This window comes from Pan troglodytes, chromosome 16 (genome assembly GCF_028858775.2).
Source record: "Pan troglodytes isolate AG18354 chromosome 16, NHGRI_mPanTro3-v2.0_pri, whole genome shotgun sequence".
Lineage (NCBI taxonomy): Eukaryota > Metazoa > Chordata > Mammalia > Primates > Hominidae > Pan > Pan troglodytes.
In genome coordinates this window covers 65,642,603-65,783,923 of record NC_072414.2, presented here as the reverse complement: position 1 = coordinate 65,783,923, position 141,321 = coordinate 65,642,603, and the positions used below count along the sequence as shown (strand labels likewise).

General features: G+C 51.9%; 2 protein-coding genes and 2 long non-coding RNA genes across 9 annotated transcripts; 2 read left to right on the top strand and 2 right to left on the bottom strand.

Moving 5' to 3' along the window:
• Positions 1-56,253: 56,253 nt before the first annotated feature.
• Positions 56,254-58,895, bottom strand: LOC107968373 (uncharacterized). Its single transcript, XR_001709470.2, has 3 exons — positions 56,928-58,895; positions 56,658-56,763; positions 56,254-56,361 (listed from the first exon to the last, which is right to left on the bottom strand). It is a non-coding gene; the product is annotated as an uncharacterized LOC107968373 (long non-coding RNA).
• Positions 58,896-71,787: 12,892 nt separating this feature from the next.
• On the top strand, positions 71,788-85,315 carry INSYN1 (inhibitory synaptic factor 1). 3 transcript variants are annotated; one of them, XM_063794189.1, is made up of 4 exons: positions 71,788-73,028; positions 73,441-74,163; positions 84,490-84,564; positions 84,656-85,315. In XM_063794189.1, exon 4 carries the CDS (start codon positions 84,757-84,759, stop codon positions 85,213-85,215), a length of 459 nt encoding a protein of 152 aa, XP_063650259.1. In that variant the 5' UTR covers positions 71,788-73,028; positions 73,441-74,163; positions 84,490-84,564; positions 84,656-84,756; the 3' UTR covers positions 85,216-85,315. The 3 variants fall into 3 exon arrangements, with proteins under 3 accessions (XP_063650259.1, XP_510662.1, XP_063650260.1); XM_063794190.1 differs by having other exon boundaries at positions 71,958-73,028; positions 84,660-85,315; XM_510662.8 differs by having other exon boundaries at positions 84,490-85,315.
• An 8,054-nt stretch (positions 85,316-93,369) lies between these two features.
• LOC129137143 (uncharacterized) lies at positions 93,370-132,318 on the top strand. The gene is made up of 2 exons (XR_008539343.2): positions 93,370-93,684; positions 128,578-132,318. It is a non-coding gene; the product is annotated as an uncharacterized LOC129137143 (long non-coding RNA).
• CD276 (CD276 molecule) lies at positions 110,587-140,918 on the bottom strand. 4 transcript variants are annotated; one of them, XM_523213.7, is made up of 10 exons: positions 140,648-140,918; positions 125,405-125,537; positions 122,437-122,775; positions 121,944-122,258; positions 121,034-121,372; positions 120,559-120,855; positions 116,575-116,709; positions 115,400-115,441; positions 113,927-113,962; positions 110,587-112,163 (listed from the first exon to the last, which is right to left on the bottom strand). In XM_523213.7, exons 2-10 carry the CDS (start codon positions 125,481-125,483, stop codon positions 112,141-112,143), a joined length of 1,605 nt encoding a protein of 534 aa, XP_523213.2. In that variant the 5' UTR covers positions 125,484-125,537; positions 140,648-140,918; the 3' UTR covers positions 110,587-112,140. The 4 variants fall into 4 exon arrangements, with proteins under 4 accessions (XP_523213.2, XP_063650257.1, XP_009427776.1 ...); XM_063794187.1 differs by lacking the exon at positions 140,648-140,918 and adding an exon at positions 140,308-140,608; XM_009429501.5 differs by lacking the exon at positions 140,648-140,918 and adding an exon at positions 140,208-140,332.
• Positions 140,919-141,321: the final 403 nt, after the last annotated feature.

Genomic DNA, 141,321 nt, shown 5'->3' with positions numbered 1-141,321 from the left:
TCACCTCTGTGGTCCCATCACTTAGCACAGTGCTTGGCACTGAAAGTATTCGCTAGATGTCTGCTGAATTAATTAGTAATGCATCTACTTGGCTTTATCCCCCTTTTTAGCCTATAGTCTCCCACTAATCTTATGGGATTTTAGAGGATCTAGCATTGCTCTAAGGCTGGAGTTGGAGAAGCCACACAAAGGCCAACTCCCAGGGAAATGTTTTCACTCAACAAACATTGCCTGAAAACATCTCTGACCTTGAGCTCATTGTCTAAAACAGAAGACAAAGATAAACAGAAAGAGTCAGAGAGATAGACCCCATGGGACAGTAGTACAGGGCAGTGATAGCACAGATGAGGGGGTGCTTTCTTCTGTCCTAGAGGTGAGGATGCGACTTCCCAGAGGAGAGGACTCTTGATCTGGGCAGTAAATCAGAAGTGTGCCATGCAGACAAAATGGGAAAGGCAAAAGGAATGGAAAGTGCAAAACTAGACTGTAGACCTGGGGCCACTGGGGCACTGCTGGTGGAAGCTCAACATTGCCAGAGCTCGTGAGATAAAGGAGATGGTGGGAGGCAAGGCTTATGGGTAGACAGAAGGGAGGGTGTATTTCAGCCTAAGAAGCAGCACAGACTTTATCATGTAGGCTGAGAGAGACTTGAACGCTGATACAGCCCCTTGAGAAGACAGCAGAGAAGAAGAAAATGACAATCTGTGAGTGAGAAGTCACACAAACCGGGCAAGTGAGGTGAGGTGTCCACCTATTGTCCTTGCCTGGCCAGCCTGCACTGGCCCTCCACGTGGTAGGTAGGAGCATTCTCCACTCTGGATCACCCCTCTGCCACTCTGTCTGTCCAGTGGCGTTACCTCCCCAATATTCGCATTACCACGTGGTCCAAGCCTGGCCAATCCTAACATCCCATCCCCCAGGCCATAGTGATTGGTTCAGAGGTGATCATGTGATCCACCTGAGCTCTGAGACTCAGCTCTGGGCTCTTTTGTTAGAATGAAGGGGATCTCTCTTTCTGCTGAGGACGCAAGCCAAAGCTATTTGGAGGCCTGTCTAAACAAAGCCAATATTGAGGAATGCAGAGTCAAGATGGAACATGAGGCTGAGTTCTGATGGCATCACCTGTGTGCTGGGAGCAGTGAGATCTATTTCTGGAATTTTCTGCCGAGTTATTTTTTCTTTATTAAGCTAATTTGGATCAGGTTTCTGTTATTTGCAACTGAAAAAGTCCTAACACACTGTGAAAGATTATAAAGAAGTATGTCTCATAGGGGTGACTCCTGTATTAACTGTGGCCTTGTCTAGACTAGAGGCTTGGCTCGGGGAAGCTAAGTAGGCTGTGTGCTCAGCCTTTGATGAATGGGTTTGAGAAACAACTGTGGGAAGAGGCCAGAGAGGACCACTGAGTTTGTATTTGAGAGCAGTTTGAATTTAAAGAGATGAGATGGACCTAGGACCCATATAGGTCAGGAAGCCAGTTTACCCAGGAACTGAGAAAGCTGGGAAAAGACCCCTTCCTAAATGGTCTGGGCCATAGTCCTGAAAGACACATCCCAAATGTCATAATCCTGGATGTCAAAATCCTAAAATATCAAAATCCCTAAAGTCTAAAATCCCCACATTCACATTCTTGAAAGATGAAAATCCTGAAAATATAACTCGTTGCCTTCCATCATGAGTGAAAGTTTCCTGGGCCCCTCACCAGAAGCAGATGCCAGCACCATGCTTCCTGTAAAGCCTGCATAACCATGAGCCAATTAAACCTCTTTTCTTATAAATTACTTAGCCTCAGGTATTTCTTTATACCAACGCAAAAAAAAATTTAAAAAATAAGAATAAAAATAAAAAAAAAACCAGCCTAACACACTACCATAGAAGAATTCCTCAGTGGGGCAACAAGATGTGATGTTAGGGTTAACTATAGTTCCTGTAATCCCTCTAGATCTTGGTTTAAGAATTCACCCTTGAAGCTGAAAACGAAAGACAATTGAGGATGGCCAAGACAGGAAGTAGTGCCCAGTACCAAGGACAGCGCTGCTCCCTGGACAGCAAGGTTGATTTAGGAAGCAACCTGTTTCCAAAATAATAGAAAAGGCCTGTGCTCTGCGTCAGGAAGGAGGTCTTTGTATCTCCTTCCATGAGTTGGAAGAGAAAAAAATGTCATGGATATTCTGGAAGCTCCTTGAATCCCTGGATACTTGACTCCTCAGGCAGACCTCTGGTGAGATTGGTGAGAATGAAACTTTTTCCTAAAAGATCTAAAAATAAGCCTCATGACATGCCAGTATATCTAGGTGGCATGACTAAAGGATGCCTGGAAGGGGTCTGGGAAGTCACTTTAGCTCCTTGTGTTTCCTTTTTCTCACCTGTCAAGGGGAGATGATAATCATTTCCCTGCCTTACTCACAGGGTCATTATGATTATTGAACCAGACATTGGGCAGAAAAGTGCTGTGAACAGCAGAAAGTACAGATGGGAAGAACTCTGAGTGCAAATGTCCAGTTTAGTCCCTGATCTGCCACAACTGTCATCTCCTTCTTTCTTACTATTACAAAGATTGCCTTTTCTTCCTACATGATGCAGAGAAAGAGTCCAGACTGGTGTCAATATCACCCTGTTGGCCTTGGTTACCTATCCAGTATCCATGCCCCTACCAATCGTTTCTCCCATTCCACGGATCCTGGATTGGGCTCAGGGACAACTGCCTCCTCCGGAAGGTGAAGGGCTTCCCCGGGATGGTCACAACAGTCCTATGTCCCTTGCTAATTGTTTTAGAAATGGATCTTTGAATAATCCTGGCCAATGAGATGTGAGAGAAAGTCTGCTGGGAGGCATGAATAATGATCTCACATTGATTTTTAAACATTGCAGGAAGAGAGCTGGTCTCCCTCAGAATAGAGTGCAGCTGAAGGAGGAGCAGCAGAGCCAAAGCAGCCCACCTTGGTGCCCTGGATCCCGCCCCACCTCTGGGTTTCTTGTCCTGTGAGATGATAAAACTCCTTCTTGTTTGGGCTGGATGACCTACAGCCAGAGGCATGCACTCTGATAATCGCCAGTCCATGAGGAAAAGGCCAGGGGACCCTCTGGGCACCCCCTCCTCAGAGCCTCTCCCTCTGGCAAGAGTTTCCTCTCCATCTCCTTTTCTTGGCTTCACCTGGAAACAAAACTGACAAACCATATGTTCCACAGGCCTGAGCTCATCTCTAATTAGTGCTCAGAGGCAGTGGTGGGGCTGCCGGGAGGGGCTGGCTTAAGAAGTCTGCTCCCTGCCTCCCACCTACAGAGCTAAGGGAGCCTCTCGACCCTGCACTCATATTCCTCTCCCACAGTGCTCACGGATGGAGCATTTTAGGGGAAATATGCACTCTGACATCAATATTTGGTGTGAATATTCACCAAGAATGGGAGAAGAACTTTTGTGGCTCATGGGGTATGTACAGAAGAGGAGCTGGGAGTTATAGCCCATACCCTTGGGAGCCCTGAACCAGGACTTGGGCCTTTGGCTTGATCTTATAGCTTGGGTCTGGGATGGGTTTGTCTGAGGTGGAGAGTTTAACCCACTCCTAAAGAAGCCACTTTTTTGGACTCAGCCCCTCTTGGTTCCACTAGGCACCAGCTCTCCATGAATAGAAGACTTTCAGAGCCAAGGTTGCTCAAAGGCATAGAGCAAGTGGCTGCCTTAGAGGTAGGAGCATGACATAAGACAATCCATGGGGAGGCTCAGGACTTTCTCACAGTGTGAGGAACTGGATCAGGGGATCAGGAAGCATAAGCGGTGGCTGGGCTTATTCAGGTGGGAAGCCTCAGAGGCCAACAGGCAAGAAAGAAGCTCATATGAGAACAGGCAAGGCATGAGGTCACAGGCTGAGGCTGGCCTGGGGGCTGAGAGGAGGAAACAAAGTCTCGTCCTCCTTCCAAGGGGATTAGCCTAGAGGCTAAGTCCTGCTGACCTGAGGCCCATCCTGTTAATGGCATGCCACAGGCTTTCCTCCACAGCTCCAGCCCACACAACCCCTTCTCTTAGGTGTCTTCCTCTCTGACAACAGACTACAGTGCATGGGAAAATGCAGCAGGCCCCCAGACACTCTGCTGGAAGAGGGAGCGTGGCCTCCAGTCTGGATTAGCTTATCGTTCCAGCCTCCAGACTTTCAGGCATCCTCCCCACTTCCTCTTCCTCTTCCTATCACCACCACTGCCCAAGTCCAATCCCCCACCATCTCACACTCCGAGAGCTTCCTAACTGCCCCCATCTCCAATATCTTCCTCTATTGCCTCCACTCGAGAAGCTAGAATGATCTTTCTAAAGCACAAATCTAATTACTTCATTCTCCTGTTTAGAACTTTCAGTGGCTCCCCATTACCTTCAAGGGGAAGTCCAATCCTACCTTCTTAATATGGCTTAGGAAGCCCTTTGTTATCCTGCACTGCCTCCTTCTCAAGCTCCATCTGCCACCAGTGAACCCAATGCGTGGGCCATATTAAACTTTCCTCAGGTTCTCAAAGATGCCATGTTCTCTTCTGTCTCTGAGCCTTTCTTTCTTTTTTTTTTTTTTTTTTTTTAGACGGAGTCTCACTCTGTCACCCAGGCTGGATGGAACGCAGTGGCGAGATCTCAGCTCACTGCAAGCTCCACCTCCTGGGTTCACGCCACTCTCCCGCCTCAGCCTCCCAAGTAGCTGGGACTACAGGCACTCGCCACCACACCCGGCTAATTTTCTGTATTTTTAGTAGAGATGGGATTTCACCGTGTTAGCCAGGATGGTCTCGAGCTCCTGACCTCGTGATCTGCCCGCCTCAGCCTCCAAAAGTGCTGGGATTACACAGGCGTGAGCCACGACGCCCAGCCCGGTCTCTGAGCCTTTCTGTATGCTCTTGCCTCTGCCCAAGTTAGTCTTAAGCCCTCTAAACCTTGCTTGTCTCCTCTCCCAAGCCCATCCCTGCCTGGCTACCCCTACCTACACTTCCACCCTTACAGACACCACTTCCCCTGGGATTATAGGCATTCCCTACCACACCCAGTTAAATTTTGTATTGTTTGTAGAGACAGGGTTTTGCCATGTTGCCAGGCTGGTCTCGAACTCCTGGGCTCAAGAGATTGGCTGCCTTGGCCTCCCAAAGTGCTGGGATTACAAGCATTAAGCCACTGTTCCTGGCCCAATTTGAGTTTTTATGCCTGATGGCCAACATCTTAAGAAATCACTTCAGGGATAGAACCAGAGCAGTATGAGGAAGGGGTCTCCTAGGATCGTCTGATCCACTCTGTCTCCACTCAGCACTGACCAAACAGATGAGAAGCATCACTGTATTGCCTGGGCTGACTTAGTCTCAAGCTGTCCCTAGCCTGAGATATGTTCCAAACAGGCTTAGAGCATGTTCTGAAGCTGGGGGAGGCCATTACCTCAAAACTAGGGGCTAACATCACCATGACCACAGATGATAATTGTCGAATGTAAATATTTTAGTGTTTCTTTGGTCAAAAGGTTCAGTACGCCTAGTATATTCTGGCAAAGGCAGGCCAGACCTTATAAACTGAAATCTTGCATTGCAAAGTCCTATTAAAGTTCTTGAAACCAGTTGGGCACAGTGGTTCATGCCTATAATCCCTACACTGGGAGGCTGAGGTGGGAGGATTGCTTTAGGCCAGGAGTCCAAGACCAGCCTGGGCAACAAAGTGAGACTCTGTCTCAAAAAACAAACAAATGACAACAAAATAATAAATCTTGACCCCTGCAGCATCAGAAAGACCAGCTTCTGACTTTATTGGCATCATGTTGTGCTGGCCCAGGGACCACGCAGGTTCTTGGATCAGGAATGTAGTTCTGATTGCTGACCTTAGAGAACAGATTTAGATGTAGAAATTCTTTCATCCCACACGGATTCTCCAGTCTTGGCCCCAGTATCCTGGCACCTCTATTGCCACTCTGCTTCAGCACATTCTCTGGGGTGCTTCCTGGTTCCTTCCAGCTACAATTCTGCCTCTGGTTTCAGCAATGCCTCTTCAAACACTCACTGGGGAAGTCCCTACCCTCTCCAAGCTAGCCCCAACTCCCAAGCCCCCTTATCTGTATGCAGCGCCCTACCTCTGACAGGTCATATGCCAATCTCTTCCTTGCCCTAACTTGGGGGACCCAGATGGAGAACGGAGGGTCTGAGTACTAAGAGGAATGGTTTGCACTCAAGGCACCGGGAATGGTGCTCAGTTTTTGACCTAGGGAGAGACAAGGAGAAATGGTATTCTGGGAAAATATTTTGGCAGTGGTTTCAAGAAAGAAATAGGAGCCATTGGAGATTTCTGTGGCAATTTAAGACAGAGGCCACTGGGCATCTGAACCAGGGTGGCAGCCTTGAGAGGGGACAGCCGTGAGAGCTGCTTCCAAGAAAAGTGCAGCACATGTGGAGCTGGCTGGGTGTGGGTGTTTGGAGATGAGGGAGATAGTGGGGAAAAGAAACTAAAAAAGGGAAGAAGAGATTGACAGCAGAATTACAGGGATTTCCAGGGTCCAGGAGGAAGATAAGAAAGAAGCAGCAGCAGCTACCAAGAGATACAGAGGAAAATGGACAGAGAAGCAGAGGTGGAGACACACTGAGAAATACAGACCACATGGCCCCTGCCCCCAGGACGGGAGCTGCTCTCTGCAGCAGCTGCAGGGCAGACCAGCTGCTCACACCCGGCCCTGTGCCACAGCCCCACGCTGGTGCAGTCCCAAAAGGAGCTGGCATCCTGCTGGTTGTCAGGAGGAGCCTGAGGCCCAGGAGAGTGCCTGGTTTACTCAGGGAGGAGGCAGTGAATGCAGAGTGTGGTTGGAGCCCAGACCCCAGCCTTTGGAACTGGCCTCCTCTCCACCCTACCGTGCCCTGGTGCCTCCTGCCCCTTGCCAGCAAACCCGCCCATTTGGTTTCACTCACCCCGTAGAAAGGAGCTGGAGCCTGAGCCCAGTATCGGAGTCCTCAGGAGAGAGGAGGAGCGATGGCAGCACCAGGAAGGGAGGCCAGCTGGCAGCCCTGGAGAGTGGCGGGAGCGAATGTGCAGGGAGTGTCCCCACCAGCTCAGGAAGGCCCCAGGGTGATCCTTCTCTACCCTGAAGACAAATCCTCTTCTCATGGCTGATCACTCAAGGCCCTGCACAGGAGTCCTTCCTGCTCCCTCCCCTAGGATGAAGGCCACCTGGGCTCCACAAACACCAGGCATTTCCATGGCCTCATCTTTCCTTCTGCTCAGGGTGCATCTCCCTTCTCCTGGGATCCCTCCCCTGAGTCTGCCTCCCTTTCCAAAGTCCTTCTGTCTTTCACATGCCTCCTCCCGGCAGCTGCCCAGGCCACTTGAGTCCTCCCAGCCCTCATTCTCTGGGCGTGGTCCTCCCGCCAAGGGCAGGGGAGCAGAGGGGAATACCACGTTGGGGTGGGACAGCACCGCTGCCTTCAGGTGGCTTGACACATGGTCAGGAACAGGACGTCACACAACTGTCCCCAAAAGAGGAGAGATGGCCCAGGATGCTGTGTAGCTTGAGTTACAACCCATGTGGCTAATGTTGGGACCAGCAGAGGCAGGCCTGGGCCTGGGATGCTGGCTGAGGTTTGGAGGGCACTGGGCCTGCCCTGCCTTCTCCTCCTGCTTCGCCAGCCCTGCTGCTGCGTGGGGGAACAAGGCAACCCAGGGCTTTGACCTGTGTGGCCTTGGAGCTATTTTGCTGGGCCCAAGGCCCCTCTCTGGGCCCTCTGTTCCTGCAGCAGCCACTCCTGTGCTGGCCAGGGGAGCAGGGGTGCTGGCAAGTCCCTTTCCGTCCCTGGCCTAGTTTATCTGCTCTATATCTACCCCCTTTATTTGTAAAGGGCATAACCAGGCCGGCCTGTCTCCCACTCAGGACTCTTATCCTGACAGAATGAGGTGAGCCGCAGAAGTGCCGGCATAGCCACCGACCATGCCATCGGTCCCTATGGGGAGGAGGTGCGGCTACTGCTGGAAACCCCTGCCTGGCCTCTAAGGAGTTAGGGGCACAATAGACCTCTTAATTTTAGCCAACTAATTACACACATCACCAGCCTAACACCAGACCCAAGATATAAAAGTGGTCAGAGCTGGACCCTGACCCCCGCCCACTCCCCGGCTCACTGCCCATGTTACATTCACTCCTCCCATCCCATCCAGGGCACCAGGCTCACCCCAGGCAGTGAAGGTTCCAAGTCTCCCTTAGTTACCTGCTTCCCCATGGAGGCCCCAGCCCCAGCAGTTGGTGCCATACCTTCTAGTCACAAAGAAAATGTACTTCCCTCAAAGATGGAAGGACTCAGGCTGCGACCCTTCTCAGTGGCCTGCATGGTAAAGCAGATTGGGTGGGGGTGGAAATAAAGGGGCTCTGTGAGACGCTCGTAGCCAAAAGAGGAGGGCCCTCCAAAGACCCTCACAGTGCACCAGCAGCTTCCCCAGGTGGAGACAGGAGACTCGCCCACAATTTGCAGAATACCCCTCGCCCCTTTCCAGATCCCTCCTTAGGTGGCCTGGCTTCTACCTTCAGGACCTGCAGTGTGGGTCCAGCTAGAAGAGACCCATCTTTTTTTTTTTATTTAATAAGACAACAAAATAAAACAAGAAAAGGGATATGGAAAAAGAAGGGCTCAAGATGCCATCAGCCAAGAATCGCAGCCATCCTTTCCTGCCCAGCACTGGAAGTCTGGGCCCAGGCAGGGCTACCTTGGCTAGCTTGGCCGAGGAGAATGCAGCCTAGGTGTGGGCAGCCTGGGGTCACATGGGCCCAGGAGATCCCTGCCAGTGCCTTCACACAAACCCACCTTCCTCCTCTCCGAATTCCCAGCCACACAGCCCTGGGCTCCCGATTTTTGCCCCAGTTCTCATTAGCCCAGCTCCTCTCTCTGCAGCCCAGGGCATTGGAAGGCATCCTTAGCTGAGGTCAGGAGACCAGCCCTGCCTTCATCCTTTGAATGGCTTTAGACAAATCACTCCCCTCCTCATCACAGGTATCCCCCGGCAGAGAGTGGATGTGGACTTATTGGTCACTAGGGGCTCTGGGTTATCAACTGACCTCCCTGTCTTCTCTCTGTGTGCCTCAGACATGCCTTATGGCACCTGCCTGCTCAGAGCTGCATCCAAGAAAGTCCTCCCTGCCACAGCCCCTGAGCCCCATGCTTTGTCCCACCAGCAACCACCTCACCTGGCTGCTGCTCATGGGACAGAGGTAGGTTGGCACGTGGTCCAATGTTAATGAACCAGTGACCTGTGCTGATGAACATAGACCTGGGAAACTGTCTTTGTGGGAGAGCTTCCTTGAAAAAGTGATATTTAAGCTGAGACTGAACGGTAAGTAAGTTTAGCTGAGTGGTAAGGAAGCACAGCATGTGCAAAGGCCCAGAGGTGGGAAGGAGCTTGGAACACTGAGAGAATGATAAAAAGGCCAGTGAGGCTGGACACAGCATATCTGGAGGAGCAGGGGCAGAAAGGGCCAGAGAAGTGAGCAGGGCAGCCACATAGGGTCTTGTAGACCTCCATAAGGCATTTGAATGTCATCCTGCCTGCTTCCTTCTGTCCTGCCTCCAACTGGCTATCTCTGTTCCTACAGCCTGGGGTCACATTGGCTCCTACACAGCTTCTGCTCCTCAATCATTTCAGCTGCACATGACCTAACCCAGCCTCTCTGGATTCCTTGATCTCCTGGCTTTTGCTGCTAATAAGTACACGCTGTGAATCTCTTCCCCAGTCAAATAAAAATCGCCACTATTACTGGGCACAGTCCCACCCTCATGCCTCCCAAGGACCCAGAGAGCATTGTCTCCATTTCACAGAGGCAGTCCCCAAGTCAGATAGGTGAAATCAATTGCCCAACAAATTCAGCTGGCAAACGACAGGGCCAGGATTTGAGCGCGAGACTGTCTGATTCTAAACTCTGCCCGCATTCCTATCCTCAGGTTATTGCTCCCTGAGGCTATAAGGCTGCAGGCAGGATGTGCCAGGCATGAGGGAAGCAAAGGGGTCCATTGTAACAGGCACCTAATTCGAGGCAGTAGGCCCAGAGGCTCCACAGGCTTGTCTGGAATAGTCTGAGAAGTGGTCGTCTTCTCACAGCAAGGCCAGAGGGCATAACCAGAGGGCCTGCCCCCTCTTCCTGGGCTGTGTTGCTGCTGAGGTGTGGCCCTGAATCTCTGGGGCCTGCAATCTTGGCCTTTCCAACCCATCCACCAGCCTGGCCTGAGCTCTGTCTTTCCTGAGCCTGGGGCCCACCATGGAACCAGGAGCCAGAGACGTTTGAGGTCCTGGAATGGGGTTCCCCCGCTGAACCAAAGACCCTCATGGATCCAGGTAACATTTTATCCACAGGGGCATCTCAGGCCATGTGCCTGGGATCAGTTTTGTCTAGTGGTAATGGATTTCACTTTTTGATTGTGTGTTGCTTTGAAGGAAACTCAATTAATTTCTGTCTCCCTCAGCATGTGGCAGTTAAAATTGCAGTGATAGGACAGGGAGGACCCTTGCAAGTTGTTTTGTTCACTCAAGCTTTTAAAACTCCTGCCTCCCTTTGCTTAATATAGAAGTCTCATTCTTCACTTTAGTGGTAAGCGACATTTCTAAATTATTTCACCTTTGGTTGTAGTAGGCCAAACGACAGCCCCCAAACGTATCAGCCCCGAATCTCTGGGATCTGTAAATGTTACCTTATTTAGAAAAAGGGTCTTTGCAGATGTGATTAAGTTAATGATTTTGAGACTAGGAGATTATGTTGGATTAACTAGATCGACCCTAAATACCATCACATGTATCCTTACAAGAGAGAGGAAGAGGGAGATCTGATGGGTACACAGAAGGAAGGCAATGTGACCCCAGAGGCAGAGCCTGAAGTGATGTGGCCACAAGCCCAGGAATGTCAGCTGCCAGCAGAATTTGCAGGAGGCCAGGAACAGCTTCTCTGCTAGAGCCTCCAGAGAGTGGCTGTGCCGAAGTCCTTCATTCCAGCCCAGTACTATTGATTGCAGACTTAAGGCCTCCAGAACTGTGAGAGAATAAGTTTCTGTTGTTTTAAGCCACCCAGTGTGCGATAATTTGGTACAGAAGCCACAGGAAACCAGTAAAATGATTTAAAACAAATCAGAGCCTCAGTGAATTAAACGAGTAGTTTGCAAACCTCTAAAGCCACCCTTGGAGGTTCTGACCGTCCTCCAGGCCAAGGGCTTGGTGTTGCCTAATGTATCCAACTTAGACAGAAGAAAACTGAGGTCAGAAAAAGGCAGAGACTTGCACAAGGTCACAAAAGTAGTGATTGGCAAAGACAGGACTGGTACCCAAGAGCCCCCCAAGGACTCCCAGTCCTCCCATGGCCCCAGGCCACCTCCTCCCACCCCTCATTCTCCTGTGTGCGGAGAGATGAGGGTCCAGAAAGGTCTAATGAGGCAGAATAGTGAGTTTGGGGAAAGGCTAGAGAAAGCCTGGAGCAGCTCCCGGGGTGGGGAGATTATCCAACAGACAAGGTGCAGATGTTCTAATATTTTTCTTACCAAAAGGTAACTTCCAGAGACTGTGAGAAGTATCGAATCTGGTTTATAAGGCTTTAAGGAAAATATTGCATTTATAAACAGTATTCTTCATATACCCACAAATTGAATCAAATTGTGCACCTGTCAGTCAGGAGCGGCACCTCATGGGGATTCCAGTACAGAAAGGAAGGGCAGAGGGGCTGGCTGGGAAGGTGGCAAGGGCCAGAGACAGCAAGGGGTCCATGGAGGTGCCAGCCTCAGAATCTTCAAACTCCTCAGCTTTGCTGTAGATTAGCTCTTGTCATGAGCAGAAGACAGAGGCAGATGTAGCCAAGCCTCGGCATGTATACATGCTTGTGTGCACATGTGAGCTCAGAGGCAGACATTGGGCCAAGTACGCATACACATAACCATATGCACACGCACAGGGACACACACAAGGGGCCTGGAACCAAGCCTAGGCAGCCAGAAAGAGTAATTCATAAATTGTCAGTTGCCCTTTGGGTTACACTTTTAAGTCCAAAAGCCAAATGGAGCGTGTTGCCAGGTTTTGTTCTCCTGGCATCACAGCTCCTGAGTGAGCCTAGGTCCCCAGCGTGAAATGCAACATGGTAGGGACTCACACAGTGCCCTCTCTGGTGGTCTGCTGCTGAGCCCACCAAGGGCCTCCCTCCCTCCCTGGGTCTGAGTTCCTCTCCCCTCCCTTATCACTGCCCTGCTAGAGCCCCAGCATAGGAAACAGCTGGCCCAAATCTCCGTGAACAATCACCAAATTCCAGTGCTCCAGGATTTAGGAAACACTTTTTTAAAACTATTTTTAAGGGGAGAGAGAAATTGGTCAGCTTAGAAGGGGAAGAGAGGGTGGGGTGCAACAGCTGACTTGGGGAAGTGGAATCACCCAGGCTTGGGCCTCCAGCGTCTATCTCAGAGAGACCATTGTCTGAGAGAGGGGGAGATAGAGGCGTGAGGAAACCAGCCAGACACCTGGAACAGAACAGAGAGTGGAAGGCACACACAGAAGAAGGTGAGGACATAGCTGGACAACAGGCGCCTTGACCTAGAGCACACAGCTGCCAACATTGGCACAGCCACCTGGGATGCAGGGACCAGAGGGCAGCTGGGCTGGCACTGTGGGAGGAAGGACTGGCTCCAGGGAAAGGAATGACAGCTCCAATGATTCTGTGTTGAGGTTTTGTTGTATTGTTGCTGTTTTTCCAGAACCTCCCTAAATAGTCTGGAGGCAGGCCCTGCAGCTGGAACAGTAGCCAGGGCTAGTAGTCAACACCCAGGGAAGACCAGCAAACAGTGTTTGTTGTACCTGGCCCAGGCTGGCTCATCTGTTCAGAGATGGGCCAGGCTCTTTCCCAGGGCTGGGGCAGGCAGCCAGGCCGGATAGACCCTGGGTCTCCACAATTAGTCTTCCCCCTCATCCCCCAAAAGTTTATATGGAGGCAGCTCAGGATCAGGGGATGGGGGCTGGCTCTTATGGTTGGGGGTGGCACCTCCACACTGTCCAGGCTCCATTCTGCTATGGTGTGTGCTCCCCGTCTGAGGTCTGTCTCCCTGTCAGGCTTAGAGCTTCAGGGGCACAGACTGTCCCATTCATCCCTGACCCCAGCGTCGTACAGACTGGACTTGGACAGAGCATATGTGCAGGGTGATCTCCCCATCTTGGGAGAGGTGAGTGGATATCCATCAGGGGACCCTGAGTTCTGCATAGAGACTTCACTAGGGGCTCTCAAAGGTCCCTTCTCCAGTCTAGGAGGCACTACCTTTTAGGGCCCTTGTAGTAACAAATGATGGAAACCCAATTTGAGCCAGGTGGGCACAAAGAGATGTCGCTGGATCACAAAACCAAGTGGTAGGGAAGGCCAGGGGAGTAGCAAGCCTCATGGAGACTGAAAGTGAGACTCCTAAGCCACACGGCCTCCCTCTTGGGGTCTCCCCTGCTTCCGCTGGCTGCCAGCCTCTTTTTCTCCTGCCAGCCCTCTCCACAGGCCAGCATATTGCCCACAGGCTGCTCCAGGGCTCTCTCTGCCCAGAGCTACCTGCGGAGAAGGGCTGTCTTTCCTGGGTTCTAAATTTTCAAGAGATGTTGACTGGCCATGCTTGGATCATGTGCCTGTCCCTGTGGGGTGGGTGGGGGGGATATTCTGTGATTGGCAGGTCCCTGAGGAATGGCACTCTGTTACAAGAAGAAGGGTGGAGATTGGACAGACAAAGCAAAAAGCATCTCAGTTCACCTGCAACATCCCTTCTTCCTCTGAGCCAGGGGTGGGCTGATATAGTTAGGGAAGTGTATAGGGGTCATGCAGGGGCTATCACCTCTCCTACTCCCTGGGATCAGCTCTCAGTCACCCATCGGATCAGCTCTCAAATCCTCTCTTTGGCATTTCAGTCCCATTTTTTTTTTTGAGACGGAGTTTCGCTCTTGTCGCCCAGGCTGGAGTGCAATGGCATGATCTTGGCTCACTGCAACCTCCACCTCCCGGGTTCAGGCCATTCTCCTGTCTCAGCCTCCCGAGGACACACCACCACGCTCAGCTAATTTTTGTATTATTAGTAGAGACGGGGTTTCATCATGTTGGCCAGGCTGGTCCTGAACTCCTGACCTCAGGTGATCCACCTGCCTCAGCCTCCCAAAGTGCTGGGATTACAGGCGTGAGCCACCTCACCCGGCATGCAGTCCGTTTACAACTCCCTCCCCATGTCCTTGCCTCTCCAACTTCCCCCACCCTAAACCCTTCCTCTAGCAGGATAATTTCTACATACAAAGCAGAGCCAAGAGCTATGAGCATGGTCTCTGAACTAGATTGCCTTGGGTTCACATCCAGGCCTTGTCACTAACTAGCTGTGTGACCTTGGGCAAGTTATTTAACTTCTCTGTGCCTTAGCTGTTATGAAGGTTAAATAAACTGAGCCATGTACAAGCACTGGAACAAGTCCTGGCTTATGGTGAACCCTCAGGGCATGTTCACTATTCCCCTGGCCCCTGAGTCTTGGCTCCCACCAGCCCTGGCTAGGATGCCCCTCCCCTTAAGGCTTCCCTGACCACTGCACCACCATGGGGAATTCTCATCTCAGAATCCCTGGGGCACTCAAGGTTGGGCACCTGACTGCACATATTCCCAGCTGGTCCGGGACCCAGGAATCTTCCTACTGTTGGTGAGCTCTGTCCCCAGAGCACCCTGGCTCAGGCCTAGGCACACCGAGATGTTGAGAAATGCTTGGACTCCTCCCCTGCACGACGGGCAGGCCAATGGAAAGAGAAAGCTGTTGGTGACCCTGGAGACCACCCCTGACCAGGGACCACTGGAGCTAAGCAGTGGAGCAGGCACAGGTCTCCCTCCCAGCTGCCACTCCCCCTGGGATCCAGGAAGTCCCTGTACCTGTGACATCACACTTCATCCACAAAAATAGCCGGCGCATCTCAGCAGCCTGGGTGCAGCCTGCTCTGTCGGGTGACAGGCTGTAAGTGCGAGTCAGCATCTGCTGGGTGGATGCCACCCCTCCTTTCTGACCCCAGAGCAGGGACACGCTCACCCAACTGCAGAGGTGACTAAGGCTGGGAGAGGTGTGATAGGCAGGAAAACAGACATAGGCAGGGTCCAGAGTTTCCAGGTTTAATTCTGAAAACCAGAGCCCGTCTGGGTCCATGTGTCTGAGGTGGTGTCTTTCTCTGGTTCTGGAACTGGATCTCTGCCCCTGCTCTTCCCTTCCTTCCTCCCTCTCCTGAGTCTGTCTCAGCTGAGTTAGTGCCCAGGGCTGTGGGTGGCTGGGCTGGCAGGGGGCAGAGTGCCAGGGTTTCAGGAAGAGAAGCACAGATTAGTCAAGGACTGTCAGACCCAACTACATCCCCATGGAGCCTGGCAGTGACATGATTTTAGTCCACGGGCCATTCTGAACCAGACACACTGGACTCCACTGCCTCCCATGGGGTCTTCCCTGGGTTCTGGCCATAGAGTGTTCCTGGAGTGCCCCCACCGACTCTGAGTGAGCACATGATTAGAGCAGGTGCCTACAGTTCTGGGCTCTGCACAGCCAGGGCTGGGTAGGAGCATTGCATGTGCCCTCCCAGCCTGGGGGAAGCAGACAGCAGCAAATGGGAGGCTGGAGTCCTTCATAGGTCCTGGAACCCCCAATTCTTCTGTTCTCCAGCATCTGGAAGGTTATCAGAAGCAGCAGTGGAGCAGTGGCCTTAGGAAACACCCAGAACAGCCCCGTGTGTGTGTGTATGTGTGTGTGTGCGTGTGTGTGTGTGTATGCACGTGCACTTGTGCACAGAAGCAATAACATTGTAAGTCTGGGAGACTGCATATGCTCAGAGGTGAGTGTAACTGTGCCTAACTATTTGTGGCAGGGTGCTTGGGTGGGGTGTGAGAGAAATTCTGAATGTAGGCTAAATGGTGCTAGGATGTGGTGGTGGGGGGCGGGGTGTCTATCTATGTGTGTGCCTATGAGGGTAAAAGCTAGGAGGACTTTCTGGAGGGAGAGACAGTGAAGGAGACTAATCCCCCTCATCCTCATACCGCATTTCTACCTTACCTGGCAAAGTGTAGGGCCAGATGATTCCAAACGCCAAGTCTATTTAACTCGGGACCTCATTACAGAATAATTTTTTCCATCAGAAAATTTGCTGAAACAAAATGGTGTTTGGCTTTAGCAAATATTGAACCAGTTTGCTTTCCCAGAGCTGACACTGGAGGGAGGGTATGACGAGCTCAGGCCATGGGAGGCCAAATAGCGACCCTTCATTGGCAAAGAGAATGCCCCCAGGACTGCCCAGTGAGGCAGCCTCACACCTGGGAGGGACACACGTCTCTTTCTGCCTCTGCTTGTGCTGGGCCATCTGCCTTGATGTTCTGGAATGTTCTCCCCTCCCCTCTTCCACCTGAGGAACAACGGCTCTGCCACCAGGAGTTAGTACACCTGCCATTTCTGTGAAGTGACCTCTGGTTCCCTCCCTCTCATCAACCCACAGCACCCCATATCCTCCACGACAGTGAGTTGATATCTCTCCCCCACTAAATGGAAGCCTTCTTACATAGAGGGTTTTGTTCAGTTCTCTAACCCCAGCATCTAATGCACAATAGAGATTTTTTTTTTTTTTTTTAAGACAGAGTGTTGCTCTGTTACCCAGGCTGGAGAGCAGTGGCACGATCTCAGCTCACTGTAACCTCTGCCTCCCAGGTTCAAGCAATTTTCCTGCCTCGGCATCCCACGTAGCTGGGATTACAGGCGGGTGCCACCACACCCAGATAATTTTTGTATTTTTAGTAGAAACGGGGTTTCACTTGGCCAGCCTGCTCTCAAACTCCTGACTTCAAGTGATCTGCCCGCCTCAACCTCCCAAAGTACTGGATCACAGGCGTGAGCCACCGTACCCGGCAGAGACTTTTTAAAGTTAATACATGTTGGCCAACTACATGTGCCAGGCACTTGACAAGGAGTCTCTTTTTTAATTCCTCGAAACAACCTGTGGGTCAGTTCTCTTTGTGACATTCCCATTTCATAAAGGAGATTGAAACTTGCACTGTCTAGGAATGGGGGCGGGCATTGAACTCATGTCTTTCTGACACAAGAGCCCAAGGTCTTAACTGTTCTGTGATGTTATGCTGCCTCTCTGTAGAGACAGGAGTCCTGGACTCGAGGTCAGGAGGCCTAAGACCCATCATGGCTGTGTCTGGCTCTTTGTAACCTGAGGCCTTGACTTCTCCATCCATAAAATGGGAGGACAGGTGCTTCTAGCTTAAGGCCTATGCCAGTAGCAGGAAAGACAATAAATGTGCTTTCCCGTGGACATCTTGTTTTAAAGGTTGTCTTCTGTTTGCTTTGTTTAATTGTTGTTTTAAAGGTTTTCTTCTCTTTGCTTTATTTGTTTAATTACAGCCTTCTGTCCATGGCCTCTGGAAGCCTGGCTAAGTGAGGCAGATGTGAAACAAACCAGGGTTTATTTTCTCCTGGCAGTTTGGAGTAGAGGACAGTGCCTGAAGCAAGGATCTCAGACTCTCGGTTTCAGTGCCCCATCTTCTCTGGTACCTCTGTGTGGTCTGCACTACCCTGCCCAGGGCCTACATTTGAGGCCAGCAGAAGCCAGCTGAGGCAGAGTTGGAGCTGGCTCTGGACCACAGGACAGGTGCCACCAAATGCAGAGAGAGCCCCCCTTTCTCAATCTTTGAGGGGCCTCTCAACCTGAGTGCCCCTAAAGCTCAATCTGAATCCTGCCCAGCCTCCCCAGCTATTCAAGAGGAGGCAGAAACCCAGTCCCCAGCAGGGCAGAGGGAACATGGGAGGCCATGCCCAGAACCTGACTGCCCAAGCGCCCAGCTGTGCCCATACCACCCTGGGCACTCCTGGACAAGCTCGCCCACACCTCCCAGGCTCAGGACAAAGGAGTCCTGGAAGAATGGATGAGTGGGCCTGGAGCCACTGCCATTTGAATGCTTTGAATGCTTCCTACAGGGCGGTGAATCTCTCTGCTTCCCCTCCCGCCTTCTCCTGGGCTCCTTCTTGTTCTGTCTCTTTGCTCCCTCTCCCCTTCCCCTCCCTCACCTCCTCTTCTTTTTCTCTCTCTCTCTCCCACACAGCTGCCTCTTAAGAACTCCAGACGACGCTTCACAGTCTTAAAGCAGAGGAAGGCCACAGGGTCTCAGTTGTGCTGTTCATTCTCCCTCAGAGAACATTCTCCCTGGAGATGGACAGCCTGCCCAGGGTACCTGAAGCCTGAACCACTGGAGAGACCATGGTCTTCTCACCAGCCTTTCACCTCTGATAAAAGTTTCAAACAAAGCTGGGAGTTTGTTGAGTTGTGAAGGCCGGGTGATCTGTGGACGATCTCAGGTCAACAGAGCTGAAGAATGGCAGCAGTTCAGTAAAGGGACAAAGGCCACCAAAGGGAGAGGGGTCGGCAGACTTCTATAAAGGGCCAGCGGGGAAATATTTTCAGCTTTGCAAGCTAAACAGTCTGTTGCCACGTCTCAAATCTGCAGTTGCAGCGCAAAAGCAACCATAGATAATATGTAACGAACAAATGTGGCTGTGTTCCATTAAAACTTTATTTTGGGGCACTGAAATTTGAATTTCATATAATTATCACATGTCATGAAATATTATTCTTCTTCTCATTTCCCCCTCAATCATTTAAAAATGTAAAAACCATTCTTAGCTTGCAGGCTGTCTAAAAACTAGGCGGTGGGTGTTGGAACTCGCTGACCTCCAGGCCAGAGGATGCCTGAGACAGATCTGGGGCTGTGGTGGGACAGGTGCATCAGGCCATCAGATAGCAAATCATATGACCAACAACCCTGTGCCCCCTCAGCTCTCTAATTCAGGTTCACCAGAGAGACTTCAGATCATCTTCTCTTGTAACTTGCTTTTGGGGAGAGAAGCGGACCCAGGAGTATACATGTACCCAGAAAACCCTCAGAAGTTCTATTTCTCGTTGTGAATTCCTAACCCAGCGTTTTGATGATAATTTGACTTCCTACTGTAGCTTGCCTACTGGGAGCGATGCTATTCTGCCAAGACAAACATCCGCTGCACTTGAGTAGCATTTCTTATTATAAATTAATAAATTGGCATCGGGGTATGTATATAAATATCAGTCCCTGTGAGCTTGGTAAATGTGAATCTGCCATAGAGAGATGAATCTCCTTAGCACCCAGCTCACCAAAGCAGATTCCTATGTCTCCAGTGCTGGCAGCGAGGCCCGTGGTACTTTCTCAAAGTAGACGCCACCATGAGAGACCTCCAGGCAGCCAGCCGGGTTGCCGGTGAGGTTCTGTGCTGGCTCTGCTGGCTCCATTGCGTAGGAGCTGGCTGCATTGGAGGCTGGGAGTGGAATGATGGGTGGATGGGTGGGTAGATGAGTGAAGGGGCAGATGATGAAAGGGAGACTGGTGGGTGGGAGGGTGGATGGATGGGTGAATACAATCAGCAGGTTTGTGCCCACTGGCAAAATTGGCCCTGGGGGGCATGGCAGGTGACAAGGTAGCCACATATGTCCTGAGAGGGAAAGAAGGAGCCAAGAACTAACATCCGTTGTGCACCTACTATGTGCCAGCTTTGAGGCACAAGGCTGGCTTTCTCTCTCTTGTCCCCATCGATCCCCTCTCCCTGCTCTCATGACCTTGTGTGCATGAACTTGACCTCCATGGGCCTTCTCAGGCCCTTCCTGACTCAGTTCCTAAGTACAAGACAATTCTTTTATGTTCCTGGGGCTTACAGTTGAGGGGAGGTCCTTCCATGCCCTTTCATCAGCACCAGCGCTCACTTTATTTGCAGTAGGTACAGAGTGTTTTTGCCCCAACCCTCACTTGTAGAGGCAGAGCCCATCTCAGGAGAGATGTTGCAAAAATTTAGGCTCCCCAAATGGCCTTCTTCCCCTCCCCACTTCTCCGTGGCAGTGCTGTCCCCATCCCCGCCTTTGGCCTATTATGGGTCAGGCTCAGACTCCTTCCCATTCTCAGATCCCTGGGTCGTGTCCTCTAGGAAGCCCTCCTGGATTGCTTCCAACAGAGCCCAGTTTCCTACAGGATGTTGCAACTGTGCACCTGAGCGTCATCATTTCACACAGAACGAGGTAGCAGCTACAGTGCATGTGCGTGTGTGTGTGTGTGTGTGTGTGTGTGTGTGTGTTGGGGGTGCTCTGAGGCTTCCCTGCCTCCCTCTCCCCTTGCAGCTGAGCTGGGATGAGCTCCCATAGGTGCTGAGCAGCAACTAGCTCAGGGCTGATTGCTCCATCTTAAATGAGGAGCCGTTTAATTTTCCCAGCGAAGCTTCCTTCAGCAGATGAGCTAAGGGAACACGGCAGGCCTATTGGAGGAGGGAACCGCCAGAAAATAAACCCTGAGCCTGGCTATTATTACTTTTTGTTGTTGTTAATTTATCCCCTGCTTGGCTTCTGATAGGCTCCAAGATGACTAAATAAACCCAGGAATCAACTCCCCACCCTCCCAAACTCAATCTTCAGCAAGGGAGAGCTCAGTCTGCGGCATAAATTAGCGGAAGCCAGAGTGTAAAAATATGATTCTGTGAACAAACAAAAGCCTCCAGTCATGAGACCAGCAGCGGCTGAGCTGTTCCCACTGCCGTCAGCTCTGTTTCCAAGCAATTAGAAGGCAGAGGGAGAAGAGCCCGGCAGACCCCCCCAGTGGAGCTGGGAGGGAGGGAGGGGGACAGGGGGCAACCCCCCAGCGCCCTGCTGCAGCCCTCCAGACGCTTGGAGCTGGTGCTGGGGCTTGCCTGGTAGGCAGGAGAACTGTCTGTCTGGCCCCAGGCTGCTGGGGGACCCCCCACCAACCCCCAAGCATGATTTTTGCCTCTTGGCCTCAGTCTCTTCATCTTTAAAATGAGCATAATAACTCCTGGTGGCTTTTCCACCAATCTGTCATGAGGATTAGACAAAATAAAAGGTTGTAAAAGGTTTGAGGAAAAGCAGAGGGAGGTGAGGGGTGATTGCTGGAACTTGCGGCAAGTCAAGGGGCTGCCAGGAGAAGGGGTCCCGCTGGAGAACTACCTTCCTGCTTGAAATCTCCACCCACACCCATTCTGCAGATGTCAAAAGTGAGGCTCAAGAAGGTTGGGCTTGGCCTCAGTTGACTCTCCAGAAATGGAGCCTGCCAGACACAGAAGCCAGGGGCTTCCCCACTCCACCTTGGAGTCAGAGTGCCTTTGGCAAACTGGAACCAGATAACTGAGGCTAGTGTGAGCTGTGGGCTGAGCTGGTGGGCGAGTGTGTTGGTGACCTATGCCTGGTTCATCTGGGCTGAGCTTGGTGACAGACATGGGGCAGCCCACAGCCTGGCACCCGCCAGCATGGTTTAGACTAAAACTACCCTCCATCAGTTCTCTGGCCTCTTATAGGAAGAAATTCTGATCCCAAGAGGGCCCATGTGAGCAAGCCCCTTGATAGGCATTGAGGACCCTGGAATGGCAAGAGACAGTCCCTGTCCCCAAAGGGTTTGCAGTCTGCTGCTGGGGACAGGCTCATGGGCCACCTTCAGGATCGGCCTTGGATGGACAGTGCTTCCCCTGCCTGCAATGCCAAATTGGGGATTCCAGACAAGAAAGGGCACAGAGCCAACATTTACTGTGCCCTGATGCGGAGCCTGGTGCTCGTCCTGCACCATCCATCCGGTCCGCTCCATGGAGCCGCCTCTCTGTGCCAGGTATGTGGCAGGGAGCAATGCACAGGCACCCCTGCCCTCCTGGAGTGAGGGCGGACAGGCACTGAACAAAACGAAGCATAGGATGTGAGACGGTGCTAAGTGATGTGGAGAAAAAGAAAGCAGGAAAGAAGGTATGGTTTGAAACCCGACCATAATCCTCAAAATACCCCTGGTTTAATCCTCAAAATGCCCCTCATCTGCCAGTTGAGGAAAGTGAGACTCAGAAAGGTTAAGTAGGTTGGTTGCCCAAGGTCATACAGTAGGAACAGAGGCACTAAGATTTGAACCTGAATGTTCTGATAGGGGAGCTCTTTATTCAAATACCAGGCAACCATCACTCCAAATGACCCTGGAGCAGACAGAAATCAATCAGAAATCAATCTAGAGGGTCCAGCAAAGAAGCTAACAGATCAAGGAGTTCCATTTACCCTGGGCAATCAGGAAGGCTTCATGAAGGAGGCAGCAGCACTTGAGGCTGGTCGGGGAGAGCTCCCTGCCACCTCCATCAGAGGCTTCACTGGGCCTGGTGAAGGGTGCTGGTGCAGGCTGGGGCTGCCTCCTATTTCCCTGCCGGCCACCTTCTCTCGGCCAACCCCTTGCCTTCCAGAGCCAACTTGGCTTAGAAATCAAGCAGGGACAAGAAGTTCCCTTCCTGTGCCAGGCCTGCAGCCAGTCCGAGGCTTTGGCCTCTCCTGCTTGCCTACAGATGGCAGAGGAACCTCCAGCCCCGAGTTCTGGGCATCAGCCTGTTGGCCCAGCAGAAAGGCTGCTGGGGGAAGTTTGGCTGAAAAAATGTAGAGTGAAAGAATTGATTTTTTTTAATCTACACAGTCGTAAACATAAACTGGAAGATACATCTCTTCCTTTATGGGAGACAATCAAAAACACAATACGAGTTTATGGAGGGAATGTGTCTTTCTTATACAGGATATTTTCCCCAAAACACTTGGCAGCCTGAAACCACTCCATTCCAGAGACAAGTAATCAAGTGGAAAGAGAAGGGAGGGAGCGGGATCCCAGGGCTTTATGAGCCAGAGGCCCTACTCTGTTAATGACAAAAAAAAAAGGGTGGCTTTTCTCCTCATTTCCCCTGCCCTGGAGACCCAGGGCCTTGTGAGATGAGCCCAGAGACCCACATTCAACCTTTGGCAGCCAAGAGCCGAGGCTGGGCCATAATCCCACGCTGGATTTTCAGTGCAGCACCTCTGGGCATGTCGGGGCTAGGCCCTGTGCTGGAGCTGAGCACACGGATGGATAGCACTTGATTCTTGCCCTTGAGGAACCAGCCAGCCAGCAGGAAGGGGAGAGATTTACGGAACTGATGCTGACGGTATGCCAAATGAATCAGGAGTGTGTAGACGTCTTTTTCTTCCCCTTCCCCTAAATCTTTACTTCTCTCTTGACCTGACTCCGGGGCTCCCAGCCAGACACCCACCAGTAACTGCTCGATAAAACTTGCCCACTGGGTCATTGAAGCAGGGCCTTCCATGGTGGCAGCAGGGCCTAAGATGTGGTTGCCCGGAACCAAATGTTCCTAACTCTCTGCCGCAGAAGACACTTCCAGCCCAGCCACACTCTGGGATAGGCAGTTCTGTGCAAGTTCAGCATCCGCTTCAAGCACTTGAGGCCAGGGATTCCACTTTCTTCCTGGAGTCCAGAGGAGCCATCACCTCCCTGGAGAAGCCCCCCAACCAATGGGTGATGGTGGCCAATATATAACCCGCCCCCCTGCCTTCCGTCCTTTAGGCCTTCAGTCCTGGGAGATGCCAGGGGAGTAGAGCCCTGCCCTCCACAGCGGCTTCTCTGTTAATGCTCCTTTATATCAGCTTTTCCTCCTTCCCTGTCTCACTACCCAGCTACCCTCTTCCTGAAATCTCCCAATACACTTCCTGTACCCAAGTCCTGGCCCCAGGCTTTATGTTCAAGGGAGCCCAATCTAAGAAAGCACCCCACCACTTCCATACTCCCCAACAGACAAGATCTCTGGCCTGCCTAGCACCTCTGGAATGTGCTCAAGATAGGTATATTCCCATGGCAAAGGAGAGAGCCCAGCCTCAGTTGGAGGAGACGGGGAGAGGACAGTGGGCCTTCTCCTCCTGGAAGCCATCCCTCCCTCCTTTCCAACTTCAGCACAGATGCCAGGCTCTGGAGCCCAGCGAATGAGGCAGGGCCCAGCTCCACAACCACCTATGTGACCTGGGCAAGTCACTTAATCTCTCAGAGCCCCATTTTTCTCATCTGTAAAACGAAGATGATGACACCCATGCTGAAGAGCTGTGAGAACTGGATGAGGTCATGTCTGGGAGTGGATGCACAATCCAAACAGAAACGCATGAACCACTATTTGTATGAATTTCATCTCCCTAGACAGACTGCCAATTCCTTGAAGGCGAGGCCCTTCTTTGTTTTTTCCTGTCTCCCCCACAGCTCCAGCATGGAGCTGGGTACCTAGCTCTCATTGAAAACTCCCTGGATGGAGCGGGGATTGGCCCTGAGCCCTGGACTCCACTCAGACTGTCAAAGCTCTGCATGGCCAGATGATGAGGGCCATTCTGAGCGTGCCTTGGACTGCACGGAGCTGGCCTGGCCCTATGCCTGGTGCCAGTGAGAGGACAAGTTGCCCTCCCAAGTTGGGAATGGACGGTGGGCAGGCCAGAACCTGGGAGAAGTGGTGCTAGCTGACGCAGCCATCCTACCCTCCTGAAAAATCCAGGATGACAGTGTTGGGGGCTTTCATCAGCCCCAAGCTCTTTTTGAGTAAAGGGAAAAAATTGGCTTCCACTCCAAGCCCAACTGCATCCGACATCTGGCAGCTCAAAGTGAAGTGACTCATGCAATCCTTAGATACAAGGAAGTGGGGGGAGGAAAGAGAGAAGAAGAAGAAGATCGCACAGAAGGAGGGAGGGCAGGCAGGCGATGTGGCCCCCAGACAAAAGAATTAGCCAGAGTGGAGAGCAAAGGCTGGTCACATGCCCAGGTGACAATGAGTTGCCCAGCCTTTGTTTTGTTCACCCAGCTTTGGGTCTACTGATAGGACCTCTGGCACCAGGCACTGCTGACCTAAAGAGACACAGGTTTTGACCAGCCCCGGTAGGATAAGAAGTGACCCTGTGGATAGTGAGCAGCCTGTCACCGGAGGCATGCAAGAGAAGCTGGATAAACTCAGGTAGGAGTGTGGTAAAGATTCTGGCTAAATAGGTCTTGGAGAGATTGAAAGATAGAGATGTCCAGTAAGACCCTGAGGGGAAGGGTGGATAAAGTCATGGAGATTACAGAGCCCACAAGCCTGGTTGTCTGACTGCAGGGACAGAAGCCATTTCTCTGTCCATGCAGGTGACAAGGGCAGGCAGTGTGAGCTGGAGGGGTCTTCTTCAGCTTCCCCTGGGACCCAGGCCTTGGTGACCTTCTCTTCTCCAGTATGATTGCTCTGGGAGTTGCAGAGAGGACTGGAGGGCAGCCTGCAGCGGGGTCACCTCTTCAGGGAGCTCAGAGCATGGCAGGGGAGGAGCAACAGGCCTGTGGACGGATGAGGGAAGTTTCACGGCACCCCATTTGTCTCGTCAGAGCCAGTCTCAGGTTCAGGGTCACACAAGGGAGTGAGAGGTCAGCAGGTAGATGCGATCACGGGAGAATTCTTGGAGGAACCAGAGCCCTTGGAGCTAGTTCTAAGGGTTGGGCCCAACTATACATAAAAGTCATGTCAATATCAAGTGAGTGTTGGAGAGACAGAAAGATAGAAAGTGGGGGCGGTCATCCCCGCTGGGAAGAACTGCTGAGCAAAGGTGCGACCATGGGGAAGAGACTGGCCTGGGCTGGGAAGGGAGGTTGAAGCAGGAAGTCAGGGGCTGTGAGGTCAGCCTCTGTCTTTTCTAGGTCTTAGTTTATGCCTCTCTCAGGAATGTCTTTTCAGGGTTCCTCCCGTGTGGTTGGAAACCTCAGACAATGTTTCCTGCCTGCTCTTCCCACCCAGGGGGAGGGCCACACACCCGAGCAGGAGGTGGGGAGGGTGCAGGCAAGTCCCTCCTCCCTGGATCTCCCATTTCCCACCTGCACAAGACAGGTTGAGCTGTGCAGTCTGCCAAGGCCCTTCTAGCCCAACTGTATCCAGATTCTTAGGTCTGTGGCCAAAGTCAGACCAAAGCAGAGGTCACCTCTTGGCCCACTTAGTGCAACATAACTGCCAGCGCCTTTGCCTCAGCCAGATGGGTCCAATTCCACAGTGGCCTGCGGGTCCTCAGCACCCCTCCCCCACCAAGTCAGGCATTACCTCCTCAGCCTGCTCTCCAGGAAGGCCTTCAGAGTCATCCTCACCTCCAGACCTTAGCTCACTCTGCAGCCCTTCCTGCTAATGTCCTTGCTCCTCCTCTCTGAGCAGAGGACACAGCCTCCAAGGGCCAGAGGAAGATCCACACGGTGTTCTTTCATTCAGCCTTCCTGACAGGCTGGGAGCGGGTGCTGGGCGGGTCCTGCTCAGGATCTGCCTTGAGGAGCCCCCATCCCCGCTCCTTTAGGGCCCTTCGCTGAGTGTTCCGTTTACAGGGGCCTCGTCCCCTCTGAGCACCAACAGGCTGATGTACTTTTGTCCTCACCTGCTGTTAATCGTGCTCTGCTGTTAGGTTGGCTTCGTAGGAGGGCACCGTGTGGACATTAGGAGCATGGGCTCAGCAGTCAGACCCCTGGGTTTGTGTGTGAGGTCCCACTCCCCAGCTGAATGATCATGGGCAAGTGAGAGCCCTCCCTACACCTCAGTGTCCTCATCTGTAAAATAGGGATAGTGATAGTGCCTATTCCGGGGTTACTATAAGCAGTGCATGTGACTATGTATGTAAAGTGCCAAGTGTGGCACCTGCCATATCACAAGGGTTCCATGTCACTCGGGGTCAGTGTTCACATGTTACAGTTGTTAGGACCCAGGCAGGTCCCTCTCCATGTGTCTCCAGGCTCCCCAAGGGCAGGGCTTTGGAGGGGTGTGGAGGTGCAGAATGCATGGTTGAGGGGGTTGTATCATAAATGTACTTTGGGTTATTTCACTGATCCCTTGAGTCCCATTGACTCCCAGGGGGTCTGAAGGAAGGGGTGGCAGGACAGATGAATTCTGAAGTATGGAAAGCAGAGTTTGCAGCTTCCCAGAGGGGCTCCTGGGGAGCTGGGGTGCCTCATAAGCCCTGGGATGGGGGCCCCTGCTAAGGATGACGCGGCTTTGCCCACACTGGGCCTCATTCAGTGCCGGGAAGACTGAGGGAATGACATCGAGGGACAGGCAGGCGCAGGCTCCCTGATCAGGCTCCCCAGGCCCTCAGTCCCTGAGCCCATTAGTCAACAAATGTTTCCAAGCACACTCCAGGCTGCTCCCTTGGACCAGGTTGGAACCCCAGGACCCTGTGTCTACCTTACTGCAGACCTGGACTTGTGATAGAGAAAGTAGGGGGTCCACCAGGGAGGGGGCCAAGCCAGGAGGGGGCATGAACCACACCCCTGGAGAAAAGGTGGCTGCCTGGGACTGGTATTCTGGCTTTGGTCTGTTTCCTTCCTAAGTTCCCCCAGGGCCCAGAATGGGGCCTGCAGTTGGCAGCTGCTCAGTAAACCTCTGTTGAGCGAATGAATGAATGAGTGAATGAATGAATGCATTAATGAATGAGTGAGTGAAAGCCAGATTTGTGTCACTCAGCAGAGCACACCCATGGGATGCTCCCCCAGCTCCCCAGGAAAGCCCATCCTCTCCAGATCCTCCCACTCCCCCAGCCCCTGACCCGGCCCAGACCCTCTCCCTGCCCCATGAGCAGCCACAGTCTCTGCCCCACTCTGACCCTAGCCCCCGCTCCTGCCAGTCCTGCAGCCCCAAGTAGACTTCCAGGCAAGCCAAAGAGGGACGTCAACATGCGGGCTTTCTGTTGTCACTAGCTGGCAGGTCTCAGGTAATAGCGCCTGTGGAGAACTAGCTACCTTAGCCAAAGAATTTGCAAATGCATGCCAGGAGTGGGTGGGTGAGCAGAGGATGGCAGAACGCCTCGGACTGGCTCCTTCCATGGGCGCCCCACTCCCACAGCAGGGTGGCAGCTGGGCGAGATTTCTCCCACACTCTGAGAGCTCCTCCCCCAGGACAGGCTGCAGAGGTGGATGATGCTGTCCATCTCTGGCCCCTTCCCGTCCTGCAACTCCCAACCACACTACTGGCTACTCCCGAGTGGCACTACCAGGCTACTCCTGAACTAGAGGAAGGGCAAAGGGAGTAACTAAGGCTCAGACCAGGGACATGTCTTGCTCCAGATCAGATAACAACCCGCCTGTGGAGCTGGTAGACAGACAGATCTACCTGTCTGTCTCCCTACCAAGGGGGTGGTAGAGATGGCTGGGCAGAACGCACAGGCGACTAGCCCAGGAGAGAAGCTGCACCCACAGACCCTGTGGTCGCACAGACCCAATGTTGGCACCTCAGGTCAAGGAACAGCTGTGGGAGGAGGGGAGGGGCAGCTCCCCAGCCATCTAAGAGTGTCTCAATGGCAGCTCCCCGCTTCCCAGAAATAAGGGTGTCAAAGGGGCTAATTGTTTTCCAGCTAGGGTGACCAACTCATCTGTTTGTCTGGAACTTGGCTGGTTTTTGCATGTCCAAATGGGCTCCAGTAGAGGCCCTGATGGGCCACTTGGAGCTTGCCGCATTGTCCTGTCAGGACCCTCAGTGGCCATAATGAGACAGTGACAAATGGGGCATCTCTGGTAGCCCTCCCCAGAGGATGGGCCAAAGTGCAGGCCTCTGGCCTCTGGCCTCTGAGGGAGCAGGCCCAGGGCCCGAGGCACAACTACTCCACCATGGCATTCCTGGGGCAATTGGCCAGCACGCCCAGCCAGGCTCAGGCTGCCCTCTGGTCCTCTCCTCAGCTGGCTCAGTGCCTGGTCCGACAGGGGCTGAGCATCTCTAACTGGGTCACCGCCACCCCGACCTTCACCATCGCGCCTCCATCAGAGATAGCGTGTCAGCTGCAATTAAGAATTTCAAGTTGCAATTAAAAATTAATTGGAAACCGTAGGTTGTTTATGTCTCTCTGACCTCCGTCACCCTTATGGGGGAAGACAGGTGAGAGGAGGAGGAGGACTTAGAGTGGGTATCTGTGGGAGGAGGGGGGCCTCTGAGCTGGCGTAGGTTGCAACGGAGCAGATTTCTCCTCGAGGCTAGAAGGAGTGACATCAACCAGCTGGCCTTGAATGCCACAGTCCCTGAATTCTTTGAGAGCCCCAGAGCATGGAGATCTGTGGGTGGGAGAAGAGAGAGACTAGAAGGAAGGCATAGAGGAGAACTGCTGGCAGAGCGAGGCCTGGAGGCAGAGGTCAGGATAAAATTTAGGTCTGCAGAGGGCCATAACCAGGAGGTGTTCTGGATCTCAGGAAACAGTGGCCTGCAGGAATAAGAGAGGGCTCCCTGGAGGAGGAAGGAACACTAGACCTGGAAGGGCCAGCGGAGGGCACAAGCCTTGAGAAGAGAGGCAGAGGAAACAGAGTGAGGCACTGACAGCCAGCAGTGTGTGCAAGGAATTGGGACCACGTAGGGCGGCTTCCTCAGAGCCTCATGAGCTGCACCTGGTGCAGGGTGGGAAATGTGGGGACCTCCAGCCTCCCAGTCTCTGAAATGGCCCACATGGTCTCTGGCCCCACGTTCTGCCTGCCAGGCCCAATGTGCAAGGCTCTCCCTCATATTCTTAGGATGAAAAGACTGAGTTCACACTCCTCGCCCTCCCACCAGGGCTTGGTATGACCACAGTGATCTCTGTGTCTCCAGGTGAAGGTATTTTGCCTGCTTGGTCCCCTATGGACACCGAGGCCAAAGTCCCTTTAGCGTCGTCATCTTAGCTGCTGCCTTCAGGTGACCCCTGTCCCCTCTACATCTCTTCTCAAGGCTTACTGCTCTCAGCTGGCCCTTCCAGGTCTAGTGTTCCTTCCTCCTCCAGGAAGCCCTCTCTCATTCCTGCAGGCCACTGTTTCCTGAGATCCAGAGCACATCCTGGTTATGGCCCTCTGCAGACCTAACTTTTATCCCATCTGTATTGGTAATAAATCAGTCTAGTGTTCCTTCCCCATCCCCATCCAGGACTTGGCAAGAACAGGTCCTGGGTTATTTTCTACTCCATGATGCAAATACTTGATCTAACAGCAGTAAATGCAAAAGGGCTGTCAATAAAACACATTCTAAATGCCAGGTCATGGGTTTGTACCTCAAAGCCCCAGACACAGTGAGCAACAAGGACTAAAGCCTGGGTGACAGACTAAAACAATGATTGAGTCTGCTTACTTGGAGAATGTCTATGGCTTTTTCTCCCCCACAAATTGTGTAAAAAATAGAGAGAGAGTGTGCGTGTGTGTGTGTGTACACGTGTGTCCATGTCTCTTGCTGTTCTATGCACCTGTGGAGTGAGGGCTCACCTTTTACCACCTTTTACCATTCTTAAAGGGGTCAGTGAATTAGGATTTGCTTTCAGCCGTTAATAACAGAAACTCAACTATAGTGGCATAAGCACATTTGCAGTTTATTCTCTGTCAAAAAAGAAGTCTGGAGTTAAGCTGTCCAAGGTTGTATGGCAGCTCCATGATGCTCAGGAATCTACTTTCCTTCTATCTTTTGACCTACCATCCCTTATATATGGCTGTCATCCTCGTGGGCCCAAGATGGCTACTTGAGCTCCATTCATCACATCCACATTCTGGGCAAGAAGCAGAAATAAGGAGGATAGTGAAAAATAAAAGGGCACATGTTATCTGCCTGTCTTCCCCTGAAGGGATATTCCCCCAAATCCTCCCTACAACATCTGCTTAAAAATCCACCCCACAAAATCACTGGTGACATGTAGCTGCAAGGGAAACTGGGAAATGTAGTCTTTTAGCTGGCCATCTTGCCACCTAGAGGAAAACTGAAGTGTTCTTATTACTCAGAAAAAAGGAGGAGACTAGGTACAGGGAATGCAGTCAGTAGGCTCAGTAGGCTCCGCCATAAGCAGCAACTCCAGCAAGCTGAATAAGCCTTAAGACCTTGAGCTTGGCTGGCCTGGGCCAAGATTTTATCTCTTCCAGGGAGGAGAGGGGCTGCCCACAATCCCGGGACCACCCCTGAGCTACACCTCCCTGCTCACAGATGGCAGGAGGCCAAAGTCCACTCGGCCAGGTGCTCAGCAGAGTTGCCACTTGGCTGGAGTCTGTGGCTATGCAGGAGAGAGTTGATGGGAGAAGGAGAGGCCAGGTGAGGCCCAGGCCCTGAGATGGGGAGACAGACCAGGGACTTGATTCTTTCGTTGTCATATTTGCTGTTTCATTGTGCGTCTAAATTGTGGGCCTCCAGGAGGCAGTGGGCACCATGACCACTCCCTTTCCACAGCTCTCTTTTAATGAAACACCTTTGCCTGCCTCTGGCTCCTGCCAGAAAAGGCAAAGGAGGCTGCCCAGAGCCTGCAATCCACCCTGCTGTTTCAATTAGGAAAGATGTGTCTTCTGAGGATGTCCACAGTGAGGCTGGTAATTAGGGAGCAAAGTAACTGCCTGCTGCTCTTTCAAAACTGACTTGGAAATCTTGAAGGGGCTGTCTGGGTGGCTCCTCGGCCCTCCTGGTTCCCTCTTATCCAGCACCGTTTAGATCCTCACCCCCCAAAAAATTAGTTTTGAGCAATTAGGGGGTTAGGTGATGGGGAAGCTAGACCCCTTCCCAAAAAGTAATTAAACATGTGATGGATATGGTGAAGGAGAATGCCGGATGGGAGGGACCAGCCACTAAATTGGAGAGTTGACCAACAGGAGAGATGGAAGAGGAAAAGCTCCAGCCTCTCTCCTATGGGCCTAGGCCAGGGAGAGACAGGATTCAGCCTCATGGGATAGCAATGGAACACATTCATTCAACCAATGTTTCCTGAACACCTGCCATGTGTCAGGTTCAGTTCTAGAACCTGGGGATGCTGCAGTTTACAAAGCAAAGGCCTAATCTTATGGAGCTTACAGGTTAGCTGGCAGAGGTGGACAGTTAAAAAAAAAAAAAAAACAATTAAACACAAGGGCTATGGAAAAATCAAAGCAGGCTAAGGAAATAAGGAGTGACGGGGGTGGTTTGCTATTTTCCACTAGCTGGTCAGGAAAGACGTCAGCTGAGGTGAGATGGAAAAGCCATGATAGAGTAAACCTTGAGGGTCACCTAGGCTTAGGGGCTGTAACCAGCAGAGGGAACAGCCAGTGCAAAGGCCGAGAGGTGGGGAAGTGCTCAGCATTTGTTGAGACACAGCAAGGAGGCCAGTGTGGCTGGAACAGAATGAGTGAAGAGGAGAGCAACAGGAGGGGAGTCAGGTTGGTAAGGGAAGGTGGTCTTCAAGGGCCGAAGAGGCCACAGTGTCAAGTACACTGAGGGTATGGAGCAAAGCACCAGCCTGCTGCAGTGTAGAAAGTAGTCTGAGGGGCCAGGTGTGGCGGCTCACTCCTGTAATCCCAGCACTTTCAGAGGCTGAGGTGGGCGGATCACTTGAGGTGGGGTGTGGGCGGATCACTTGAGGTCAGGAGTTTGAGACCAGCCTGGCCAACATATTGAAACCGTGTCTCTACTAAAAATACAAAAATTAGCCAGGCTTGGTGGTGTGTGCCTGTAATCCCAGCTACTCGGGAGGCTGAAGCAGGAGAATCACTTGAACCCAGGAGGCGGACGTTGCAGTGAGCCAAGATCACACCACTGCACTCCAGCCTGGGCAACAGAGCAAGACTCCATCTCAAAAAAAAAGAGAGAGAGAGAGAAAGAAAAGAGCCATCAGTGAGGGCTTCCTAGAAGAGACGGGACCGATTCAGATGCAGAAGAGGACAGGCACATTTATGCAGGGAGGGGGCAGACTGATCCATTGCACTGGGCAGGCACAGAGGCTGGCAGGTGAACTGCAGCAAGACAGTGAGTAGCAAGGGTAAGTCTGTGCGCCTACCCCATGCCCTTGGAATATGTCCCACCAACTGCCTCCCTGGCCACCTTTCTATTTGTGGAGCAGTCATCACGCCCCATGTTAGACATGGCTGCTGTTCCAAATGGATTATTGTAAATGATTTAATCACCCACATTAGCACTCCCTGGCTCCCACGTGGGGGCCCTGGAGCTTCTCCTCTCACATCGGCCCTGGCAGAAGCTTTTCTGCAATTTACTCAGGCTACCGGCACATGAAGAGGTTTCCAAAGTACTGTTCCTGCCTCCAGTGGGGGCATAAGAGGATCCGCTGGGGTATGGGAAGAAGCTATTAGAGCTTCTATTTATATTTTGTGCTTTATCTTATACTTTTAATATGACTATTGTATATATTTTATAACATATAGACTATATTAGCACAGAAATACATGCATATAATTTATGAATGAATTAATATTGATATGTATTAGGGACACGCTTACTTTTTTTTTTTTTTTTTTGAGACTGAGTCTCACTCTGTTGCCAGGCTGGAGTATAGTGGCGCGAACTCGGCTCACTGCAACCTCTGCCTGCTGGGTTCAAGCGATTCTTCTGCCTCAGCCTCCTGAGTAGCTGGGACTACAGATGCATGCCACCACGCCCGGCTAATTTTTGTATTTTTAGTAGAGACGGGGTTTCACCATGTTGGCCAGGATGGTCTCGATCTCTTGACCTCATGATCTGCCTGCCTCAGCCTCTCAAAGTGTTGGGATTTACAGGCGTGAGCCACCGCGCCCAGCCCACACTTACTTTTTTTACTGCTGGGAGTGAGCTGCTGGAAGTGTTTAGGGTCTGCTACTGTAGATAATAATAGCTAACAATTACATGGAACACGTTCTCCATGCTCCTTTACTTCTCACAACAGCCCATTTTACAGATAAGAAAACTGAAGCCCAGAAATGTTGAGTGACATGCCCAAGGCCACTCAGCCTGGAAGATGCAGGGCTGGGATGTGCCCCCAGTGGTCTAGCTGAGAATCCATAATGCTTCTCTGATAAGACTGGGGTCCTCAGACAGGAAGCAGGGATTCTAGATTACTCAGTTCATACTTTGTTTCTGACAAAACGTCCCTACGCCACTCAAGATTAGTGACCAGAATCCCAAAAGAGCACCCCATCCCCAGCTCATGCCTGCCTCCCACAGCTCTCCCATGCCAATGCAACTTGTCTCAATTCCTGTTGCAATCTCAGCCACTTGTTTTCATTTCTCCTCTGGGAAAATGGAGAACAGATTATCTGTTTTGTTGGATGGGGCAGGAAGGGCTGGCTGGTGGTTAGAATTCTGTCCTCTTAGGAAACATCCAAATGAAAGATGGGTGGGAGAGGAAGCCAAAAACAATGAAAGAATCCTGGAGGGTTGTGATGGGAGAGGCTAAGAAGTGGGCCATGCTGGAGAAGGCAGGAAGAGGCACACAGAGCCTGGACAGCAAAGGGCCCTTGGAGCAGAGTAGGGCAGACAGGAGGGAGTGCTACAAGCTTCATCTAGGAGACTGGGGTCCTCATCCCAAATCTGGGGACTGAAGGGACCAGGGCTGCAGGGCTCATCTGCCCACCAGAGAGCACAAGCAGCAGGCAGGTAGAGTCTTGAAGCCTCTGAGAAAAGCTGATGGTCATCAAAGGGGTGAGATTTTGCCCCAAGAGGCTTCCCTATCCCAAGCTTTCCTGACTCCAGGGAAGTTTCCCAGGACCCAGTGACTCCCTTGGCCATGGATGAGCAGGGAGACTGGTCCCTTTGACTCTCTGACTCAAACCTGAATCAGGAGGGCAGGACTGGAACCAGGTGTAAAGTGTTTAGATCCTGAGCCTCTAGTATGATGGTTATAATGGATAAAGCAGAGTTTGCCATTTCCTGAGCATTCACTAAGTGCCACATTCAGAGCTAGGTGTTTTTCACCTGTTAAGCCTTCCCAACCTATGAGGCACTGCTATGGTTTGTATATGTGCCCCAAAAGGTATGTGTTGTAAACTTAATCCCCAATGCAATAATGTTTAGTGGTGGGGTCTAATGAGAGGTGATTAGGCCATAAGGGCTCTGCCCTCATGAATGGATTAATGTCATTATCATAGGAGCGGGTTTGTTATCTTGGGAGTGGGTTCCTTATAAAAGGACAAGTTTGGCCCCCTTTTATGCTCCACCCACTTCCCCATGTGCACATGCCTTCTCTGCTTCCACCATGGGATGATACAGCAAGAAGGCCCTTATTAGATGCTGACACCTTGATCTTGGACTCCCCAGCCTTCAGAATCATGAACCAATAGATACTTCTTCATTTTAAGTTACCCAGTCTCAAGAATTCTGTTACAGCAGCACAGAATGAACTAAGGCGGGTGCCTCCCCTTGTCCTCATTTACAGGTAAGCAACTCAAGGTTTGCAGGATCAGGATATTGCTCCAGGTGAGTTGGTAAGTGGTAAGCCAGGATTTGAACTCAGCCTGTTTTGCCTTACCTTGCTCTTAGCAGGCAGTCCCTGAGCCTGTAGTCTTGCTCTAAAGGAAAGTCAAGGCCTGGAAAAGATTAGTCTCTGACAGCAGCTCCAGGCTGAACTCTGATCGCATTCATAGACTGAGTCATGACTCTGTCCATGCAGTGGCTCCTGACCCTGGGCACACACTCAGCCCTGACTCTGGTCATAGACCAAGCCCCAACCCTGATCATACACTGAGCCTTGACCCTGGCCTCACACTGAGCCCCAATGGAAGTCTACATTCAGAATAAAGGCCAGCAACAATATTTGTTGAATAGATAGTTGCTGTTGGACTCCTGAGAGATATGCACAGATCACAACCTCCTCAGTAAGGATTTGGGAAGTTTATGCCACATGAGACGCTGATGAGGGAACACTTGAAGTTTGTTGGAGATCTCAGGGTCCAGATGTGTCTTTTCCAGTGGTCACTCTCTGAGTCTTGGAAGATAGGCCTTGAGAGACACACCAGGCAGGCATCCAGCAGCTAGGGCAGCTAGAGTGAGGCAGCTCTGCCTGTAGTCTAAGGCTTCTGGGAAGGCCATGGCTGGCACTACATTGGCCTAGGCAAGGACAGCCATGTCTGCCCAACCAGTTCACCAGTCCTGCTACCTGAAGCCTAGGCCACTTGATCAGGGGAGAGAAGGAGCTGTCACAGGGACCCTTCCTCAGGAGCTCTGGGCAAGACTAGAAAGAGAGGTACCCTCCTGCGTGACACCCCCAGGAAGAGACCTATTCCCCTCTAGGCAAAGTCAGGTGCATTTTCCAGACTTTGTGCTAGCATCCCACAGCAGGATCTAAAGAGGGAAAGCAGCCATCCGCAGTCCTTCCACGCCTCTCTAGGAAGCCTTCTTGGCATCTCCAGTCCTCTTAGAGCTCTCCATCCTCCTCCCACCTGGCATCAAGGGCCCAAGGCTTCTCCTTTTACAAGGTCATATTCTGTTTTCACAACCATGCAGGCCCACATGTTGGAGTAACTGATGGAATGAATGAATGAATCAACGCGTTCGTTAGGGGTTAGCTGGCTTGTTGTGCCGATAAAGTCTCTGTCAACATCACAGATCCTCCAGAATGGCATTTCCACCCCTCCCCAGTAGCTTGGCCTCAATTCCTCTGTCCCTTCACTGCAGACATCTTGCTCATCCAGCTGTGGTGCATGGGGTTGTTAAACGGCTGGGGGATCCTGAGCAAGTCACTTCCCTCCCTGTGTAGTTCCCTCATAGCAACTTAGGATAGCAATAGTGCCAAGCTCCAAGGTCTACTGCAAAGGTTACATGTGGTGGTGCATGTAAAGCAGCTTATAAATGAGTGGCGTTCAGCAAAGCACCTACTGCCATGCCTGGCACCTAGCAGGTGTCAATGCAGCAGAGTCCCGGTTTCCACTCCTGCCTGCCACCTTCTCTATACTCCAATTGGCAAGAGGTGGGTGGGGCTGTCCTTGACTGGCCAAGGGATCCCTAACCCCCAACCCCTTATCCCAAATGAGTCTGCAGACACGCCCTCCCCTGCCGGCTCATTCTAGCCATCTTTCTGCTCTGCCTCCACCCCCACCCCTTTGCTCTGGTAGCTGTGGTTTTAATGTGCACAATACGATTATGGCAAAATGGGTTTCCCATCAAACCCCCAACAACTTCTCTCTCCCATCCCCACCCCAGTGTCACCAGGCCCCATTCCCTCCCTCCCTTGGGGACCGTGGAGTTTAATTTCAGGACATAATTCCCTGAATAACTCTCTTCTACTGGAGCTTCCTACATACCTCCAGAGAACCCTTGGAAGCCTCAGGAATCAGGGTCAGAGCCCAGTGAGAATAAGACTCCACAGTCACGAAATTTCCACTGCATAGCTTGCCGTCTTGAGGGAGCAGGAGAGCAAACCAGGAAAGAGGGACGGCCAACCTAACGGGACAGTCTTACGGGTCCCTTAGTGGAGGGTGGGGCCTCTGTCTCCAGAACTCCCCACTGGAAAGCGGGAGGCTGGAGCAGCTACACACTGGCTCCCATCCCTGCTGGTTGAGGGCTGTCCTGGAGGTATTCTCTCCCCCGCACTTCCAGCCTGCTTTGATCCACCGGTCAAGCTGCCTTTCCTGGCGTTGGTGCACTTGAGGGGAAAAGGGCCAGCACAGGGTGAGCCCAAGTCCATCCAGAACCATCCACACAGTTATGGTGGAAATCAGAGAAGAGCAGGGGAGATGTGGTGCTGGGCACAGAGAAATCAATGATACTAAGCAGCACCCTCCTGCTTAGGTTTCAGTGGCTTCCTTTTGTTGGAGACTCTGCAAGAGTGAAGATCACAGCCTCCTTCATCCTGTAGAGTCACTCATTCATTCTGCAAACATTTCCTGAGCCATGCTGAGTGCCAGGTCCCATGCTGGGCACTGGAGTCATGGAGATGAATCAGGCAAGGCCTCTTCCCTCAGGACTTCCCAGCCTAGGGCAGGAGGCAGAGCCGCACCTAAATGATGCCACAGAGGTTGGGGAAGAGAGGAGTATGGAGGTAGGTGTTAGCTTGGGAGAGTCAGGGAAGCCTCCACCAGTGAGCTGGGGTTTGAATTGGGCCTTGAAGGAGGAGTAGGTATTCACCAAGCTGAGAAGTAGGGAAAGATTGTCCAGGTCCAGAGCCTGCCCCCAGCATACCCCCTAAGCCATCAGCAGATCACCTTTCTAAATTCCAGGTCAACTCAAGAACGCCTACCCATCTCCATCTGCTCCTCTGCCCCAGCCTGGCCTGGGGGCTGAGAACTCAGACTCAGCACCTGGGGAGACTGTCTGCCTGACCTGAGCCACCAACCGAGTCCTTTTTTGACATGCGGGTCCTGTCTATGCCTGTAGTACCTACGGCCTAGACTGCTGCTGTGCCAAACCCCATGCCCCCCTGATGCTCACCTCCCAGGCCCCCCTGATGCCATCTTGTGGCTCATGAGGTCTCCAAAGCCACCAGCCCTGTGAGTCCAGTGGGGTGCACACACCTGCACTTGGATCCTGGCACCACAGTTGCAAGATCTGGGGCAAATTGCCACTCTCTTTGAGTTTCATTTCCATGGGCTGCACAGTGAGGGTTACATGAGATAACTAAGATGCACAGAGCACCTCTCCAAAGCCTGGCACTGGAGGGCTGTGGTAAACAGCCGCTAGTGAATTATTATTTGCCAAGTGAATTATTATTTGCATGGGGAGAACTGGAAGGGGCAATTGTCCAGCAAATAGACCCTGAGTTGTAGAATCTACCCAGCCCGCCAGGGGATGTGCCAGGACTGTTGGGGCATGGGGCTGGAACTTAGTGCTGGGTACTGGGAAGCTACACGGGAAAGGACCCCAGAGGCTCTAGCCCTGTCCCCAGGGCCCCAGGCTTGGGCTGGGTTTCCTACAGTTGGCAATTTCCCCTTCAAGCATCTCCCAAACTCTCTCCGTATTAGCATGAGAATAGGGTGCCGGCTGAGACCGGAGGATCGAAAGATATTTGTATTCCAAAGAGCTTCCTCTGTTCCCTCAAAGTCCTTGTTGCCAGAGCTGGGAGGCTGGGCTGGGATCCAGAGGCCACTGTGGGCCAGTGAGGGAGGAGAGGCGCCCACCAGAGGCCACCCTGTGCTCCTGGCCCTCCACCCTGAGGCCTCTCAGAGGGGGCTGCCAGTCCTCCCAGCTCCCACCCCTGTAGTGAGCCTCAATTGTGTATGTGTGTTGGGGGGGCGGGGGCAGGGGTGCTCTCTCATCTGAAAAAGCATGTTCTATATAATAAGTGCTTCGATTTGTTTTTTGCCTCAACCTTCTATTTCCTTGATGTTTTAAATTCTATACTATTACTGGGAGGAGTATGAGGTTTGTATGCTTATCACAAGTGAGCCTGGAATTTAAAAAGGTTGAGAAACGTTGCCCAGAGGGATTAATAATAATAACTGTAATAACAGTTAACAGTGGTGAGCATTTGCCCCATGCCAGGCATTATGCTGAGCATTTTACATACACTATGTTTTTTTAGTCCTCACTACAACCTTGAGATACCGTTACAAACCCCATTTTACAGATGGGGCAACTAGGTCTTAGAAGAGTAAATTAACTGGCCCAGGACCCTAAAATCAGTCAATGGCAGCATGGACCACAGTGCCCCCCAGCACCTCCCTGCCCCTCTGATGCCTCTTTGGGAAGAACTAGCACTAATGGGGAGTTTGGGGAACCATGACCGGGGCAGGTGCTAGTCCAGGCAGAAGTACTTTCCTCAGGCCCCTCTCCACTGTCCTGCTCCAGAGGTGCCCACGCTGAGTGAAGAGAGAGACCCTCTCATATTGTTTTATATTGTTTTATACTCAGTACCTGTTTTAAGAAAAAACAACAAGGTGGTAAAACCAAAGACAGGTAGCCCAGCGCCAGGCCCAAAACCAGGCCTGGGCCTGCTTGGCCTAAACCCAGTAGTTAAAAATCAACTCATAACTTAGAAACCGATGTTATTCATAGATTCCAGACATTGTATAGAAGAACATTGTGAAACTCCCTGCCCCGTTCTGTTTCTCTCTGACCCCCAGTGCATGCAGCCCCTGTTACATACCGCTTGCTTGCTCAAATCAATCATGACCCTTTCATGTGAAATCTTTAGTGTTGTGAGCCCTTAAAAGGGACAGAAATTGTGCATTCGGGGAGCTTGGATTTTAAGGCAGTAGCTTGCCAATGCTCCCAGCGGAATAAAGCCCTTCCTTCTACAACTTGGTGTCTGAGAGGTTTTGTCTGCGGCTAGTCCTGCTACAATGCCAGGGAGGACAGACTGGCATTCAAGCTAAACACCCTGCAAGCCTGTGTGCAGCTGTGGGGCCAGAGCCCTCAGGTTTCCCTGTTGGGCTGAGCACAGTGGCATTTCCAAGGGATGGCCCAGGAGTTGGGGAACAAGAAGACAAAACACCCTAGTTCTATCTACAGCACCCCGTGCCCCCCACAAGAAAGAACCCAGGATCCTGGGCCTGCCCTGCAAGAATGATCTTTACTTGTATGCCCAACTACTCTCCCTCATCTTTTGTCACTGTTGCCCAGACACACTTGACACCTCCTCTTCCCCTCCTCCCTGCCCACTGAGAGCCAAGAACACACCAAGCCCTTCAGCTGCTCTGCAATGGAGGGAAGAGAGTCTCCAAGCCCAGCTATGTTGTCCCAACCACAAATCCCCAGCCAAGCCCCAAGAGGAGGCAGGCCTATGACCCCTTCCACTGGCTTCCTTCTGTGAAATTTGTCCTTTGCTTCCCATTCCATCACAAATTTCAGGTTTCATACAAACCAGAGGCCTTAATGTATGGCTTCCTTATCCAAACTGTCCCAGGATCCCAGTGTGGTATGAAAAATTCTAACCATTCTTTCTATATTGGGTAGGAGTGCTTGGTGTGACCCCAATAGGAAGTGCTAATGAGATTTCAGGCACTGTGGTAGAGAGAATCCAAGGTAATCCCTGTGATCTGTGAATCACACAAGGGCCATGGGTGCTGGGGTCCTCTGCAGACCAGGGTACAAGGCCTTAACCTAAGCCCAAAGAGGCTGAAGGTGGGGCCGGGGGCAGCCTGGGTGCTAAGAGGTGGGGGCCTCTGGAAGGAGCAACCTCCCCAGGCTTTTCATCTGCTCCTCATTATCCTCTCCCTCTGCCTGAGGGGGTAATTAAGCCTTCCTCCCATCAAAGGTTGAGGGCTGGCTTCACCCCAAGGCCTAGCTGGCAAGGAAGGAAGGTAATGAGAGCTCTCATCAGGCCCGAGGAGGGGGTCAAAGCCCAGCCCAGGGCCGGCCCCCACCCAATCACGCTCACACATCCAGGATACCAGGTTTGAAAGACACCATTAGTGCTCTCCAGGGCTGAGGAAGAAAGCCTAGCAACTCAGGCTGTCCTGAGATTCAAAAGTGTGAGCACTGTTGTCCTGGGCCCTGGAGTTCAGGGGTTCAGGACCCAGCCATGGAGGAGTCTGAGGGGAGGGGCGCATGCCCACACATTGCTTCTCTAATTAAACGGAGCACAGGACAGAGACCAACGGTGCTCTGACAGCTCAGAAGAGGGAGCCACAGAGTCCCTCTTATTATTCCCTTATTATTCCACAGAAAGGAGGAGGAAGAGTGGTTGATGATGATGATTGTATTAGTCCATTCTCCTGCTGCTAATAAAGATGTACCTGAGACTGAGTAATTTATAAAGGAAAGAGGTTTAATTTACTCACAGTTCAGCATGGCTGGGGAGGCCTCAGGAAACCTACAATCATGGCAGAAGGGGAAGCAAACACGTCCTTCACATGGCATCAGGAGAAAGAAGAATCAGTGCCCAGTAAAGGAGGAAGCCTCTTATAAAAACCATCAGATCTTATGAGAACTAACTCACTATCACGAGAACAGGATGGGGGAAACTGTGCCCCACGATTCAATTATCTCCACCTGGTCCTTCCCATGACACATGGGGATTATGGGACCTACAATTCATGATGAGATAGCCATAACATATCAATGATGATGATGAAATTGACCCAGCATCCTTTGTTGGAGTCCTCATTGTACAAGAGGTACTGTGATGTGCCCTGGGTATGCATTATTTCATTGGTGACAGCCTCACCACAACCCTTTGGAGGCAGCATCTTGTTATTCCCTCATTTTTTCCCAGAGGTGCCATCTGAAGCTTGGAAAGGTTAAGTAGCTTGCCCCAATTACGGAGTGGAGACAGGAAGGCTTCCTGGAGAAATGGCTTTTAAGGGATGGGAAGATGGCAGGAAGGCCACAGTGGAGATGGAGGAGAGGGCAGAGGGCAGGTGGGTGCTAAGAGTAGCAGGCAGTCCAGACAGAGTGAGGCTGGTGATGCGGGGAGGGGCCAGCAGGGAATGTTGCAGCAGATCCTGGAGGTGATAGGGAGCCATCAAATGTTTCAGAGCACAAAAGTAATGGAAAAATGCGTTAGGGACAGTGTTGTAGGGTGGGGAGAAGGAGCTGGAATATAGCAGTGCCAGGAGGGTGGTCTAGCCCCTGGCTCCAAAAGCCTGCACTCCTGGCTCTTATCCAACAGGAGAGGAGGTTCCTGGAACCCAGCAGGAAGGATTCTGGCCCAGAACCACCTTTGGCCATATCACCCAACCTCAGGCAGCAGGCTGCCATGACACTCAACCTGGTAAAATGGGAGTCAGCTACTCCTCTCTGATCCTCAGTTTCCCCATATGCTCTGGGTTGCTACTGGTTTCTTCCAGCCATAGGAGGGCCTGGATGGGCTCCCTGCCTTTTGAAGAGAGCTCTTGAATCCCAGGGACAAGCACATTTAATGGGAGGGTTTCAGGCCAACCTCCAACTTTCAAGCAGCAACTCCCTCATCCAGAACAGCTGCTCAATTACCTCTTAATCTTCTTGATGGAGTGGAGCCAACCAACCACTGCAGGTCCACGCCAAGTCCCCAAGCCACATCCACAGATCATACCCTACCCCAGAATTCCCAGATGGCTGGGTGGAGGTGTGGAGAGCTCAGGACAGCTTTTCCCTCATACCCAAAACTGCTTCCCTGTGCCAGTGGGTCAGACCAGTAGCCTGGAAGAGACAAAGTTTTAGCCACAGAGACCTGGTTTGAAATTCTACCAATAGTGTTTGGCGCTAGGCCTGGAAGGCCCTTCCCAACCTATCCATCCACTCTGGGCACCCTTATTAGCCATGAACAGCTGCCTCTAGGAGTGGTTTTATTAGATTCATTTAAACCTCTGGTTTGGAGCAGGTTTGAATGGTGGGATTGGAAGACAGAGGATATAGACGGGGCAGGAAAGGAAGCCAAGAAAACCGAGCACTGATAACTAACTAGGTTGGGGCGTTCATCTCAAAAGCCAAAAACGAGGGGCCCTGTCCCAGTTAGAGCTTCGGTTGAAACCATTCCATTGCAGGAGCCTGGTAGGAAGTTCCCCAGGTCCATGACAAAACACACACAGGTGTTTGTGTACACAGATGTGAGCACACATGTGCACAGACACACACACAAAAACACATGACCAAGCAGTAATCTAGGAGAGGCTGTGGACTTACTTTTCCCTTCTGAAGATTTTCTTTTCTTTCTTTCTTTTTTTTTTTTTTTTTTTTGAGACGGGGTCTCGCTGTGTCACCCAGGCTGAAGTGCAGTGGCATGTTCACAGCTCACTGCAGACTCAACCTCTGGGGCTCAGGTGATTCTCCCAAGTAACTAGGACTACAGGCATGTGCCGCTATGCCTAGCTAATTTTTAAATTTTTTGTAGAGATGGGGTCTCATCTCACCATGTTGTTCAGGCTGGTCTTGAACTCCTGGCCTCAAGCACTCCTCCCACCTTGGCCTCCCAAAGCTTACAGGCATAAGCCACCAATGCCTGGCCTCTGGAGATTTTCTGACATCATGTGATAAGCACGTGTCCACCATGTCCTCATCCTGGAGCTGATGAAAGTACTAGTACTGTGCAGGACTGAGTTCTGAGACCTGCAACTGGAGACCGGAGGACTGAGCCGCAACTGCTTCCCTGGGAAGCCTTTTCACTGATTCTTTCAGGACAGTGGCCTGGAGAGGTGGGATGGGGAGGTGTGTTGGAAGGCTATCCTTCTGCAGTGATGTGACTCAGACCAGAGCATAGTGGCAGGGGAATAGTGGAAGGGAAATATAGGTTTTTATTTTCACCCAAGCACTTTGGTTTTGGGCAGAAGCTGCCACAAGGTGTCAGTAAAGGCTCAGAGAGGTTGGCTGACTTGCCCAAGGTCACACAGGCCTTCTGATGCCCAGACCTGGGCATTTCCTACTAGACCCAGAGTGATCTGCTCTGTCTGAAATTGGTTGGCAGAATCACGGGGCAAGCTCAAGAAGGCCTGAGCGACCTTGCTGGGTGGTAACATAAGGTAACTTCCTGGGCTCAGGCCTCCAAGGGGGAAGGCTATGTCAGATTACATCAGTGAAATGGGGGAGTAGGGGATGAGCCTGGGCTCTGCAACACTGTGTGAGGCTGACATTGATGGCACAGCAGTGACCTCTCCCCGCCCCCACACCACCCCAATTCTTCCTGAATGATAGTGGCATAACTACTACTCACACTTATCTGCACACCTTCCTTCAACCCCCAGAGGAAGCCACTTCATCAGTCAGTCAGATAAAGAGGCCAGGTCCTTTCTGCTGGGGTTTTGAGGCTGGTCCTATTTAATCTCCTTTTCTTCAAAGGCAAGGAAAGGTCTTGGCAGGCTTGGGACCCTCTGATGCTCCCACCCAGAGAGGGGCTCTCTGCTTTGGGGTCTGGCTCTCCTTTCTGCCTGGCCTTGTGTTGAAAGCTCACTTCCTCTACTGGGCTCCAGGGCCCAAGTTGCTGGGCACAGTGGGGGCAATGGTTAGCATCTGTTGAATGACTGTTGAAGGGAGGCCTTTCTGGAGTGGCCAGCTTCCCCGCTGCCTCTGCTGGCTCTCACAGCTAGGGGGCTGAGGGCTGTGCTTTCTGGGGTGGGTGACCACCTGTAGCAGATGCTCCTGGCTGGTTGGCCCAAGCCTCTCCACACCCCTTTTTCCCCAGCCACCTTCCAGTGACTGGCCTAGAGATGGCCACGGGACCCACTTCTGGTCAATGAGATAGGAGTGAAGTCACCGGGTAGGGCTTCAGGACATTCTTTCTAGAAGGTACAAAACTGGCATTCCCCTCAGCTTTTCCATCTTCTTTCTGCCTGGAAGTTGGATCTAGGTGTGGAGTTGCTGCAGCCATCTTGCAATTATGAGGCAACAAGCATGAAGACAAAGGCTTTCACACTAAGGTTGGTGGAGGGGACAATGAGAGGCGCCTGGAGCCTTGATGGCCTGGTGGCCCCAGACTGCCCATCCCTGAATTTCTTTTTATATGGAATAAATACCCTCCTCACCCCCACTGCACCCTAATAAACAGTTAGGACACTATTTATTAGGTTCTCTCTTACTCACTGTCATATGCATCCTTAATTGTTTTATCACCCTCCTCCAGTTAGAAATGCTGAGCTCAGGTACAAAGGGATCTCTTTCCCCTGACCTTGATATTGGCAGGAAAGGTCAGAACACTGAGCTTCCAATGCACTGTGAGTCCAGGATCCTTTGGAGCAATAAATGGCCTGGAAATGAGGCTGACTTTTGAGTGACCAGTAGCTTCTCTAATAGACCGAGCTCAGGGACCATGCAGTGTCTTCCCCTTCTGTGGAAGTGCCCTGCTTTTCTTACCCCATGCTCTCTCCCAGTTCCACCAGCCTCCTGACTAACTCCTAGTGTCTTTCAAGACTCGGCCTGTGTCCCCTCTTCCAAAAAGCCCCTGCCACCCCCATCACCCACCCCCAGGATGGGTCAGACATTTTCCCTTGTACCCCTACAGTACCCTATGCCACCCGTAGCATAGCATTTGTCACCAAAGATGTCATGGACCATGTGTCCATGTGTCTGCCTTGCACCAGATGAAGTGTCTTTTTAACCTTTCTAAGCTGGGTACCTAGAGCACGTGTTCCAGTCATTCAGGAAGTCATTGTTAACTTGCTCATTCATTCATTCTAGGTTTACCGAGCTTCTCCTAGAGATCCCAATGCCAGGTGGAGCAGCTCTGCTGTGCTAAGCTGTCACAGGGCCCAGTGCACCTTGCATAGTGGATCCTCAGGAACAGTCCCAGAAGGTTGGCCTCAGGGATGGGTCCTCCAGCCACAGGCCTTGCTCCTTACAGCTTACCAGAGCAGGGAGAGGTGCAAGCTTGGAGCCAAGATAGCAAAGTCGGATCTCATTCTTGGCATTCTGCCTCCTCCCCCACCCCACTCTGCCCTGCCATTCAATGAGGAGGAGAGTCAAGGCCAGAGTGTCCACATGGGGGGTAAATAAAACTGGGGTTACCTTGCAGGGCCTGCAATTATAATCACCTCCTCCAGGACTCAGATTTGGGAGCTGAGGATTAAGGAGGAGGCAGGGGCAGAGGAACAGGACTGCTTCTAGAACTCCTAAAGAAATTGAATTTATAGTCAAAACTCTTTTCACAGAGAAAACTCCAGGCCCAGATGATTCTCCTGGTGAATTCTTGTGAATATTTAAGTGTAAATAAACAAACCTTATTATGCAAACTCCTCCAGATAACAGAAAAAGAGGAAATTCTTCCTAAGTCATTTTATGAGGCCAGGGTGATGTTGATATCTCAATTCCCACATCTGTAAAGTGGGGATAATAATAGGTGGTGCCCACCTCTGAGGTAGGCAGCAAGATTTGGATTAAGGGAGTTGTATGTATGGCCCTTAGCATGATTCCCGACATCTAATATGTCCCCATTGTTAGATGCCAATAATTGACGTGGCCAAGTCCCAATTCAGGCCAAAGCCTATGTCTCATCTGCACCATGCTGAGTCTAGAATGGCATTCCTTAGACAAAGGGAAGAGAAAAGAGGGTTGGGGAATGATGTTGAAAACAGCCCCTGTCCCGTGATGGCCACTTAGCAAACTTGATCTCTCTGAACCCTCAGGAACACTCTTCAAAGTAGATATATCAATCCCATTTTACAGGTAGGAAAACTGAGGTTCAAAGAATCTGCAAGTAACTGTATAAAGTCAAAGCCAGGCCTGTCTTCAACATAAAGCAAGTTATTAAACAACCAATCTGTGGCAACAAAGCTCTCTGACCTTGGGCTGAGGCTATCTAGATTTAAGGGTTCCTTTCTTTCTCTCTTTCTTTTTCTTTCTCTTTCTTTCTTTCTTTCTTTCTTCCTTCCTTCCTTCCTTTTTTTCTTCTTTCTTTCTGTCTTTCTTTTTTATTTATTTATTTTTTGAGACAGAATCTCGCTCTGTTCCCCAGGCTAGAGTGCAGTGGTGAGATCTCGGCTCACTGCAACCTCTGCCTCCTGGGTTCAAGCGATTCTCTTGCTCAGCCTCCCGAGTAACCGGTATTACAGGCATATGCCACCACACCCAGGAGAGGCAGTTTCACCATGCTGGCCATGCTGGTCTTGAACTCCTGACCTCAAATGATACACCCACCTCAACCTCCCAAAATGCTGGGATTACAGGCATGAGCCACTGCACCCAGCCAAGGGTTCCTCACTATAAAATGACTGAAGGAGTTTCTCTCCAGGCTGTTAAAAGACAAGAAAAGCATACAAAGAGTTCTGACATAAAACTGCCATTCTGTCTCCAAAGTTCCCATGAGCCTACATTCCCCTGCAGGTCTCCACCTGCCCCAGCCTTTACATGGCTCATGTCATAAGGAAGTGGGTCACCCCATCTCCTGCCTTATGGGAGAGGGAGGTTGTTATTGCACAAGTAGTACATAAATACATTCTCATTGTAATAAAAACTTAACCAATTCTGAAATATGTTGAACTCTACCCAGAGGGGAATACCATTCAACCCAGGATAGATCTCCCTCCAGACCTGCTTCTGTGCATTTATCTCATTATATAGATGCATCATTTCAAGTAGTTCTTTTACATGACTGCAATAATCCTGCAGGTATTGTTCTGCAACTTGCTTTTTTCACTTCACAATCCCACATGCTATTTATATCTCCTTTACTTTCCCGATGGATTCAGGAGGTTTACCAGAGTTCCAGAGGGTGGGTACAGAGCCCCAGAAAGAACATGGGGCTGGAGTCATGCTGACCTGGATTGAAATCCTGGTCCTGCCATTGCATCTGGGTGACCTTGGGCCAGTCCCTAAACTCTCTGAGCCCCAGTTTCCTCACCTGCAAAATGGAGATAGCAATAGGGGTTACCTCAGAGGCTCAGTGTGAGACTCCACTATGATATGACAAAGCAGTGTTAATAATTTCAGATCCTCAGCCTGATCCTCAGCTTCCCTAGGGCTTTGAGTACAAGGATTTAAGGGTCTGGAGGTCCCTGGTGGACAAGATGGTCCTTAGAAATCAGATCCCAGGGCCTTGAGCAAGTCCTTCCTTACCCAAGACAGACAAGACACAGGAAGAGAGAAAGCAGCAGAGCAGCGACACGAGACACCCAAAGTCGCTGCTCCATGGCTGCAGACCACACTGGGCCTCTCCGGCCACATTGGGAGTGCTGGGTGTCCTGCTCCTCCACATCCCATAGAGGTAGCAGTGGTGACATCTGTCTGGGTTCTGCTTTCCCTAAGCTGGGGAAAAGCAAGCTGCTTTTTTCTTTTTCTTTTATTTTTTTATATTTTCTTTTTTTGAACATACAGGGCCTTGCTCTGTCACCCAGGCTGGAGTGCAGTAGTGCAATCATGGCTCACTGGGGTCACTGCATCCTTGACCTCCCAGGCTCAAGCACCCTCCCACCTCAGCCTCCCGAGTAGCTAGGATTACGGGCACATGCCACCACACCCGGCGTTTTGATTTTTTGATTGCTGTTGCCCAGGCTGATCTCAAACTCCAGGGCTCAAGCAATCCTCCCACCTTGGCCTCCCAAAGTGCTTGGATTACAGGCATGAGTCACTGCGCCCTGTCCCAAGCTGCTCTTAGTAAATATCTATTGATTCCACGATCCATTCCTTCACTTCTGGAGCCTGTTGAAAGATTCTTCTTCCTATTTCAAAAATGGGGAAACTGAGGACAGGGAATGTCAGAGGCTCTAGACATCATCTGGCCCAGCTCCCTCATTTGACAGATGAAGAGACAGAGACCCTGTAGGGAGGAAAGCAAAAGGCATGGGACAGCCCCGGCATAGAATGAATACAATAAATGCTGCATGAGGGGCCAGATGTTTTATTTAATCCTCATCCTGGCCCATGAGGTAGGTATTGCCATTTCCCATTTTACACACCAGAGACCTTAGGTGGCTTTCTCCAGGGAGCACCGCCAACAGGAGCCAGAGTTAGAACTCCAGTGCGTGAGTCTGTCACCCACCGGCTCCCGGCGCTGCCCTCTCTTGCCTCCTGCCAGTCGTCCCACACATTGCCTCATCTTCCTGGCCTGCCCCCTGGGCCGCAGCTCCCTAGGAGGCCTCTCTGACCACCCTCCTGTGCCCCACTGCTCTGATACAGACAACCGTCCTGACCTTCAGGACCCCTGAGCTCTCTGACTTGATGAAGAATCTGTCTTCTCTCCCGAGATCGTGGGTCGTTGAGGAGAAAGAGTCTAATTCTGAAACATCTCTGGGTCTTCACATCCAGCATAGAGCCTGGTCCAGAAGAAGCAAATGCGAATGTTTGTGGAAGGAAAGGAGGGACAGAGGGAGGGACTCAAAGGCCATGCTCTTTCCTCTATCCCACAGCTTATTTGACACAGCCAAGGCTCTAAGATTTGTTGTTTTTTTTGTTTTGTTTTGTTTTTGAGATGGAGTTTCTCTGTTGTTGCCCAGGCTGCAGTGCAATGGCACGATCTCGGCTCACCACAACCTCTGCCTCCCAGGTTCAAGCGATTCTCCTGCCTCAGTCTCCCAAGTAGCTGGGATTACAGGTATGTGCCACCACGCCTGGCTAATTTTTTTGTATTTTTAGTAGAGACGGAGTTTCTTCATGTTGGTCTGGCTGGTCTCGAACTCCCGACCTCAGGTGATCTGCCCACCTCAGCCTCCCAAAGTGCTGGGATTATAGGCATGAGCCACGGCGCCCGGCCAAGGCTCCAAGATTTAATCCCACATTGCACATCCCCTTCCCCCACCTCACTGCCACTGGCCCTCTCCCTACTCACCAGCCTCCCTCTCCCAAGTGCTAGTGCTCCCCACTCGTGAGGGCAGTAACCCCTCCCCCCGCTCCCCTGCCACACTGCCCACAGCCCTCAGGGACTGCCCTGCCAACTGAATCCCACCAGGGCCCAGGGCCTCAGTGAGGGCTCTCAACAGGCCGCTCCCCTTAAGCAGGTGACAAGGCCTTGACCACAGACCCGCGGAGGAAGGTCTTGGAGGCCTGGCCTTGCCTGGCCCTTCGAAGCAACTGAGAAAGTGGCCACCTCCTCCACAGTGCCGCCCTCCTGCTGGCTGGAGCCTGTGTGGTCCACGCTCCTTCTCCGAGGTTGGTAGGGGGCTGGGGAGACTCCCAGGGTTTGTCAGCAGAGAACCATAGTTGGGGAGGACTGCGTTTCCATGGATACAAGCCATGGGAGCTGCTGGGAGATGGGGCCATGGTGTACACAGACACAGATCCACACGGACCTGCAAGAAAAATAGCAACAGATTTGCTGAGTCATTGGCCCCACATATTTATAGTTTCTGGCAAAGGCAGACCTGCCTATCAGAGGCTAATAATACTGCAGCAGCGTGTTAATTGCAAAGACGGAGCCTTCAAGCCTCCATTCAGACACCCGAGACCGCTCCTTGAATAAAGAGTGGGGCCCTCACAATGAAAGCTGGGATGCGTGGAGGCAGCGTGTGTGCTTAGGAGTGTATGTGCATGCAGGTATGTGGAACCCAGCTCTGGCACGTTCGGAAAGCCAGACCGAAACCACCCCGCACCAGAGTGTTAGAAAGCGCTCTTCAATCACCTAAGGATATCTAGGATTCAGCCCACTCTACAGATGGGCAGGGTGTGAGGAGATTGACAAGAGGAGAGCAGGCTGGTTGGCTATGTCCCAGGGGTGAGAGGAGGTGGACGGGGTGCTGGTCTGCAGCCGTGAGAGACCTTTGTGGGGACAGCCACTGTCCTCTAGCTCTGCACAGTTGGGTAGTTAGGAGAAAGAGAGAAACAGGCCTCTATCTTCTGGAAGGTCAGCCCCAGTGGGCCACCTGACACACCTGAGATCCCACAGGGCCCCAACACAGGAGGCAGAGTCAAGGATGTAGATGCCAGGAGCGTGGGTGACGTCTTGAATAAATGCCCAAGGGATAAAGTGAACCCTAGAAGACCATCTATATCCTTTGCCTCAGGGAGCCAGGAGGCCCATTTAGCTCTGAATGAGGCAAGCCAAGTCCTCACCTCCTAGGACTTCACCGGACATGGTGGTCCTGCCCTTGGAGCACTGCCTTACAGTAGCATTAGTTATATCTCATTGCCTCTGCCCCTCTGGGGGCTTCACATGTTCCCAGCACCTGGAAGAGCAGGCCCTCAGTGAGGGCTTGTAGATGAAGAACCAAATCCCTCAGGTTCTTTGAAAGCAGTTCTCGGTCCCCCAACTCTTCTGAACTCCAAACCAAATTCTCCTCCCCTGGCTTGGGTTCAAGTCTCATTCCTGGCTGTTGTCCTCTCTGGACGTGCTCCTTCTTAACGCTGAGCCCTTCGCTGGATGCAGAGGGCAGAAGATGGGCCTCTGACGGGATCCCCATCTTCTTATTTCAGCACACACACTCCTGCCTTCAGGACAAGGAGGGCAAGGATTGCTGAATGCAGCCTTCCCTTTGCTGCAGCTGAAACAGCCTCCTGGCCTCTAGCCTCCAGCCCAGCCTAGGAGGACAGGTCATCCTCTTTCCCAGAGGGATCTGACAGCAGATGGGTCGTGGCCTCCAGGGACCCCCGAGGAGCAGCAGAGCAAGGCTCTGCAGGGAGGAGGAGTAACCAGGCTCGCTGCATGAGCTGGGCCTCCATTTCTCCCACTCCTACCCCCAAAACAGCTCAATCATTCGTGACTGAGTTCACAGCATTCCGAAGTAAGGAGGCAGAAAGGGAGGGAGGAGGGGAGAGAAGAGAGGGACATCCTTTCAGTTCTCACTTCTCTTCAGGAGAAGGTTGACTCAAGAGCTATTATTAATAGTAAATTAAATAGTGCAGTTATTCTGAATAATAAAAAGCTCTTCTGTTCCAAGTTTTCACTGTCCTTTCTCGAGGGAAATACCTGCTGTGGCCTGAGATGTGGCATCTAGTGAATAGCATTAATAGGACAAAGCAGATGCTCCCGCTGTGCCCAGTCACAGGCCACCAAGTCCCCTCCAAAATGCCTCCTCCACCCGAGCATCAAGGTGCAGGGAGAAGACAGGCTTCAGGTGCCCCAGACACCCCAGATCACCCTGCGATGATCACACCACAGAGCCCAGGCTATGTTCACCTCAGGGTGGAAACCTTGTCAATGGCATCCCTGCTGGCGAATAGTGGTCCTCCCACTTGCTAGCCGTGTGACCTTGGGCAAGCCCTCGAACTGTTCCATTCCCTCATCTGTAAAATGGGGATAATGATAGTATCTCTCTCATGGGTTTGCTAGAAGGATTAAGGTTAATATGCATAATATTGTTATTATACGTATAAAGGGCTTATAACTGTTCCTGGCATTTAGTGCAATGTAAAGGTTTGTTAAATAAGAGGGTGCCAGGCTGTGCAGAAGGCAAGCCCAAGATCCAAGACTCCATCCATCAGGTTTATTGTGATTCAAACCATTACAGCAGAGAGCTCCTCAGTAGGTGTCAGCCCAGGCTGATGAAGGGGATGCAGCGATGTGATGTCCCGCTCCTCTCTGGGCCTCAGTTTCTCCACCCATGCATGGGGGACAAAGGTGTATGAAGCGACAGCTATGGCCCAGCCTGTGCTGACCTGTAACTTATAAAACAGCTAATGTACATTGAACTCCGACTACGTGCCAGGCACTGTGTTAAGTGCTTTATAGTCAGTCAGTCATTTCATGTAATCCTCACAAACACCTCCATAGGTAGGTACTCTGTTCCACAGATGAAGAAATTGGGGCTCAGAGAGGCTAAGTAACTTGCCCAAAATCACACAGTTAGCAAGAGGTGGAGCTAGAATTTGAACCCAGGTCTGCCAGACTCCACAACCCAACTCCGATGCCCTTGAAGTCATGTCACCTAACCTCTTATTATATTGTAGCCAGGAATGTGTTGTGTAACTCAGGATTGCTTGGCAAAAAAGAAGGGGCAGGTCTGGGCTGCTCCTGTCCCACCCCAGGCTTAGCAGCCAAGCAGCCCTCCATTTGATACAGGTTGAACATCCCTTATCCAAAATGCTTAGGATCATAAGTGTTTCCGATTGGGGATTTTTTTTTCAGATTTTGGAATATTTACAAATAGTTACTGGTTAAGCATCCCAAATCTCCAAATCCCAAATCTGAAATGCTCTGATGAGCGTTTCCTTTGAGCATCATGTCCACGCTCAAAAAGTTTCAAATTCTGGAGTATTGCAGGTTTCAGATTTTCAGACTTGGGATGCTTAACTAGTATCAGCTTTTCTGAAGAGGTAAGGACTCTAGCTGGCTGCCTAGTAGTTGGGGGAACACAGAGAGTTGAAAATGGATCCCATGGAGAGTCGGGTGAGAAGACCCTGGGGGAATCAGGGGATGCACCCAAGGCCCGGTGGAGAGCCAGACACAGAGCTATTGCCAGGCCCAGGCCCAGAGCAGGTGCCAGCATCTGGGATGTGCAGGAAACCCCGAGGGATGCAGCCTATCAGAGCCCCTCCTGCTCACTCCCTCCCATCTACCTCGAATCATCTGGTCCCTCCTGGGCCCACTTGGCTTCCTCTCCTGCATCTCCAATGGCAGCAGCTTTTGAAGGGGGAACACTCTCCCCTGGGGCCCGGATGCTGTGCTAAGTCGTTGTTTCTGAGGAGGAAACAAGGCCGACTGCATTTTCTAAAGAGGCTCCAGGGAGCTGCAGCCACCTGTGAGGCCTGCGACTGGGGCCTCTCAGTGCCCACCACTGGGACAGCGAACCCTGCAGGTCACAGGCGGTGGGTCAAGTAGGTGGTCCATGAGTGTGAACAAAATGTTTGACCTAGGGCTGATTAAGCAACATTTGTGATGGGGCAGACACTGGGCTGGGAGATGAGATAGGGGTGGATCAGGCAGGTCCTCAACCTCCTGGGGCTTCTAGAGATAGAGGTGAACATAGAAACTAACCTCCTCCTGGTAAGTAGCAATGACGCAGTAACCGAGCTTTGTGGGGTCGGAGGAGCAGGGACTGGTAAGTCCTGCCTGGGAAGGAAGGTGGAAAGGACATTCCAGGCAGGAGAGCAGCCAAGTGAGAGGGCCGGAGGCATAGGAGATGTGGGGGAGCCTCCTTCCAGGAGTTCTGGTCCTATATGGTTCTAGGTGAGAGATTGGAGGTGATAAGTGGTGTGGACAGAGGCCAGTTGTAAGAGGCCTGGAAAATGCACACAGAAGCTCGAGTTTCCTGCTGAAGGCAATGGGGAGCCACTAAAAGGAGTCATGTGATTGGACTGGACTTTAGAAAGATCACCCTGGGACAAGCTGACACCCCATCCAGCTCTCCAGAGCTCCAGCTCAAGCCCTTAGGCGTCACAGTGCTCCTGCCTGACAGGCCATCCTGGATTAGGGGGTGATGAGGGAAAAGTTATGAGTTCACATTCATGGGACTCAGCACAATACAGATCCAACCAATACAGATTCTCCCCGGCAATGGATCTCTTCCCCAATTCAAAGATGTCTACATTAGAAGTGATGACATTTACATATCAGAAGATCCACCCCTATAATTAATCATGTCAATTACCAGAAAGGAAATAGTTTTGTGATCATCTTAACTGACATCAAAAACTCATTTGACAGAACTGAATATCCATTCTGCTGAAAACCCTTAGTAAAATAAAAATAAAAGAACATTTCCTTGGCATAATAATAATTTAAAAAACCTATCTGCAACCAACCGTCAACATCATTCTTAGCAATAAAACACCTAGCCAGGGTCATTCATATTTTAGTCAGGGTGGAATGAGAAAGCCTGCTATTAACACAATTATTTTACATTGTTTTGGAAGTTTTAGCCAAGGCAAGAGTACATTAAAACACAAAAGGAAACACAACATTTGGAAAGGAGGAGAAATTGCCATCATTATTTGTACATGATATTATTGTTTATCCAGAAAACTCAAGAGAATCAACTAGAAAACTAATAAGAGACTATGAGCGAGGTCAGTAAGATGACCAGTTTTGAAATAAATACACTGGCAAAATCCAATTAGAAACCTTAAGAAGAAGAAAAGTGAGGAATGGAGTGAGGCAGTAGCTCAAGGGTACTCAAGGTTACAGAACAAGCCCAACCACCTCAAAGGTCTCCTGTTAGGGCCCAGCCTAGCAAGGAGGGGGAGAGAAAGATGGGGTGCACCAGCTGGAGCTGCAGAGAGCAGGGAAGTGGGGAGGAAAGGGGTATCCTGAAACATCTTTCTGGGCTGGTAACAGTTGGGCTTGGACTGGGAGCTGCCCTGTTGGGGGAATATCCAACCCTGTGGGCCTGGTTACCAGCAGCCCTGGCAGACAGCAGCTCAGGCCAATGGGATGCAGGCAGTTCTGAGAGCCGGTATCTGACTGCTGGGGGCTCCAGGATGCAGCAAGTCCAGGGTAGAGGACTGCAGACCCTGATGGAGAACTGTCATCCACTGCGGGGCACAGAGTCCAGCAACGAGATTCCAGCTAAGTGTCGCTGAACATCTGATGGGCTGATTACAAATTGCTCCTCTGGATTCATTAAAGTAGATTTCCCAAGAGAAGCTGTCCCCGGCAGAGTCACACCCAGCCAACCTTTGAGCTCCATTCTGATGTCAGGGTCTGGCTCCTCAGCTCTCTGCCTCCAGGCTCCTGGCAACTGGGCCCTTTCTTGCTTGGGGAGGCATGATTCCCCTGGAGGCATCCGGCAGGTCTGCAGATGCACAGGCACTAGATGCAGTGCCCCCAGGGCCATTCTTAGAAAGTGAAGCTTGATTTTTTTTCTCCATCCATGTTGTGAGTATGGCATGAAATGCATGCACGGCTCCTCTCACATGATGAACAATCTCTGGGATTTCCACCCAAACTTCTCCTTTCTCTCTTGTCCTCCTCACTCATGGGCCCCATCTGCATGAGAAGAAAAGAGAAGAAGAGAAGAGAGGAGGAGAGGAGAGGAGAGAAGAGGAAAGGAGAGAAGAGAAGAGAAGAGAAGAAAGAAAAAGAAAAAGAAAAAACAAAAATCAAACAAACAAGACATCAGTCATTCCCCCCGTCTACCCTCCCACCCCATCCCACCCCATTTGCTCCCCATCCACTCATACAACTGCCCCTGTCCAGGGAAAAGACAATTACTTCCAGATAAGATGTTGCCATTTACAAGGAGATTTCATGCAAAGCAATGGTTGGAGCTTTCATGGTAGAACTTTAGGACAATATGTAGGAGTACAATATTTTAGACATTGAATTATGTGAGGATCAAATAGTTGAAAGCTGGAATTTTTTTTCTTTTTGAGACGGAGTCTCGCTCTGTTGCCCTGGCTGGAGCACAGTGGCATGTTCTCCACTCACTGCAACATCCACCTCCCAAGTTCAAGCGATTCTCATGCCTCAGCCTCCCAAGAATCTGAGATAACAGGTGGCCACCACCATGCCCGCCTAATTTTTGTATTTTTAGTAGAGACGAGGCTTTACCATGTAGGTGAGGCTGGTCACAAACTCCTGACCTCAGGTGATCCGCCCACCTTGGCCTCCTAAAGTGCTGGAATTATAGTCATGAGCCACCACGCCCGGCCAAAAGCTGGAAATTAATGAGTTCAATGCAAACTTCAAACTTCTTGAGGAGGCTGTGGCTGTTGAGTGGTGTAGAGGAGAGGAAGGGAAGGAGGGAGGAAACAAACACATATTGAGCACCTACTCGGTGCTTTCCCTGTGATGTCCCATGTAGGCCACAACCATAGAGTGCAGGCATTATTTATGCCTGGTTTCAAACCCTGGTCACTTGGATCCCATGATCCTGTGTTCCCAAGCTCCAGCCCCCAGCTGCTCCTGAGAAAGCCAAGCTTCAGAGAGCAGGGCTCCCACTCCCAACCAGACGTTCATGGCTTTCTCCTTTCACACCCAGGCCTCTATTCTGCTGTTCACCTACCTTGGTCTTTTTATCTGCCTTGGTGCCTGGAATTACCGGATCACTGCTTCCTACCTTGGGGTCAGAATTGCCCTCCCACAGGTACTCTGTGACCACACAGACATCCCTGTGGGGGCCACACTCAGCACCAAGCCCTCATGGAAAGCAACTTTTCAGGCAGGACGGGGTGGGGCACAGAAAGGAAAGGTGGGGCGGGGGTTTCTGTTGCAGGTCCTGGCCTGGCATGTCCCCAGCCCCCAACCTTCCCTCTTCAGCAACCTCACTGATTACCTGGAGTCCTCATCCTCAAGGCTGGAGTCTGGAAGAAGACTCTTGGAGGTGGGTTTGTTTGGCCTAATTCACCAAGTCCCCCTGGCTCCTTTGGTCTTGTCACCATGGAAACCTTGTGAGGTCACCAGCACCATTCAAATAAGAGAAAAAAACGATTCTCCCTCCCACAAAGTGAGCTCCTAGTTGACTCCAGTGGCTTCTATGGAGGAACCGGAGGGCGGGGCCCAGTCCGAGGAAAAGACCTGGCCCAGCCCTCAGGGATGGGTTAACCCCTTGATGCCCAGATGATGGCTGCTCAGACAAACGCCTTCTGCCTCTCTGAAGTTTCTCAGGCATCTGTGCCCCGGAAGAGTGAATCCTGCAGCTTTGTATACACACCAAACAGCTTCATGCTATACCTGGAAAGGCGGGGAAGGGGCTCTGAATCCAGGCAATTCTACTGAACAAAAACTGCCTACTGGAGATTCAGGGAGCTGTTGAGAGGCAGGGAGCCGGGGGAGAGAAGGGAGCTGGAGCTCTGGGTCCCTGCTTCAGACCCTTCTCCCTCTCAAGCAAAGGTTAGAGTAGGAGCTGCCAGGTACAGCTGGTACAAGAGCACAGGGTATTTTACCTCTCCCCATGCCCATGCATTCTAAGGTTGGCTCAGCTACTGAAGGCCCTTCACACCCGCTTCCTCCATGCTGCCAGCATGCCTGGGACACTTGCCTGCACTGGAGAGGGCCTAGCCTACTTTCTGCCTCCATTTGAGGCCAGCATGAGGGCCAACAGCCAGCTCCTCATCCTGCTAGAGAAGAAATCAAATCCTCATCATTTCTTCTCTAGCAGGCCAATTGGCTCTGACATATCCCTCCCAGGACCCAGAATGCCTCCCCGTGCTGCCCTCCTGGAGTCCACATTCTTCTCACTACTTCTAGGACTCTTCCCAGCACCCATTCCTGCTGCACGTCTCCCCCACCATCCCCTCTGGCCAGTGGGTCTCCTCGCTGTTCTAGGTCTAGAATATGCTGCTTCCTTTATTCACATTCCTAAGACAACCTCTCTCTCCCTTTGTATCTATTTTAATCCTGTATTGCATTCCTTCGCCATCATCTATGTACTTTCACCTTTCTATTTCCACAACACCCCAGCACTACCATCAGCACCAGGCTTCCCATCAGCACCAACTCCACTCACCACTATCGTGAACCACCACCATCCCCCTTCTATCACGCTGCCCCTCACCACTGTCACATCTTCTCACCATTGTCACCACCATCCCACAGTCAATGCCACACCACCATTTCTACCATCACCAACTGTCAACACCATTCTCACCACCTTCTTAACCACCATCGCAACATGGCTGTGACCACAACCACCATTCCTACCACCCTACTGTCAGTACCACCACCACCATCTCCCTTATCAGTGCTGAACTCACTATTACCACCACAGTTACCATCACCATTCTTACCACCATCATAAGTCATCACCACCAACATTGTCACCACTACCACCACCATAACTGCCATCCTATTGTCAACAGCAGCACCACCACCATCTCCATCATTGGCACTGCACTCACCGTCAGAACCACTGTTAACCTGTTACTACCATTGTCCATACCCTCATCAATATCACACTGTCATGACCACACATTGGTATCATCATGACCATGCACTCATCTCCACCACCATCATTTGGAGGGAAATAATGTGTTCTTTCATAAAATCAAGCAATCAGTTTCAAATCCTTCAAGAGAGGCCATAAAAGAACCTACATAGAGTGAAGCAGCTGGACCTCACGGCCCCCATTCTTGCTCCCTGGGATTCTGTATCCTTTGGATAATCTCACACTAATTGGCTATTGTTGCCACCAAACTGGCCCTAGGAGCTCTTTCTTTAACACCTCAAGGCACAGCTGAGATAGAGCTACAGCATTCATAGTAAGTGGATAATATTAAACAACTGATGAGAGTATATAAACTGGCACGAACTTCCTGAAGAGTAGCTGAACAATACAAGAAAAATCTTTGAAAAGTGCATTCTCAGAAATCTTACTTCTAAGAAGTTATCATAAGGCAATAATTAGATAAATTTGCAAAGATGATGTGTGGATGTTATAATAACAATCATTGGAAACAGCCTAAATGTATAGCAAAAAAAAAGAGATTGTTTAAAGAAACTATATGGATTAATATGCAGGCATTAAAACAGAAAATATAGATTTGCCTATTGACATAAAAATATGCTGACTCTATATTGTTATAAGCAAAAGCAGGTTTCATATCAGCATTTATAAAATTATCCTCTAGTTCTAAAAGTGTAATGTCTTCACGAAACAAGATGAAAATATTTTCACACCTGGCATCAAAATTCTTCTTAGATGGAAAACTGTCTTTGGGAAAAAAAAAAAACTTTGGTAAACTATCTAGACATACAGTGATTGCAAACCACTCAGCATGAGACAAGGAGAGGAATTCCTTTTGCTCCTGAGGAAGACGGCAGAGAAAGGTGAGATGATCAGAGGAGAAGGGAGAGCCAAAGAAGTTAGCATGGAGGAGATGGTGCAGATGCCAAGAAAAATGCCTAGTGAGGTGGGGAGTGGGGGAAGGCCTTTTAATTTCCCAGATCATCGCTCTTTCTCCAAAATTGCTTTTGTGGCTGGGCCCCAGGGCTCACGCCTGTAATCTCACCACTTTGGGAGGCCGAGGAGGGAGGATTGCTTTAGACCAAGAGTTCAAGACTAGCCTGGGAAACATAATGAGACCCCCGTCTCTACAAAAAATATAAGTAAATAATTAAAATTGTTTGTGTGGCTACAGTATGAACCATTTCTTCTTTTCCCCCATATCAAATTTTCAGTCAAGTCAACTGAATGCTTAGAGTTTCTGAATGAAGGATTTTTCTGTGAGAATTGGAAAAGGGGCCAAGTTTCAGGTCTGATCCACCCCAAAGTGGTTCTTTCTGGTGGAAAAAAAATTAGGGATGACTTATATATTTGTTAGTTTTATTTGTATCTTCTAATTTTCTAAAAGAGACAGAAAAGAAAAATAGTAAATATCAGGGACCACAAATGGGGAATACATCATAAAGTCAGAGGGAAGTGAAGAATCTGGGTTACAAAATGTGGCCTATGTCCTCTCCCATAGACCCCAGGCTGTTTGCACACTGTGGGCACTGTCTTGATACCCAGCACCCAGAAGCTTCTATCTAGATGTCTCAGCACTTTGAAGCCTGATCCCAAGAGAGCAACGTCCTGAGGAGACACAGGGAATCCCTGCTCGAATGCCTAAATTTAGCCCCATCTTCTCACTCTGACGAGAAGCTCAGAGGACCCACATCTTCCTGCATGGTGAACGACAGGAGGTGATCCCCCTTTTCAGGGGTGTCCTGCCACTCACAGGGACTTAGGCATGTAAGCCTTCACAAGATAGTGTCTTAAGATGTCACCACAGCAATCCTAATAATCATATAAGAGGTACACACACAATCGCAGTGTGGTCATTGGTTTTGGTACACCACCAGCACCATCATCATCACCATCGCCACCATCGCCATCATAACTTCGAGTGACCTTTTAATTCAAGCAGCGTACATCTGTCCAGTTCTGCCCACCTTCTGGGCCTGAAAGGACACAAAGGAGAGGCAAGTAGGGGAGTGCTGTTTCGTTCCCATCTCCCAACATGTCCCCGATCTGCACAAAGCCCTGTGAAGTTCATTCACTTGGTATTCAATGGAATAATGTAGTTGGTAATGAATTTGTTTTGCATTCAGTTGGATAACACTGTTAGTTATGAATTTATAATTTGCAGAGGGATAAGGCTTTTTTTTCTTCAAGGCGTCAGAGAAGCTGTTGCTTACAAACTTGTAATTCGCCGCTGCAAATCCATCTGTAAATGACACTATTGCAAGCTGAAAATCTCCCAGGCACAAGGAATACAGCCTCAGAATTAAATTGTGTGTTTGACAAGAACCTGCTGTTCTTGTCCAGCCTTGGCTCCCTTGTCCCGCCCTTCCTCCTGAGTTCAGCCTCAGTCTTGCCAGCTTCCTTCCCAGTCAGTTCAGCCGCCACCACCCTCACTCCCCAGCAGTCCAGCCTCGAGCCCTCTGCTCCTCTCCTTCCATATCCAGAGGGGTGTAAATAGCCCAGTCAAGGTCACATAGCTCTCTGGGGGAAAGCGCAGACAGGCTCAGCCAGCACTAGCATAACCCATGTCTGTGGGATAAACACAGAACTCCATTGTCCATTTCTAACTCTCACTGGGCCTTTGTTTCCCCATCAATGATGTGCTACGGTTTACATGTGTCCCCCAAGAAGCATGTCTTGGAAATTTAGTCCCCAATGCAATAGTGTTGGGAAATGGGGCCTAATGGGAGGTGTTTAGGTCATGAGTGCTCTGCCCTCACAAATGGATTCATGCTTATTATATAAGGGCTTGAGGCTTCAAGTTCAATCTCTCTTGGCCTCTTTCAACCTCTTGCTTTCCAGTATGGGATGACGCAGCAAGAAGGCCTCAAGAGATACTGGCACCCTGGTATTGGACTTATCATCCTCCAGAACTGTGAAAAATAAGTTTCTTTTTAAAATAAATTATCCAGTCTGTGGTATTCTGTTACAGCAACATAAAACAGACTAAGACAGACCCCAAGCCTTTTAGAAGTATTTTCCCAGATTTGCCAACTAGGGCATGAATAGGAAGTGAGTTTGCCCAAGGAAGCCTTCCAAAGAGTAGGAAGTATCACCTAACCAGGACTGAGCTCAGAGAATGGGGTAGGAGGGTTGGGAGTCGGAGGTGGGAGATTGGTTCAAGAACCAAAAGGGCAGAATTGGGTGGGGGACAGTGACTTGTGGATAACTTGGCACAGATTCTTTTTTTTTTTTTTTTTTTTTTTTTTTTGATGGAGTCTCTCTCTTGTCATCCAGGCTGGAGTGCAGTGGTGAGATCTTGGCTCACTGCAACCTCCCACTCCCAGGTTCAAGGGTTCTCCTGCCTCAGCCTCCTGAGTAGCTGGGATTACAGGGGCTTGGCTATTTTTGTATTTTTAGTAGAGATGGGTTTCACCATCTTGGCCAGGCAGGTCTTGAACTCCTGACCTCAGATGATCCACCTGCCTTGGCCTCTCAGAGTGCTGGGATTACAGGCGTGAGCCACCGCATCCGGCCTTGGCACAGATTCTATATGGAGCTGAACTTCTGTGCCTCAACCTTTTCTAGCATCTTGTGTTTTACGCTTTTTGTCTTATTTCCTGTGTGCTTCCCTCCATTATTCACTGATTTGTTCTTTTTTTAATAAAAGTTACTTCCAAAGAGTTAACTTTGAATGAAAATTCAAAGGAAACACAATCCATAGCTGGGCTAATGAATAAGATTGGTGCTTGGTAGGAAGTCAGACCTGGAAACAAATCTGGGGGACTCATCACCAGAGAGTCCATCAACAAGCATTCATAGTTCTCCATCCCCAGAACACTCCAGATGCATAGCTAAAAGTGAGGGACACAAGAATAAACAAGACAGCATGGCCTCTGCTTTAGAAGCTTACGGCTTAGTGGGGAAGATGGGCCATTGAACACACAGCTACAATAAAGTGTGCTTACTGTTTTGACAAGAATTTGTGTGTGGTGGTGCCCCATGGCAGAGGCATAAAAAATAGTCTAGAAGGGTTTAAGATGAGACCTGCTGCTAATGAGCTGTGCGACCTCAAGCAAGTTGTTTAACTACCCTGAACTCCATCAGTTGTATTCATTGAGCAACTGTATTGCAGTCACTTCATATTGTAGTCACTTCAAGGGATATACATTCTAGCAGGAAATGTAAGTGTTATGCTGTGACAAATAATGGGTAGGAGGACATCCCCCTGGGGGATGGCTTTCTGGAGGCTTGAAATTTAAGTCAAGTCTTCCAGGGTGAGTGGAAGTTAGCTAGGTGAAGAAGCAGCAAGAGTGCCCCAGGCAGAGGAAACAGCATGTGAAAAAAAAAAAAAAAAGAGTCAAGAGGCAAAAAATGTGCACATCCAAGGCACTGAAGGCAGGCTGGAGTGACTGAAGGGCAGAGAGCAATGAAAGTGAGGAAAGAGGGGCACAGGAGAGAGCCACGGGAGCCAGACCTCAGGGCCTTGTGAACGTGGTGAGAATTTGGGGCTTGGAAGATGTGAAATCGTGAGAGGTTTGGAGCAGGAGAATGATATGTTAGACTGTCACACTCCAAGATTTTTAAGAATACTGTGCTCCTATGAGAAGAATATATGGAAGAGGACCAGAGAGCACATGGTGGGGTCTGGGGGTTTCACTGTCTGGTTGAGATGCAGGTGCTCAGACAAAGGTGGTAGCAGCAGAGAATTGAGACAGGAGGGATCTTCAGGAGGAGAATGAGCAAATGGAGGTGGATTTGAGGCAGGCAGGAGAGAGGGGAGGAAGATATAATGGCAGACTCACAGAGTTCTGGTAAGAGTGGCTGAGGTAGGGAACATGGGGAAGAAGAGTGTCTTAGTCCATTTCTGTTGCTACAACAAAATACCTTAGCCTGGGTAATTTATAAACAAAAGAAATTCATTGCTCACAGTTCTGGAGGCTGGAAATCCAAGATCAAGATGCCAGCAGATTCAGTGTCTGGTGAGGGCCTGCTCGCCAGAGATGGTACCTTCTCCATCCTCACGTGGTGAAAGGGGAAAGCCAGCTCCCAAGGGCACTAATCCCATTTGTGAAGGTGGAGCCCTCATGATTTAATCACTTCCCAAAGGCCCCATCTCTTAATACTATTACACTGGGGATTAGGTCCCAACACACGAATATTTGAGAGACACCACATTTAGACCATAGCAAAGAGTTTATCCTGAGGTCAGTTTTGAATCTGAGCTTCTCGGAAGACATGAAGATGGATCCATGAGTCTGGAATTGGAGAATCTGGGCTGGAGATGTGGATTTGGGATTCGTGGCCATATTGGTAGTAACTGCAATCAGCAGAGAAGGATATACAACCGAGGAGGCAGAGAGAGACATGAGAAAGCAAAGGACCCAGAACTGAGCCTTGAGCAACTCCAGCATCCAAAGTTGGGCAGTGTGGAAAGTGGGCAGAGGAAGCTGAGAGCCAGCCATGAACATGCAGCCTGCAGAAATCCAGGAAGGCTGGGCATCCCTGACGCCGAGAGAGGACAGGCGGCTGAATGTCCAAATGCAGTGAGAAGACAAGTCAGATCAGGGCTCAAACGTGTCCTGTGGATTGAGCATCTTAGAGGTCACGGGTGTGTTTAGCATTTAAAGGCTTTTCAGGGGAGTGGTGGAGGCGGATGCCAGATTGCAAGGAAGAGGGATGAGTGAGAGCCAGGGAAGGAGAGGCAGGGAATGGGGACAACTCTTGGCGTGAGTTTGGCTGTGGAAAGAGGAAAGACGAGACAGTACTTGGAGAGGGAAGTGGGATCTTACTTGTAAGATGAAAGAATTTAGAGAGCCAGTTTAAATGCTGATGGGAAGGAACCAGGAGAGACAGAGAGAGAGAGAGAGTAAGTGAGAGAGAGAGATTTAAGGATAAGAGAATGGGGAGTAGGGTAATGGGCAGCCTAAATTCCCCAGAAGGCAGGCAGAAATGATAACAGCATACTTCTTCCATGCCGTGGCAGGCTAACTGAAGATTCTTTGAAAGTACTCTGCAAAATATCATCTTCCCGTAATACCCCAACATCCCATTTTCAGAAGAGGAAGTAGAGGCACAGAGAGGGCATATGCTTGGTCTAAGTCACACAGCAGGGCTTTGCATACAGGTCTTTCCTGGGGAAAGTGATGTCTGAGTGTTAGAGTTCTGGGGAAGGCCATTAAGGTTCAGGGTACGTGTTGGGGGGACCCCTGAGTTATGTGCCATGCCCCTTCCTTCCAGTTTTTTCCACCTTAGGGTCATCTTTAAAATAGTGTGTTTAACAAAGATGCAAAATAAATAATTATTTGAGAGAGTCACTCAATGTTTACAAAACATACCTTGAGAACTGACTTTGACTGGCTCTACTGGATGTCAAGGGCATGGAGGTGCTCTCCAGCAGCATGTGGTCTGTGGAAGAGAGCTGGATTCACAACGGCAAGGAAGTGTGGCAGACACTGTACTTGCGGTGGACGAGGGCTCTGGGGTGGTGCAGAGGAGGGACCTTGCACACTGGAAGAATATTTCAGGAGGGTCTGGGGGTTGGTCTCAAGAAGAGAGAGGAGAGGAGCATTCCAGGCAAAGAGGAGGGCAGGTATAAGGTGGTGGTGAGGAAAAAGCTGAAAGCAGCTCAGCCTGGCAGAGGCACAGAGAGCAAGAGGCAATAGAGATGAGGTTGGAGAGCTAGACAAGGGCAGGCTCCTGGAAAGATGTGGACGCCAAACTAGGGAGACCGGACTTCCTCATAGAGACAGGGAGCTGTGGATGGTCATAAGTGGGTAGATCAGAAGGCTGGTACCAGCAACAGCAACAGCAGACTTCACAGGGTAAGTGTGAAGATTGGCAGATCCATCAGGAGGCTGCTGGCTAATACAGGGGCTCATGGGTGCAATCAAGAGCCTGGTTATCGACAGGGAGATAAAGTGGGTGGAAGCAACAGGACTTAGTAACTGAAGAAATGTGGAAGAGCTCTGGCTCTAGGGTGGCTCTAACTCTGGCTCTGACTCTAGTGCGATCACAAGTTTGTGGCGTGCATGGAGGAGTAGAGGGCATTGACATTCTCTGAAATTAGGAAGACAAAAGGGGATACATTTGGAGGAAAGGTAATGGGTTCCAACTTGGGCATGTTGAGTTTTAGGTGCCTGCAAGACAACCTTATGAACTGTCCAGTAGGCAAGTGGCAATATGATCTGAAGCTTTGGAAAGGTCTCCTCTGGAGACAGTGAATTGGAAGTCAAAAACTTTTTGGGAGTGTGAAGAGCTCCCTTACGGAAGGTGTATAGAGTGAGAAGAGAGTCTAGACGAGAATCTCGAGGACTCAGCTTTTTTTTTTTTTTTTTTTTTGAGACGAAGTCTCACTCTGTCACCAGGCTGGAGTGCAGTGTTGCAATCTTGGCTCACTGTAACCTCCATCTCCCAGGTTCAAGTGATTCTCCTGCCTCAGCTTCCTGAGTAGCTGGGACTACAGGCACGCACCACCACACCCAGCTAATTTTTTTGTATTTTCAGTAGAGATGGGGTTTACCCTGTTGGCCAGGATGGTCTCGATCTCTTGACCTCGTGATCCACCCCCCTCAGCCGCCCAAAGTGTTGGGATTACAGCCATGAGCCACCGTGCCTGGCCCTGAGGACTTAACTTTTAAGGGGCCAGAGAAAGAAGATGAACACCTGAAGCCAACTGAGAAGCAGCAGCCAGAGAGGCAGGAAGGGAATCAGTAGAGAAAGGAGACATGAGGCCACACAGGACAGGGGACCCGGAAGTAAGACAAGCTCAGCAGGGTCAGGTCCCCCAAGGTCGCTGCCTTGGATAGGGGAAGAAAAGTGTCTGCTGGTCTTAGCAAGGATAATGTCCTGCACAGTGAGGGTTATTCCAGCAATGCAGTGCCAGCAGGCGCGGGTTACAAGGTTTGAGGAGTGAGTGGGAAGTGAGGAAGTGGAAGGAGTCAGTGTAGAAAACTCTTGAGAAACTTGACTCAGCTGGGGAGATTATTGTGGGCAGCAAGATGACAGAAATGTCCTCAGACATGGCTTTCCCAGGGTGAACCCGACACTGTCCAGCCACAGAAGGAGATATGTCACCCTGTCATTCTGAAATGGCCTTTCCTTGGCGATTCAGATATGATTCTCTATAACTCCTTTATTTGGGGACTTTGTCATGAAAAGTTTGCCTCTGATCCCACCTGATTGCCACTCATCCCAACCTTTGTGTTTAGAAAATTTCCCTAAGCCCCCAATATCAATAATAATAGGTAATATTTATCAAACGCCTACTAAGCCCTGTGCTGAACATGATACATGAACTGTTTTATTTAGTCCTCAAGACAGCTACCAGGAAGGTATTTACAGAACGAGAAACTTAGGCTTGGGAAGATTAAATGAGTCACATGGTTAATGGAAAAGCTGGCATTGGTGCCCTATCATTCCAACTCTACTGCCTAAGTGTTAGGCAGTGCTTCCATTTCTCTCTGTAGACTCTCTCTACTGTCTCTATTATCTGTTCGAAGCCCAAACATGCCCACTGTCACCCTGGCACTGCTTCCCTGGTGTCAGGATCCATTGCTTCTGAGAATCTAGCTTGCAGACTGAATCCTCGTTCTCTCCTGAGCTGCATGCCAGTCTCAGTCCTGTGCTATTAGAGAGTAGACTGCAGACTAAATAAAAACAGTTACCATTTCTTACCATTCTTCCAACTCCTGCTCCCTCACCCCCACACCCCAGGCACTGTGCTTGGTGCTTTTTGCTCCTTATCTCATTCCATCCTCAAAGCAACCCTAGGCAGTCACTAGTACTTTGCCTATTTTATAGACAAAGGATCTCAAGTTCAGAGAGGGCAAGTAACTTGCCTGAGATCACACAGATAGCAAATGACAAAGCTGGGGCCCAAATCCAAGTTGGCCTGTTGCAATAATCTCCCAAATGCCCCACTTCCCCTCCATGGCCACAGGGCAGCAGGTCCCAACCCTCTGGCTTCAGGATTTGGGGACATCTTACCCCATCTGGGAACCCAATTACTCAGTCAATCATTTAGTCAGCTCATTTAGTATTTCCTGAGTGCATCTGTCAGGCTCCAGTTGGTTACACGAGACAGAGACCCCACCAAACGAACTGGAGCAATATGAGGAATTTATCAGCTCTTATAGATGAGTAGGATGTTGTTGCAGCTCACCGGACTGAAAGAAGAACTGCAGGAGTGAAGGCCATGAGAACAAAAACTGGGACTCAATGCTGCTAGCATGCTCTCTAAATTCCTCTCCTCTCTGCTGCCTTGCTCAGCTTCCTAGATTGAGTGGGAAAGATGGCTTGTCAGCAGGTTTGGACCATAACATCCAGTTTTGCACCCCACTAGGAAGAGGGGTTCTTCCTCCCAGCATCCACATATCAATCCCAGGGAAAGAATCTGATTGGTCCTGCTTAGGTTATGTGCCCACCCCTTGGACCAATCACTGTTGCTGGAGGATGGGGTTCCACGGTTGGTGCAGTCTGAGTCACATGCCTACTTAGTGGCAGTGGGATAGGGATGGGTGGGAGTAGTGGGCACTTTAACTGACAACCCACTAGGATTATGTGATGACAGCAGGGAGTTTCCCCAAGAAAAGGAATGCTAGAACTGGATGGTGGAAAACAGGCAGAGAGGTAAAAATCACTGTCTACTGTCTACTGCAGTGGTCCATGTGAGAGATGGGCAGACACACACAAGCCCATCATGAGGTGTTCACAGACTCACATGGAAATAAGGCTTACAGACATGAAGCCATGAATAAGAGCTGATAGCAGCTACCATTTACAGAGCACCTACCAGGTGCCAGGCACTGGGCCAAGTACTTCCATGTGCATTATCTTATTCCATGTTCACAGTGACCCTGGAAAGTAGTCATTATTGTCCTGATTTTTCTGAATCAGAGAGACAGTGAAATACATCCCCCCCCCCTTTTTTTTTTTTACAAGAGACCCAATTCAAGAAAGAATTAAAATGTTTATAGGCTGCTATCCTTGCTCAAGAGGTTAAGTGACTTGCTCAAGATCACACAGCTAGCACATCAAATGAATGCCCTGGGAAGCATTTGGTTAAGGGCAAAAAAAAGTGCTTCCATTTCTCTCCGTAGACTAAAGCACTACGGAAGGCTGCCTAGAGGGTGGAGGTTGGCGGTGAATAAGCAGAGATCTAAAGGATGGGACATCTAGGCAGGTGGCCAGGGAGGTTGGGTGGAAGAAAGGATGGATCAATCCCCAAACACTAAGGAAGGCAGGTCTGAGCACCACCCAGATACTATCTATTCCCTCTCGCCTGTGGCAGCTCTTTGGAGATTTACAATCAGAGACCCCTTCTCCTGAGTCTCCTCTTCTCTAGCCTGCTCTGACCAGCCCTACCATCCTTCATAGAACATATACAACAGTCACCTCCCCTATTCTACCTGGCTGTCCTCCTATGGACACACCCAATGAATTGAGGTGCTAGGCACGGTTTGATCCACACAAATGACAGAAGAAATGTTACCTCCCTTTTTCAAAACACTGTGCTTCTATTAATGAGACCCGAGATCAATTATGTATTAAGCAGTCACAGTCCACCCTGTCCAATCAAGCTCACTGTCTCCTAACCTTGCCAGTTCAAACACATCTCCCTCATCCTGGATGAGGGCGGATGATTCCCTGGACCTAAGACTAGAAACTCATTTTTTTCAGGCTTAGCCCATTTTTGGTCTCGGCTGTTCCTTAGCATCACTGCTTCCACAAAAGTGATTGGTGAGACTGTGTGATTCCACTTATATGAGGCACCTAGAGTAGTCAGAGTCACAGAGACAGAAGATAGAATGGTGGTTGCCAGGGGCTGGCGGGGGGAGGGGTGATGGAAAGTCACTGTGAGATGGAATAAGATAATGCATGTGGAAGTACTTGGCCCAGTGCCTGGTGCCTGGTAGGTGCTCCACAGAGAGTGGCTGCTATCAGCTCTTAATCACAGAGTTTCAGTTTGGGATGATGAAAAGGTTCTGGAGATGGGTGGTGGTGATGGTTACACAACAATGTGAATGTACTTAGTGCCACTGAACTATGCACTTACGAATGGTTAAGATGGTAGATTTTAGGCCGGGCGCGGTGGCTCACGCCTGTAATCCCAGCACTTTGGGAGGCCGAGACGGGCGGGTCACGAGGTCAGGAGATCGAGACCATCCTGGCTAACACGGTGAAACCCCGTCTCTACTAAAAACACAAAAAAATTAGCCGGGCGTGGTGGTGGGTGCCTGTAGTCCCAGCTACTTGGGAGGCTGAGGCAGGAAAATGGCATGAACCTGGGAGGCGGAGCTTGCAGTAAGCCGAGATCGCGCCACTGCACTCCAGCCTGGGTGACAGAGCGAGACTCTGTCTCAAAAAAAAAAAAAAAAAAAAAAAAGGTAGATTTTATGTTACGCGTATTTTGCTACAATTTTTTAAGTGATTGGTGGGCCCTCTGGATCCACCCCATCAGGAGAACCTCTCCCCAACCCAGGGCAGCTGGATTCCCACCCTCACAGCTTCTGGTTCTCCAAAGGCAACCCCTGAGCTGAATCTCAAGGAAGTAGGAGTCAGTTCCCCCAGCAGCCCCCTGTGAATACATCTCTGAGATAACTCAGAGACCAAGGAACATCATTAGCACCCACAATACCATCACTGTCTCTGGAATTCAAGCCCCCCATGGGCCAGCCTAAAACCACCACCTAGCCCCACCTCCCTTGACCCCTCCTCTGCCTCTAGTTCAAGATCTCTGCTTCCCTGCCACTTAAACTTTTGAAAATGTCATCTGTACTCACTCCTGTTCCTCACTGTTGGTCACATAGTCCTCGATGCCCAACAGTTTGGTTCCTGTCACCCTCTACCCTCCAAAACCAATTGCCCCTGCCATGTCACCAGTGCCCTCCTGAGTACCAAGACAAATAGACACTTTCTGTTCCTTCTCTCACAGCCACTCCCTGCTGCGTTCGACACTGATGAGCACTTGCTTCTCCCAAACTCCTCCTACTGGGCCTACATAACTCTCCACTTTCTGGTTCTTCTCCTATCTTTCTAATCACTCCTCCCTCTCACTCATGGACTCTTTTCTGAGGTTCCAGCCCAGAACTACTGCTTTTGTTACTTCTACACAGCGTCCCTGTTCATCTCACCCCTCTAATGATGGTTCAAAAAACAAACAAACAAAATGTTACTCTCAAGCCCCAGCCTCTCTCATGAGCATAGATTCATAGACTCCACTGTCTTCTGGCCAACCGTGAAACAGCCTCCTAACTGCTCTATCTCGGTGGCACCTCCTCAAACCCACTCACAATGCCCCAGAGGGGTTTCCTGAGAAGGCAAGCAGGCCCAGGTTCCTCCCAATATCAAAGCTCCCTCCGCCCCGGGATAAAATCTAAGCTCCTAACCATGGTCTCTGAGTCTCTCTGTGGTCTGCAGTCAAAATGGTATCTAAAAGGCCCCAGTTAACTTAAACTCCCCTCCTCCCATTTCTGCTTCTGAGCCTGTGCTCCCACCCTCCTCCCTGCCTGGAATGCTGATCCCCAACCCCCCACACTGACAGTCACTCCTACTCCTCCTTTGAGATTCAGCTCAGGGGTGGCCTACCTGGCAGAACCCGCCAGGCCCTGGCCTGAACTGCACCACCCAACCCACACTTCCCTACTCCCCTGTTAACATTGCTTCCAGAATTTGCCTCTGTTGTGACTCAGGAGTGTCCCCGAGCCGTGAGCTTCCTGAAATGCTCTGGTGGCCCCGGAGCCTAGCATGGAACCTGATGCACAGAAGGCCTCTAATACATGAGTCAATTGTTGAATAGCTGAAGGAAACGATGGGTGTCCAAGACAGCCTCCAACCCCCAGCCCTGCCGACCCAGAGCTTGGCACACAGTAGGTTCTCAGGAAAGGTTGGCAGTATTCTATTTTCTGAATGAATGTGATTTCAGGCAAGGTCAGGGGCTGGGTTATGTGGGGGGTATAAGGGAGGGTCTGGATGCGGGAAACGTGGCCAAAAGGGAAGCTTGGGGGCAGTGCAGTAGGGGAAGGGGGCAATGGGGGTGTCTGGAGAGGTGGGAAAGGAACGAAGCTCCCAGAACGCTGTCCCTCCGCGCCCCAGGTCAGCCGGCGTGGGGTCCGGTCAGTCCGCCTCCAGCCCCGCCAGCGAGACCCTTCCCCCTCGCCCGGGTGGCGAGACCCCCCTGGCTCGCACGCTTGGCCCTCGGGGTTGGGAGGCGTGTGTGTCGCTTTAAAAGCTCCCTCCCGGCGCGGCGGGCCGGCCCCTTCCCTGACAGCGCCGAGGCAAGCGGAGCCAAGCGAGCCGGGCGGCCTTTAAGGGAGCCAGCGCCCGCCCGGGCGGCCAGTCCGGCGGGGGGCGGCGGGGCGGGCCGGGGGCGGCCGGGGCGCGGGCGGCGCGGCGCCGCGGCGCTTGGGGAGCGGGCCCAGGCCCCGGGAGCCCGGCGGGGCAGGGCAGGGCGAGGCGGTGAAGGGAGGCCCAGCCCCGACCCGGCGCCTGTTTGCCCCACCGGCGGCGACCCGGCGCCCGGGGGCTGCTGAGGCGGGGAGCCGAGAGAGGTAGCGGAGCCGAGCGGAGGCTGCGAGCCTAGTGCGCCCCGGCCCGGCCCGGCCCGGCCCGGCCCGCCGCTCGCCCCCTCCCCTCCCTTCCCCTCGCCGCGCCTCCTCCCCTCGCCTCTTCTCGCCTCCTCTCCTCTCCTCCGCCCGGCGCTGCTCCCGCCTGCGCCCGGGCCGCCGAACCCAGCCCGGCCGGGGCCCCCGGCTTCGCGCGCTCTCGGCTGGGCCCGGCGGGGACCGGGTCCCCGCGGCTGACATCGCCCCTCCTCGGGGACCCGGTGGATTCCGGACCTTTCGGAACGTGAACTGAGCCGTGGGAGCGGTCTCGCCCAGGGCCGACCGCGGGGCTGGGCTGAGCAGACCCTCGCGGCCGCTCCGGACGCCGCGGGTGCCGGGGCGCGGACGTTCTGGGTCCGGGCTGAGCGCGTCCCGGGCGCCCGGCGGTGCCAGCTCACTCCGGGCGGGGTAGGGCAGGGCAGACCCCAGCGGAGCACGGACCCGGCCGATCTGGACTGGACAGAGCGAATCCCGGACGGTGCAGAGCCCGGGGAATGCCGGGCGTGGGCTGAGGGGATCCCGGCGCCCTCCCAGCCTTCCGACTTTGGCTCACGCGCTGGGACCTGCCCGGCGTCTCCTCGGCTTCCCTGCGCCCCGGTCACCTGTGGCCTCGGAGCCCCAAATCTGCCGGACCCTCGCTCATTCCCGACCCCGAGCCTGGAGAGGCTTGAGAAAGATTTTTCCTGCCCCCTTCCCTGGAGCGCGGAGGCCCCGCCCCCTCCCACCGCCCAGATGTCTCCGGTCACGGCTCGGAGGACCTCCCTGAGGCCCGGGGCCGAAGGGTCCAGAGAGAGAAGCCCGCCCTAGGGAGCCTTGGGGGCCCCCCAACCCCGTCTTGGGGCTTGGCCCCCGACGCTGCTTGGAGGGAAGGCCGGTGCCCCCACCCTCGGTGAGTCCAGGAGTGGGGGTTCTGAGGGAAGGCGGGGCTGGGGGAGGGAGGGTCCGCTGGGAACGAGGGCACCCTGGGGGCGCTAGGAGGGAGGATGGGTGACTGGAGAGGCCCTCTGGTGAACCAGCCTGGGCAGGCCTGGCTGGGGGGAAGGTGGGGGGGGGAGGGCGGGAGCTACGGCCAGGGTGCCCCGTAGCAGGCTGAGGACTTCTGCTTCTAAAGCAGGGGCTCCCTCCCTTTCCCTCTAGAGGAGGGGCTGTGCTGTAAACCGTCTGCCTCCACCACCCCTCCCCATAAAGAAAAAAAATCCCCAGCGAGGAAGGGTGCAGGCTGGCGAGAGGAGGGAGGCAGCGGCATTGCCGGCTGGTGCTGCAGCCTGGGAGGGCTGACGCCAGGCTCGCTCTCTCCGCAGGGGGCTGCCCTCTTCCAATCCAGCTCCCTCCCCAGAGCTGCCCATATCCGGAGCCCCTTCCACATCTGGAAGACCCTGGCCACCATCCCTCTGCAGGTGTCAGTTGCATCCAGAGACCTCTGCCTTTGCAACTGCCTAGGAGTTGTGAGGGGATCCCTGCTGCCTTCCCCCATCCCAAGGGCATCTCTTACCCTTAGTCCCTGCAGAGTCATCCCCCTGCCTCTGTGTTCAAGCTCAGGCAGAGATCAGCTCTGCACACCCACAGGCACTTCAAGACCTGGAGGCCACTCCTGGGACCCAAGGTCCCTCCCCCTCCTCTCCTGTGTCCTCACCTTGACCCCCTCTGCCAGACTCTGTCTCCCTCTGGGTGTCCCACTCTCCACCCAGAGGCAGAGGAGGCTGGGTGGCAGGGGGCAGGGGCTGGTTGAGGGCCGCCCAGGGCCAGGGTGGGCTGGGGGGCCGTTAAAATGTGGAGCTCTGCCCAGCCGAGGGGGGCTCCGTGGAGGCAGACGCAGCGTGTGCCCAGCTGGGGGGAGTATGGGCAGGCCTGCGGCCACGTGGTAAACGATGAACATTCGGGGCGCCCCGGACCTCGGGCAGCCCAGTGACGACCCCAGCAGTGGTGGTGAGCGGGAGCGGATTCGACAGCGCATGAAGATGGTCATCGGGCAGCTTGAGGGCATCCTTCGAGAGCTCAAGGAGGTGGCCAAGGAGCTGAGGGAGGTAAGTGAGGGGTGAGGAGGGACCAGACAGACCCTAAGCCAACCTTCTTGGGTTTGGCACAAAAACGTACTCATAAATACGTTGGAGTGTGCAAAGCTGCGTGCACATGTGTCACTCTGCTGGGGACCTTCTTTCTCCTTGCTCTCCTTTCCGCAAATCTGCTTTGCTAAAAATCTCATCAGACCCCAAGGCTGGAGGGGCCTCGGTGTTGTAGAGGTTACTTGAGCAGCATGTCAGTGGGCCTGGAGCTCTGGGTTAGCACAAAGGGCTGCCAAGATGGCCAGTAAGGACTGAATCCCGCCACAGCTTCTTAGTGGAAGACAACCTTCTGGGACCCAAGCTGACCCTTGAACCCACCATCTGTCTCCCAGACTCTGATCTGGTCACAAGGGGCCCTGGGAGAGTGCAGATAGTTGTGCTGAGGTGGTTTCCACTGCTTGAGGCCCAGCTCAAAGCATATCCCTAGAAATCACACAGATACTGAGAACCCTTGATCTTGGAAAAATTTAAGCCAGCTATGTCCTCTTTGTCCGGGGGTAAGAATGGGTCTGGGGGTGCTGTAGTGGATAACAGAGTTCCTTGCATATTTTGGCAGGGGCAGGAGTCTTCCCTAAGGGGATGCGAGTCTCCATCCCACTGTTCTAAATATTTTTGCCAAGGCTGAAAAGCCACTGAGAAATGCTGGGATGTGTGTGTCCCTCTCTGTCTTTCTAAGTGGAGCCTGGTTTAATTACTGCTTCTCACATCACTAGGGTAATGAGGTACACATGTCCTCAGCCCTGCCCCCCGTGCTGCGTTCGAGTCCAAAATGCATGACCAGCGTTCTGAGCTGCTAGCCTGAATTTGCCCACTGGGTGCCATTATACCAGCCAGGTGGGCTTTAGGCAAATTTCAACTCCTTGTAATCAGGGCCCCTGCAGAGATGGCAGGGAGAGTGATTGAACTGGAGTTATGGGCTCAAGCTCTCCCTGGCCAGCTGTGCAGGGAGGATAGGGGCTCTAGGAAGGCTGAAGAGGTGGGGTGATGGTAGGTACCAACTCCAGGCTGGCAAAGTGGCATTGCAGCCTGGCCTGAGAGCCAAGGAGGAGGGGTTGTTTGAAGGGCACTATGTTCAGAATGGGATAGGGAGTGGGCATAGAGATGCCAGGACAAGAGCTGTCCAGGGTCAGCCTCGTGGAGCCTACCAGGAAATCCCATCTCAGAAGATGAGAATGACTGTTGCTTCAGGCAGACTGAGGTGGTGGTGCTTCTGCCCATGGACTGGGCCGGCCATAGTCTGGGTTGCACATCTTTGGACAGTACAATTTGGAGATCAGACGCCAGATGCCCCTGCACAACCCTTCCTCCTCCAAACTCTTGGGTCCAAGGCACTACAGTTTTCCCCCTGCCTCCATCTTATTTTAGATCAGGGCCATGGGAACTGTCCAAAGTCTCAGTCTTGGCCAGGGACATGAGACCTATGCCCTGGCAGGTACCCACAAAGAGCCAGGATTGACTCTAGGCCTGGGAGTCAACTCTGATACAACTCCCAGCCTTTTCCCAGTTGGGCATCTTCCAGGCATCTGTGTTCCCTCTCCCCACAGCATAGCCACCCAGAGCTTCAAAGGATCTCATAGGTAATCCAGACCAGCTCTGTCCATTTACTATTGAAGAAACTGAGGCCCAGAGAGCAATAGGGGCTTGTCCAAGGTTACACAGCCTACCAGTGGCAGAAGTATGCCTAGAACTCAGGTTCCTGATGCCTTTTCTGGGGTTTCAGCAGGTGAGCTACTGGGCGATCTCTTTGCATTTTGACAGGGGCCTTCCAGAGATGATCCCTTATACTCATCTGTGATGCAATAGCTCTAGGATTTATTTGCAGATCGTTTAGATGCCCTCTCCTTCCCTTTCACACTTACCCACTCCCATGTCTCCAATAGCAGAGCTCCAGGTTCACAGGCTATGCAGCCCAGAGGCCTCAGCCAGGACAGAGAAAATGAGTCCCCTCCCCCCACACACCCTGTAGGCCATGTGCCTCCACCCAAGACTTTGGCAGGTTGCTACGGCAACCAGAGCCTACCCCGTATGCCACTGCCTGCCCGCTGCCAATGGCACCCAGCTGGGGGAGTGGGTAAGCCTCAGAACTCTCTCGTCCCCCAGGCAGGGTCTAGACACAGGGTGACAGGCAGAGGGGAGTGTGGAGGAAGGCAGGTGAAGCTCTGGGAGGCCCAAGCAAAAGAAGAGATGCCATCACCGTCTTCCTGTGAGATGGGATTTGCCAGGGATGGGGTTACCAAGGGGGGGTGCCAGACCCCGGTTTGGAGAAAAGGGTTGGAATCTCCCTGCTCTCTGGAACCTGTGGTCTTGGCTCTTGGCTCTCCAAGGGAGCTGTAAAGCTGAATCTGCCTGGCTCTCCTCAGTCCCTTTGTGTAGCATTTTTTTATCGGGGGCATGGGTAGGCTCAAGGTTGAGAGGCACTCACTTGTTCCATCACCTCACCCCATGACCTGGGCAGCACCAGCTTAGAGCCCACCAGCTGTGTTCTTGTCTCAGGCCAAGCACTTAGAAGTGGAGATGAGAGTCACATACAAGACTGTTGGGGGTCGGGGGCTGCACATATGCTTGGTGAAAGAACAAGGCCAGCGGAGTGGAAGGGCTTAGCTTTATTCCCCTCAGCCATCTTCCTCCTCTGCCTGCTGCTCCCCTTCCCCAACCCCCTGATGCCACTGATCATGGCAGACTCTCCTCATCCTCTTGAGCATATGGCCTGAAATTCACTGAAAGATGAGCCACACCAAAGCACTTCCTCCCCAGGTCCCTCAGCCTCAGTTTGCTCATCTCTGAAATTGGGATGTGGTGATTTGCACTGCATGGTGATCTTATAAGGATTTATTAGGGGCTTGGCATGCAGTGGGCTGGGGGCGCGGGGGTCAACACCTACTCACACTCCTAGAGGAGTTGAAGTTCCCTCTCTCTCCCACACCTCCCTCGCCCTCACAAACCCCTACTATAGCTCTGCCACTGGCTCCCTGGGCGATGAGCAAGTTCTATCCCATTGGTGGGGAAAGTCTTTTAAAGGATTAAGTGAGGTGAGGAATGTAAAAGTGCTTTGAAAGCTAAAATTGTGCTGCAGAGGGATATGACGGTCAATCGTTATTTAGCCCTTATCTCTCCCAGGCTCCCCAGTACTCCAGGATACTGGGCCAGTCCCAGCAGGTCCTCTAAGCTCCTCAAAGTTCTGTAGATCTTAAGTAAGAGATGCAGAACAGCTCAGGGGCTATGAGCATGGGCTCTGCAGCTAGATGCCTGTAGTTCAAATCTGAGCTCCACCCTCTCCTTAGCTGTGTGAACTTGCGAAAGTTACTTTACCTCTCTGTGCTTCTGTTTTCCCATTGGTAAAAATGGGGAGACTACATTTTAGGCATCCTCCCCTACCCCTGCCCCCGGGTTGTTGCGAGAATTAAATGAGACATATATAAAGCACTTAGCACAATGAGAGGCACAAATCTCACTCCGTATCTGTTTGATGTTTTTAATGAATTATTCTAACACTGGCCTGCTCCTCAGCTCCACGTACGGCCTTGTTTTCTGGAATCACATCAGTTTCTTAGCCATGACCAGGGAGGTCAGGACCACATCCTGGCCTCCTGGCTGGGGCCCTTCAGTTTCTCCTGCAGTCAGCAGTCTGACTCCCTGCCAGTGGGAAAAGCAGATAGAGAGTGACAGGGATGGGGGCAGGAAGGGGGTCTCCAATAAGGTGGCCTTTGAACAGAGACCCCACAGAAGTGAGGACACAAGTCACATGGCTATCTAGGGGAAGAGCATTCCCGGCTGAGGGTGCAGCCGGTGCCAAGGTCTCGAAGAGGAAGTGTGCTTGGCATATTCAGGTTCAGCTAAGGAAGCCAGAGCAGCTGGAGGGCAGTGAACAAGGAGAAGAGTAGAGGAAAGGTCAAAGAGGGAGCAGGGAGTCAGATTCCGTCGAGCCATGCACAGCATGCACGGAATTTGGATTCGTTCTCAGTGAGAATCCCACACACTCTCCAGGAATCTGCTGGTCATGTTTCTGGGTGGGAATCTGCCTCCCCACTGCTCCCCCGTTACCCACCCACCAGAAGCTCCCAAAGGCAGGGTTAAGGGCCCCCGTCCTTGGCCCCCAGGTATTGAGCTTACCTTGAGCAGGTACTTGGTCTCCTCACCCTTGGTTTCCCCCTCCCCCAGGCATCACTCAACATGGGGGCTCAATAGTGATCCTTGCATTAACACCAGTGTCTCCCACATCATCGGTGACTCTTGGGTGGGATATAACTTAAGGGCACAGTTGCTCACTTTGGCCCAAACACCTCAGGAAGATAGAGGGGTTGGCACAACGTTTCCCCAGCCTTGGGTGGCAGTGGAGGATCCCCCACCGGATTTGCCTAGGAAGCAGTCATCCTGGCATTCTGTTTCCTGGCCATTCCATTGTGCGGTCCCATCGGCAAGGGGCTTTGTCTGAAGGTGGCAGGGAAAGCCATAGGCCATGCAAGTGTGAGATAAATGGGGCCCAGCCAGGAAGCAGCTGGAGCAGGAGAGGCTGGGGACCACGGAGCTGCGCCAAAGTGGGTCAGCTCCATCACCTGCAGCTCAGCAAGAATTGCGCGGATTTTTTTCTTATTATTTTTGTTCACGCCTTCCTTTCCTCCCTTTTCCCTTTGCCTTCTCCTCCTCCGGACAGATTTACCAAAGCTCCCTGGCCAATTAGGCCAAATTGCAGGATGAGAGCCATGAATCACGATCAGCTCGCTGCCCTTCCAACTCCACAGCCCCCCAAGAAGATAATAACGTAATCACAGAATTAAAAAATAATCAGTGGTCATAAATAATGCAGAATCCCCAGTTATGTAACCAGCTGCCTTGGGGAGCTGGGAGAGAGGGAAGGAGGTGGCAGCTTGTCAGGGGAGGTGAGGTGGGGCAGGGTGGGGGGTGTGGTGGGGGGTCCAGGGGGTACAGGATGCTGGTTCTGGGACTACAGGTCCTCAGTCCTAGCTCTAAGGCCTTAAGGAACACAGCAAAGCTTCCACTGGAGAGGGGGCTCAGCCAGGGCTGGAGAGAGGGTTGGGGTCTGGCAATATAGGATTGTCCAGGACTATAGAACTCTTCCTCAGAAAAGAAGCCCCCAGCAGTTTTTTTGTTTTGTTTTGTTTTTTGAGACAGAGTCTTGCTCTGTCGCCCAGGCTGGAGTGCAGTGGCGCGATCTCGGCTCACTGCAAGCTCTGCCTCCCGGGTTCACACCATTCTCCTGCCTCAGCCTCCCGAGTAGTTTTTATTAAGCCATCTGTCTCAACTCATCACTCATCCAACAGCTGTGTTTGCAGAATGTGCCGATCCCTGTGCCGAGCTGGGGATGTAGCGGTGAGCAAGAGACCTAGTCCTGCTCCTCATGGGGTTTACTGTCTAGTGGGGAGACAGACATCAACCACATTATAACATATAGGTGCAAAATTGTAGCAGTGTTAAATATTGTGTAACATTTTCAGGAGAGGTGCAGGGTGCTTTGAGAGCCTTTCATAGGGAACCTGACCTCAGCTGGGGATCAGGGAAGGCTTCCTTCTTGAAGTGAAGACGGAGTGAGTAGGAAAGGAGGGAGGGCGTGTCAGGTGAGGCCCAGAGGCAGAAGTGAGCTCGATGGAGTGTGTAGGGGTGGTGAAGAGGCAGGCCTGGCAGGGTGGAGGCTGCTTGCTGGAGAGGAAAGGGGGTGGGTAGGGAGTTATGTTTGGGAGGCTTAGGAGTTTGGGGAGTATGGAAGGGCTGGAAGCAGAGGGGCAACGTGGACCTGTTGGCTGATAAGAAAGTTCCCTAGGTGCAGCATGGAGCAAGAGCCGGGAGGAAGTTGCTATCGGTGGGAAGACTAGATGGGTGCAGTTTTTCAGCGAGGGGCGCTAAGGCTGTGACCAGGACAGAGGTTGGGGACACCTCTGGCACGAGGCTTGCAGGTTCTGCCACAGCCCTCAGTCCTGCCCTTGCCCTCTAGGGCTCCCTCTTGGTCTCTTCAGAGCAAGTCATTCTTGGTCTTAAGGTGCAATGCCCAGGAGTCAAGACTGACCCTCTGGTCACAGCTCAGCTCCTCCCAGTCTCTGAGCCTCATTGCCCCCCTCGGCAAACACATTGAGACAGGTGGACTCAACAGTGCCTGCAGTCCCTTCTGGCTTGGGGGTTGTCTGATTCTGTAATTTTATGGTTCCATTTCTCTCTCCACTCTCTCTCTCCCCCTCTCTTTCCTTCTGTGTATATAATTATTTCCATGCACTCTAAGACAATCCCAAATTACATGTAGGCAAAATGATTATTAAACCTCAGGGAAAAATCACAGATTTCAAGACATCCAAAGCAGAGAGCAAGACTGGGGTCTGCTCCACACCTGCCCTCACCATTGGCCCAGGAAACGAGGCACCAGGGAAGGGCAGTGGGGATTGTGAACTGACCCAGGCCCCCCACAGAGAAGCTGCATACCCTTGGGCACATGGCTTCCCTTTCACATCCTCACTATGTCATTCATCAAGTGGTGTGACCTGTCTCACCTAATAGTTGGGCCAGATTTGCCTGTGGGCCTCATAGCCAGTTGGTTTTTAGAACTTCTTCTTGTTCTATTCTTTCTGGAGACAGCCCTAACTTTGGGCAAAATAGGTACTGTCCATGTGCTAGGTTTTGAAAGGCCCGGCATGTCCCATTATTCTGCCACAGGCACTGGAAATTCTGCCACAGTCACTGGACCCACATCAGAGGGTCATTCCTTTGGTGCAGAACTAATTCCCACTGCTCTTAGGCCTGGTGCGGGGGCATGATCACATGTTAGCCCCCAACGGTGCATTGTAGATGTTGGTAGTCTGCCTTGTTCCATATGCTGTCCAAAGCGCATTAAGCCATTAAATCCTCACAACAGCCCTATCAAGTAGGTATTACTAGAATTCTCCTTTGATGATGAACTTAGGCACAGAGACGTTGAGTAACTTGGCCAAGGTCACACAGCTGGTAAGCAGTGAAGCCAGGGTAGGACTCCATGTCTGGCTCCAGAGCCCAGGTTCTTAAGTGTTTAGCTATCTTGACTCTGTGATGTAAAACACATTCATATCTGTTAAATTTTCTTTTTTTTCTTTTTCTTTCCTTTTTTTTTTTTTTTTTTTTGAGACAGAGTCTCTCTCTGTTGCCAGGCTGGAGTGCAGTGGCGCGATCTCGGCTCACTGCAATCTCCGCCTCCTGGGTTCAAGCGATTCCTCTGCCTCAGCCTCCCGAGTAGCTGGGACTCTACGCGCGCACCACCACGCCCAGCTAATTTTTTTAATTTATTTTTATTTTTTAGTAGAGACGGGATTTCACCATGTTGGCCAGGATGGTCTCAATCTCCTGACCTCATGATCTGCCCGCCTCGGCCTCCCAAAGTGCTGGGATTACAGGCATGAGCCACCACACCCGGCCCATATCTGTTAAATTTTCATCACCCTGGGTGAGGAGGGGAGTGTTACTTCCTTTTATAGGACAGGAAATCAAGCCCCAGAGGGGGATAATCATCTGCCTAAGGTCTCTCAGCCAAGAGGTGGCAGACGTGGGACTCGGGAATGCAGGCCTCCCTCTTTCTCTTTCCTCCATCCCCCCAGGTTGGAACCAGAGAGGAGTGTACTAATAAAGAAGAGGAAGGGCTCCTTGGGTTGGGGGAGTGTTCCAGCCTGAAGGCTTGGGCTCCTGCCATGTGTATACCCTGGATCTTCCCTGCCTGAGGCCCAATGGTGCTTGTCCTCACTAAGCATCAGGAGACCCAGCTTCTGGGCCCAGCCTGGCCTCAGCTGACCCTGTGAGGTCACAGCCAAGTCATGCAACTCCAATTCCTACTGGCATTCTGCCCCGCCCTCAGGCAGCAGCAAACTCCACAGCTCTGGCTTGATCAGGGGAGTCTCATTTGAGGGCATAGCTGCCCCAGAGGTGGTGGGCCTCTCCTGAGGCCATCAATGCCTTGAATTGCTGGTCTTCACCCAGCTTAAATCTCCCAGTGCCCTAGGCTAGTGGTTTTTCAAAGCAGGTCTCTGGACCAGCAGCAACAGCACCTGGAGGCACGCTAGGTAGGCACCTTCTCCAGCACCACCCCAGACCAGCAGAACCAGAAACTCTGGGGAGTGAGCTGAGGGACACTCAAGTCTGAGTGTCCCTACGCTAGGCCAGTGCTCCCACCAGCCCTTGGGTGGAGCTTGGGTTGAGCAAGGGCTTCTGGGAGATAGGAGTTTCTCTGAGGTTCCTTTGGGGCAGGAAGGCATCATCCTGGGAGAAGCACAAGAAGAAGTAGCCAGATTGGAGGGTAGGGCCCTATCCCTACAGCCTGCCCAAGCCCAGCAGTCACAGCAGCACTTCATGATGGTGTGCAGTTTTGCAGGGGGCCGCAGGGGGAGATTCTCAGCTTTCCAGGGACTAGTGCCCAAGACTCCTCATCTGTAGACACAGGAGATAATGATCTCATGGGTGGAGGTGAGCACTCGAAAGCATGGTGCATGGTAGGTGCTCAGAGATGGGAGATGGTGTCATTTTCATCCCCAGTGCTTTGCAGAGCCCTTTTGCTGCCCTTCTCACTGTCCTTCATGAAGCTCTCATAAGGTTGGCTGGGATTGTCATACTCACTTGGTGGTCTGGGATTGTCATACCCACTTGGAGGTGAATGAGGTTGAGGTCCAGAGAGGTTCTGTGATCTTCCAAAAGACACACAGAACAATGTCAAAGCTAAGTCTGGAATCCAGATGTCCTGATTCCTCCAGCTCTTCTGGAGGCCTCAGCCAAGTGGTTTCCCCACTCCTGGCCTGGGCAATGGTTGAGGGGCCATCCCTAGGCATCAGCACCCAAGCAGCTTCTCAGAGTCATTCCTATAAACAGAGTCCTAGAATCTCAGACATGGAAGGAACCTTGGAAATAAACTAGTTCACCCACCCTCTTCACTTACAGACTGGGCAACTGAGACCTACAGAGGAAAAATGGTTGACCAGGTCTCCTGCATCCAGCCCCTGACTCCTGATCAAGTAGTCTTCCCACTGGCCCAAGCCACTCTGGCCATCACTTTTGTCCTTGCTTTCCTCTCACTTTGGGGCACTCACTACCCCCACTCCTTGCCAAATACTAGCACATCCCTGGACAGCAGCAGCCCTTAGCAACTGTTTGTTGAATTAAGGACTTAATGAGTTAATTAATTAATTGCCTGCTCTGACCCCAGGTTGAAGGGCGCCGGAGAGGTGCTGGGGGCTGGATTCTGATCTGGATGACTCACTGTGGATCTCTTGGTCTCTGTTACTCTGACTCTTGGCCTCGCTGCTTTGTTTTCATTGTTTTTCTGTTTTGTTTTTGGTTGGAATCTTCTCTCTCCCTTCTCTTGCCTTGTCCCGTCCCTGTGTCTCTGACTGGATCTCCCTCTTTTCCTCACTGTCTTCTTCCCTGATTTATGTGCTGACAGTGGCCACCCAGGCAAGGGAGTGTCCCAAGCCAGGGCCTCCTGTATAGAAGCCAAGGGCTTCACTTTATGCGAGGCAGGCCAGGGTGGAGTGACCTCCACAGCTGAGCTGCCCCCTGAGTGCATTGAACAAGCAGCTCTGGGCCCAGAATAGATGGCTTCTTTATTGCTTATCAAATAATGCTTGCTTTATTCCTTCTCTCAACAAGCCAGGATTGATCTCCACTTGTCAGTAGGCAGGGAAGGGGAAGGAATGAGGAGGCTCCGGGAGATGGAGATGGGGGTGGGGTGACCCAGCCAGTGCTGTACACCTGGTGTTCTTGCCGTGAGGGATGGTGGAGACCCAGGGGCGACAGTCACCAGTCAGCTGCAAGGACTGGTCCAGGATGCTTTAGAAAGCCCACACAGGTCTTCCTTGTGATCACCCACATCATTTCCTCTCTGAGGGTGCATGGGCTGCTCAGCTCTTTGTGGAATGGGCTTGCTGGAGGCCCTCAGCCCCTCTGAAATGGCCCCCTCTCAAACTAAGGAAGATTCATCCCTGATCACCAGGGCTGCCCCCAGAGCAGCTGCTGTGTTTGAGAGACAGGGGTGAGTGAATGGATGGTGTGCAGGGCTGGAAAGCAGTTCCCTCTCCCCCAGGGCACTGAACAGTGGTAAACAGACCTTTGGGAAGGGCCGGAACAAGCTCTGTCCAGCCTGATCTGATTTGGGCCCTCCACAGGGCAAACCAACCTGTGACCTCCAGGCCAGTCACCATCCTACAGGGTCTCCCCTGTCCGGTACGCTCATCAGCCAGGGGGTCTACAGGGACGGGGTGGAGACACACTCACACCTGGCTGACGCAGGGACCCACCTGGCCCCTCTCATCTCCTCTCCCCTTCCCTGGTCAGGTGGTGAGCCAGATCGATAAGCTAACCTCGGACTTCGACTTTGAACTGGAGCCGGACGACTGGACCACGGCCACTGTGAGCAGCACCTCTAGCAGTGACAAGGCGGGCATGGGTGGCCCCTTTGACCTGGGCCACCTGGACTTCATGACAGCCGATATCCTCTCAGACAGCTGGGAGTTCTGCTCCTTCCTGGACGTCTCTACCCCCTCGGACTCCGTGGATGGTCCCGAGTCGACTCGGCCAGGGGCTGGCCCTGACTACCGCCTCATGAATGGTGGCACGCCCATCCCCAATGGGCCACGAGTGGAGACCCCAGACTCCTCCAGTGAGGAGGCCTTCGGTGCTGGCCCCACGGTGAAGAGCCAGCTGCCCCAGCGGACCCCAGGGACACGGGAGAGGGTGCGGTTCAGTGACAAAGTGCTCTACCATGCTCTGTGCTGTGACGATGAGGAGGGGGACGGTGAGCAGGAGGCGGAGGAGGAAGAAGTGGGCTTGCCCCCTGAGCCTGCCCATACAGAGGCCCATGCAGGCCCCCACAAGCCCTCCCCAGCCCCCTACAAGTCACGGCGCTCTCCACTGACCAGCCGCCACTCAGGCTCTACCTTGGCCCCTGAACAGACTCGAAGGGTCACGAGGAACAGCAGCACCCAGACAGTGTCAGACAAGAGCACGCAGACGGTTCTGCCCTACACAGCCACTAGACAGAAAGCCAGGGGGAAAAACTAGGGGCCGGGGAGGGGGCCGGGGGCGGTGGGCACATAGAGCTATAAATATATATATATATTTAAACAAATGAAGTCATAATAAAATTTAAAAATGCTAAGGATCCGGCCCCACAGGCCCCAAAGCTTTCACAGAGCTCCTCTTAGACATGAAGATGCCCATTGGCCTCCTAGGTCCCAGGAGGTGTGGGCAGGACTGCCCTTCCTCCGTTCTCATTGCGGGGCTCCTGAAGGGGGTATCTGAAAGTATGTAAATCTGATGGGAGGTCTGATCCTCCTTTGGCTAGCCCCTGAACTCTGTGGTGGAGTCTGGCTGATGGCCAGGGCCATGTCCTAGAGGGGACTCCCCTGCAGGAGGCGGGCTCTAAAGGGAGTGGTGTCCCTTTAGGCCAGGGTTCACAGTCGGGGTGGTCTGGAGACTGCAGGACTCAGGGCCTGGGGGTGGCATCAGTCTGGCCAGGCCCTGCGTCACTTGCACCCACCATCCTTCTACTCCAAGGCAGACTTACTCGGCTATACACAGTCCTGCCTCACCCCCTTCCATCTTAGGGTTGCCTGGGACATAGGGGAATGGCAACTGCTCCCATGGCGCAGGCCTCCGTGCTGGGATGCTGGGCATCCACAGAGCCTGAAGGATCGCCTGGGCTGGGCAGGGGTTTGATTGGAGGGTCTGGACCACCCCCAATCCTTTCAGCTCCCATTCTCAGCCCGATTCTGAGACCAAGACCAAAACCTCAGGGCAAAGCCTCAGCCAGTCCTGGCGTGGCCCTAAGCAGACCTGAGATCTGTGCGAGGAAGTAGGCAGCCACTTCCATGGGGCTAAAAATTAGGGCCATAGACAGGCTCCTGGCCACCTTCACCAGGTGGGCAGCCTTGGAAAGGAGCCCAGTGGTCCCCACTCCGTCCCGATGTCTCCACACCCAGCCCCTGAGCCCATCTCAGCAGGTCCTGAACAAAGATGAGGTTACAGCCTAGAGGTACCAGGGCTTCATCTGGGGCATGGCCAGCACAGGGACAGCAGCTGAATATCCTTGGGATAATAATGACAATTATATTGCTCACATTTATTGAGCAGGTCTCTATGCTACTTCTATGCCGAATACTTTTTATAGCAGCATCTCATTTAATCACCACAATAACCTGACGAGACAGGAAGTATTATTACCCCATTTTTCTTTTTCTTTCTTTCTTTTTTTATTTTTATTTTTTTTTTATTTTTGAGATGGAGTCTCGCTCTGTCACCCAGGCTGGAGTGCAGTGGGGCGATCTTGGCTCACTGCAACCTCCACCTGCCAGGTTCAAGCAATTCTCCCACTTCAGCCTCCAGAGCAACTGGGACTACAGGCATGCGTCACCACGCCTAGCTAATTTTTGTATTTTTAGTAGAGACGGGGTTTCACCATGTTGGGCAGGCTGGTCTGAACTCCTGACCTCAAGTGATTCGTCAGCCTCAGCCTCCCAAAGTCCCGGGATTACAGGCGTGAGCCACTGTGCCCCCACCTATCCCCATTTTTCAAATGAGATGACTGAGGTTCAAAGTAGTTCAGTACCTGCCCCAAAGCCACAAAGCCTGTGCTACTCTGCCCCCAAGAATTAGTGATTTCCAGGCTGTGCCTGGCTCTGCTAGCTAGCAGCTGTGTGACCTTGGCAAGTCCGTTTGCCTCTCTGAGCCTATCTACCTCCTCTGTATAATGGGTCTGGTAGTCTTCACCTACCTCACCAGCTGCTGTGGAGCTCCGACGAGATGGTGACTGTGAAAGCACTTGACAAACTGAAGGCACTGGACATGCCTTGTGGTCAGTGTGGCCTCAACCCAGATGTCCAGTGATTTCCAGGGCACAGGGGCTTTGAGTGGGATGGCCAAAGAAGACACCTCCATCCAACTGGGAGCCACCCCTGGGTCACAAACACTCCATTGCTTGGTCCCTCGCAGTAGCTCGAGGTCAGAAGTTGACTGCAGCTTGATTCACAGCCCCTCGCTCAGAGCAGGGAGGTGGGACTGGCAGCACAGCAAAGACATCGCTCCTTGGGGGCCTCCCTGTTGCATATTTCAATTAAGGCAGGTTTACAGCCCCCCAGCGTCTGTCCAGAGGGGGCCTGAGCAGCAGGCCTGGCAGCACCCACTGCTCCTGCCTGAAGAGGTGCTATCCAGCCCCGGCTGTGGACATACAGTGAGATTGTACAGGCCGGTCTGGAGCAGCTGCAGGGGATATGATATGGATAAGACTGAGCAGACATAGGAGGCTCTGCAATGTAGAGCTTATTCCTCAAGCTCATGGTGAGATTGGAGCCCTAAAGAGTTAGCCAGGGTGCAGCCACCAGTGTGGAAATCCAGGGATGGCGCAGGCCATGGCCAGCTCTTCCCAGCTCACGTCTGAGAACCAAGGGTCTGAGCCCCTCTATCAGCCCCAGGAAATCCTCAGCCATTTGGTGCTGATCAGCGATAGGGCTCTGGTTCACAGGATGAGTGCCAGGGGCTCCTCTGGGGAGAGGGGCCAGCTGCATTCCGCCCCACCCTGAGAGTGAGAAGGGGGCAGTCCCCGACCAGGAATGGGCCCACCTGGTGCTGAGGATGGACATAACAGTTCTCTCTCTGAGGCTTGCATTTCATCTGTCATGGCAAGAGCACTTTCAGGCTCACAGTTTCTCATCTTTTCAACAGTCAGGGAAAAGAAACCTATGGAATAGTTCGCATTTCACAGAGGAAGAAACTGAGGGCCAGAGCTAGGGGTCTCTGACACAGCCATGGGATCCTGCACCCCACACTGGCTCTATGTGACTCTGTAGTAGTGGCTAATGTCCATCAGTCGCCCCCTGCTCCCCTGCCTGGCCATTTGCCCCCAAATGGGGCAGTGGTGGGAGGATATCCTGGAGGAGGGGGAAGTGGGATATAGGTAGTACTTGGCTGACTTCACAATTTTGCTACACCCAGTCTGGACCTCCTGACAGTGAAGTGGGATCCCTGTGGCTTCCTTTTTCTTGTTTTTTGTTTTGTTTTGTTTTGTTTTTAGATGGAGTCTCGCTCTATCATCCAGGCTGGAGTGCAATGGTGCGATTTCAGCTCACTGCAACTTCCACCTCCCAGGTTCAAACAATTCTCCTGTCTCAGCCACCTGAGTAGCTTGGACTACAGGCACCCGCCACCACCCCAGCTACTAAGTTTTGTATTTTTAGTAGAGATGGGGTTTCACCACGTTGGCCAGGATGGTCTTGATCTCTTGACCTTGTGATCTGCCCGCCTTGGCCTCGCAAAGCACTGGGATTACAGACGTGGGCCACTACGCCTGGCCAATTTTGTTTTGTTTTGTTTTTTTGAGATGGCGTCTTGCTCCATCTCCCAGGCTGGAGAGCAATGGCGTGATCTCAGCTCACTGCAACCTCTGCCTCCTGGGTTCAAGCGATTCTCCTGTCGCAGCCTCCCAAGTAGCTGGGATTACAGGCACCCACCATCATGCCCGGGTAATTTTTGTATTTTCTTGGAGATGGAGTTTCACTATGTTGGCCAGCCTCATCTTTGAACTCCTGACCTCCGATGATCCACCTGCCTTGGCCTCCCAAAGTGATGGGATTACAGGCGTGAGCCACCGCACCTGGCCCCAGTGGCTTCTTCAGACTTGAAACACAAAATGTGGCCAGCTAGGGATAGAGAGAATTCTGACTTTCAACACTGCTGAGCCATGGCATGGGCTGCTTCTGGGTAGTGAGCTCCCTGTCCTTGGGGTAGACACAGCCATCCCTTGGGTCCTTCCTCCAGACCTTCCAGGTACAGCCCTTTGCTGCTCTTCCCTGCCTCCAAACCTTTGCCAGTTTTTGAGTTTCTTTACCCAGGATGTTCCATCAGATCTCTCTGCTTCTGGGAAGTCCTATTCCACTGACCACCTACTGTGTGCACAGGCTTGTGCTGAGTGGTGCTGTGGAGGGGCAGAAGGGAGCTGGAACCTGGTGATGGAGAGAAGTCATAGCATGATGAATAACTCATGTCCACTGGGCACGTGCTAGGCACTGGGCATTGTTCTAAGTGTATGTCTTATCTCATTTACTCCTCACAGCACGTATGAGATAAGCAATCTTACTTATGACTAAGTAGCTTCCAGATGAGGAAACTGAGGCTCTGGGAAGTGAAGTAACTTGCCTAAGGAAACACAGGATGGGCTATGGAACCAGGATTCAACCACAAACACAGTGACTTAGCATCATCTACTGCAAACATCCACTGCAGTTAAAATGCCTGGAGTGGGTGGCCTGGTCACTGGAGGTGAGGGTGGGGGCTGGGTAGTCTGAGAGCCAGGCGGGTCTTCGGGGTGAGGGGAGTGTTGGGGTGAGGAAACATGTGAACATGCCTCAGTCTTTGGAGAACTTGGTTACTGTTAACCTGAATGTCACCACCCCTGACTCGGAGACTGGCACCAAATGGATTATGGGTTCAATAAATGTTTGTTGAATGAATAAACGAGCCCCATTTGCAGAAGGGTATCCACTATGCATTCATTCAATCAGCTTTTATTGCAGACCTCCTGTGTGCCAGGTGTCATGGTGCTTGCACACATAGATATACACAACTCCTCTGTGAGGGTCTGGTCTGGTGTGCCTTGGGGCTGGGGAAAGTCAAAACTGAAGGGTGTGGGGTTTCAGCACTAAGGGAGCCATAGCTGCTGCTGGGTCTAGCCTGGGATGCCAGGGTAAGGAACCAGAAGTGGGAGGCAAGTCAGCTTGGTGAGCAGACCACTCTGGGAGATGTCCTGGGAAGGGTGGGGGTCCCCAACCTGACACTCCATTAATAGGGTGGGCACATTGCCATGTCTTTGGTGTCTAAGAATGAGGAGGCATCACTGTCTGTATTTTATAGATGAGGGACAGATGATGTCATCCACAGAAGTGGTCTAATGGGATCAAGGGACAGAAAGGAGGGTAAACTATTCAGAGACCCCAGCACCATCCCCTGTCCTTAATGAGGACTTGTCAACAAGAAGGGAAAGTGGGTGTAGTGGGGCTGGGAATTCCAGAGGCAACAAGACCAGCCCTCCACCCTGTCCACTCTTGACTTTCCGTTTCTCTGTTCCGGCGCTTCCCACACCCACCCATCTCCCATTCCACAGCTGAGACTTGTTTAAGAAAACTGATGTTTATTGACAACCTAGTATATATATGTCAGGTACCGTGCTACATCTTTTAACAAATACTAAGTGACAGATTTAGTTGTACCTAGAACAGAATATGTTGCTCAATAATTATTTGTTGAGTAAATGAATTAACCACAATTTTTATGTTACAGGTCAGGGGAGGCAACTGATGAACAAATAAGGAATTCATTCTAAGTTACACAGCCAGAAATTGGCTGCTCTGGGGACTGACATTGCCATTATTATTTACACTATATATAAGTGCTACAATGTATAGCATACTATGTGATTGTTAGGCACTTTACATAGTGCTCACCAGGGTTTGGGCCCTGACTTCAACTCCGCTTTAGGCCAGACTTTCAGAACCACCCCCTAGTTTCTGGTGGGTCTGGGGCACTGACTGGGTGACTAGCAGAAAAACAGCTCCAAGTCCAAAGCATCCTTCCCCCTTTCCATTTCTCTGGCAGAGCCAAGACTAGCCTGCCCTAAGCCCAGTAAATATCACTGCCCTTTCTGGTCTAGGCTTACCTGACAATGGGTGGGGCTGGAGTATCTAGAAAAGGCTTCTGGGGGCCGGGTACAGTGGCTCACGCCTGTAATCCCACCACTTTGAGAGGCTGAGGCGGGTGGATCATGAGGTCAAGAGATGGAGACCATCCTGGCCAACATGGTGAAACCCTGTCTCAACTAAAAATACAAAAAATTAGCCGGGTATTGTGGCGGGAGCCTGTAGTCCCAGCTACTCAGGAGGCAGAGGCAGGAAAATCACTTGAACCCAGGAGGTGGAGGTTGCAGTGAGCTGAGATTGCACCACTGCACTCCAGCCTGGCGACAGAGGAAAACTCCATTTAAAAAAAAAAAAAAAAAAAAAAAAAGGAAAAGGCTTCTGGAAGGAGGGAGGATTTCACATGGAATTTCACTTGAAATGGAATAGAGCTGGGTCACCTAGAAGTGGGAATGAAGGACATGAGATACTGGTGGAACTTCACAAAGATGGCTGGGGGAACCATATAGGAGATGGTGGAGAGAGCCCTTGTTAAAGTAGAGGTGCACATTGGTGCAAAATGGAAAAGATAAGAGCACCTTCTGCAAGGGACTTTTGAGTCCCCAGAGCCCCACTCAGAGCCACTCCATCCTCTTTAACTGTGGGGGAGGAAGCCAGGGTATCCTGTCTAGTCTGATACTGGGAGAATAGCTTTATGATAGCTCAGCAACAGTTATCCAGTAGACCATCATGATAGGGACCCACTCTTATGAATAGATAAGAACAGCACACAATTAGCACATTGGTAAGTAACATAGATATGCTAAGCCCTTGAAGATAATTGGATCTTGCAAGCGGGTTAAACGTCCCTCCTGCAATGCATTTGCAGTGCCCTTTTCTTTCTCCCACAGGGCAGAGGGGTGGGATGCTGGAGCTGCACCTTCCTGTAACATGTTACACGGGAGCTAGCTGGAATTCTGATGCAACCTGACTCCTCCATTAGCCTGCCCCGAACCCCTACCAGAGGGGCGAGCACAGCTGCCATCACCACCTGCCCACCCCCACCTTACCTGTACAAGCCATGCCAGACTAGGGGACCAAGGGGTCTTGGCGGGTGACCTCAGGCTGACGCTATCCAGGGCTCAGACACTGTGCTGATCAGACCTGACTCCCTGCCAGGAACACTCAAGCTTACACACCTGCCTGAGGCTTTTGGCTCTCAGTTCCTGTTCAGGCTGCTCCGTTCCTATTATGCTGGGATGTGTAAAGTCAGGCACTTCCCACTGTGGACAACAAATCTGATGGTGCAGACCCACCCTGGTGTCCTCTCCTCCCCCACTATCTTAGAAGAGCCACAGAAACCCAGTCTCCAGGCATCACCCGACCTGTCCTCCACCCCCAAGAAAGCAGGATGGGGTGTGGGTTGCAGGTGTCACTGCAAGGCACTGCCTGTGGAGCAGCTGTGGAAAGATCCCGAGGGGCCCTGATCTTTGTGGGGTTCCTTGACACACGATGCCCAGTGGTGGGGCCTTCCCAGGAGACCCCTGTAAAATGGAGAATTTTTCCTTAGCTAAATGGCTGAGTGTGAGCAGCTTCCCAAAGGAGGTAGTGCTGGCAGCCCTCACAGCCCGCGCTCGCTCTCAGTGCCTCCTCGGCCTCGGCGCCCATTCTGGCCGCGCTTGAGGAGCCCTTCAGCCCATCGCTGCACTGTGGGAGCCCCTTTCTGGGCTGGCCAAGGCCGGAGCCAGCTCCCTCAGCTTGCGGGGAGGTGTGGAGGGAGAGGCGCGGGCGGGAACCGGGACTCCGCGCGGCGCTTGCGGGCCAGCGCGAGTTCCCCGCGGGCGTGGGCTCCGCGGGCCCCGCACTCGCACTGGGAGCCGCCGGCCGGCCGGCGCCGGGCAGTGAGGGGCTTAGCACCTGGGCCAGCAGCGGCTGTGCTCGATTTCTCGCCGGGCCTTAGCTGCCTCCCCGCGGGGCAGGGTTTGGGACCTGCAGCCCGCCATGCCTGAGCCACGCCCCCCACCCGCCGTTGGCTCCTGCGCGGCCCGAGCCTCCCCGAGGAGCGCTGCCCCCTGCTCCACAGCGCCCAGTCCCATCGACCGCCCAAGGGCTAAGGAGTGCGGGCTCAGGGCGCGGGACTGGCAGGCAGCTCCACCTGCAGCCCCGGTGGGGGATCCACTGGGTGAAGCCAGCTGGGCTCCTGAGTCTGGTGGTGACTTGGAGAATCTTTATGTCTAGCTAAGGGATTGTGAATGCACCAATCGGCACTCTGTATCTAGCTCAAGGTTTGCAAATGAACCAATCAGCACTCTGTGTCTAGCTCAGGGTTTGTAAATACACCAATCAACACTCTGTATCTAGCTAACCTAGTGGGGACATGGAGAACTTTTGTGTCTAGCTCAGGGATTGTAAACGCACCAATCAGCACCCTGTCAAAACGGACCAATCAGCTCTCTGTAAAACAGACCAATCGGCTCTCTGTAAAATGGACCAATCAGCAGGATGTGGGTGGGGCCAGATAAGAGTATAAAAGCAGGCTGCCCGAGCCAGCAGCGATAACCTGTTAGGTTTCTCTCCCATCCGGTGGAAGCGGGTTTCTTTCACGTTTTGGGTCCATGCTGCGTTTGTGCGCTGTAACGCTTACCACCAGGGTCTGCAGTTTCAGTCCTGAAGTTAGTGAGACTACGAAACCACCAGGAGGAACGAGCAAGTCCAGACGCGCTACTTTAAGAACTGTAACACTTCCGGAGTAAGTCTGTAGCTTCGTTCCTGAACGAGCGAGACCACCGAACCCACCGGACGGAAAAAACTCTGTGAACACATCCGAATAGGGGAAGGAGCAAACTCCAGACACGCGGTTTTAAGAACTGTAAGTAACACTCACTGCGAGGGTCCGCGGCTTCATTTTTGAAGTCAGACCGAGAACCTACGGATTCCGGACACAAGTCCAGCTCGTGAGGGTGGGGAAGGGGGGAGGGAGGAGGCTCACCTAGTAAGAGTGACCTGGGAGTGTGGGGAGGGGACAGAACCCTGCTCCCTGCCCCCTGCCCATAGTGAACAATCTCAGCACTATCTATTTTGCCCTCCAGACACTACCGTTTCTGTAGAGACAGTACTAAGAGGAGGCTTATTTCTCCTGCAGACCTAGCGGGAGGGCGGAGGGTTAAATCTAGACAACCATTGAGAGCAGATGAATTCCAGGTGTGATGAGCTCATTTTCTGACTTGCATGGGGTGAGGGTGGTTAGGGTAAACCTGTGATCCCAAAGGCACCAAGGGGAGCGTCAGCAGGTCTCCGGGGTATGGGCTGGGAGCAGGAGCCATGGAGCCCCACTTGGCAAGGGGGTAGATCTAGGACATGTTCCCAGGTGTGCTCAGTCTTGACACCACTTCAATGAGTGGCACATGCTGCAGTGTCCTGGTACGTAAGAGCTGCCAGCCCCTCTCAAGACAGACTTTTCACTCCAATGCCTGGTGTAAACGAGAAAGTTTTTCAGGATGGTGCCCCAGACATGGAGTTCAGTCTTCCCAGTCAACATATGGGCCTCCCAAAGGGTTCTAGTCTTTCCTCTGGCTTCCTAAAAAAATGCGGTTCCTTGTGCTTGGGCTGGAGGCTGGCGGTGGTGTCAGGGAAACTGCAGATGGTCCTCCTACCCGGGGTGGGTGGGGACGTCCTGAGAACTCTAGCCCAGAGAACACCCTTTTTCAGGTCGAGCTAACCCTGCTCACTTTTCGGTTCTTTGGATATTTATTTCTCTCATACACAGGTTGCAGACTGGTGGCCTGCATACCTGTTTTGCTTCCTACAGTATTTTAAAAACAGTATTTTACGTAAAATTTCAGATTTCTTAGAAAAAATCAGTAGCTGTGACAACACTGGGCTGGCATTTCCGCACAGAACCAGTCAGCAGGAACTGAGCAGCAGGGCCCTTCTGGGTGGGACAGGCACTCACCAGTGTCCCCACACTGGCCCAGGGACTCATTTATTCGCACTGGCACCTGCAGGCATATGAGGCTGATTCCTGCCAATTCAGCCTACCCCAAACTCATGTTTCACCGTGTCTTTTCTTTTCTGCCTTGCTGCGTCTTAAGTGTGCCTCTGACCCACCCTCATCACTGCACTGAGGTTTATCTTCCCCCATACAGCTGTCTCCTCCAGTTGACTGCAAGCCCGAGGGCAGAAACAATGCTTCCATAAGGTTCTCAGTGAATGTACATTGAATAAACACGTCTTGCCTTTGCTTGGCCCACCCTTGTCCATGGGACCTAACTCCCTCTCCAGATTCAGAGTTGGAGGGTCAAGACTCCCAAAGGCTTCCTGAAAGGGAGGAAGTTTCATTCTGGGTCGTGGGGCAGTGAAGGCAGGCGCAGGCCACTTTGACCCTCTGGTGCTTTGAGGCAGCAGGCCTCTGCTGGACTTTGCGAAGCACTCACCCAGTTTTGTTTTGGTGGTTTTTTTTGGTTTTGGTTTCTTGTTGTTTTGTTAGCTTTTTAATTTAGAGCATCATTGCAGGGCTGAGGGATGATTTCATGCTTTTTAATAAGGGAATCTTCAAATCAAATAGCCCTTGTTGCTATTTCATCAATCCATTGTAGTGCCAGCCACATGGATAACTCATTCACTGAGTAATTGCCATTTTTCAAGTACTGAATGGGACATAGCAAGATGTCAGTAAGTGAATTTTTGTTGTATCTTTGCCCCATAGGCTTGCATATTCTGAAGGCCCAGTGGTGTGCCCTAAAAGCAAGGTTTAGCTAAATGCATCAGTATCAGATTCCCTCGTTTCCCCACTACTGCTGGCCTTGGGAGGCTGTCCCAGAAGCCCTGCAATGTACCCCTCAGACAAGCTCTCTTCCCTTTGGCCCTGTGCCCCTGCCCCATCACTATCAGAACTTCTTTCCCTAGGGAGTGTTGAGGGCACCTGTCAGGGCCACTGCACAACTCCAGGGACACCACTCACATTGTCACCTATGTAAATGGCCCCCTCAGCACAGCTCCCCTGGAGACACCACAGCAGTGTGCCCTGGAGGTAGGCAGTATGGTGATTATGACACCTGCACAGGGCCACAAGGACTTATGGCCCTGACACCAAGCTGAGGCTGCCAGGGCTTCTGGACCAGGTTGAGAGCCTCAGACCTCATGCTTTTGAGCTCTAGCTGCCCACGGTACCCTCACCGCACACACTGGGGCCCAGAGAGATTTCCACATGGAACAGAGCAGGGGACAGTGTGGCTAGTGAAAGGGTCCCTTCCTGGCCCCAGGCTTGTCCTAAGAGGATCCATAATCCCCACCTCACCACCTTCTGTCCCTGGCAGAGACCTAATCCCAAAACTTCAGATGCAGAGGGCAGGATCCATGGCAGGCCAAGGCTGGCAGACACCATCTCAGAGTCTTGAGGCTCAAGATGGCTGACCAACCCCTGCCCCAACCGTGGCCAGATTCAGAAGCTGCTTTGTATCCTGGACCAAATGGTGGGCAGGGCCAGCCAGGAGAAGGCTGGCCTACAAGTGAGGTCCCTAATCCTAACTCTGGCTTCAGAGCCAGAAAGCCCTGGTTCCAGACTGGGGGTCCATCTCCTCCTACTTTTGTGACCTTGCACCAGCTATTTCACCTCTTGGAGCTTCATTTTCTTAAGGATATAAAACCCACCAATGGCTCTGCTGTGAAGGCTCAATGAAAAAACGTGTGAAGCCCCTTCCCCAGGGCCTGCCAGAATATGCACCACCACCGTCTTGTTTCCTTCTCTCTCAAGGGCTCTTTGCCTCCCTGTCATATCGGGCGTAGGAAATGTCCTGAGCTCAGGAACAAGGGTCCAGGGCGGCATTCTTGTGGCTGCTCCCAGGGTCAGTTCGCAAGGTCCAGAGAGGGATAGTACCTACCCCATATGTCATCGCAGAGGCAGGACAGGAGGGTGGGGCTGGAGCAGAGCCTCACAGGCAGCTGCACTTTGCTGGAAGTGGGTCTGTCCGAACCAGTCATGTCCTGGGGATGTTAACAAGCTGCCCATTAAAAATGGTTTCCTCCACGCTGGAGACGACCACATCTGGTAGTGGGTAGACCCCATTGTTGAGCTCTGGAGACTGTACGGACAGGACAGAAGGCTGCTAGAGTGGTTAAATTCCAGTTTTAATTAGTGGAAATTTGCTTGGCGGTGTGGAGAGGAATGGCCCAAGTGACCTCTAGAGCTGTAAGGGGAAAGGAAGGGGTGGGGTGTGGAGGGCAATGCAGGGGTTCCAGCACAAGGAAGAGATTTACCCCATCTACAACCACTTTGGGGTGACTCAAGTATACTGTGAGTACCTTGGACCTACCTGCCGGCAGACAAATGGGTGGTTTCCTCAGGGCCCAGCCACAAGGGCCCACTCTGCCTGCTACCCGGTGTGACATGCAGGATCTCACTAAGATCCTACTGGCCTCTGGCCGTGGGAGAGGCTGAGGTCTGATTTCTCTCCCGGAAGCCCAGCAGGCCCCAGGCCAGAGCACAGCTAGTCCCAGGTTGTCGCTATGCCCTCTGCATTCCTATCTGGTTGGCGGGGAGCTCTAGGCTTGTAGTGAGAGCCCCCTTCATTATAGAAAAGGGAGCTTAATGTTCTAGGAACTCATCTCCCTCTCCTCTTCCACCTTCTCCTACTCCTTGACTCATCAAGCACTAAGTAAGCATGTTCAGTCATCTTTCACGTCACACAAACAGACTTCTCTGCTTTTTAAAGATGTGCATCCTGGGCTGTGGACACAGCAATAGAGAAGGGCTGCACTGAATGAATCACACTTTTGCCTGACTGCCCCAGTGATAAGTGGCCTTCCTAGTAGTTGGATGGGATAAGAGCTCAACTGTAAGGCCGGTCTACAACCAGAGATAGGGCCCAGGGAGAGACCAAAAATAGGACTCAGTTCAGATCAAGGAAGGGGCTGAGTCTATAACTAGAATCAGGGTTCTATCTGTGACCAGGATCAGGGCTCAGTATATGACCAGGATTAGGGTTCAGTGTGTGATCAGGATCAGGACTCAGTGCACCACTGGGGTCAGGGTTCAGTGTGTGACCAGATCAGGGCTCTGTGACCAGAATTGGAGCTCAGTCTATGACCAGAGATGGAGCTTAGTGTGTGACCACAGTCAGCTCTGTGTTCCCATGGTTGGGGCTCAGTCTGTGACCTTGAGCCCATCACAGGGTCAGGGTTCAGTGTGTGACCAGGATCAAGGCTCAGTGCGTGACTGGGGTAAGGGCTCAGTGTGTGACCAGAATTGGAGCTCGGTCTATGACCAGCATTGGAGCTAAGTGTGTCTCCAGGGTTGGGGCTCAGTCTATGACCCTGAGCCCATCACAGGGTCAGGGTTTAGTGTGTGACCAGGGTCAGGGTTTTGTCTTTCCTATGTGACTCAGTTCTCTGATCTAGTATAAACCTTTCTTCACATACAAAATGTGAAACAAATTGTTGCTCTCCTGTCTTAAGACCTTTTATGGGAAAAGCCCCCAAAAAAGATTTCCATGGTGCCTGGTGGTCTTTAGGAATGCAGTGCAGCCATTTGGCAGAGCACCGGAGACCCTCGTGGCCTGGCCTCTGCTGCTCTCTACTCACCTTGCTTCTCCTCTCCATGCAGCTTTTGTTCAAGGCATAGGAGCTGCTTGCAGTTCCCTGAAGTGCCTGGTTACTTCATGCGTCTGTGTTCTTCAAGGCCATTTCCCCTCGTGGCACTGACCCTGCCCCTCTTCAGTACTGTGTAGCAGTTAGAAGCTCAAGCGCTAAAGTAGACGAAAGCTGGATTCAAACCTGCCTCTGTCACTTCCTTGCTGTGGGACTTTTGGGCAAATAGCTTAGCTTCATCTTTACACAGAGGCATACTCAATATTCATGCATGGGCTGGTGGGAGATTTTCCTGGTGAGCCCGTGGTCAGGTTTTAATGCATATTACTCATTTTCATCATTAATGGCTCCCCATTGTGTCTGAGATGTTTGGTGAACACTCAGCATCCCTTTCCTGCCATCTTCTCATGGCCTTGCTAGACTGCAGTGGCTGGGAAGCTAAACATGCAGGGCTCCCTTGCAGCTGAAGTTGTGTGTGAATTAAGTTCCAGCAATTAGAGGCCCTTTGGCAAAACCTGGAAGGCAGATTTGGAGGCTTATCTGTGGCTGCTTTCAGCCAGTAAGCCTGTGGAACTGCAGCAGCATTTCAGTGCTGAGGCCTCAGATTCAGGGGTGTGGAAGGGTAGCAGCGATGGGTTTCTTTTTGTACCCTGGATCAGGTTGTTGAAGCATGTTCTTGAACCCAATAGTTCCAATGATTCTTCCCCCATTCCCCATATTCTTTTTGCTGCTATAACTAAATACCACAAATTCAGAGGCTTGTAACAACACACATTTATTCTCTCATAGCTGTGGAGGTCAGAAGTCCAAAATCGGTTTCACTGGGCTAAAGTCAAGGTGTCAGCAGCTCTGAGTTCCTTCTGGAGGCTCCAAGGACAGTCCATTTCCTTGCCTTGTCCAGTTTCTAGAGGCCTCCTGCCTTCCTTGGCTCACAGCCCCTTCCTCCGTCTTCAAGCCAGCTCCTGGTCTGTCATCCATCTCCTTTGTTTTTTCCTGATTCTGCTTTCTTGCTTCCTCCTTATAAGGACCCTTGTTATTATATTGGGCCCACCTAGATAATCCAGGATCATCTTCCCATCTCAAGATTCTTAACCTAATTACATTTGTGAAGTCCTTTTTGCCAGGTAAGGTAATACTCACAGGCTCCAGGAATTAGAACATGGACATCTTTGGGGACCATTATTCAACCTACTGCATGACAAAGTAGCAGCCCCCTGGTGGTTCAGTTCTGTGATATTCTGTATTCTGGAAGTATTTCCTGGCCAGGCACTGTGGCTCACGCCTGTAATCCCAGCACTTTGGGAGGCTGAGGCAGGTGGATCATTTCAGGTCAGAAGTTCAAGACCAGCCTGGCCAACATGGTGGAAACCCCATCTTTACTAAAAATACAAAAATTAGCAGGGCATGGTGGCGTGTGCTTGTAGTCCCAGCTACATGGGAGGCTTAGACATGAGAATCGCTTGAACCCAGGTGGCAGAGGCTGCAGTGAGCCAAGGTCGTGCCATTGCACTCCAGTCTGGGCAACAGAGTGAGACTCTGTCTCAAAAAGAAAAGAAAAAAAGGAAACAAAAGAAGAATCAGCCAGGTGTGGTGGTACACACCTGTAATCCCAGCTACTTGGGAGGCTGAGGCAGGAGAATAGCTTGAACCCAGGAGGCGGAGGTTGCAGTGAGCTGAGATCACACCACTGCACTCCAGCCTGGAACACAGAGCAAGACTCCATTTCAAAAAAAATCATTTCCTGAGACCCAGCCCCAAGCAGGCTCCTTCAGTCTTTGTAAGCACCCAATACCCTGTACTAAATTCCTTTCTGTTTAAAATACAGTGGCTTCTGTTCAATGTACCCAACTGTGAATAACATACCAAATGTCCTGCAAGACTCAGCTCTCACATCACCGTGTCTGGAAAATCTGCCCCAATTCTTCCAGGATTCCTTGATCCCTCCTCTGGACCCCACAGTTCTGCCTAGATCAAATTCACATAAATGCTTATCTCCCCTAGTGGATCATGACTTTCCAATCAAACTACAGCACGGAATCTAACACTAAGGAAGGTTGCATCAAGAAATGAAGTGTAGGGGCTGTTGGCTGAGCACGGGTGGCTGAGCACAGGCTCCTGAGCACCAAGCCTGGGATGCAGGCAGAAGCAGGGATGCCCTGGAGAGGAAGGGGATTGGCCAGCAACAGAAGGAAGGAAGCCTGGGACAGAAATGCAATCTCAGTGTCACATACCACAGCAGCAGCTAGACCCATGTGACACAGCACAATCTTCAGCCCCAGGGCTGCATCCCAGCCTGCAGCTTTGTGGTCCTGAATCCAGAAGGCAGAAACAATGACGTGTGACAGAAGAGACAGGCCCCAGCACACAGGACAGTGCCAGGGTTTAAACCCAGAAAACAACCAATGAGCAGGGGATGAATCTTTCTTAATTGAGGGCAGGAGAGAAAATGGGCAAAATGATGTCCTTAGCCCACGACAGGCTCTGACTCCTTCACCTGGGACTGAACAAGTGGTCTGGCCCCTGAGCCCAAAGGGCACACCCATGCCTGGGTGTAAATGAAGCAAAGAAACTGATCTTTAAAAGGATCAGATGCAGGCCAGGTGCAGTGGCTCACACCTGTAATCCCAGCACTTTGGGAGGCCGAGGCGGGCAGATCACTGGAGGCCAGGAGTTCCAGACCAGCCTGGCAAACATGGTAAAAACCCATCTCTACTAAAAGTACAAAATTAACCAGGCATGGTGGCAGGCGCCTGGAATCCCAGCTATTCAGGAGACTGAGGCAGGAGAATAACTTGAACCCGGGAGGCAGAGGTTGCAGTGAGCTGAGATCGCACCACTGCACTTCAGCCTGGGTAACAGCAAGACTCTGCATTTAAAAAAAAAAAAAAAAAAAAAAAGATGGGATCAGATGCAGGCAACAAATTGAAAAAACTTTGCATGTCTCCTTAGATGATATGGATATAAAGATGGCACACAACAGGTGAGAGACAGCCCTGCAGAAGGCCACCTCTGCTGTCAGGCAACAACTAAAGAACCCCAAAAGGCCCTGCCCTGCCTGTGGCTAATGCATGTTGTGACATCCGCTGGACTCCCTGCCCTCCCTCCACCTCAGTCTGCTCCATCCCATGTAATGGGAACAGTAGACTCTGCCAAACGGCTTAGGAAAATAAGGAAAACAAGAAAGCATGGTGCAAAATGAGAGGTTAGAAGGTCAGAAGAGTGGGAGGTGCAGATCCTGGGCCGTGGCAGGGAAGAGGCTCCATCTGGAGAAGAAAGGCTGGGAGGTCTGAGGTATCATTAATGAGGTCCCAACAGACAGGGCTGGGCCTGAGCTTGGAGAGCCGGCCCTCCTCCACCCCATGCTCAGCACACTTCAAATTAATAATTAAAATGCTTCCTGTCAAATTCAAGCCTGACACGTAATTAGAGCAGCTCCAGGCTTTAGGCAATGGTGATGAAAACAGCTCTTGTTAGACTTTTCTGGGGATGAGTGGGGTGAGAATTGAGAATAGAACCTTCCTCCCAAAATTTCTCCATCAGGGCCTTGTGTCTGCGTGCCAGATAGATATGGATGGGATTTTCCTTCTAGCCTGGGGAGAGGCTGGGAGATGGGGAGGAACCTCAGTTTCCCCCTCTGTGCCGGGAAGAGATTGGACAAGGTACAATCCTGTCAAGAGAGGGCAGCTCAGGGATTTGTGTAAGGAGGGTAGGTGGTGGCTTCTTGGAGTTTCAAAGGCCAGACAGACAAATCTGAGGGCCAACTGCAGATCCCGACTTGCTCCCGACCCACCCCCACACGTGCGCAGAAGGCATTGCCATTGTGTCCTTTCCAGCCAGGGCTGCTGGGGAGCAGCTAAACTTAGCTACCAACTGTTCAGTGGCCACAGCATCCCAGTCCAGGTTCCTCCCTAGAAACCCATGGCGCTCATCACTTCCTTCTGGAGTACAGCCTTTCTCCATTCCTATCAATAAAGTGGGACAGAGACCGAGGAGTCCTAGCTCCCAGCTTCTGGGCTTCTCAGTGCCCCAGGGGCACAGGTTGGAGGTGCTATCCATGGTTCTAGGGAGACTTCCAGTTTTCAGCTTCTTCCCATGTCAGGCGTTCTTTCAGAGCCCTAATTGGCCTGCCTGATCCCCCTAGACCACTTCTGCCAGAGTCCAGTTCCTGAGCCCTATGACACTGTCACACCACACTTGCCACCAGACCTGGCCCCCCAGTGGAGGCCCTGAGAGAGGGAAGGGATCCCCACTGCTCAGCTCATTCATGGAGAGCCTTGAATGCCCATCCTGCGGGTTCACCCTGATGGGCCTGCCCTTAGGAGCTTGGGAAATGGAGCCCATGCTCAAGCTACCTATTAGAAGAAAATCATTTTAAATCAATGTCGTGTTCATTGAAGCTGCCTTCATAAATATTTTAAAGGTGTTTATTAGGAAAACCACAGGAGGAGAGAGGAGGTTGCTGAGGTTGGGAGGAGTGGTGCCCTATAAGGGCTTAGCTGCCACTGCCAGCACTGCTGCCAATGAAACGTGCTCCCTTGGAGGGGCTGGCTCTGTGGGGGCTGCAAAACGGAAAAGCCCACTGTGTTGGGCTGCCTCACCACATGCAGGAAGTGGCTGCTCAGATGCCCATCCTCTTGTCCTCATATTGAACCCCACAGAGGTGTATCGCAGAGTCTTGTGGACATGGTGCTGAGCCGGGGGCAGAGCCTCCTGGGTCCTATTCTGAGCTTTGCTCCCAGCTGCTCCCAATTCCTCCCCTTCTAGAGCTCAGCAATACTGTGGAAAAGGGGCTTGAGGGTCCCTTCCACAGCAGGCTGATGTTTCCAAGTTTGTGGATGCTGCCCTTTGCTTTCCTGTTTTCACTCTTACCTACTCTCTCACCCCACCAAATGCACACATCCATCCAGGGCCACACACATTGGACCAGGAGCAGCCGCGGTGAGCAGGTGCACAGGGCCAGACAACTGCCCGCAGGAGCCCCTCAACCCAGGCATCTTAGCCTGCCTCGCCCCACACCACCAGGCAGGCAGAGGCCTGGCTAGGGCCAGGGGAGAGGCTAAGAATGGTGTCCTGCCTGCTGACCCAGCATCTCTCACAGGGCGGGATGGGGTGTGCGGCAGGGATGGAGGCACCACAGCCACCTCTGACCCGGCTCCTCTCCTTGGGAAAGAGCTTGTTTTTCCTCCCCAAGCTGAAGCCAACAAGCCCATCAAACAGAAAGCAGAATCGATTTGCAGGCCAGGGATTTGCGGTGCTGGTGCTCAGGGGGCCATGGCTGCTGTTCCTTGTGCCTGGGGCTCCTTCAGCTACCATCTTGGGCTGAGCAATGAGAAATCGCCTCTGCTTCCACCCCCATCCTCCCCACACAAATCCTGTCTGACCATCCAGCCCCTCCCTATTGGTCTCAGGTCAAAGCTCTCTTTTGTCCTGGCTGAGTCCAGTGCCATCTGCCCAGATCTGTCCATTCATACTGTCTAAGTGCAGGTGAGGTGGCCCTGTGAAGGCTCTGTCCTTTGGGCATTCTCTGTCCATTTTGGTCAACTAGGGAGGGGAAGGTACTACTCTTGACCCCATTTTACAGATGGGGCCTACAAGGACAGCGAGCATTTGGTAGCCAGCTCCCTAAGGGTTAGCAGAGCATGGGAGTGGGTGAACAGAGCTTAGGGAGTCTTCTCTAATAAGTAAATTTTTAAAATGGCTTGTAATTACCGTATCAATTGTTTCTGGGTAACTAAAAGCTTCTAAAAGATTTTTAAAATAGATTATTCCTTTAAATAGGTGAAGCACCATTTGGCAGCCTCATTTACATTGTTCATTTGCTGGGAAATCCTTTTTTCATGGATAGTGTAGAAGTAAACTTCAGCCTTAGTTACTTCCATTCAGAGACCTGAATTAATGTGGTTTGGGTACCTCCTGCTTGCAGCAGACCAGAGGACAGGAGCTGCTCTGTGCCCGGCTCTGGGCTTGGGGGCCAGCCAGAGCTGCTCTGGGGAGATGAGTTCCCAGAGTGCAATGAATGAGCAAGTGCTTCATCGTAGCTATGAAACACGGAGTTGCAGAGATCTGGGGGGATACATAGGAGGGGGTGTATAGGATCTGCACAGGCAGAGGAGAGAGAGGGCATATCCAAGGATGGGGGGAGCTGGAGCAAATGCTTATAAACACGACTGAATATGAAACATGCAACTTCTGCCACTCGCCAGTTATCTCTGTCCCCTTCTCCCTTATACTTCCCCCTGACTCCCTCATCACCCATCCTGCAGACAGAACAGAATGCACTCTCTTCTAGCACTGCAGAGCCCATTCCAAAAATTGTCCTAGGTCCAGAACCCCTGGCTGCCAGCACATTCTCCTGTTGGGCTGACCCAGATCCTCCTGGCTGCAGTGGACGGGAGGACGCTGAGAAAAGCAGCACAGATAGAGACACCAAGAAAATCAGCATCCTGGCCATGCCTCACAGGTCATCAAGGCCCTCAGTATGGTCACCCAAGGAGGCTGAGCCCTCTGCAACCTGGCCAGCTTCAGTTCCCGGAACGTTTGCTGAAACTCAGCAAAGCACATGGACTTCAATTACAAAAGCTATAAGAACAAGAAGTGCATTCATTCATTAGCAAATTACACTAAATTATCTTAGCAAATAAGGCAGAATGTCAGTTCAGTGGCTGGCAGGCTCTGCGGACACATCAGTCCCTCTTCCCCACCTCCAACAATGGTGCCACACTCTGCGGGGACTTTTTAGGAGAGGATATTGCAACATGAGCAGGAAGGAAACAGAATAGAGTGTAGACCAGCACCCAGGGAGCATGCTGGCCTGTAAATTAGGGTAGGTAGGTAGGCAGGTGGACTTCAGATAGGTGAGTTTTGAGACTGAGGAAGAACTAGAGGCCAGAGAGCTGCAAGGAGGAGGGTGGGGGTGGTAGAGGAGAGCTGCTGTGCTTCAGTCACTCTGGATACTACAGGGCTGCAGTGTGGTAGAGACCCCAGGATACCCTGATTCTGAAGCATGTGTGAGATGGGAGGTGGGGGGGGCGGGGAGCAGGAAAAGCACGAAGGCTATTTCCCTGAGCCTGGCACATGCACGTAGACTGACGGCTACAGGGAGCAGGACAGATGGTCCTTCCCTCCATGGAGGACATGGTGCTGGAGGGAAGAGGGAGTCAGAAGCAGCCACGTGGCTGCGCACATCTGGAGTTCTGGGGGTGACGGGAGAGACACAGAGGCAAAAGGGAGGCCGTGAAAGGAGGAGGGGGAGGGGATGCTCAGGAGTAGGCAGGGCCCCCCATTTCCTAGAGCTAAAAAGGATTGAGCCATCACCAGCGGCACCCCATCCTTCATCATTCTCCCAGAGCCTATGTGTCTCGTCTGAATGCAGGAACTCAGGATGCCTGCTCTCTTCCCCAGCCCCACAACACAGGGAACAGGGTCCCCTCCTTTCTGAACTAAAGATTATCACTTCCCTCAACCTTCCTTGCTCCTGTATTTTGTGTGCTTCCCTTAATTAAAAACAAAAAACCCACAGTCCAATATGGTGATCACTGAGAATAGCTATCTTATCTAAGAGGTGGGGTCTCAAAGGTCTCAGCTCAGGGCTGTCTTCTGAATCCTATTTTACATTAATTTATAAGCCAGACTAGAGCCACTGGCATATGCACATCAAATACTTAGCAATAAACTCAACCAATTGCATCAGAACTTCTGGGGATGGAGCCCAGGCACCATTTACAACTCCCAAAGTGATTCTAATGGGCAGCCAGGGTTGAGAACCGCTGGACTAATGGGATCTGGAGCTGTATCACTAGGAACATAGTGCCCTGGATGCGGGAGGTGAGAGGTGATCTATCATGAGCTGAAGCATCGTGATCCATGCCAGAGCCTCAATCTGCAAGGGACACGGATGAAACACATCCAGAGGAGAGCGTTGGGGTGGAGAAATCATATTAGCTAAGGAAGCTGAGGTGCAGGGGATATTTTGCTGCTCAGATGCTGGAGAAAGGCTGGAGGCAAAGGTCACAGTCCCTCTGTCTGAGGGCTGGGTTATGCCTCCTCTATGAGACCCAGGTGTTTCTCTGTTCTAACAAAGAGCTGCCTCATTAGTAATGAAGTAGTGTCACCATAATTACCTGGAGCTGGCAGTGCCAAAGGTTATGAATACTCTCTGACAAAAGTGCGAGAGATTTAACCTAACCTGAGCCACCTGCATCCAACAGGATGCTGACCAGGCACAGTGGCTCTTGCCTGTAATCCCAGCACTTTGGGAGGCCAAGGCAGGAGGATTGATTGAACCCAGGAGTTTGAGACCAGCCCAGGAAACATAGCAAGATCCCGTCTCTGCAAAAAAAAAAAAAAAAAAAAAAAAAAAAAAAAAAAAAAAAAAAATTATATATACGTATATATACGTATATATACACGTGTATATATACGTATATACACGTGTATATATACACGTGTATATAAAATTAGGTGTAGTGGCAGGCACCTGCAGTCCCAGCTATTCAGGAGACTGAGGCAGGCAGATCACGAGCTCTGTAGGTCGAGGCTGCAGTGAGCTATGACCGTACCACTGCACTCCAGCCTGGGCAACAGAGTGAGACCTTTAAAAGAAAAAAGAAAAACCCCAAAGATGCTGAGAACCTCCCCCCATCAATTACGGTGCTGCAGGTGCAGGGCTCAACCCTGGCACACACACACTCAGAACACGGTGCTGGGCCCACATAATCCACTAGGAGGCAGACGCAGTCCCCCAGGACTGGGGTCCCGGGGACGCAGATAGCTCCTGGAAACTGAGGCAGCGGCAGTGACATATGCTGAAGGGCAAGGTGGTCCAGAGCGGGTGGAAGGGATGATTGCAGGCCCAGTACACTACCTAATCAGGCTCCACTCTGAAGTCTCTGAGAGACCAACTGGATGTGAATTCCAAGCACCATCTCTGCCCTGTCTAGAATCAGTTTTTCCAGCCACCCTAAGTTTTCTTCACTTGCACATTCTTACTGCCACAGGGACTGGCTAAAAAAGCAGCTGAAACAATTGGCAACACTTAAAATGTATCCAGAGATCCCACTTCTAGGGCTCCATACTGTAGAAACTCGAGCACAAGCCTGCATTATTTGTGTCTAAACTGTAGGAACTAGCAAAATATAGGCTAGAACAGCAGTACTTTGAGATACTATGTAGCCATTTAAAAAGAACGAGGGAGGTCTTTGCAAGAAGCTAGATACAAAATAGCATGTACTGCAGGATTCCATTTATACGAAGTTCAAGAATAAGTAAAACTAATTGGTGAAAGCAGCCAAGTGGGCGGGGCTGTTGCTTGGGTAGGGACACTAGGGAACTTTCTGGAATCCAGGAAGTGTTCTATATCTTGATCTGGGTAGTGGTTACATGGGTAGAGATTTGTGTAAAAATTCATGGAGTCATACACTGAGGATTAGCATCTTGTAAATACTAGAGGTATGTTACACATCGATATAGAAAGTAAAGAGGACGAGGACACTTCTATCTAGAAGAAGTGACTTGGGAAAAGAGTAAAGAAAAACAGAAAAAGGGTTGCATAATGTTTGATTATGATATTTTTGTAAATGTGTAAGACTGATACAACAGTCTAGAAGGTGGTCAGTCTAATAGCAGAGCCAGGATTCAAAGTCAAGTGTCCTGACCCCCAGCCCAGGCTCCTGCTGCCCAGGGTCTGCAAGTGTAAGCAGAATGCTCCAAACACACAAGTAGAAGAGGCAGCTTGATCCAGGCGCCCTGGCCACACCATTTTAACCCCTCCTCCCAGTCTCCTCCTCCTGGGTGGTGAGTAGTCAGATCCACTAATTGGTCTTCAAGCCCTGGTTACAAATGGTCCTGGAGGCAAATTCTGGTCACACCTTGAGCCAGGCAAATGAACCTCGCTCTGTCCCCTCTTTAATATGGATGTGACACCTGCAAGCTACAGCTTGTCGCACTGTGAGAATTATTTCTCCATTAAAATGTAGGAGTTGGAGCTTTGCCCAGGAAGGGCAGCTAAAAATACTGCTGTCCAGGGCACTTGTCACCAGAGGACTTAGTTGCCACTCTCTTTACCCCTAAGCCTCCAGGCAAGTCCCACACCTGCTGGGTCCGTGCCCAGAACACTTGATACAGTGTCCTGTCTGAGCCTTATCCAGCCCTGTCGCAAAGGAAAAGCATGGGTTCCTGTGCCTGTTTTACAGATGAACAAACTGGGCTTCAGAGAGCTTGTTCCAAGTCACTGTGCTCAATCTACAAAATCACCTAAGGAGCAACAGCGCGTGGGCCTGACTGCAGGGAGGGAAAGAATAGCCCCTCACATGTGCCCAGCACCTAATGGTTTGCAGTGTCTTTTTATTTTTATTTTTGAGATGGAGTCTCACTCTGTCACCCAAGCTGGAAGGCAGTGGCGTGATCTCAGCTCACTGCAACTTCCACCTCCTGGGCTCAAATGATTCTCCTGTCTCAGCCCCCTGATTAGCTGGGACTACAGGCACGTGCCACCACACCCGGCTAATTTTTTTGTATTCTTAATGGAGACAGGGTTTTACCATGTTGGCCAGGCTGGTCTTGAACTCCTGACCTCAGGTGATCTGCCTGCCTCAGCCTCCCAAAATGCTGGGCTTACAGGCGTGAGCCACTGCATCTGGCCTAATTGCAGCGTCTTCTCACCCACTGCTTTATTCAGCTCTCTCAACAGTGCTTTGAAACAGGAACTATTACTGTCTCTACCTTACAGGTAGGGACTGAAGCCCAGTGTGGTGAAGCAGCAAGCTCAAGGGCACACAGTGGGTTGGAGGGGCAAAGGCATAAGTCTTTGAATCCTAATACCCACCCAGAGCACCGATGACAGGACCTCAAGCAACATGACTGATCTCACCCCTAGAGCCATCAACTTTATAACAAATCCTCCAGTTTGTAAAGAATGCCACATACTTTTTGGGAGATGACTTGTCACCCCTATTTAATGGATAAGGAAAGTAAGGCTCAGAGGTATGAAGGACATGGACACAGGTTAGCAGCAGAGCCAGGATTGAAAGTCAAGTGTCCTGACCCCCAGCACAGGCTCCTCCTGCTGCCCAGGGTCTGCAAAGCTCCAGGCTGTCCCAGTGCCAGGACACTGTCATCCAGGGGCAAGCGAACGCAGTATCCTAGGCAGGTTCCCATAGCCCTGAATCTGGCTCTCTGGAAGCCTGTGTGCCTCCTCTCAGTCTTTCAAAGTGGAAGGTAGTTAAAACCTCAGTCCTATTTTTCTTTTTTTTTTTTTCTTTAGAGACAGAGTCTTGCTCTGTTGCCCAGGCTGGAATGCAGTGGTACAATTACAGCTCATGGCAACTTCGACCTCCTGGGCTGAAGATCAAGTGATTCTCCCACCTCAGCCTCCTGAGTAATAGGACTACAGGTGTGTGCCTGTAGTTAATTTTTTATTTGTGCAGAGACAGGGTCTTGTTATGTTGCCCGGACTAGTCTTGAAATCCTGGCCTTAAGCGATCCTCCCACCTCAGCCTCCTGAGTAACTAGGACTACAGGTGTGTGCCACCGCACCTGGCTAATTTTTTATTTCTGTGCAGAGACAGGGTCTTGCTATGTTGCCCAGGCTAGTCTTGAAATCCTGGCCTTAAGCGATCCTCCCACCTCAGCCTCCCAAAGTGTTGGGATTACAGGCATGAGCCACTGTGCATAGGTGGCTATTTTTCGTACAAGAAAGCCAAGGCTCAGAGAAGGTAAATGTCCTGCTCAGGGTCATAGGGCAGAACTATGTCCTGGGAATGGACCTCTGATCCCTGGCCTGGTGCCCATCCAATTGAGTCAGCCAGAAACAGCATTCAGAACTCTCTTCCTGGTGCCAGCTTCTTACTGGGTCTCAGCTTTGCAGTCTCTAAAATGGGTTCATTAGTAGAGGCCCTAAACAAGCCTAGGTTTGAGTTTTCTGAGGCAAAGAAATTGGGTGATGCTTCCAGTGGGAGGAGCCCCATACAGTGACCAAAGGGCCTGGCTTTCTGGACAACCAACTTCACTTTACCCAGAGGGAAACTGAAGCCAAGGAGGGAGCCAAATGGCCTTGGGGATCCAGTGATTTAAGGACGGTGAGATAAGGAGGGCCAGGCTTCCCTACCCCAGCCTGCAACATCCAGGAGAGAATCCTGCTGGTTGAGTCCTGGGGCCCACCCTGCTTCCAAACACTTCACAGAGAAAAAGCTTTTTACAAAGACATTTATTTTCCCCAAAATATACCCCCAGTTTACAAAATCCCTCCGAGTCCCACAGTTAAATTAGAAGTCCTCACATCTTCCATTCCTGGGGCAGGGAGAGATGACATCCGGAAGGCATCAGAACGTCTGAAGTCTCACTCTACCAGAGGCCGGGAGCTGGCCAGAGGCAAGCCAGGAAAAAACTGCCCCAGCCCCAGAATAGCACCATGGTGGGGGTGGGGAGCAGTCCCCTCGGTGTCCCCAAAGCATTCCTGGCCCTGCCCTGCCCCAGGCTCTGCCTCTTCTGCTGCTATGAAAGGTCCAGAGGGCCTTGGTGCCTGCCCACCTGCCCACACCTGGACAGACATTTTGGACACCACCAGATTCTCTAGCCGTGGCGAGGGGCTATGTCCCTCTCTCCAGGTTTCCGCCCCAACCCCATGCTCTGGGTAAGAATTATGGGGTGGGATGGGGGTGAGGTATCCAGGAAGCCTTGAGCCACAGAGGAGGTGTGGAGCAGGGAGCCAGGCAGGAGCCCCCTGCAAACCGCAGGGTGCAGTGTAGTTAGTTGTCTGTTTCCCAGCTGGATGGGGAGTCCTTGAGGGAGGAACTTTATCTTCCCACGCAGGGCCCCCAGCACCTAACACAGTGCTGACATCTGTAGTTGCTCAATAAACATCAACTGAATGGATACATGAAAAGAAAGGAACAAAGAGGCGAGAAGGCAGAGGGACAGAAGCTGACCCCCAGGGGCCCCATCACAGACCCCCGGAGAACCAGTGTGACCAGCACATGCTTCCGTGGGGAGGATGGGCAGGGGAGAGGGGCACTGCAGAGGAGGCTGGGCCAGGGGGAACCACACGTGTTCCAGCACGTGCACCTGCAGGTCTCCATGCACAGCTGTGCATGTGGTGGGCGCAGAGTGCCCTGTCTTCACTTGGGGCAGGGAGGGAAAAGGCCAGTATTAAGGCTAGAGCAAGAGGAGGAAGGAGGGGAAAGGAAACAGCTTCTAGACTCCAGGAGATGTTGAGGCCGCACTGTCCCTGTCTGAGAAGACAAGATTCTATGCAGGTGGAAGCAGGGCTGAACATGATCACTAGTGTATCACGGCCATTGGAGAAACAAGGCCGGGGTGACTATGCATCGTGTCTTTGGTGAAATAAGGCAGGGGGTCAGTCAGCCTGAATATTGCATCTTTTGGAGAAAAAAGGCAGCCAGATGGTCCACGCAGCACTGGAAGAAGAGGGTGGTGATGTGGTCAGTGTACTGTGTCCCTAAGAAATGTATGTACTGTGAAATAAGGCAGCAGGCAGGATGACTTAGAGAACTAAGGTCGTGGGTGGTTCATTGTGTCTATAAGAAAAAAGGCAGCAGGATGACTTGGGAATCACGTCCATTGGAGAAATAAGGCTGCACAGTGGTCTGTGTATCGCATCCTTTGGAGAAGGAGCCCACCTGTCAGAGCAGGATGCATCTGTTGGGGGCAGGGCTCACAGTGCAGCCCCATTGCAGGCAGAGGGTAGGAGCTGTAGGGAGGGGCAGCAGCTCCCTGGTCCTCATGGTCAGGCTATTTCTTGTCCATCATCTTCATTTCGTGATGGGAAGAAAAAAAAGGGAAGGGAAAAGCATTAGATGCCAGAAGATCTATTTTTGGGATTATGCCAGAAGCCCAAGCACCTGGTCAGACTTCAAGTGGGGAGTGTGTGTGAGACAGCAGCCCAACGGACAGCCCCCGTGCTGACCACGGCCCTGGAGGCCCAGACACAGATGCAGGTGCCAGGCACGCCGGGGCACCTGAGGGGGACCACCTCACGCAGCCCCCTCTCAGTACCCACAGGCCCACAGCCCGATACACTTCCCTCCACTCTCCCTCTACGTGCAACACTTTTCCCTTCTCATCTCCTGTTTGTCCATCCCATCCACCCTCCAAGGCCTGGCCCAACTCCCTCGTCCAGCAGGCAGCCTTCCCAGTGTCCCCTCCACACTGGTTTCCCTGAGAGTGACACGGCAGGGGCCCTCCTCCTTCCCTCGGGTTTCCTGTCTCCATGTGGAGGGCCATCCCAAAGACTCATCTTTCAGACCCCACTCTGCATCTGAAGCTGAATGGAGACTTGGGAAGAAGGGCTTGGGCCCTTCCCCTGCCCTCTCCCTCACCCATTCTTGGGGCTCTGTATGTCCCTGGGGAGAGGAGAAGAGCTCCCCCATCTGGGCACTGCCTCTGTGGTTGTCCAGCATGGCCAGAGACTGAAGGGGCAGGCTGCCTCACCAAGGAGCAGGGTTAGGAAGCAAACTGGTTTGCCCATCCAGGCCACATTCTCCAGCAACTCTTCAAAACCAAGCTGACTTTTTTTTTTTTTTTTTTTTGAGATGGAATCTTGCTCTGTTGCCCAGGCTGGAGTGCACAGGTGCAATCTCGGTTCACTGCAACCTCTGCCTCCCAGGTTCAAGTGATTCTCCCGCCTCAGCCTCCCAAGTAGCTGGGATTACAGGCATGCACCACCACGCCCGGCTAAGTTTTGTATTTTTAGTAGAGACACGGTTTCACCATGTTGGCCAGGCTGGTCTCAAACTCCTGACCTCAAGTGATCCACCCACCTCGGCCTCCCAAAGTGCTGAGATTACAGGTGTGAAGTACCATGCCTGGCCTAAGCTGACACTTTTTATCTCCATCTGCCCAGCTCTTCTATGGTTATTTGATTCTGAACAACAGGAAGGAAATGACCTATCTCCTGTATTTCCAAATGTCATCACTGACATTATAACAATAGGCCCAATAATGACTATGGACATTTACTAACCACCCACTGTGTGCCAGGGACATGGCTACCCAGCTGAACACTTTTCTAGCCTCCCCTGAGTTAGGGCTCATATGCCTGGGTTCTGACCAATGGAATGTAAGCGGAAGTGATGCAGGCTACTTCCACTCAAGCTCTAGAAGGAAACATATCCTTCCTTTCTCTCCCTCTTGGCTCTGGAGGGGGCGTGGGAGCACAAACAGCCTCTTAGACCTAGGAGTGAAAGCTTGAAGTTGAAGAGGGCAGAATCCAGGTAAGTGGAAGCTGGCTCCAGGTCATCAGTGGTTTTACAATTACCTATGCTCACACTATCACAGCAAGGAGGAATAAACTCGTGTCCTGCTTAAGCCTCTGTCATATTTGGGTCCCATTAGAGCAGCTGGGACCTTGGTTACTCAGCCCTCTGCCATCTCACCAGGGGGAAGTTGAGGCTGCTCTTCTGCAGAGGGGGCCTCAGGTCACTAGTGAAAGGATGATGCCTACCCACCCTCTCAGCCTCTCACACACAGATGTGTGCATACACAGACACAATCTCAAGCCCAGGTGTCTTTACCTTCTTTGCTGTCAGAGCATTTCAGAGGCTGCAGGGCTGTAAAAAAAAGGAAGGCACACACGGTGAGGGAGGAACCATGGGAAGTGGTGGGGTAGGGAGTCAGGCAGAGGGAGGAATGAGGGCTGGAAGGGGCGGGACAAGTCAGCAGAGTGGGACCACTTCATAGCACAAGGGAAGGGGCCCTAGGTTGCTGTCCCAAGCCTCAGTCCCAGTTCCACTCTGTGGCTTGTCATTCTCCTCTCTGGGCCTTAGTTTTCTGCATCTATAGAATGGGACAACCCTCGAGCCCTCCACCTCCAGCTGGAGATGCGGAAGTGCCCTGAGCCCAATGTACACACAGGGTGATGTGAGAAGCTAAAGGAGGCTGGCAGATTTGCAGGTGGGCCTGGGACCATGTGGAATGAGACTGACCAACTCCATCACCCACACTCTTCTCCCCACTCCCTCCCTTCTGCCAACTACATCTGCCTCTGAGCATGAAGAATGAGGTCTGATCCCAGAGCTGTCTCTACGCCTGCCACGCTGGGCACCAACAGGCAAAGAATTAATTGGCATAATTTATAGCAGTCCCCAAGTGTCAATCTCCTGCCCTTCCTTCTGCAGGGGTGGGGAGGGAACTGGCATTAACTGGAACCATCCCAAATGGCTCAGCGGAAACCTGCCTCTCCCAGCCCAGGATCCCCTGGGAGTCGGCCATGGGCACCAGTGCCTTGGCACTCACCCAAGCTGGGCCCCCAGCTTACTGTGCCATGGTCCTATGTCCTTTGCAAGTACCTCCCTCTCCAGTCACCTGAAAGAGCTTCAAAACAGCCCTCTGGTGCCATCAGGGCAGGGTCAGGATGACATTTTACAGATGGGAAACTGATGCCCAGAGGAGCAAGGCACCTTGCCCAAAGCTACACAGTCTGTAACTAGAACAGTATTGTCTTAAGCTGTTTGCCTAATAGTAATAGGACTCCAGAGTATTAAGCACTTGGCACTAGATATGATACTAGGTCCTTTATATACATTATCTCAATAATTCAAACAACCTATGAATCTGTGATTATCCTCATTTTACATAAGAGGAAACCGAAGCCAGAGAGGCAAAGCATCTTGCTCAAGGCCACTCTGTTTACCTGAGAGGGAGCAGGAACTTAAACCCAGACTGCCCTATCTCCGTGAGCCCCTGCTCCCACCCCTAGGAAGCCACCAGACTCCACGGTGTGGGGCCAATCAGGTGGAATCGGCCCTGGCAGATGGGTAAAGGTTGGCAGGAGAAATGAAGCCACACCTGGGAGAGAACTGGGTGATCCACTTCCTCCCTAACTCTGGGCAAAGAGCAGACTCACCGGGGTGGGGAGGTCTGAGTCCACAGAACACATTTCATTCAAACCTTACAGCAAATCTGGCCCCTCCAGATTCTAGAGTCCTCTCTCCTTTCCCGTATGTCCCTCTCCCAGCCAAGAGGGCCAGCTCCAAGTTCAGACTCACCTGTCTTGGAGCCTTCTCCCTCCCCATCCTGGTCCTCAGCTCCTGCAAAGGCAAGAACTCAGAATAAAAATCTTTTGCAAGCCCATTTTCATGCCAGCACTTTCCCACCTGAGTGCAGGAAGCTGGTGAACAGGGCCTGAGTGGGCCTGACCTGCGGACCAAATGCTAGACACGGGTTAGAGCCCGAGAGCAGAGCACAGCAGAGCCGAGCCTGTGACAACATGAAGGGGCTCCCAGCCTGGAGCCCACCACTCACCCAGCCAAAAACTACCCAGCCTGGCGCCCCCACCACTCACCCAGCCAAAGACCATCCACCCAGCCTGGAGTGCACCACTCACCCAGCCAAAGACCATCCACTCAGCCTGGAGCCCCCACCACACACCCAGCCAAAGAGCATCCACCTACCCTCCACCAGCCCACCCACCCATCACCTCACCCATCCACTCGCTCAGTAGCCCTGCCAACCATCAACCTCCAACAGATGTAACCAACCAGCCATCTACCTGCTCATCCTTCCACCTGTCCACCTCACAAGTACTCACCTATCTGCCAACTGACCACTCTCTTCCCTCTCCTTCCCGACCTCCAGCCATCCCCAGCCTCTGACTACCCATCTAATCTCATGCATCTGTTTACCCACCAGGGTCAACTCACCACCCACCAATGTCCTCTCACCTACTTACCAGTCACCAATGCCAGCTCGGGCTGACCCTCAGCCCCGCAAATGGCAGCTGCTTCAAACTCTCTCCAAGGCAGGCACGATCCCCCCCAGTGCCATGCACGCCCCTGGCATGCCTACATTTGTGCCGCACAGCTTCCATGCTCTGGCCTGCTCTCTCACACACACATGTGACTGACTTACACTTTTACAAGCACACTTGTTTGCACACACACATCCCTTTGTAGCACTTGGCCTTACACTCCCACCACCTTCCAGTCACACTCATCCACATTCATCCTGTGGTATCTGCACATGGACAGGCTCACGCTTGTTCACACACACAAGACGTAGACTCAAGGTCACACACAGACAAATCCAGCCCCATCTGCACACACACACTCGTTCTGTCACTAGAAAGTGACACTCTTGACATCAAAGACACAGCAACATACCCCGACACATAAGTGTGCATGCGCACGCACACACATACGCACGCACACACATACACACTCACCTGCATTCTCCTCCTCACAGCTCTGTTTGATTTTTCTCCAGCACACGAAAGCCAGGGCCACCAGCAGTGCAATGAGACAGACAGACAGCCCCACGGTCACCCACAGGGCCTCGGGGGGGAATGTCATAGGCTGCCCTGAGAGGAAAAGTAGGAACAGTGAGACTGTCATGCCTGGCCCCATGTCCCGGAGGACAGCACCATTGGCTCCAAGTGTGAACAGGGGCTCCCACCCTCACTGGGCCCTAACACTATGAATAAAGCTCACTTAAGTTCCCACAGTCCCTTCGCCATACACTCCCCAAACCCTGATACAACCCTGGCTGATGTGGACACACCTCAACCAGGAAGGGCTGAAGAGCCTGTGGTTGAATTGATGCTCAAGTACCTTCTATGGCTCCCTAGTGACTTTAGAATAATGCGTCAAGCTTCAAGCGTGATTCAAGGACCTCTAGAAGTTGGCTGCTGCTTACCCTCCCCTAACTTTTCTAATTCTACTGTAGGAGCCTCAGCTTCAGCCAAACTGGTGTCCTAACCATTCTCTCCAGAAGCAACTGGCTCCTTCTAACCTCTGCACTATTGCTATTAGTTTCCCAAATTCTCTGCCTAGCTCAATATTCATCTCCAGAGGCCCTCTTTTGACTGCTTCAGCCCTACCTGGTGACATCTCCCATTCTATGGATCAGAAGGCAGCAAACTACAGCCCATGGGCCAAAGCTGGCTTGTGGTCTGTTTTTGTACAGGCCACAAACTAGTGATGGTTTTTACATTTGTAAAGGGTTACCAAAAAAAGATGGGGGAAGGCGGAGGAGGAACAGAAGGAGAAGCAGCAGCAACAGAGATGGTGTGTGGCCCACGATGCCTAAAAACGTTTACTCCCTGGCCATTTACAGAAAATGTTCGCTGAGTCCTACATACAGATGAGGTCACTGACGGGGCTGGAGTGAGGGCTTGGAGTTTCCCCAAGGAGTCAGGTAGGTCTGCAGGGGCCTTGCCAGGGGGATATTAACATGAAACACTGAGGCCCCTCCTCTTAGAGCTGTCACGTCAAGAGGGATGAAGTTGAGGACCCAAAGCTGGGTAGGGCCAGGAGCTGTTCTGAGCACAGCCTGTGTGACTCCATCTTACATACCATCCTCTAGCCCAGCCCCTGCACCCAGCTGAGTCCTAGGGAGAAGTCTTGAGAGGAAAAGTCTGACAAAAGACAGTGCTGCTTTCCTTTGCTCGCTGGAGACGATGCATACCCAGGGCCTCAGCAGCTTCTGCAGGAGGCCCTGTCAGTGCAGTGCGCGGTGCTATGGACCCTTTGGCGGCAGAGACCCCAGCACAGATGCACCTCGTGCATGGATCTGCAGATGTCACCTTCAATAGGCACTGCTGGCAAAACTGCTGCTCTGGCCATTGGAAGCACAGGGATCCATCACCCCAGTGATGAAGAGAGGTGTGCAGAAAAGGAGGGCAGCAGCTGATGTGGCCAAGAGGGCCCATCCACAGAGCACACATTAAAAAAACAATAACCACCCTGGAAATCCCATCATGGGGCTCTGACAGCAGAGGAGGGGGCAGAGCCATAGAAATACTCAAGCAGAGGGTCTCTGTTCCCCCTTAACTGGTGTCCCTGGAACACAAATTACATTTGCCCTGTTCGCCCAAGAAAGGACAGGCTCAGGCCACGTCTCTAGGGCTTGCTCCATAAATCCCCCTCCAAGAGGCTCTGCACAGCACACAACTTCATAACTTCATCAGGTACGGGAGAGACCAGCTGGAGGACTGAAAGTCTGAATCCCAGAATGTTTGACGTGACACAAAGCTGCCCGAAGCAAAATACAGGCCAAGGGCTCCAAAGTAGGCCAGACCTGCTCTAACAGAAACAGGAGGCTGGCTGGTGGGAAGGAGAGGAAATTAGGCTGAGAGGCCAAAGTTGGATTCTGATCATGGCTCATCTCCTCACTGCAGGGCACTGGAGCCCAGGTCTACAGACCCACGGAGGAGTTTAGAGAGGCAGCGAACCCTCCAGAGTTATATGCAAACTGCTGCATTGATCATTTATCCAATTTTCAAAGAAGGGTCTGACTCCCAAAGATTGAGAGCCACTGTGCCAGTCTGTGACCTTGGGAAAGTTCCCCCTTCTCTGTGGACCTCAGTTTCTTCATCTGTGAAATGTGCTTGGCAACAATGGCCTCAAATCACTTTATTTTATTTATTTTTTGAGACAGTGTCTTGCTCTGTCACCCAGGCTGGAGTGCAGTGACACTGTCTCGGCTCACTGCAACCTCTGCCTCCCAGGTTCAAGCAATTCTCTTGCCCCAGCCTCCCAAGTAGCTGGGACCACAGGTGCGTGCCACCACACCCAGCTAATTTTTGTGTTTTTAGTAGAGACAGGGTTTCACCATGCTGATCAGGCTGGTCTCGAACTCCTGACCTCAAGTGATCCACCCGCCTTGGCCTCCCAAAGTGCTGGGATTACAGGTGTGAGCCACCATGCCCAGCCCTAAATTTTTTTGAAATCACTTTAAATGTTAGCTACTCAAGTTTAAAATACAGAATTTTCTCTTAGGTGAGATAAACATTCTCTTTGCAATCACATTTATACTCATAAGTCCTTTCTGCACAGCATCGCAAATATCCAGCTCAGCCCAGGGTGCAAATGACCACAAAGACCCCTTATCCTTCAAGGCCTTCTCAGCTCCCACTTGCCCCTGGAGGTGTCCTCACTACCACCCTCTCTCCTCTGAAAGCTTCATATCCTCTGCCAAGATCACTCTATCTTCTATTTCTTCTTTTCTCCTGTGAACAGCATTTTCACCACCAGACCATATGCTATTCTCTAAAAGGTCAAGGACATGTCTCAGAACATTCAAGAGCTCAGGGCAGCTACTCTCTCCTGGAGAGCACAGGAAGGGAGTGTTTTCCATCTTGGGGAAGGGGTGGGCAGAAGGAGCACAACCTTGCCAGAAGGAAACACGTAAGAGAGAAGGAGGAGTGAGCCTGAACTCCAAGCAGACGATGTGACCGGCCCTGGCTCCGAGCTTGTCAGAAGTGGGGACCACATAGGTCTCAAGAGGGAGAGGACAGGAATAAGTGAGTCCTGAGGTGCATGCAGACCTGGAAACTTGGGGTGAGATCAGAACTTGGATGGGCTGGGGGGCAGGTGGAAGTCGTCAGAAGACAAGAGGAGAACCAGACAGACAAAACCTGCTGTCCTGACCTCACTGTGCACCAGGACGAGGTCCCTGGGAAAGCTCAGTTGGCCCAGGGAGAGATACTGAAGAGCCAGACTGAGCACGTCAGCCCAGGAAGTGACTGACCAGAGGCCTCTCAGGGCCAAACACAGATGGAGACTGCGGCTCTTGACCTCAACCCTCTTCACACCCTCAGGCACAAGAGGTGCCCACGAGGCTAGAACCTGGAAACCAGAGACTAACAATCACTAAAGGGGTGGCCTCTATCTGGTGTTTGACCACACGGGGGCAGCAGAGACAGCCTCTGCCCATCCAACGGCTGCCTGGGTGGAGCTCAAGTCTGCAGGAAGAAGAGCTGACGTTGACTCAGGTGTTGGGGACTAACTAGGGAAGGCCAGCTGTCACTCAGGCTTCAGAATCAGATGGCGCCCACTGACCCAGAATACCTTCCTACCACTCAGAGGAGTTCCTGCTGGAAAGCGCACCCACACCAAGTCCCCTGGGCCACACCTTGTGGCTGCCCCAGAATTCCTGCCCATGCCTCCAAATTTCGGGCAGGTACCTTGTCCTCTGCATAAGAAGCATAAGTGCCACGAAAAGCACTCTTAGGAAGGCAAACATTATAAATGGCTCTTATCAGCTCGAGTCCCTTAAGGACTTGTGGGGAAGAGTGTGAGCACCTGAAGTCTATGAAAGGGATTTTGAAAGTCTTCTGGCCACCCAAACCTATGGAAATTCCACGTTAGGGTCCAGTGAAGAGGGAGTTACTCGCTCCGTCCTTCCCCAGCTGTTCATCTGCCCCTACCTGTGATGGTCACAGAGCCGTGTGCATCCTGCTGCAGCACGGGGTTGCGCACCAGGCAGCTGTAGGTGCCATTCGCACCCAGCACCACCCGCAGGACGCTGTGCACATCAAACAAGCCCTGCTCGTTGGCCATCTGCGACGTGGTCACGTTGCCAGTCAGGGGCGCACCCTGCCCATCCTGCCAGAACACCTCAGCCTCAGGGTAGCCCCGGTAGCTGGAGCACGTGATGGTCACCATGTCCCCTGGCCGCAGGTCCTTGTTGGGCTCCAGGGTCATGCTGGGCTTCGAGTAGGGAGCTGGAGGTGACAGAGGGCAGGGGTCAAGGGCAGGGCAATGGCAGGGGAGGAAAAGGATGCATGGGGCTGAGTACAGGAATCAGCACTGGGGTTCTGGGAGCAGTGGTGCAGCAGAGGGTGGGCTGCAGAGGGAATGGAGGGTGAACCAAGGGGAAGGTGTCGCCCTCCTGGTGCTCACCGGCCACCTGCAGGCTGACGGCAGCGCTGCCGAAATCCCGGATGCTCACAAAGCAGGTGAAGCTGCCCTCGTCCGCCACACGCACGCGCTGCAGCCTCAGGGATGCATTGCCTTGTGCTAGCAGGTCCGGGAAGAGGGCCGTGCGGTTGGCATAGGCGCTGCCCTGGTCCCGGCCTTCGGTGAAACTGTGCACCAGCTGTTTGGTGTCTGTCAGCTGCCAGATGAGGTTGAGCTGTGCCAGGCTGAAGCCAGGCTCGGGGGAGAAGGAGCAGCGCAGGGTGGCATCGGTGCCCACTAGGGCCACCACCGGGTCCTCAGGGACCTGGACCTCCACGGCTCCTGGGGGCGGGGTCAGAGGGGCAGGGTGGTGAGGAGAAATGGGACTCTAGGCTACCACCCGAGTCCCCTAAACTCTTCCCCCATCAATTCCCAGACCCTGTTCCATCTTCCTATTTTCTTCTTAGATGCAAAAGTAGATTAAGCCTGAGGACTCTCAGATATGGAGTCTCCCCAATCCTCTGAGAACAATCACAGCAGGTGGGTCTTGGCCTGACCAGACCAATCCCAGGGCCAGGCCTGCGGCAGGTGACTCTCACCAGCTCCAGCCCTGGTGAATCGTGCCATCAGGACTCCTTTCCTTCGCCCACCCCTCTGCTGACCCAGATGTGGCTCCATTCTTCCCAGAGGCTTCCAGAGCCTTGAAGTCAGGAGAGCCTTAAGAAGGCCTGTGATTGCTCCGCCCCCAACCCCTCCAGTGAACATCCCCACCTCCCCGTTATCTTTCTCCCTATCATTAGGAGGCAACTTGCTGTTCTGGGAGATTGAAGGTGGGGCCAGATTCGGAGCTCCCAACCCCTGCCGACAGAAGCAGAACCCCCCTCCCCCAAGGGGACATTTTAAGCAAAGAAACCTGTGGGGCTTCTCTGGGGTGTGATGGTGACAGAGCTGTGCGCATCCTGCTGCAGCACGGGGTTGCGCACCAGGCAGCTGTAGGTGCCATTCGCACCCAGCACCACCCTCAGGATGCTGTGCACATCAAACAAGCCCTGCTCGTTGGCCATCTGCGACGTGGTCACGTTGCCAGTCAGGGGCACACCCTGCCCATCCTGCCAGAACACCTCAGCCTCAGGGTAGCCCCGGTAGCTGGAGCACGTGATGGTCACCATGTCCCCTGGCCGCAGGTCCTTGTTGGGCTCCAGGGTCATGCTGGGCTTCGAGTAGGGAGCTGGAGGTGACAGAGGGCAGGGGTCAAGGGCAGGGCAATGGCAGAGGACGAAAAGGATGCATGGGGCTGAGTACAGGAATCAGCACTAGAATTCTGGGAGCAGTGGTGCAGCAGGGGGTGGGCTGCAGAGGGAATGGAGGGTGAACCAAGGGGAAGGTGTCGCCCTCCTGGTGCTCACCGGCCACCTGCAGGCTGACGGCAGCGCTGCCGAAATCCCGGATGCTCACGAAGCAGGTGAAGCTGCCCTCGTCCGCCACACGCACGCGCTGCAGCCTCAGGGATGCGTTGCCCTGTGCCAGCAGGTCCGGGAAGAGGGCCGTGCGGTTGGCATAGGCGCTGCCCTGGTCCTGGCCCTCGGCAAAGCTGTGCACCAGCTGTTTGGTATCTGTCAGCTGCCAGATGAGGTTGAGCTGTGCCAGGCTGAAGCCAGGCTCAGGGGAGAAGGAGCAGCGCAGGGTGGCATCGGTGCCCACCAGTGCCACCACTGGGTCTTCAGGGACCTGGACCTCCAGGGCTCCTGGGGGTAGGGGGAGTGGGGAACATATAAGGGGGACTGAGGAGGGGTGGGCCTCCCTAGTCCTGCTCCCTGCCCCTGCTAACCCCAGGCCCTGTCCACCCCTCCTTTTAGGCCTGAGACCCAAAGTAATTTATTGTCTTAGGGCCTCATTCAGTCAAGAATATAGTCAGCACCTACAGGTGCCAAGCATAAGAGTCAGAAATGCAACAGAGAGCAATACTACGGTCACATCCCCACAGAACTTACATTTTAATGGGAGAGAGAGACAAATGGGCACACAGATTCTCGTCAGCATGTGACTAAGGTATGTGAGGAAAAGGAGCCAGCAGGTTAGTAAGTAAAGCAACAGCTTTTCAAAAATCTGGCAGGTACTTTACACCTGCCTGCACCATGTGCATTTCCCCATAAGCGTAAGTAATGTTATAAATTGGGGAGTCCAAAAAAGTATCCACCAAAAATGTCAATAGTGGTTTTCTCTGGAGGAGAGAGAATCACAAGTGCTTTTTTTTTCTTTTTTTCTTTTTTTTTCTTTTCCTAACGAAACACGATGTTTTTATACAAGAAAGAATACCCGTACCTTTAAATATGGTGGTGAGGCACATGCTCTTTAAAGCAATTAAGCTGAAATTTATAAGGAATGAAAAAGAGCTGACATACAGAGAACCCCGTAGAGGAAACAGCAGGTGGAAGACCCTGAGGCAAGACCGGCCTTGCTGTGTGAAAATATCGGGGAGCGTCCAGTGTGGCAGACACATCTGATGGGAGGGCATGTCCCACCCAGACCAAAGATGACTTGAAGAGACCAGTGAGGAATCTAACTTTTTCTATGAGTAATGGGAGTCATTGGGGAGTGTTTTAATCACGCATAATCTGAGTAGCAATGCTTAAAACTCACTCTAGCTCCTCTGTGGAGACTGGACTGTGGCAGGGCAAGGGGGAGGCCAGTTAGGGGCGGTTTCAGCCGTCCCCGTAAGAGGTGAGGGTGGTGTGGCTTCAAAGGGTGGTAGTAGAGAAGAAGAGAGGGATCAGATTCAAGGTTTATTTAGGAGGGAATCAACAGGACTTGCTGATGAGTCAGAAGTGAGGGGAAAAGGCCCAGCGCAGGAGGCCGAGGCAGGTGGATCACCTGAGGTCAGGCGTTCGAGACCAGCCTAGCAGATATGGTGAAACCCCATCTCTACTAAAAAATACAAAAAAATAGCCAGGGGTGGTGGAACACATCTGTAATCCCAGCTACTCAGGAGACTGAGGCAGGAGAATTGCTTGAACCTGGGAGGTGGAGGTTGCAGTGAGCCGAGATCGCGCCACTGCACTCCATCCTTGGCAACAGAGCAAGACCCCATCTCAAAAAAAAAAAAAAAAAGGAAGGAGGAGGAAGGGAGGAGGGGCAGGAGGGGGGAGGAGGAGGGGAGGGGGGAAGAGGGGAGGACGGAGAGTGGAGAAGGAGGGGAGGAGGGGAGGAGGGGAAGCGAACCCCCCACCCTGGCACTACCATTCTCCGGTAATGGTTAGATTGTGTGCTTCGAGCACTAGCAAAGCAGGCACACTCAAAATGTGGGAAGATCAACCTTGAAACAATGCTAATTGAATACAGCACTCATTAAAGGTTTCCTGCATTTAGAAAAATAACATTGACTTTATGGTTATTATTTTTATTGTGAATCATACTCAGTATCATAATCTTTGCAGTACCTAGAGATCTCTAAAGTTCTTAAGCTAGCCTTGGATCTCTTGCTGAAACCCCTGGTGCCCCAGGCCAGTTCTCATGCCCTGTCAGTTGAACCAGGGTGCCCCTTGGAGGGGACATTTGGGGGAATGAAACCTGGTAAGTCACCCAGACAAAACCCTTTCTTGCTCTAGAGAAATCAGAGCAGCCGTGGGTAGAGACAGGCACTTCTTTATGGCCACAAGATGGCGCCAGATCCTTAGCTTTGTCTTCCCCACGGAGGAAGCCGTCTCAGAGCAGAGATGCTGATGAGAATTTGAAATGTGATGAGGCTATTGTTATTAAAGTAGCTATTATTATTGAGTGCTTCCTGTGTGCCAAGCACCGTGTGGGGAGAGTCACATCGTTTATTCTACACAGTTATTGGGCACCTACTATGCAACAGCCGCCCTGGCCCTGAAATGGACCCTGCTCTTTGAACAGGGAGGAAGCAAGCAAACGCCAGGTGGGGGCGAATCTAGGCAGAATAACGCAGGGAGGCCAGGGATAGGGAGGGAGGAGCGGAGGTGTGCTATTTTATACAAGGGAGCTAGGAGAGCCTTGCAAGGAGGTGACATTGAGCAAAGACCTCAACAAAATATGGGATCCAGTCATGCAGACGTTTAGGGGCAGAAAGTTCCAGGCAGAAGAAAGAGCAAGTGGAAAGGTCCTGGGAGGGGGCACACACAGTGTATTCAAGAAATAGCACGATCTCATTTAGCACTCATGTTCCCATTTTACAGACAAGGAAATGGAGGCTAAGAACAGTAACGTGAGTTGCCTACTGGATCCCACAGGTGGAAGTAAGGTATGGCCCTGCTAGCCAGAGCTGGCTTGGCAGGACCCCTAACAGGCGTGGGCACCCCCTCCCCAACTGCCACAATCACTGTCCCTCCCCTCCCGTCCCCATGCTGCTACCCTCACCTGTGAGGCAGAACCACAGTGCTCCCAGGGCTGCACCCACATGCACACCCATGCCAGGGCTGCCCCGCCGACGCAGCATCTTCCCGTGAGGCGGCTGACAGCTGGGCTCCCCGTGGTGGAAGGCTGCCCCTGCCTGGGAGGAAGAGGACGCAAGGCCTTTGTCTCCAAAGGTTCTCCCCAGACCATCTCTTGCCTCATCTCTCCTGGACCAGAGTGGGGAAGGCTGCAACTGCCCACTGGGAGGTCCTCATTCCCATATCCCACCGGGCCCCCTGCTGAGGAATCTTGGTGACAGATGCTTGGCAGGGAGTCCCTGGGGAGGCCTGACAGGGAAGATGGGGTAGGGGGCAGCTGGGATCCACCCTTTCAGCTAAGATGTTAGTATCCAAATATAAGGAAGAGGAGGCAAGGCGGCAAGTGAAGGCAAGGTTGGCTTGCTCTCGGGCTAGGATGTGTGCAGATCAATTTGGCAGACAGTAGTTGGTAGGGCAGAGCAGGAGCTCCTGTGGGGGCCAGACTTAGAGATGGGCTGACAGGTGTGAACTGTATCCTAAAGGCAGTTGAGAGCCACTGAAGCTTCCTGAATAAGGGAAATACACGGTCAGAGCTGAGCTTCATGAAGATTAATCTGACAGCACCTCCACCTGCTATCTGATGGGAGGGTATGTTTCAGCCAGATCAAGCAGGGCTTTGAGAGACCAGTGAGGAATTTGGGTTTTTCTATGAGTAATGGGAATCACTGGGGAGCATTTTAATCACACATAATCTAGGTAACAATGTTTAAAACCCACTCTAGCTCCTCAGCATAGACTGGATTGTATCAGGGCAAGGGAGAGGCCAGTTAAGAGGCTATTTCAGGCTGAGTGCAGTGGCTCATGCCTGTAATCCCAGCACTTTGGGAGGCTGAGGCAGGCGAATCACTTGAAGTCAGGAGTTTGTGACCGGTTTGAACAACATGGTGAAACCCCATCTCTACTAAAAATACAAATAATTAGCTGGGCATGGTGGTGGGCACCTGTAATCCCAGCTACTTGGGAGGGTGAGGCAGGAGAATTGCTAGAACCCAGGAGGCAGAGGTTGCAGTAAGCCAAGATTGCACCACTGCACTCCAGACTGGGTGACAGAGCCAGACTCGATCTCAAAAAATAAAAATAAAAAAAGAGGCTAATATAGCCATCCCTGTAGGAAGGTATAGTGGTGGAATAAATGAAGGGCCAGACAGGAGACAAAGCATGTCTGGGTAAAAGTGACAGTATTTGAGGACTTGGGTAGAGAGAAAGAGCAGTCAGGTTGGCCGTGGTTTTGAGCCTCAGTGACAGGGTGGAGCATTCACTGAGGCAGAGAAAATGGAAGGGTTCAGTATAGCTTGTGTGAAATCAGCAGTATTTGCAAAGAAGCTTCTAGGACAGAGTTTTAGGAGGCGACTAGGTGTATGAGTGTGGGAATGCAGAGAGAGAACATTTGCTAGCTTAACACATCTGTATTGAGTGACCAAGACAGATCAGAAGTGGAAGAGGCAAGGACTGGGGATGACCTCAAGGCTGGAGTCAGGACTGAGTAAGAGGCAAGTCTGTGGCTGCAGGTCAGGCCTGAGCTGGGGATAAGAAGGGCAGACATCCCTAAATCCAGCCCTGCTCCCAATCCCAGCCACCCTCCAGGCTGCACACACCTTGTCCCTGAGTCCCACAGCTGCTGCCTAAACATTTGTGCCATGTCCTGATCAAGCCACATCTATGCCAACCAACACTGATCAACAAGAATAGAAATGATTTCATGTCCTCCTAATACCCTGGGAGATAGGCTATAACACTTGGTCCTATTTTTGCAGGACTTTAAAAAATTAAAGCCCATGGCTGGGTGTGGTGGCTCATGCCTGTAATCCCAGCACTTTGGGAGGCCGAGGTGGGCGGATCACGAGGTCAGGAGTTTGAGACTAGCCTGACCAACATGGTGAAACCCTGTGTCTACCAAAAATATAAAAATTAGCTGGGCGTGGTGGCTCAGGCCTGTAATCCCAGCTACTCAGGAGGCTGAGGCAGGAGAATTGCTTGAACCCAGGAGGCGGAGGTTGTAGTGAGTGGAAATTGCGCCACTGTACTCCAGTCTGGGCGATACAGCAAGACTCTGTCTCAAAAAAAAAAAAAAAAAATTAAAGCCCAGATAAGTGACTTTGTTAATGTCAAGTAATTTGCCAGTCAGCACAGCCAAAAAGAGTCCAATTCTGCTACACCTTTCCGCCCTTCCACGGAGCAAACCTCATCAACAGCTGCTAGCCTCAATTCCATTCCAGGCGCCCAGCCTCAATCCTTCCAATCCCAGCCAGGCACACCCACCCCCCGCCACCCTCCACTCCTACACACACACACCCCCAGCAGCTGGGCCAAGGGAGTCCCTCAGCCAAACCATGTGCATCCTGGCCAGCCCCCCTTCTCTCCCAGCTGTCTACAGTGGGGAAGCCCTGAGCAGCCACTTCCTTTCCAGACGCTTCCGGCCTCAAAGCCTTACTGCCTGCTGAGTCAGCAGCCTTCCCCGGCTCCATTCATAAAGCACCTTTGGCAGGCACCACATCCTGCCCCACAAGGGCCACCCTGAGGCCCACAGGAAGATCCAGCAGGCAGCTGCCTGCAGGACCTGCCCAACCCCCGCGGGAAGCACCAGGGCTAAGGATGAACGAACGCCCAGATTCCACGTCTCCCTGCCTCTCTTTACCCCCAGACAGAACCAAGGCCTGTGGGTTCTTCTTGGGCTGCCTCCCTCACTCTCCACACTGCTTCTCAAGCTTCCATCTCCCACCCTGACCCATCACCCTCCTCATTGGCCCTGCTTGCTCCTCTCTTTCCCTGCCAGCCCCCTTCTCTAAGGTGCCTTCTCTTAGGACCTAAGACAGGAATCTGTTCATGTCCCTCCCCTGCTCAAGAACTTCCCATGGCTCCCCATTCACTATAGAAGTCAGACCCCATTCCTCTGCCTGGTACTCAAGACTTCATATAATTGTCTCCTTCATATATCAGGCTAATTCCTGCCACTCTGGGCAGGTGCAGGGAGCAGAGGGCACCTCCCCTGATCAGACCTACCCAGGCTCTCCCAGGGCCGAGCTGCGCTTCCCTCCAGAGGGAAGATGAGGGACTTCCAGGGCTGCGCCCTGGACTTGCTCCCTTTCATTCCTTTCCTAGACTCTGGATCCTGGAAACCTGCCCTGGAGAGAAGCAGTTTGACAGCCCAGAAGCAAAGAGACCAGAAGAGTCCACGGCACCCAGAGACCCCTACGCTGACAGCTGGGCCTGGAGGAGCTGAGGACAGGAGAAAGAGACAGAGCTCAGAAAGGAAGTGCTCCCTGGAGAATGGGAGAGTGTCCTGTGAACACAGAGCTGGTCGGCCCGGGACCCAGAGCCACGTGGAGCCACGCAGGCCTCATGCTGCCTGCGTACCACCCCCTCCACCATGTTTTCCACAAAGGGGAATCTCATCCCCAGCCGGGACCTGCCCTGGAGTCAGCATGTGCCACCCCTCCCGGTGAGTCACCTGCCAGTGCCCACTCCTCCTCCTTCTCCTTCCTGCTCTATCCCAAAACCACAGAGCACCTTGGGCTTTCACAGAGCAGCAGGAGAGAGGGGTCAGGCTGTCCTCAGCCTAAGGTACAGCAAGGGCATCCAACCCTGCAGAAGCAGGGCCACAGGGAGGCTCCCAAGAGATGACCCAAGATGTGCTCTCAGAAAGCTACAACAAATCCAGACTGCACCTGGGCTCGGGGCCAAAATGCCCTGGGCCTGGGGATGCCCAAGAGGGTCTCCTTGCCCCCCACCATAATCACCCACATCACTCCACTTCCTCCTAACCCCCTACTTCCTCCCAATCCCCGCAGGGGCTCCTTGGGCAACACTTCCCACAAAGGGACAAAAAGGGTCAGAAAGACACAAAGTTCTGAAAATGTCAGACAAGTCCCTGGATCCAGCTATGCCTGAAGCAAGCTGCAGACCTAGACCGCCCAGATATTTGAGCCAATCATTTTTTTCCCTTAAACCAGTTTGAACTAAGTTTCTATTGTCTGCAACCGAAGGAGTCCTTGAATCCACATTCATTCATGTCTTTAGTAATTCATTTCACTACTTACGGAGTTCCTGTTAGGGACGTACTAGGGGCAGAGAGATGACTAAGCTACACGTCTGTCCTCAAGGAGCAGATTCTAATAGGGAAGGGGGACATGCAGGTAGATCACTGCAGTTTGGTATAGTATACTATTTATGATATGGTCAGGGCGAATTGGAGGCACCTCAGAGGCATGATAACCCCAAAGATGATCCCTGAAAAGTCATGAGCAGCTCCCCAGGTAGCCGTGCTGGGAAAGGTAGCCCTTTCCTGAACTCCAGAGACCGGTCCTCCTGACACTGCCTGTCTGCCTTTCAGCCAGATCTCCCTGGAATTCTAGAAAATGAGCCCAAAGTGTGGGGTTCTGGTCCCAGCTCTGACACTTGGTTATGCAATCTTAACTAGGCAACTTCTCTGAGCTCAGTGTTCCTACCTATAAAAGAAAAGCTTTGTGGATGCTAGTGGAACTTTATCAGTACTTGAAGCTTTCAGGGACTGTATCCTTAAGGTTTAACCAATTCACAGCCACACAGTTCACACTGAAATGCACAAAGTGACTGTGGCAGAAACTGCTAGTTGTTGTCCACTTACACCCATTTTCTCCCTTTTTAAAAAAGAGACAGGGTCCCGCTCTGTCACCCAGGCTGGAGTGGTACCATCATAGTTCAGTGGTGCAATCAGAACCCACTGCACCCTTGTAACTCCTGGGCTCAAGTGATCCTCCTGCCTCAGCCTCCCGAGTAACAGGGACTACAGGTGCTGCCAGCACACCCAGCTCTCCCCTTCTTCCATAGCATTTTTAGTTAGGCACATGGCCACTCAGCTAACGACTGCAGATCCCAGCCTTACTTGCAGCTGAGTGTGGCCATGCAATGTGTACACTGATGTGTACAGCTTCTGGGTCATGCCCTGAAAGAGAGAAGCATGCCCTCCCCTCCCTTTCCCCTCCCCCTTCCCACTGGCTGGAACATAGATGCGGTGTGTGTGGCGATCATACTGCCAAAGGCAACACCCTGAGGACGGCAGAGCAGCAGACAGAAGAACCCTGAGGGACTGTAGTATCAGCCCTGGATATACCCAGATGGTCACATGGGTGAGAAATAAACATCTCTTCCAGCATAAGTCATTGCTATTTTGGGCCTTTCTTACAGCATCTGAACTAACTAAGGAGCCATCCCACCCTTACTTTCCCTCCTTCTCTTCCCCGTCTCCCTACCCGATGAGCATTGCCACTGCTCAGAGCCACAAAAGGAAACCACATCTAAAATAGGTATCTCAAAATACGAACAGGAGACTATCTCATCAGAGTCACCGAGTGATGCCTGAGCCCAGCTTTGGACAAATGTCAAGGGTAGAAGTAAGCAGGCTTGGGGACTGTTTGTATTGAGGGAGGGGCTGAAGGTGTCAAGAGGGCACTGAAGGCTTGAGCAATGGGCAAACATGGACACACATAACAAGGAGACCTGGAGATGAAGCACGTGGAGGGGGAAGATCAGTTCCTACTGAGCTCGACTATGGATCATCCACACCAAAATGTCCTATGGACTCCCAGACACACTGAGCTGCAGCTCAGAACAGAGGGACAGGGCAGTCATTCGTGCAGTGGTGGTGACAGAACCAAAGGTGGGGTCACTGAGGGAGATGATGCCATGAGAACAAATTCTGGGGAAACTGCAGAAATTAATGATCAAGTATCAGAACAGGGAACCTTTCTCTGCCCCTCCCCCCACCCACCGCATACACACAATCTCTGTTTGCCCTCCCCTGTGATGGGCACCCATGGCCTGCATGGGCTATCCACTTGCTTTTGGACAGCGTTCATCAGTGAGAAGCTCTACCTTATACTTAGCCCAAATTTGTCTCCCAATACAGCCCACAACAGTCCTCATGTGACCCCTTGGACCACGCAGAATGAGTCTGCCCCCTTCCTTATCAAAGCCCTGCAAGTATTTGATCTTCCTTGACGAAGTCACCATTGAGCAGCCATGTCAGACCATTCACCAAAATAACCCAAAATAACAGACTATCAAATCTGTAGCCAACCATCAGAAGTCACTCACACTCATTGCTGCTAATCCACACCTCTGCCATCCTCTTCTGATGGAGTTCAGAATGGGGAGGAGTTTTACAGGATATTTCATTTGTTACTATTCCATTTCACCCAGTTAAACTGAGTCCATTCCTCCAACTGCCACAACATTTTTTTCATTGTTGTAAAATATATGTAACATGAAGTTGGCCATTTTATCCAGGTTTAAGTGTATAAGTCGGCAGCATTAACTACATTTACAATGCTGTGTAACCCTGTCGTGATCTTTTGAAGTACTCTTTTGACTGTTCCTGGTGCATAGACAATGCTCAATAATTTGTTGGTGGATTAAAAAAAGAATGAATGAATATCATCTGAAAAGGTTACTCTCCTCTCTCTGCTGGTGTCTGGGTGTCATCAAGGTCCTCAGGGAGAGGACAGGAATAGGAAAGCCCACAGCACCATCTGTCCCTGGATGATCAATGTCCATCCACCATTCAGTACACCGGGGTTAGGAGTGTTCCTACCTGTGCTGCTACCCAGCTCCCATCTACCCATCTCATCCCCAGGGCTGTCATGAGAAGCTTCACTGCTTCTGGCTGGGGACCAATCAACTGGAGAAGAACAAGAAAAGAAGTGCATTTTCAAAACCCCAGTGAAGCCATGCAAGTGCCTACTAGTGGGCTCTTCTTCAAGTGCTCATTGGTTCCAGGACTTTGTCAGGGATTAAGAACAAGATTATTGATCTGTTGTTCCCATAATCTACCATCTTCCCCATAAAACTGGTTATTTCCCTGTCTCAAGTCTTCCGGCATTTGTTCATTTATTCATTCAACAAATGCTTATTCATGATCCACATGCCAGGCATTGGCCATGCAAGCAATATGAATGGAGATGAAGAATCGTACATATAAATATTCAACTACAGGGGTTCTCATTCTCAAGCTGGGAGGTATGTTTATTATTATGCTTCAAAAGTTACCCATGTTATATATATTATCTTGCTTTTATCAAATAATAATAACATAGGCCAGTTTTGTTGAAAGCCATGCACCAGGCTCTGTTCTAAATGCTTTTACACATATTAACTCATTTAAGCTTCCCAACAATTCTGTGAAGTAGGTACTATTATTATCTTATTTCACCGAGGAGTAAATTCAGGGATGGAGAGATTTAATAACTTGCTCAAGATTACAGAGCTGCTAAATGGCATATTTAAAATCCCACATTTTCATATTAAAAATAGAAAAAAGGTTTAGGAAACAAATATATCATTAAAATAGAATATTACCAGTTTTTTGGTACACATTTATACAAGGTATTGTGGGAATGGACGAGGCAGTAGGCTTAAACCTGGATGAAAGGGTCAAGCCATTCACTGGGGGCTGGGGAGGCTCAGTAAGGACTGCACAGAGGAGGAGACATCTCGGCTATCTGGCGGAGGGGACAGCATGAGAAGTCACAGAAGAGGAGATGTCCACAGCATATTCTGGGAAGATGGGACTCCAGGAGAGGCTGAGACTCAGGAGAGGAGGCAAGGGAGGTAGTGAGGGATGTAGATGGGGACTCAGATTGAATCTGTGCACAGCAGGAAACTGTGGAATACTGTGACCCACGTGTCCAACCCTCTTCTACCCTAGACTGGCCTGAAATATCCCTGACAGCTTCTCAGAGATTCTGTCTCCAAGTTCACCCCACACCAGGACAGGCAATCCCAGGGGCCAGAAGACAAATACAGTTAAAACAGATGAGCACCTCCCCATATGGCCTAAACTTCAATTCCTTCTTAACATCTTCTGCTCCTTCTTTCCTTGACAAAGAGGCAAATTCAATGCCGAGCAGATCGTCTCCGTCTTTGGTAGCTAGTCTTAACACAGTTATTTTGCTCCATGTCCTTTATTCTACAATGCCCTTCTCTTGGTCTATGCTGGCCCCTTCTGGTAGCAAGGCTCCGCACTCCTGCAGGGAGCCCAGTCCATGCTGTACTGGTGGAGCTGTCCTCCCAGCCTAGGGCCTGGGCATGTTACAAGACCTGGCTCATGGAGAAACCTGCCCTGCCCCCACTCAGTGATTAGTTCGAGAATGAGCTGTAAGCCAAGCCACACCCAATCAGAGACTTCCCCAGAGCCTTGCTGCTGCAGCCATCAAAAAAGACTCTTTCTTGCTGAGATTACTAAGAAGGATACGGTCTGGGACTGTTAGCAATAAATGTGTCTGCTACCAACAATCTAAAGAATTGATCCAAACAAATGAACAGAGGCAGAGATGGAAGCTAGAAGGATATAGAGCCCTAAAACCATCATTTAAGCCCCTATTCCTGAAGCAAGCTGCACACATAGACTGCTTAGGTACTTAAACAAGTCTTTTTTTTTTTTCTTAAATGTGCTTGAGCTAGTTTTCTATTATCTGTAACTGAAGGACTCCTCAAATATGTCTGCTATATCTTCACTATCTCCATTTCTCTCTACCCCTGCTTCTCTTCCTGGTCTTCCAAGTCACCATCATCTCTTGCCTGGATAACTATAAAAGCCTCTTCACCAGTCTGTTCACCTTCTCTAGTTCCCCCACCCAATTCTGTTCTCCAATCTATACTCTATACAACAGCCAGAATAATTGCTATTAATATAAAAGCATAAATTATATCACTGCCTTCAATAGTTAATCATAGGGCTGTTCACTTTCCTTGTGATAAGATCGCAGCTCCTCCATAGCCTACAGAGCCCCATCTGCCCTGGCCCTGCCCACCTGCCCAGCCTCACCTCTTCCTACTTGCCCCTCACCACAGTGGGCTGCTTCCAGTTCCTACAACATAGGACTCCCTTTCCTACCTCACAGTGTTGCTGCAAATACAGTTTCTTCTTCCTAGATGACATGGGTGCTTTAAGACTCATGTTGAAATTTAATTGCCACTGTAACAGTATTAAGAGGTGGGGCCTGTAAGAAGTGAAGAGATTAATGCTGTTATCACAGGAAAAGTGGGTTCCTGATAAAAGAGTAAGTGCTGCCCCCATACTGTCTGTCCTGCATGCTCACATGCCCTTCCACAATAGGATAATGCAGCAAGAAGGCCCTCGTCAGATGCCAGCACCATGCCCTTGGACTTCCCAGTCTCCAGAACTACAAGCCAAATAACCTTTTTTTCTTTATATATTACCCAGGCTGTGGCATTCTGTTATAGCAGTAAAACATGGACTAAGATAATAGGTAACACCTCCATATTCTGAGGGTCACCTTGACAGAAAAGCCAGGTAAGAGATCTGCCACTCTAAGAAGGACCCTGTCATTCATTGCACCCAGTCTGTTTTCTTCATGATATATGAGAACCTCCCTGAGAAGGAACCACATCTGCTTTATTTAACTATTGCATCCTTAATTCTAGCAATGGCTTGGCACATAATGGGTTCTCAATGCACGATTCAATGAGTGAATGAATGAATGCATGTGTGTTTAGATAGAGAGATGGATAGATATATGGATGGATGGATGTTTGTATATGGGGAAAGGATCTGGATGCCTGAGAGTGAATGCAACTCTGGAGTGTCAGAATAAGGGTGAGAGTTTGCTACTGTTTTCTACTTGATACACTTCTCTGTTTTTAACTATGAACATGTAAATTCTTTTGCAATTAACGAAAAAAGGAAAACAGCAACAACAGAGATATCCTGGACTTTAGACCAGGCTCTGTCACTCACTTGCCAGGCTCCCTAGGCCAAACCCCTTGCCTTTCTGGGTCTTCATCTCCTCAACCATCAAAGGGTCCTGACCACCATCCCATGCTGTGACCATATCGCATGTTGGGCTGGTGTAATCACAAGAAGCTTCATGGAAGAAGTTAGCACTAGTGTTTAAGAAGATGACTTTGGAGTTGGAGAGACAGGTTCAAATCCAGACTCTGTCACTTCCTAGTAATGAAACTTTATGAAAATATCCTCTCTGAGCCTCAGTTTGCTCATTTGTAAAATGGGGATTATAAACCTTACCCTCATAGGATGATTATAGGACTCAATGAGTAAAATTATCAAAACTGACCTAGTTAATACTAGGTGCTCTATAAATGGGCAGCAGCCTCAGAAAAGAGATGGGAGGGTCCCTAGAGTTCCCTGGGAACAGCCTCCCTGTTTGCCTTCCTTTTTCCTGATAATCTGAGTCAGTTTGGGCCTTTTATGTTCAAGGCTGTCCACTGGGCACCACTCCCCAGTCCCGTGATCCCACCCAAGAGCAGGAATCAGTTCTTCCTCTCCAAGTGATTTCTGTGTGAGTCAGGACAGTAGTATGTCATCAGGGCTGGCCAGCAAAGCAGGGCTAAGGTCTCCCTGGAACTAGAGGCATGTGCAGGGGCTGCAAAACTGACCTATACATGCATGTGGAAATGTGTACACACACACACACACACACACACACACACACACACACACAGGAGGCACAGAGCCCTGAAAAAAGTGAAAGCTACATTGGGCCCAGAGGAGGTCCAGCCAAAAGAAGGGATGGCAACAAGGAGAATAGGGAGAGGAAGGAAAGGGATGAGAGCACATGAGACCACATCAGAGCGCAGATCTCGGGTCAGACACTGGCAGGCCCAGGGCACACACATCTGCATTCACTCAATATCTGCTGAGTCCTGCTAGGTGCCCACCTAAACATATCTGGAAATCCTATCCTTTCCAGAAGCCTTTCCAGACTGCACTCAAGGAAGGGTGCATTTTCTCCAGATGTGATCTGCCTAAATGCCTCCTTGCCTCCAAATTCCTTCGGTTTCTACCCTGAAAGAGGCTCAGCTTAGCAGAACAACTCTGCCGACCCCTCTCCATCTAAGCACCAGACACCTCTGGGAGTGTAGCAATCTCCACCAGTCCTCAGAGCTAGAAGGCCTCTTACGGTACACCTGGTCCAGCGCCTAGCTCCAGGCCCATTGTACAGATGGAAATCTGGACCCAGAGTGGCGGCCGGCTGGCCAAGGGCCCACACTCAATTATCAGCCGCCAGCAGAGGTGACTAAGAGCCAGCTGATGCTCCTATCTCTCTTCCTCACTTATTGAATGGAATCACCAGGCTGCCTTGCCTGCCCAGGGTACAGCATGAGCTCAGAAGCCAGCAGCCTTGGGTTTCAATCCTGACACCGATGCCTTGCTGAACACATGACCAAGTTTAAATGACTTAACCTATTTGAGACCCAATTCCAAATCTCTAAAATGGGGGTAACAATCCCTACCCCACAGGGCTGCTGTGAGAATAAAATAAGACAATAGAGAGAGAGGACTTAGGAAAGTGCCCAGTACCAAAACTGCAGTAATAATTATTATTATTGCTGTTACTATTGCCGCAAGCATGGGGACAAGGTCTTCTAGATGGGGCCTCTGCACTGAGCGAACACTTTGCCCCTACCCCACTCTCCCTGGCCAAGACCTCCTCTGTCAGGCCACACATCTGGGCCTCTGGGACCATTACTCCTTCTGTGTCCCTACTTTTCACCTAGAGCCCTATCAGTGCCCCAGCTCCAAAGTAGCAAATGCACAGCTCGACTCCATCTCTGGCTCTGACTCATTCTAGTGTTCCTGGGCCCCTTCCTCTTCGCAGATGCTTGGTCACAGTTCCAAGTACCATGAGCTCCTACCCTCCTGCTGCCATAGCCCCTAGCACAGAGCATTCCCACAGGGACACATTCCAATGTCTCCCACAAGGCAGCCCCAGTTCCTAGGAGCCTGCATTGCCTCTAGGGTAACTTGGGACCCCTGCCTCCCAGAGACAGTATCTCTCCCTGCTCCAAGGCTCCCAGCAAGAAATGCTTCTCACTCCACTTCCCGCAGATTAAGCTCCCTATGCCTAGAGAAGGTCAGATTCCCAATGGCATAAGGTGTGTGGAGCAGGCATTCATTATCTGGACCACAAAGAGAAAGGGAGAAAGGGGGCAGCTGGCTGGGAGCACTGGTCAGAACTGGAGGGTGGAGGGGGAACTCCTGGAAGCCCCAGCATGATAAAGTCCAGGGCTCTGGAAGAGAAGAACTCTCAGCAAAGGCCCTGACTATGCTGTGAAGGCCACTAGTCACTGGGTCACCCAGGTCAGGCCTGCCCCTTCTCTGGTTCCCCAGATGAGTCTTCCCTGACTTACTAAGGAGACCCTTGGCACATCTTACCGGGCTCCAGAAAGAGGGGTAAAACCTGTGCCTACCTCCAGAGCAGCAGAAAAAGCCAGTTCTGGAAGCAGACAACAGCCCAGCTCCACCATTTGCCGGCTGTGTGTCTTTGGGCATGTGACTTACCCTTTCTGGGCCTCAGTTTCCCCAACTGTACAATGGTGTTAATGATACCCTACCTCATAGGATTACTATGAGGATTACATGAGATAATGTCTATTTAGCCTCCAGCACAACCCTACCCACTCCCAAACCTGAAAACCCAATGCTCCTATCTGGCACACTGCAAGGGCGGTAGAACTGGGGGTGGCAGGCAAGGGTTGCATAACTGTACACGTGGCCCCCTTCCAGGTGTGGGGTCCATTCTGAGCCAACAAGACCAAAGGCAATTTCTCAAAAATCATGTGGACCAGTCCTCACCCCTCTCCCCCTCCCCTAGGTCCTGGGTGTGCCCTCCCCCTTTTGCTGGTGGACTTCCCTAACACTCCTGCCCTGGGGATGTGGGAAAAGGACAATGAGAAGTCGCCACCCACTCAGAGGATAAGCTCATGGGCAGTAACGTCATCCTCCTTGCCATTTTTCCTCTTTCCCTGACCCTATGACTCAGATCCACAGCTTAACAGCCCCCATGTGGTCATAATCTCAGACGCTGCTTGGATTTGGTCATTTTTCTGCACAGACCCCAAACCCCGTATGTGCAACCAAGTACCATCCAGCCACTTGTTCTACAACATTTTCTAGGAGTCTCTTTAGGTGCTGTGGAATTCCAACTCACGGCTCTCTTATCACACTGCATCTCTGACTCCAAACAGCATTGTCCAGCTCCTTGTCAAACTCAAATCCTACTCCAAAGAACAAAGATTTACCCCTCCAGAGAAAGCCAAAGTTTAATGATGGAATTCTCACAGGAAGTTTCAGAAGTCAACCTAATAAGGACACAGACACCCCAGAGGACTACTTTGAAGGGACCACACTTCTATAACTGTCCTTTCCATAAATATTAAAAGCACCGAAGCCAGCTGTCAGGTATATGAACATGAGACATTCAGCCAACCCTCCATCGGGTGGTGCCTGGACAGAGCTGAAGAGGGGACAGGAAGGAAAACAGGGTCCTCAGATTCCAACACCCCTTCTCACCTGAGACTTGCATTAACACAGGCTCCTTACCTCTGACAAGCTCATGTCTCACAGCACAGGAGTCTAGAGTAAGCTGGAAAGCTTACTGCAGGCAGGAGAAACCACCAGTAATGCCATAAGGACATGGAAGAACTCCAAAGGTCAGTCATGGGACCCTGACTGCATCACTGAGGCCACTTAATGCAGGAACGAAGCTCTCTCCCGCCAGCGTCCCCTTGCCATACAACCCCTCAGAACAAAAACTGAGGTCCACAGGGCTGACCCAAAGTCATGAAGGAAAATTTCATTCACATCAGGATACTCCAGTAAGCTGACGGTGACGTATGTAAATTTCCACGGTCAACAGTTACCCTAAGTGTTAGTGCTTAATCTCAAGAACTCCAGATATCAGGAAAATGTACTCACCCAAAATACTCCCTTGAAATGAGCCACTTCATACCCTACAGCCCCATAGCCCTCCATCCTGCCCTGCACTCAGATCAGCTCAACCCATCGGACAGGTTTAGACTTCAAGTTTAGACTTCAGTTCCCCTCAGCCTCAAACTGTCCCACCTATTTGCAGTCCCCCACACTACAAGGAAGGCTGCACAGCATCAGATTTCCTAGGGACTTCTGGGAGGCCAGAGGGAACTAGAGGAGGCCGCACTAAATAAAGAACTCTCTTAAAGACAAAGCAGCTTCATTACTTTCTAATATAGAAACTAACTGCTGAAGACATGCTTATAAGAAAAGGACCCCGGGCTTTAATGAAGAGATCAAACTCATTTACAATTATCCACATCCAATTTGAAGGTAAATCGTTTTTCTAAATTAAGACAACTAACACCCCCCACCCGCCACACACACACACACACACACACACACACAAATCTTTTTTGCTTTACTATTTGCTTAATGTTTTCCCTCAGTGATAGATCCCATATCTGAGTCATCTATCACGCTTTTCTCATTAGAGCAGGTTTGGCTTAGAAATAAATCCCTGCCTTAGGCTGCCAAACCTGCCAATTCGCTAGCTAAACGGTCGCAGGGAGGGCCCTGGGCGCTGGAATTCAATCCCCTCCCTTCTAGTGTGCCCCTACTCGGGGTCCCCACCTCCCTCCACCGTCGCCCGCATCTCCTCTCCCTCCCACCTCACCCCCCACCTCCCTGAGGCTTCCCAAGCCCAAACTGCCCATCCCAATTCCCTCCCCACCCCCAACACCTATTCACCCCGTGGCCCCTGCCAGCCGTCTCTACCTGTCCTTCCCGGAATCTGACCCCTCATGCTGCCCACGGCTGCCTGTGGAAGTGCACCAGTCGCCCACACCTTCGCCCTGCTGGGCCCCGCAGAGTGGACACGCCTAACCACTCGCCCTCCCTCCCCGCCGCTCCCCTCCCGGAGCTGGGCGTTTTCCTCTGCAGGACCCGAGACCCCGCTAACCTCCCAGCGTCGGCCGGTGGCTTCGTTAAGCTTCAACACGGGACAGATCTGCCCCCATGCCCGCTCCAGACCCGGGGCCTGCAAAAGCGCATTCACCCACCCGGCCCGGTCCGCAGCTTCCGGGGTCTGCAGGTCCGACGGCGCCCGGGCCCCTCTCAACCCGAGGAAAGGGGGGCGGGGTAGGATCCGGGAGCCCCCAGCTCTCCGCGGGCCCCACAGCCCAGGGCAGGAGGGGCGCCCGCGGTTCCCGGGACTCCTGTGCGAGGGGGGCCGCCCGGACCTGGGGGAGGGCAGGGGAGCAGGAGCCCGGAGGGAAGGCGCCCCTGCTCAGCTCCTGCAGCCCTGCGCGGGAACGTGCGGACCTCCGCGGGATCCAGGCCCGGCCCGCAGCAGACAAAGGCCGCCCCACCCCGCGCCGCCCGCGCCACGCCAGCACTCACCGCGCCGCGCCGACTCTGGGACTCAGGGACGCGGCCCAGCCTGGCTCAGTCGCCGCCGCAGCGAGGCCCGGCCCGAATGGGGGCCGGGGGCGGCCCGGAGAGTCCGAGGGGCGGGGCGGGCCGCGCCGGAGAATCCGCCTGAGGCCCGGAAAGGCGGCTCCGGTGCGTCCCTGAGGCCGGATTGGCCCCGCGGTGGCGGCTGCTGACCGAGGCCTGAGCCAGCCCGCTGGGCAGAGCACACGGCCTGGCCCCCGCCCCCGCCCCGCCCCCAGGCCTGACCCTGGCGGGGAAAACCCTCGGCTCCGGGAGCAGGGCGCTGCCCATCCCCCACCCCGTTCCCACACTTCCAAGAGCCGAATCTTCCTTTCTGCGAGAGGGGACAGGTGACTGACTGGTCATCGACTGGCGGCAGAACAGGGCTGGAATCCTGCTGTCCAACCCCAGTCCTGGGTTCTTCCTCCACACCATGCTGGCACCACAGCCCAGAAAGGGTTAACTCGACTGCGAGGAATTAAGAGCTGCAAGGAGCTCTCTATAAATACAGTGTCGTGGGCGCCTGAGCCAACCGCAGGACAATTTCCACTGAGCTGGTTTTCCTCTTTTCCTTCCACCCACGGCCATCCGACCAGCCCTGCCCCCAGCCCCACCCCAGACTGCTGGCCGGACTTGGCTCC

What these genes read in the sequence shown, in the direction of transcription:
- INSYN1 (XM_510662.8), top strand. Translation starts at nt 74,008, where the DNA reads ATGAACATTCGGGGCGCCCCGGACCTCGGGCAGCCCAGTGACGACCCC. An exon ending in TGGCCAAGGAGCTGAGGGAG is followed by an intron (nt 74,164 to 84,489) that starts GTAAGTGAGGGG and finishes TTCCCTGGTCAG; the next exon opens with GTGGTGAGCCAGATCGATAA.
- CD276 (XM_523213.7), bottom strand. Translation starts at nt 125,483, where the DNA reads ATGCTGCGTCGGCGGGGCAGCCCTGGCATGGGTGTGCATGTGGGTGCA. An exon ending in ACTGTGGTTCTGCCTCACAG is followed by an intron (nt 122,776 to 125,404) that starts GTGAGGGTAGCA and finishes CCCTACCCCCAG; the next exon opens with GAGCCCTGGAGGTCCAGGTC. An exon ending in ATGCTCTGACAGCAAAGAAG is followed by an intron (nt 112,164 to 113,926) that starts GTAAAGACACCT and finishes CACGAAATGAAG; the next exon opens with ATGATGGACAAGAAATAGCC.